Source organism: Quercus robur, chromosome 12, assembly GCF_932294415.1.
Source record: "Quercus robur chromosome 12, dhQueRobu3.1, whole genome shotgun sequence".
Classification (NCBI taxonomy): Eukaryota; Viridiplantae; Streptophyta; class Magnoliopsida; order Fagales; family Fagaceae; genus Quercus; species Quercus robur.
In genome coordinates, this window is record NC_065545.1 from 38,852,707 (window position 1) to 38,979,848 (window position 127,142).

The 127,142-nt window shown below is 36.4% G+C and overlaps 5 protein-coding genes and 1 long non-coding RNA gene across 8 annotated transcripts; 2 read left to right on the top strand and 4 right to left on the bottom strand.

Annotated features, from left to right (window-relative positions):
* Positions 1–28,728: 28,728 nt before the first annotated feature.
* LOC126708486 (uncharacterized) lies at positions 28,729–47,298 on the bottom strand. Its single transcript, XM_050408279.1, has 7 exons — positions 47,197–47,298; positions 37,698–37,799; positions 36,495–36,659; positions 36,298–36,351; positions 36,064–36,210; positions 29,983–30,074; positions 28,729–28,801 (listed from the first exon to the last, which is right to left on the bottom strand). The coding sequence occupies exons 1-7, from the start codon at positions 47,296–47,298 to the stop codon at positions 28,729–28,731; spliced, it is 735 nt and encodes a 244-aa protein (XP_050264236.1).
* A 12,956-nt stretch (positions 47,299–60,254) lies between these two features.
* LOC126710053 (probable phosphopantothenoylcysteine decarboxylase) lies at positions 60,255–64,761 on the top strand. Its single transcript, XM_050410430.1, has 3 exons — positions 60,255–60,421; positions 62,390–62,737; positions 64,228–64,761. The coding sequence occupies exons 2-3, from the start codon at positions 62,393–62,395 to the stop codon at positions 64,519–64,521; spliced, it is 639 nt and encodes a 212-aa protein (XP_050266387.1). The 5' UTR covers positions 60,255–60,421; positions 62,390–62,392; the 3' UTR covers positions 64,522–64,761.
* A 2,362-nt stretch (positions 64,762–67,123) lies between these two features.
* LOC126709573 (uncharacterized) lies at positions 67,124–68,079 on the bottom strand. The gene is made up of 3 exons (XR_007649425.1): positions 68,031–68,079; positions 67,873–67,935; positions 67,124–67,205 (listed from the first exon to the last, which is right to left on the bottom strand). It is a non-coding gene; the product is annotated as an uncharacterized LOC126709573 (long non-coding RNA).
* Positions 68,080–76,644: 8,565 nt separating this feature from the next.
* LOC126708488 (uncharacterized) lies at positions 76,645–77,685 on the bottom strand. Its single transcript, XM_050408280.1, has one exon. The coding sequence runs from the start codon at positions 77,683–77,685 to the stop codon at positions 76,645–76,647; it is 1,041 nt and encodes a 346-aa protein (XP_050264237.1).
* Positions 77,686–86,505: 8,820 nt separating this feature from the next.
* On the bottom strand, positions 86,506–95,601 carry LOC126707997 (mitochondrial carnitine/acylcarnitine carrier-like protein). 3 transcript variants are annotated; one of them, XM_050407786.1, is made up of 5 exons: positions 95,439–95,601; positions 95,236–95,319; positions 95,027–95,133; positions 87,522–87,913; positions 86,506–87,229 (listed from the first exon to the last, which is right to left on the bottom strand). In XM_050407786.1, exons 4-5 carry the CDS (start codon positions 87,911–87,913, stop codon positions 86,728–86,730), a joined length of 894 nt encoding a protein of 297 aa, XP_050263743.1. In that variant the 5' UTR covers positions 95,027–95,133; positions 95,236–95,319; positions 95,439–95,601; the 3' UTR covers positions 86,506–86,727. The 3 variants fall into 3 exon arrangements, with proteins under 3 accessions (XP_050263743.1, XP_050263744.1, XP_050263742.1); XM_050407787.1 differs by having other exon boundaries at positions 95,435–95,551; XM_050407785.1 differs by having other exon boundaries at positions 95,236–95,555.
* Positions 95,602–122,147: 26,546 nt separating this feature from the next.
* LOC126708489 (uncharacterized) lies at positions 122,148–124,962 on the top strand. The gene is made up of 4 exons (XM_050408281.1): positions 122,148–122,216; positions 122,363–122,527; positions 124,196–124,381; positions 124,801–124,962. The coding sequence occupies exons 1-4, from the start codon at positions 122,148–122,150 to the stop codon at positions 124,960–124,962; spliced, it is 582 nt and encodes a 193-aa protein (XP_050264238.1).
* The last annotated feature ends 2,180 nt before the right edge of the window (positions 124,963–127,142 follow it).

Below are 127,142 nucleotides of genomic sequence, written 5' to 3' on the forward strand. Positions count from 1 at the left end.
ATATATATGGTATGGTATATATTCTTTGAGATAAAAAGAGAATATTCTCTTTATTTAATTTCCACCTCAACGTCATTGATAATTTGCATTTATGTCAAAACAACAATTAATCATCATATATTTTAACCTTTCATCTCATTAAGTTTTTGCATTTATGTCAAATATTAATTAATTATCATGTATTAATGATATAAATACATTTATTTTAATTTAATAATTATCATGACAAAATTTAGATAAAATTCTTTACGCATATTTATAGAATAGGAAGAGAAGAAATGTGAATAAAAAGGATAAGTTGAGGAAGCAATATTAATGAGAGAGCTTCACACACATATACATAATTTTTTTTTTTTTTTGGTAGGCAAGAATTGAACACAAATTTTTTATTCAGAAACTTTACCAGTTAAGGGTTAAGCTAACTAGAACCCTCACATACATATACACTTAAATTAAACTATAATATAATTCTTGTTTTGTCAAAAAAAAAAAAAAAAAACTAAGTGCTAGCATATGAGCATTCCCATCAGGTATATACTATGAGTTTATATTTCTTAGAGCATTCTCGTTAGGGGAAAAAAATAATAAAAAATGAGTAGCAACTTGCTACAGTAGGGTGTTATTAATAACATCTTAATATAATAAGGTGCTAAAAAATTTAAAATTTAGTACCATTGATGTAGGGGCCTTTTTAGTGGTTTTGTTACTAAAAATAGCTTTTAGCATTTATCCCACTTTTGATGAGAATGCTCTTCCTAGTTTATATTTTACTTTTTAAAAACTATTAGCTTGCTTTTATCATGTCACGTATTTTGAAATTGTTGTTAAGTAGAATGTTAGGTTATGTTTGGTATCAGTTTTTGTTTTCTATTTTCAAAAACTTATTTTTGGAAATATATAAAAAAAAAAAAAAAAAAAAAAAAAAAAAAAAAACAATTTTCTTATATTTTTGAAATCAAAAACATGTTTGGTTAGTTGAAATTAAAAAGATAATTTTTTGAAGAAAAAAATAGAAAATACTAAAATATGTTATTACTAGGGTTTGAACTTTAATGTTAACTTATTAAATGAGATAAATTCATTAAAATAAATGCGTATTTTTATTGACTTTTGAAAATTAGAAACTGAAAACAACATTTTACATGTTTTCAGTTTCTTTTACAAAATGAGTTTTGAGAACGGTTTTTGTTTTTTGTCCATTTTGGGTTGCCAAACAAGTTTTTTAGTCTCAAAAATAGAAAATTGTTTTTGGAAACAGAAAATAAGGGGAAAAAACAGTTACCAAACATACCCTTATTGTTCTTGATCAGCGAAAATAGTTAAAAATATGTTGGAGTAAATATAAAAATAATAAAACATGTACATGTGTTATTTGGTTGAAGGATTTTAGAAATATATATATAAATATATATATATATATATTTATATATATTAGACTCATCACACATTTGCACATACAATGAAGATTTTTTTTATTCTCAGGAAAAAAAAAAAAAAAAAAAACTTGCAGGTCACCCCGCCATATCCTGAATTTTAAAGTACTAATTTTACTGAAAGTTTTCCTTATTGACACTGTTTCAGTATTTCTTAACCCAAAAAAAAATAAAAAATAGACATTGTAGAGATCTCATCTTTAGTAATCCGCGGCTTGATATGGCATTTAACTATATCGTAGCTTTTGTTTTCCTAACAAGGAGATATCAATGGTTGTTCACTCACTTACAATTGCATTGCAAACCAAATTTTTTTAAGGAGAGAGAAAAAGTTTGCTATTAATTACATAAATAGTTGGAAAGCAATAAATAGTCAACTATGTTTTTTTAGCCGTTAGATCTCTCAGTGATCTATGGTGTAAAAATTGTATAACTTTTACAGAGTCACACCAAGTGTAATTTGGACCCTAACATTCATGCCAATTTTCATATCAATTTGATGCTATTTACTATTCAATCCATAAATTTATCTTCCATGCATTATTTTAAACTATAAAAAATTGAATTTAAATAATTGATTGATAATATGACTATTAGTCTTTAATCACTTTGAAATTTTGCAAGTATAGAAAATATATAAAGATAATGTAATCTAATGATGGATATATCAAAATTCATATCTAATTAAAAAATTTTGGGTGGTGTAATATTGTTTAAAGTTACATTAGGGGTAACTTAAACCCAACCCATACATATATATATATAAGATGAGTTCAAGTTACGCATTTTTTAAATTATTGATTTTCATTAAATCTAATGGTTAAAAAAACATTAATGACATGCCATATCTAATATCATTAAGTCATTGGAGGAGTTTATGGAGGTCCCGTCAGATGAGTCAACTAAAATACCCCCAAAATTTTAAAACGATCAAAATACCCTTGAAATATCTAAAATGACCAAAGTAACCTTAAAACCTTCAGCATGACCAATAAGTTATATTTTTGGCAATTTCAAGAAAAGTTTTGGTCATTTAGAAGTTTCGAGGCATTTTTAGTCATTTTAGAGATTTCAGGGTATTTTGGTCATTTTAGAGGTTTCATGGGTTTTTTGTCGTTTTGAGCTTTCGAGGCTATTTTGGTCATTTTTGAGATTTCAGGGTATTTTGGTCATTTTAAAGGTTTTATGGGTATTTTTTGTCATTTTGAGGTTTCATGATTTTATTTTATTTTATTTATTTATTATTATTGTTTTTAGGTTTTGGAGCCATTTTGGTTATTTTAGAGGTTTCATGAGTATTTTTGGTCATTTTAAGGTTTCAAGGGGTACTTTGGTCATTTTAAAGATTTAGGGGTATTTTTTTTAAGAGGTTTTGGGGCTATTTTAATCAATTTAGAGTTTTTAGGGGTATTTTAGTTTTTGTTGTTGTTGTTGTTTACGGTGTACAAGGTATTTTGGAGGTTTTAGGAGTATTTGGGTCATTTTGGAGGTTTTAGGGGCATTTTGGTCATTTTGAAAGTTTTGTGGGTATTTTGGTTATTTGTAAGTTTTAGAGTATTTTGGTTATTTTTAAGTTTTGGGGGGTATTTTGGTCATTTGAGAGGGTTTTAGGGGTATTTTGGTCATTTTTCAAGTTTTAAGGGGGTATTTTGATTTTTTTTTAGAGATATTTTGGCTATTTTAGAGGTTTTAGGGGTATTTTAGTTGTATTTATTCATTGATTAATGGGTAATTGAGTGGGTTGAGTTTTACCTATAATAATTGGGTTAGGTTGGGTTTGAATTATAATTAGCTGGTTAAATAGGTTATAATGGGTAAATGAGTTTTATGTAGTCACTCCATTTATGCCCAACCCAAACCCTACCTATTTGACAATTAAGTTTTTGTGTCTATCCAAAGAATGGATAAAACACTAGAGGAAAATTAGATAAGAACAATCAAATTCTTGTTTTTGCATTAAAAAAAAAAAAAATTCTATTTGAGAATTTGCTTACATTAATTAATATTCTTTTTGCAGAGATTTTGACATGGATGATGCAATTATTTCACTTCCTTTTGAGTGTGAGCCTAGCGTACTTAGTGTTTGGCGTTATCATTATGTGCCTGCACTAGTTGTCATGACTTGTGTTTTTGCGCTCATTATGTCGATGCTCTACGTGGCATACCATTATGGACTTATTAGGATTAGAGTTTACTCCCAGATTCCTGTGATTGTGTTTCATGATGGGTCTCATGTTCCCTATAACACGGAGAAGTGTTGTATTTGTCTGCATTGCTTTGTTGATGGAGATGAGTTGTCGAGTCTTCCACCATGCAGGCATGTGTTCCATCGCAGTTGCATTGCACCCTACTTGGCTCTAGCCTCTACATGCCCCTATTGTTGAGGTGTCATTTCATTTGGAGATGATTGAGTGGGACTTCCAAATGATGGGATGAGGATGCTCCATAGTAGGGTTTTTTTTTTTTTTTTTTTGGTGGTGTGTTACATTCTCCTGTATAGGCTCACTATTATGACTATGCTCATGTGTATAGTAGAATAAGTTTTTTTTTTTTTTTTTAAGAAAATATAGTAGCGTAAGTTAACCATGATTTATTAGTTATGTTTGATACATAATTAAAAACCTTGTCATACTATTATTGGTTACAGAAACCCAATTTTAGGTTCTGTCATGTGTTGTGTATGCTTCTTCTACAAATTAACCTTTATCCATATTTAACATGATTTAGACATAAAATTAATTAATTCATGTCAATTTCTCAAAAAAAAAAAAAAAAAAAATGGTGGCCACATGTCACTAATGACTCTGCTTTTATCATTAAATGTTATCGTAAATTTATATACCCATAATTATCCATATATATTTCCTATAATTACTCTGATTTTTATATTACCTCTGCGAATTCTTTTATTTTTAGGTAAATTACAACTTAATTACCTGTGATTTGATCAAAATTTAAATTACCTACTTGTGATTTCAATTTTGATACTTTACCCATTTGAGATTAGCTCAGTTAGAGTTCTGTAACTCACTTCTATTAAAAATATGGCTAAATATGTAACTTTGCTCCATTTTTATGTCACTCTTCTCCAAAAACACAAAATACATGACAATACAAGATAAAAAAGAATCCAGCAGAACACTTGTGTCATGAGATTTCAAACTATAGATAGACAACTTAAATTTCAGTTAAAACTCAGGCGAGTAAGAGCCTATTTGGTTAGAGATTTCTAGTATCGTTGTTCAAATGTTGTGAAAATATGTGTTGGTTAAAAAGTGTCGTGGAAATACATCTTTCAGTGTTAAAAACACTAAAAACTATTGTTTAAAATCTAGTACCAGACAACCTCTTAAAATGTTAAATTTCAAATCACATATAAGCAACTTAAATTTCGATCAAAGCACAAGTGAGAAAGTTGTAATTTGCCCTTTTATTTTTTATTTTTTGACAAGAGCCTCTTCACATTTTTTTTTTTCTTTCTGTTTTTAAAAACCCATCATATTCATTATTCTAAACGATTCAATTGAACTCACATTATTTTTTTTTTTTATATAAAAAAAAAAAAAAAAAAAAAAAAAAAAAAAAAAAACACTCCTAAACTTACTCATAGCCCAACGATGTCATTTTGCAAATCAAATTACTGAAATTAGTATAAGTTTCAAAGCCCCTCTTTATACTTTTTTTGTGTGCAAAACTTAGGTACTATACTTAGGTGTTATTCTTTAAATTTGCCTTACTAAAGTACTGTAACTAAGTTTTATCTTTTTTTTTTTTAAGAAAGTTTATTTAATCTTGGTAAAACGATGCTGAGCATACTGTCTTCCATCCTTCACCCTAAATACACGACCCTTAAGTTTACCTTCCCCAATACTCAACCCTTCTCTTTGGCCTGTGCACACCAACAGTCTCATGGCAACCCACGACCGTTACACTCTCTCTCCTCTTCCCTATAATGGCTCATGGTTGCCTTTCAAATTTAAACTTCCATTTGAACAGTTAATAACTAAAGAAAATATCAGCCCTGGACTGTTTGTATCATTGTTTCATGCATTATTATTTACTTTTAAAGTCGTAAGATCCAAGTGTTTGTTTGTTTGTTTTTTTAAATATATATATATATATATATTGATTATTCTCATCTATGGTACACTCCTGTGTCATGCACATTCTGCAATCCGTGAACTTCGAACGTGGTAAGCAAGGGCTTTTCTACATCTGTACTCCTGTATTTAATTTAAGCAACCATAGGCATGGCACATTTATTTAGGGTCAATATGAGATTGTAAAGGATAATCTTCTATTGATTCCCAACCAATTAAGTGGTTAATACTTAATACTTTGAAGGGCTTTGAGAAACCGTTAATGGCATGTTTTGGCTATGGAAGGACACTGTACAATTACAATCCTAAATTCCTAATGTCACATGGGGGTGTCAATGAATTAAAATGCATAAGCTGGGATGGGGCTCACCATACAAAAGCTGCCAATGTTGCAAATTCTTATACTTCATGATTAGCCCTTAAGCTATTGTTAAATAGGTGTTATCATTATAGAGATAATATTGATCTTAATATCGTTAAATATATATAGGTGCAATCATTATAGGGATAATAGAAATAATCTTTAGAATTAAATCTTTGAAGTTAATGAAATAGCTAGATCCAACTGAAATGGTAAAATGTTTTATTTCATTTTTTATAATTATTTTTATTCCAATTAACAGTGAAAAATAAGGAGATTTAAAGCCTCTACAAAATCGAAAACCAATGAGATAAATATTGCGCTAATAACATGTCCCGCGTATTGCCTAGTTCTAATTAAAAACCAAAGTATTGCTTACAAACAACAAAAAACCAAATTTCAATCAAATTTCAAATCTTCAGAACCAACCCACAACAAAAGAACATAATATGTAATTGTTTTGAAGTACACTTAAAGGAAAGCCACATTTGAAAGCCTACGAACTTAAATTGAAATGCACAATCCCAAATTGTGCAAATCAGTCAACATAATTTAATTGTTAGGGTTATTATTGAATTTAATAATGGATAATGAAATTTCCGTGCAATGACTAGGACTAGAATACTCATTAAAATCAACAAATTATGAGAAGGCCAATAGGAAATGCAAGGTTTTGTTTGAATACTGCTTATCGTAGAAAACTGAAAACATTGTAGCAAAATAATTTTTAAATGTGTGAATAATGCCATGGGACCCAGTTTTAAAACTCAGACACGCAAAATGTGTAACCTGCCGCTATCCAAACTCACATGCAATATGACCAACCAAAAATCTTTACTTATATTTTTCCTTTTTTGAAAAGAAAAGAACATATATGAACTCTAGATCTACTAAAACATCATTTACAACAATTTCATCGGCGAAACAATAAAACAAAGAACTATAAGTTAAAAGTAAACAACACTGACATGACTTAGCCATTGATTCAGCATTTTAAATATGTAGCAAAATCTTATGGATGGTTGGACCAAAGTAGCTATCCTCCATAGAGGACCTAAAAATTTTTCTCTAGTTACTGTTGTATGCAAAGATGCAAAGTTCATATTTATGTGTAATCACCAATTAGTCTCTATTCTCTATAGGTATGCTAATTCGAAAACCACTAATGACATCTCACTTAATTTGGGAGAAGAGAAAAGAATGGAATAAAATGAAAAAGAATTCTTTTAAAATATTCCTTTTAATATCTTTTTTAGAAGTTTAAATAGAAGGAAATAAAATGGATTGGTAGGAATACTCATTTGGTCAATTTTCACTATTCCCTTAAAATTTCAAATTTTCATTCCTCTAGAAATTTGTAAGATTTGAAAGGACTAAAATTAAGTTTACTGAAATTTTCACTAAAACTCCTAAAATATTTCTATATATTTAGATTTTTATATTAAAATTAAGGTTTAATAGTAATATTGTGAAAAAATGATTGTCTTACTTTCCTTCTATGTTACTCCCAAACAAGATTGTTTATCTGCCATTTCTTTATTTTAAAACATTCAAATATGATTACTTGATTTTATTCCATTCTATTCTATTTTCACACAAAAAAAAAGAAAAAAAATATTCTGCATTTTATTTGCATCATTCAATGATTCCTACATACATTGATATTTTCCTGCCACTCTTTTTATGTTCAGGTATTGAACAATGATTACTTTTCCGTTATGCCTACTACAATGATTTTATTTAGTTTATTTATTTTTTAAATTGTTATTTCGGTTGTTTCACTTTCATGTTTCATTCCTACTCTCCCTCCGACTATCAATCTTCTCTTTCCTCTATGCTTTAGTATTAAATTGAATCACTAATCTCTTAATTTTTTTTTGATACAAAATAAAAATTTTACTCTAGTCTAATCTAAGTATATAGGCATGTAAAACTTCATTCTAGAGACTTGAATCTTGGTTTTTATTTTTTCACACCTCACAAGTATTTATATTTATGGAGTAACTATTGTGCTAAGGCCTAAGGGTACACGGTTCTTAACTTTTTAAATTGTAACAGGCCTTGCATAAATTTAAATGCATAATAACTAATAGTTATTTTTAAAAAACATAACCAAAAATGTTCCGCTGACAATAGAGTATCCAATATTTACAAAAGAGGGGAAAAACTTCCAAATTGAGAGATGCCGCATTAAACCAACAATTAATAAAAGAAAAAACTTCAAAAACTATTTAGTGGCATCACAAATCACAATTGACAACACACGTTTATAGCCATTAATTTCCTTCAATAATGCTACATTATAATTATTATAAATGCATTCCACACTATAGTTATTATAAATGCATAATGGATAATAATTTTTTTTTTTTTTTTAAAAACTATAAAAATTATTCTGAGAGTACATGATAAGATTTTTTATTTTTTATTTATTTTTTTATTTTTTATATATAAAAAGAAAACCTTCCAAACAAGGAGAATGACTACTACAACGTATTATTCAATTAGATCTTCCATTTTTTTTAATCTTCTAAACTGTTAAATATTAGCAATGACATATTGTTGAATTATGATATATTCTATGTTGAATATGCTTGAATAGATGTGGAAGAGGGAAGCATAAAATAGGAATACAATAACATGAGAGTTATGTGGTTTAGCTTTATGGCCTACGTTCACAAAGGAAATCCTTAAGGACTACATCTTTATTATATAAGAGTGTAATAAAAAACCTGTGTTACAACTTATAATGAACCATAACATGAGAATATATTAGTAGATTAAACCCTAGACTAATATAATTCTAGTACAAGTAGGAGACTTGGCTTATATACAAAGTAGAATTAGGCTTGAGCCTATGCTAAATGGGCTAATATATCTCTAACACAAACAATGTCAAAAATAAAAGGCAATGCTGTCATAAAACCTCATCAGGGAAGATCTAAGGTTAACAATCCATGGTTTGGTTCCACTTTGGTTTAAACTTTCATCTTCTTCAAACATATCCATTTAGTAGGTAGTATATATTTGAATGTCAATTTCTTAAATGGGTGTTCTCTTTTTTTCTTTTTAACTTGCTCAATCCAATAGGTACGTACGTACTCTTTTCTTCATTAGTTGTTTGTCAAATTATTTATTTGTGAGTTTGTTTTATGGGTTATGTTCTGTGCATTTTGATATTTCTTTTTGTTTATGTAGTTATACGCCAGCTCTATGATGTTTTGTTTGTTTAGTGTTTCTTTCTCTTGATTTCAAATGTTTGGTTGTTGATAAACCATAGGAAAATTTAAAAAAAAAAAAAAAAAATCACCATTTGTCTTAGTATTTGTAGATATTAAATTTTCATTAATAGATTGCAAGTGTTTTTGTTGATATCTCTTTTACTTTGAATTTTTGCAAAGTAAAGGAGCTTACATGGTTTCTAATTCTTGATTTCTCTCTATTTAATTGTTTAATAAAATGTATGAAAATAATATTGATTGTCAATGTATTTGCTAACATATCTATTTGTAAAGAGTAATTTCACAGTAAAAGGTTTCTATGATTTTGTGCATGTGGATCACTAAAGACAGTAATTTTTCTCAGAATGTTCCTTGTTGAGGGCCATTTGTGGAAGCCCAGGCAGACAGAAAAGCCCAATAATGAGGGCCACAAAGAATTGACAAGATAAATAGCAAAAAACTCATTAGGCCCAAGCGGCAGGAATAATGGATTATAGGTCCAACAAATAAATAAATGGGTCTTGAAGAGGCAAGCGGGCTCAAAGAAGTCAGGAAGGAAAGAAATAGTATCCCATGGGCAGAGTATGAGGTAGAAAAGTGAGAAAGGGCCGCCGTAGGCCCAAGACAATGCAAACTAAGAGAGTAAGGGGTTTATGGCAAGCCCATGAACCCCAAAAATAAGGATAAGGTTATTGGGTCGAGGAAGCCCAATGAAGTTAGTAAAAAGCCCATGGGAGTGTGGAATTAGAAAACGGGCCGAGGAAGCCCAAAGAAAGCAATCGAGCCATGGATGCCCAAAGGAAAAGCCCAAAGGGACATAGGAGCCCAAAAAGAGGTCCAGCAGGATTAAATTATTACGATAAGAATAACAATTCAACGTGGCAGGCAATAAAGAAAATCAAAAGTGGGCCAAAAAAATGTAAAGCCCATCATCATACAAAACCCAGCTCTTGAATGGAGCGAAAAACCAAAGGAAAGCACACATGAAAGGCCAGGAAATGCAGACGGAGAGTCTCCAGGTCGCGGCAGACGCATGAGCAGCAGACAGACTCTTGGACAAATTTGAAAGGGAAGCACGCGTAAGGCCCAAGCACCACTAGCCTGTATCCAGCCAATATAGGACATGGTGGGGTCATGGGCTAGAGATAAGAGGTAAAGGGGGTATGGTTTGGTGGTGGGGAGAGGGAAAAGATCTATTTGCGGCTCCTGCCCAAGCCTCTTTTGGGAGGCACGTCCTGCTGGGATGATAGACCATCCAAAAGAGGCAAGTTTGAGGGGGAACCGTTGGGTGCATGCTTTGAGAGTAGAAAGAGAAAGCATTAATACCGTGGCAGGAAGAAATGTTACGGTATACAGAGGAACAAAACAAACCTGCCTCTGTCTGGCAAGGGTGGATGTTGCACAGTCCTGGTGGTCGGCAAGTACGCCCAGACCAGACAAAGACAGTTAAGGGGCAAGATGGTAAAACACTAGCCACGGCAGGCGCTATAAAAAGGCTCTTGCCGTGCCCTGTAGAAAGGGGAGGAAAACAGAGTATATTTTCGAGAGTGAAAAGAAAAAAACAGAGCAAGAAGAAAAGAAAAAAGATAAGAAAGAAAAAAGAGAAGAAAAGAAAGGAAAACTAAGAAAAAAGAGAGTTAGTTCAATGGGCATGCATCAATAGATTGGTTTCCCTCTCTCCCTTTTTAAATCTTACTTTCTTCCAAAACGCAAACAAGAACTCTTTCTTTTTTGGGCAATAACCATTCAGGTCCGACTCCTTCAAAGCCATTAATCCTCACGGCAGGATCTTTTTCCTGGGAGATTATTTGCATTGAGAAGAGGCGTTCTCTCCTCTTTGGCTTTGCTGCGACAAACTAAGCTTAAAACTTAATTTATGCCCATTTGAATAGCCAATAATATTTTCTTCATTTTTCTGTGATTAATATCATTATGACTGTAATCATGCTTTATTAGCAGGGAATACGTAGCCATTTATTTAAATAAGTCAAAGTACTCTGTTTTAGTTATTATTATATCTGCCTATCATAACTCGTCTGCCACAGTTCTGCTTGCCGTAAATTTACTCCTAGCAGACAAGGCATAAGTTTGTGCACAAATCGGCCCAAGTTAAGTTACAATTGGACCGGCCCCAGCTCCCTTGCTCAGAAACACTAGGGCCCATCACCGCAGGAAGCAACCCAGCCTATTACCGCAGGAGGCAGCCCAATATACCATATACAAAAAGGGCCCATACATTCCTTAAGAAGCATAAATTACATAATCTAATAAAAAGAGAAATTCATATATTGACAACAACAACAATCAAAAAACATGCAAATACATAAAGTTTACAATTGTCTTCTATGCGTTTTCATATTTTGAAATTATTGCATGATAGTCTCATTATCAATGCTACAAGTTACATCTCTTTCAATGTACACAACCAAGCAATCATTCATCCACTGTTCTCGCATTCGATTGCGTAGTTCATTCTTTATATATTTCATTGCTGAAAAACTTCTTTCTACTGTTGCAGTAGCGACAGGAAGGGTCAACACTAACTTCACAAGCAAATAGACTAATAGATAAGTCTCGTGCTTCTCTGTCTTCACTAACTTTTCAGCAAGTTCATCAACTCCTTGAAGCTCTAAAAAGAAGTCATTGCTGTGCATATCAAAAATGTAATTTTGAAGTTGAGAGCCAAGTGCTAAGATATCTGTCCCAAGAAAATCAGATGGATAGATCTTTGCTAGACATATCAACTTTTTCTTATCAAAAACCACAAATGAATTACTTGGATTCAAGCAAGCCATACAAAGTAGCAAATTGGTATTTACCTCTGAAAAATGATTGTTAAGCTCTTGAAATTGCAAATCTATGACTAAGTAGAATAGCTCAACACGATAATGATATAAATTTGTATTTTCTTAGGTGTTGCGTTGCAGCCTCCTACTAACTATAAATATTTCATCCATGTTCAAGATAGGAATATCATGTGTGGTACAAAATGAAGACACTTCAGTCAATGAAGATATCCATTCATTATCTCTCATTACTTGAAATCGTTGCTTAGACACTTTAACAAGATCCATAGCATTTACTATATCTTGATTTTTTTTTTTTTTTTTTTTTTTGCAATGCTATTGACAACTCATTTGTGATCCCTAAAATGTTTTTCATCAAGTGTAGAGGAAAGAAAAATTCAAAAGATAGAATTAACCTCATAATAGATCGAGCTTCAACTTTTTGGTCAGAGAGGCCATCTTCAGTAATCTCAAGTACATCAATAACAATAGAGAACAACAAAATCAAGTTGAGAATAGTCCCATAATATGATCCCCAACATGTATCACTAGGACGTTTAAGATTTGTCTCTTGATTCAAACCTTGTCCACTTCTATGTACATCATTCGCTAATTCTTCTTTAATTTTGGCAAATTATGCATCTCGAAGAGCATCTCGTCTCTTACAAGAGCCTCCAACAACAGTCACTAAATTACTAACCACATTAAAAAAATTAGCAATGTTAATGTTATTTTTAGCAACAGCAACAAGAGTCAATTGAACTTGATGAGCAAAACAATGGACATAAAATGCTGACTTATTCTCTTTCAAAATTTAAGTTTTGAGACCATTGATATCACCTTTCATATTACTAGCCCCGTCATAACCTTACCCATGTAGTTTCGATAAACTCAAATTATGTTTACAAAGTAAACATCCAATAGCATATTTGAATGACAAAGCAGTGGTACTTGCTACATGTACAATACCAAGGAACCGCTTTATAATAATTCCTTTTTTGTTCACATAACTAAGAACGAGGGCCATTTGTTCTTTTACTGAGATATCATGTGACTCATCAACTAATATTGAAAAGAACCCATTGTCAAGATCCTTGATGATGGCTTTGGATGTTTCACATGCAATTGCATTCACAATGTCTTTTTGAATTTCATGGTGGGTAAACTTGCAATTTTTCAGAGCTTTTTGCAGCACTTCAATGATAGATACATTGTGATCCCCCAAAAATTGTAGAAGCTCAAGGAAATTTCCTTTATCACTTGAATCTTGAGATTCATCTTGACCATGAAAAGTTAATCCCCGACATAAAAGGAATCTTATGAAATCAACTATTGCATTTAATTGAACCTGATATTCAATTTTATCTTGATTTAATTGCTTAACCAAAACACTTTAAATGTGTTGTTTTTCATTCACTAAATCTTCACTCTTCTTGACAACTTGGTTACAAGCACTATTAACTCCTCCAACATGGGAATTTAACTTCTCTTTTTGATTTCAAAGTTTGAATCCCTTCATTACAAAAGTCTCACCTCTTTCTTGCTTACCAACATCTTGCCCAAATAGGTAGCAATATAAACAAAATACTGCATTTGTTAACATCTCATTTTGCAACCCATAATTAACCTCACATGGAGGGTAAAAGGGTAATTTCGCCTTAGAAATATGCATCTTGATTCTGGTCACTAGTCCTTAATCCCACTTCACCAAAATGATTTTGATGTTGTAACGATCAAATCGACTGGTCGTAAGCCCTAATCGGACCATCAGATTGAAAGTTATCATCAAATTAAGTTTTAATGGTCGAGATGCACTATCACAAATTCAGTCCGCTCTCACTTCCGCTGCCATTCTCTTGAAGACTCCTTTGAGCTTCTTACCCGTAAGTGCACACTTCTTCTCCGTTATTCTTCATTAATCATACTGCCTTCAAGTCGTTTTTAGGATTAGAGGGGATGGGTAGGCTTCAGAAAATGGTAGATTCTCCGGCCGGTATGGCGGGCTTCAGGGCGAAATATCGTATCCCACCGGAGGTAGGTTTAGAGTACTGTCATCTGGAGGACATTTTGTTCAAGCGGAGAACAGGGGAAGTCGCAATTCCAATGATAGCCTTTGTGGAAGGAGGAATGACTATTCCAATGGGGAGAATAACTAGGGATTACCTACGTGGTCATAGATTGGCCCCCCATCAATGCACCGCTAATCTATTCCAGATCCTGGGGTGTGTCGAAACCCTGAACGATCAGATGAACCTTGGCCTCTCATGGCACGACGTGGTTCATCTTTATGAATGCCATAGGCTCGGCGACTCATACTATCCAAAGTCCAGGACTGACGAAGTGAGGTTGATATCCTGCCTTCCGAAGTCCAGCAAAGGCTTGAAGGACGACCATTTGATCGTCTCCGGACCATGGCATGACGGCCCTCACTGTCCGACTAGGGCGGGAACGCCAAGTGGGGTGTCGTAGAACTAGATTCCGTGGGGAGGACTTTAGTTTCAAGCTCCTCCCCCTCATTTTTCTTTTATTTTAAACTTGTTGGCTTGGTTGCATGTCTCCTCGGACTAACATAAACCTTTTAACGGCCTTCGCAGACAAGGAGCGAACATCCCCTCGGCTGAGCTTGGTCAATATCCCGGCCCTAAATTACCTCCTGAGGTCCGAGATCTTCGTTAGCGAGGACGGACAACTACGGTCGGCTCCCTTGATTTTGGACTTCACTCCACTCACTCGAGCCCAGGTGGAAGCCGGACAAGCTATAAGGGCTGGCAGTCCGAGGTTGGCACGCATTGACGTTTCCATACCAGGGTTTCTCGCTGCCACAGACTTGCCTCCTATTCAGTTACCTCCCCAACGTGCCTTTCCCCTAGTAGTTATCCCAGAGGAGGAGGCTGGCTCTTCACATTCATCCTTAGAGGATCAGTTAGACCAGTTTCAATTTACTGAGGAAGGGGAGGCTTCGGTCAGAATAGTAGAGCTCTCCGACTCTGACGCTGAGTTAGACTGCGCCTCAGCGGCTCCTGGTACTGGTTTGGTCATCGCACAACCTGATATCAGCGAAGACACAGAAGAAGAAGAAGGAATGGATCTCCAGCCGAGGACTGGCCTCAGGGGTCTTCTATCTAACAGGTCCAAGGGGCAGACCTCCAAGGAAGTCTCGAAGGGACAGACCGTCCCCAAAGCTCCCGCTCCTCCTCCCCCTCCCTCATCAGATGCGGCGCTGCAGCCTATGCCTAACTTAAGGCGAAAAAGGCCTGTAGAAGAGACGGAGGAGGGAGAGGTTGCCCGTGAGAAGGCCGGGCCTAAAAAGAAGGGCAAGGAAACGAAAGAGCCCCGAGAGAAAAGGACCAGGTCCACTGAGAGCCGAGAAGAGGCAGCCATTTTGAGGGGACCACGAACGTGGTCTCCTCGGATCGAGTTAGACGGCGCTCCAATCCTCTGGGATGCGACCCTATGGGAATCCCAGCGAGAGCAGGCTTCATTCTTGGTCGAGGCGCTGCAACAGCCTCTTCTCTTGCCCCGTGACATGGAGGGTCTCAGGAAGACTCGTCACCCAGAACTTTTCATGTCACTGAAGAGGGACATGGCCATGGTAAGTGGAATCTTCTATCTTGTCTTTGTACTGAGTACCCTCTTATTGTCTTGTTTTGATATCGTCTTCATTTCCGTCCGAGCGCAGGTCACTCAACAAATTTATGTTGCTGAGGAGTGGGCCAAGAAGGCCCGTGAGGATATGCATAAAGAGGCTCAGTCCCGTTCTGCAGCTGAGAGGGCCGCTGGCGATCTCAAACGAGATTTTGATCGTTAGGGTAATGAGCTAAAGGAGGTGAAGAAGGCCAATGCGAGTGGAGAGGTTGGCCTGAAAAATGTTGAAAAACAAGCTGACGAGCTGCGCAAGCAACTCCATCACTCTGAGGAGAGACTGGCAGCGGAGCAACAGGCGGTTTCGGAGCTTAAGGCTGAGCTTGCAAGGACCAAGGAGGAAGCTCGCTTGTCCAGGGAGGTTGCCGAGAAAGCTGTGGCGGCTTCATATGAACGTGGAGTCCACGATACTGAGGAGAGACTGGCCGAGGAAGTCGCCACCGTCTGCAGGGAATACGTCACTTCGACCTAGGACGTGGCCATGGATCGACCAGCCGTCCCCGCAGATTCTGATCTCAGGAAAGCTGAGAACATCTTTTTCCCTGCGAAAATACGTGAGATTCCTGGCGAGGTCGCCTCCACTGAGCCTCTTCCAGCAGATTCCTCTGTTCCCGAGACTAGGGGCACGGAGCAAGCTACGCAGGGCCAGTCACCCGAGGACAGTCTTCGCATCTGCGAGATCCTTGCCCAAGTCCAGGAAATCGCCCCGGAGAACCCAGCAGCGGATGATCAGCCTGCCCCGACTTAGGGCCCTTAGGGACGTAGTATAGAAATTCGTTTGTTTTGCTTTTTGTGCCTCGTTTTGTTTGACCCTTGCTAATGTTTCTGAACTGAGTTACTTTGAACATTATATGACAAAAGTTATTTCATTTCATATATCGTTACTTTATTCTATTTTGTTTTCATCATGAATGGATATTGGTTTTGCCATTTTACTGCTGAAAGTCAAGCAATAATGAATGAATACGTTAGAATGGCGATACTTTATAATTGGGCAAAAACGATTACAATGCTGACTTCTCCCAAGTCCGTGGCTAAGAATCCGTGCAGGACTTGGGCTACCTTTAACGCTTATTGAGAATCGCATAATGGTTAATTTCCCCCAAATCTGTGGTCCGAAGAGCCATGCAGGATTTGGGTTCTGTTTAACACTTATTCAGAATCGTTGCGTGGTTAATTTCCCCCAAGTCTGTGGTCCGAGGAGCCATGCAGGACTTGGTTCTGTTTAACACTTACTGAGAATCGTTGCGTGGTTAATTTCCCCCAAGTCTGTGGTCCGAGGAGTCATGCAGGACTTGGGTTCTGTTTAACACTTACTGAGAATCGTTGCGTGGTTAATTTCCCCCAAATCTGTGGTCCGAGGAGCCATGCAGGACTTGGGTTCTGTTTAACACTTACTGAGAATCGTTGCGTGGTTAATTTCCCTCAAGTCTGTGGTCCGAGGAGCCATGCAGGACTTGGGTTCTGTTTAACACTTATTGATAATCGTTGCGTGGTTAATTTCCCCCAAGTCTGTGGTCCGAGGAGCCATGAAGGACTTGGGTTCTGTTTAACACTTATCCCAAATAATTGTACAGTAAAACGGTATCAAGTATAGTGTTTTTCATTAATAAAAGTACCTTTTCAGGTTATTTACATTCCACGGACGTGGCACTACACGTTCGTCCAAGTCTTCCAAAAAGTACGCTCCAATGCCAGCCACTGATGTGATACGGTATGGGCCCTCCCAGTTTGGTCCAAGCTTTCCCCATGTAGGGTTCCTCGCGTTGCCCAAGACTTTCCTCAGCACTAGGTCCCCGGGCGTCAAGGGTCTCGACTTCACCTTGGCGTCATAGCCCTGCTTGAGCTTTTGTTGATACTGAGCTAGGTGCACCATTGCGCATTCCCTTCTCTCTTCGAGGAGGTCCAGGCTTTTTTCTAGAAGCCCGTTGTTAGCAATGGGGTTGAATGTAGTAGTCCTCTGGGAGGGAAAGTTTATCTCTAATGGGATGACGGCCTCGGCCCCGTAGGTCAACGAAAAGGGGGTTTCTCCCGTGGATCGGCGGGGCGTGGTGCGGTACATCCATAAGACATGGGCGAGCTCTTCAACCCACCTCCCTTTCGCGTCGTCCAACCTCTTCTTCAGCCCATTCACTATGGTTTTGTTGATGGCCTCTGCTTGTCCGTTACCCTGCGGGTAGGCTGGTGTAGAGTATCGGTTGACAATCCCCAGTTCACTGCAATATTCCCTAAAGGCCTTGCTATCAAATTGGAGGCCATTGTCCGAGATTAGGGTGTGTGGGGTACCGAACCTGGTGACGATATTTTTCCAGATAAACTTCTTGACATCAACATCCTTAATGTTTGCCAGCGCTTCAGCCTCGACCCATTTCGTGAAGTAATCGGTGCCGATGAGAAAAAACTTCTTGTTCCCGGCAGCTTTGGGGAACGGACCTACTATGTCTAGGCCCCATTGTGCGAATGGCCAAGGGCTGGACAATGGGTTAAGTACCCCACCCGGCTGATGTATATTCGAAGCAAACCTTTGGCATTGGTCACACTTCTTCACATATTCCAGAGCCTCCTTATGCATGCTCGGCCACCAGTAACCCAGTGTCATAGCCCTGTGGGAGAGGGACCGGCCCCCCGTATGGCTTCCGCAAATCCCCTCATGCAACTCCTCCAGAATGAGTTCAGTAGCCCCTGGGTGCACACACAGCAAGTATGGCCCTGAGAATGAACGCCTGTAGAGCTTGGAGTCCTCGGATAACCAGAATCGAGGAGCTCTCCTTCTGATTTTGTCAGCCTCGACTTTGTCGTCCGGTAAGGAGTCGTACTTCAAGAACCGGACAAGAGGGTCCATCCAGCTTGGTCCCTCACCGACGTTGTGTACCCGAATACCGTTAGCCTCCTCTTCCGTGGGGCGGCAGAGGTCTTCGACCAAAATAACCCGCGGAAGGGGCTGAGCCGAGGAGGTGGCCAGTGTTGCCAGAGAATCGGCGTGGGTATTCCCACTTCTGGGTATATGCGTTAAACAGAAGTCGTCGAAGTGGGCTTGTAGGCGTTTAGCTTGGGCAAGGTACCGTTGCATTCTTTCATCTTTCGCCTCCAATTCCCCGCTTACTTGCCCCACTATGAGCCTCGAATCCGAGAATATGCTCGCGCATTTTCCACCCAACCTCCGGATCATGGACATCCCCTCCAGCAGTGCCTCATACTCGGCTTCGTTATTCGTTGCTGGGAATCCCAGTCTCAATGACTTTTCCAAGGTTATACCTTCGGGAGAGATTAGAACGAGCCCCACCCCGGAGCCCCTTTGGTTTGCTGCACCATTGATGTATGCTCTCCACTTATCGGGTTCTTGCAGAGAAATCATGCTGACCAATTTCCTATCGTCACTCGGTGATCCCGACACTTCCACCCCTTCCAAGGTAGGCTCCGCAAATTCAGCTACCAGATCGGCGAGGACTTAACCTTTTATGGCGGTGCGAGGCATGTATCTAATGTCGAAGGCGCTCAAGATGGTTCCCCATTTAGCTACTCTCCCCGTGTAGTCGGCGCTACGGAGGACTGATTTCAGTGGAAGTTGGGTTAGCACAACCACTGTATGTGCCTGAAAATAATGGGGGAGCTTCTTTGTAGCTTGCACGACAGCCAGTATTGCCTTTTCGAGGGGGAGGTACCGGGTCTCCGCCTCCTGTAGCGACTTGCTTACGTAATACACGGGCCGCTGCGTGCCGTTGTCCTCTCGGATTAGTACTAGGCTCACCGCATGAGCGGCGACTGCGATGTATGCATACAACACCTCATCGGCCTCGGGACTGGACATGATCGGTGGTCGGGCGAGGTATTCCTTGAGCTGTTGGAATGCTAAATCACACTCTTCAGTCCACTCGAAACCCTTCCACTTGTGCAATAGGAGGAAAAAAGGTCTGCATCTGTCCGCTGAGCGGGAGATGAAACGGTTTAAAGCTGCTATCATACCGGTAAGCTTCTGGACATCTTTGGGATTCCGAGGAGGCTGCATACTATGAATGGCCCGTATTTGGTCGGGGTTAACCTCGATTCCCCGGTGGGTTACCATGTAGCCAAGGAATTTCCCCGATCCCACTCCAAATGAGCACTTGGATGCGTTCAGTCGCAGCTTGTATCTTCTCAGGATTTGAAACACTTCGTCGAGGTCTCTGATGTGGTCGGTCACCAATTTACTCTTTACTACCATATCTTCTATATACACCTCGACATTTTTTCCCATCTGTTGCTCAAACATCCTAGTCATCATCCTTTGATAGGTCGACCCGGCATTCTTCAGGCCAAAAGGCATAACCTTGTAATGATAGTTGCCAACTGGGGTGACAAAAGCAATTTTCTCCTAGTCTTCGGTGGCTAAGGATATCTGATGGTAGCCCTGGAAAGCGTCCAAAAAACTCATTCGGGGATGCCCGACAGTTGCGTCTACCAGTCAGTCTATTCGCGGCATCGGGAAAGGATCCTTCGGGCAGGCCTTGTTTAAGTCCGTGAAGTCCACACAGACCCGCCATTTCCCGCTCTTCTTCTTCACCACGACTGTGTTCGCCAACTATTCGGGGTAGAATACTTCCTTGATAGCCCCAGCTCTCTTCAATTTTGCGACTTCCTCTCTCACAGCGTCCGCATGCTCCTTTGACGGGCGCCGGGGAGGCTGCTTCTTTAGTGTAATAGCCGGATTAACGTTAAGGTGATGGCGTATTAGGTCTGAGTCAACCCCGGGGGCTTCGTAAGGATCCTAGGCGAATACGTCCTCATTTCGTCGTAGAAAATTAATTAGCGCCGACTTCTCCTGTGCTGGTAATTCCGAGCCAATTTGGAAAAATCTCTCGGGGTCTGATCCGATGAGCACTTTCTCCAGCTCTTCACAGCTCACCTCCATGGCCGGTCCTTCATTACCCATAGCTAGGACCGGAGTCCTTGATTGCTATAAGCTATTCCCGGCTGAAGTGGAGGGTCCGCTGCTTGATCGTCGAGAAATTGCCGATACCATGCATTGCCTGGCCATTCCTTGGTCCCCTACTATCTCTTTGATTCGGCCCTCTGACGGATATTTCACTTTCTGGTGCAGGGTCGACGACACAGCCCCTAATGCATGAAGCCATGGCCGTGCCACAATGGCTGTGTAGGGGGAGTATGCGTCCACCACGATGAAGTCCACTTCCACTACTTCTGAGTCTGTTTGCACAGGCAACCTAATCATGCCTTTTGGGATGACGACTTTTCCCTCAAAACTAAGCAGGGGTGAATCGTATGGCGACAGGTCTTCCTGCTTCAAATTCAGCCCCTTATACAAGTCTGGGTACATCACCTCCACGGCGCTACCCTGATCAACTAACACCCTCTTGACGTCATAACCTCCTATTCTGAGCGTCACGACTAGGGTATCCTCATGGGGTTGAATAGTTCCCTCCTTGTCCTCCTCCGTGAACCCAATTAATGGCAGGGCCCTCTCTCTGGCTCTCTTGGATCCCCTTTCGCCTGGCTCTGTCGGGAACCTACCCACTGACATTACTCTGAACGGGCCGGAACCGGTTCTCCCAGGTGCTGCAAGAATGACATTTATCGTGCCTATGGGTGGCCTTAAGGCGCTTTGCCTGGTATCGACATTTGACTGCTCAGGGCGGTGCAACAGATGCCTTAGCTTCCCTTCTTGGACAAGTCGATCCAAATAGTTTTTCAGGTTCCTACATTCGTCAGTGACGTGACCAGGCTCTTGGTGATACGCACAATATAGATTCTGATTGCGTTTTGAGGGGTCGCTTGCCATCCTATTCGGCCATTGAAAGAAGGGTTCGCGCTTTACCTTCTCCAGGATCTCGTGCAATGGTTCTCGGAACACGGCGTGGACTACCTGAGCCCCTGTAGGTCCAGATTGTTCCATATAATCTCTCCTCGGCTTATTACTGCTACTGAAGCGGTCCGACCTGAAGTCCCTCCTCTCCTGAGGGACAAACTTCGCCTTTCCCTTCCCAATCTGCTGGTTCTCTTCGACCCTTTTATACTTGTCTATCATGTCCATGAGTTGTCGCACGCTAGTGACTGGTTTCCCAGTGAGAGACTTTCTCAAGCCATGCTCTGTCGGCAGGCCCCTTTTGAAGGTACTGATGGCGACGTCATCGTGGTTTCCTTCTACCTCGTTGTACGTCTCCCAATATCTGTCCGAGTAGGCCTTCAGCGTTTCTCCTTCTCGCATGGATAAGGATAAGAGGGAATCGAGGGGCCGAGGGACTCTAGTGCTGGTGATGAAGCGGGAACCAAAAGCCTGCGTCAACTGTTTAAAAGAGTCTATGGAATTCGGTGGGAGGGCATCAAACCATCTCATGGCTAGGGGTCCCAGGCTGGATGGAAACACCTTACACATTAACGCCTCGTCCCTGGAGTGGACGGCCATCCTTTGGTTGAATTGGCTCACGTGCTCCACTGGGTCAGTTCGACCATTGTATAGGGTAAACGTTGGCTGATTAAATCGCCGAGGAAGCACCGCCCTCTCTATTCTACGGGTAAATGGCGACTGGGAGATTCGATCCAGGGCCTTGCTCATGGCGTCATTGACCAGGCCTTGGTAAGGTGGGCTTTTGCGACCGCGTTTGTGAGGCCGCTCTTCCTCATAGGTGAACGTCTTGCTCGGAGGGGTTCTCGTCCTTCGTCTGTATTCATCATCCTCATCACTGCTAGTATCCGAAATGGGCGAAGGATGTTTTTGCTGGGCTCGACGCAGCTTCTTCTTCAAATCATCAATCTCTTGCTGTAGAGCCTTCCGCTCGTTGTGCTGGTGGGACGCGTGATCTTTCCCTTTCGAGCGACTTCTACTCGTGTGAGAGGTGTTCACACTGCCCTCTCTTTGATTATCTTGGTCCTTCGCTCGTTCAAGGTTTACAAAGTTGTCCTGTCGTTGAGATTCTGCACGTCCGATTTGGCGCGAACCTGATCCTTCCATCCCTTACTGTTTCACTTGTCGAGACACAAGTTCTCCCCACAGACGGCGCCAATTGTAAGGGCAGTTTTTGGGGCTCAGGCCCAACAGGTGGGTGGTTCTGGCCCAAAAGTCCCTTAACAATGAATTTGTAGAGAGTAGGTTACAGAACTAGGTCTTTGACAGCGGGAACGTAATTATGAACAAGCCATGCAACCAGTTGGACGTAGAGATAATCCTCCAAGTTTTTGGAATAACAGTCCGTGGGGCTGTATCTTCTGCTTTTTTCTCTAACTCCTTTCTCTTTTTTATATCTTTTTCTTCTTCCTCCCTGCGATCCCTTGACCATGGGGATCTCTTTCTCTTATATAGCATCCTTCCTAAGATCACGACCCTACACTTGTTAATCATTTGGGCCTCTACTTGAGTGCCTGTCCCATAGGACATCATCCCTCTTTTCTGTGAGTTGCATTGGCCAAGATGATTCTGTGCGCCTGTCCTTTCCACATTAATGCGGCTGGAAAAGTAGCTCCTTGGCATTTAATGCGGCAATCGTGGTTGCCCCCCTCCCAGAACATCATGCACTGTTCCTTCATATTGGATGACTTTTCGCCATGTATAGGGTGTGAATTGGACACACACTTGGTGAGTCCGAGGAGGTACTCCTCCTCGGACGCCCCTAAGCAGGCCCGGCCCAACATGGTTGGGTCGGGATATCCTATGCCCATGCCTTTTCTTCTTGTCGTGGTTGGGCTTAGTACATGTACTATAGCCCAACGTCGACTGACGGATTTTACCCCCACAAATTTGTTTGTCTTTTATAAACTATAATTTGTTGTATTGTTGTTTCATTAATTACAAAATTATTAATTGTTGTTTAGCCTAACATAATTTAATTTGTTTGTCTTTTATAATGTATTGGTTAATTAAATTATTAATTATTGTTTTTTAGTTGCTTCATTATTTTTCTTTACTAACTACTAGCAATCTAGAACACACCCCAGTGTGCATTAGCACACACCCCATATGCATTATCCACGGCTCAACCCACTACCTAGTGCCTAACATAATTTAATTTTTTGTCTTTTATAATGTATTGGTCAATTAGCCTTTATTGCCTCTGCATGCCTTTACTACATCTACCTGTCCACTTCCCCAATTCAAATATCCCACCCCACGGCCCCCATCCGCCCCCCACTCAACAGATAAGAGTCACAAGAACCAATCAACATTACACAAAACATTAAAGATATAAAACATTCACAACACACAAAATTCACAATACACAAAATGACAAACTAAAAAACGGATAAAGTCAAAATGTCAAATAAAATTATAAAGTAAAGGCAATTATAGTTCAAAGAGAAAGAGAGAGAATCAGATAAAGAGAGAGAGTCTCATTTCAGTTCAAAGAGAAAGAGAGAGAGAGCTTCACTCTCACTCTCAGAGCATAGCAAACCCAAAGATCTAAGAGAAAAAGAGAGAGAAGTAAAGAACTAAAATACCTTGTGTGAGAGACCGCAAAGGTTGCTCTAAAAAAAAAAACAAAAAGAGATTCAAGTGCTTTTAAGGGCACCTCTCTCTTTGGGTAAGTGGTGTGGAGTCGCCACTTATTTTTTTATACAAAAAAATAAGAAAAAACTAAATACAAAGATGCATGATCAAGAAACTTCATTGTCATTGATTGAATAAAGATAAATACAATCTTGGTAAATTAAACCTTACAATGCTTTGGGTGTTAGTTAAAATCTACCCAAAAATAAAAGAAAGACAAGGCATAGATCTACCTATCCAAAAGAACTAAATTTGAAGGCTAAGTTAGAGAATGAGAAGGTGTTAGGCACCCATTCTGCCCAGACAGAGTCTGGTCTTCTAGACACTAATGACCAATATACCCTTTATGCATGATATGAATGATATGTTGAACATACACGACAAACATTGACCCAAACTAACTCATATAAACTTATCTTATGAATGTATCCTCTCTTTTAGGAAAAAATTCATATATGTTTTTGTGAATAAAAAAGTTTGATTTGATTCATTAAAAAAAACCAGATCTGTTTTGTGTAGATAAAAAAAAAAACAAGTTTTGTGAAGAAAATCAGATTTATTTTTGTGTAAATAGAAAGAACTAGATTTTTGCTAAAAAAATATCAAATGTGTTTTTGGAGCAAATTTAAAAAAAGTTATTTTTAGTTTCTATGTAAAAAAAATCAAATTTGTTTTGTAAATAAGAAAAAGATTTTTTTTTTTTTTTTTTGGAAGAGCAACTACACTCATGAAACAAATCTATGTTACATGCATCAAACAAAAAACCATCTCAACTTTTGACTTCTTCTCTTAAATTTCAAAAATCCGCTATTTTGTTGACAAAGAAAATTCTCTTAAAAAAAATCAGATCTGTATTTAACGAAAATACAGATCAGTTTTGTGTGTAAAAAAAAAATCAGATCTATATTTAATGAACAAATCAGTTTTGATGTGTAAAAAAAATTCAAATCTGTATTTAATGAAAATACAGATAAGTTTTGGTGTGTAAAAAATCAGATCTATATTTAATGAAAATACAAATCTGTTTTGAGTTTTGAAAAGAATTAGATCTGAAAAATTCAAATTAGATTTAGTTTTTATTTTTATTTTTATTTTTATTTTTTTTATAAATCTTTGTTAATTAGCAGATTTTCGAGATCAAAAGAGAAATCATAACAACAAAAGAATCATCTAAAGACATATTTAAAGAAAAGTTTAAACAACACGTGGCAACAACATCAGAAATCAAATTAATAAAAGACATCCTAAACCTATTCATGCATCATCAAGTAGAATTAATAAAAATGAATATAAAAAAGAAAAGAAAAACTACCTCTTGCATGAGCGTGATCTTCTTATTGAAGGAATATTTTAGAGTTCAAAGAAATTTATTCAATTCTCTTTGAAACCTAAAATCTTTTGCCTACAAGAAAGAAATTCCTAAGGTCAAAGCCTCCAGAACGTCTTTAACGTAGGAAGGAAAATAAAAGAAGAGAACAGTCAGAAAGAGGGGAGTCACAGAGCATGAAAAAGTGTGCTGAATTTTGAGAGGCCCCCTCTATTTATAGAGGCTAGGATGTTCGAAAATTTAGCTAAATGGTCAAAATATGAACTGGGATGTGTCCTTATCTCTAAAAAATTGAAAAATGTAAGGTTTATCTCAATCCAAGTGCCCTCGGGCCGGGGCCCGCATTTGTGCCAATCGGCACTTGGAAAGTGCCGAATGGCCCTTTTGGGTGCCAGTCCCATGTTCTAGTTTTGGTTCATTTTAGACTACTTTTATGAGGTTTTTTAAGCCGGGGCTTGCACTTAGATGTGTTTTTAATCCATATTCTAAAAATTAAACTATTTTTCTGATAATTCAGTCCTTTTCAGGAATGATTATCTTGTAAATAAATACTCCAAAAAGTCTTGATTATCCACAATTTTGTAGTTATCTAATTATCATTTTTTATTCCCATGCAAGCAAGCCTATTTTTAACACTAATTAACAACTAATCACAAAATTATTTAATTAATTTTAATTGCTTGACCAATTAGAATTAATTTAAATTAATCATTTGTGGTTGGTTCTATCCAAACAAAATGCATGCAAACCGTGCAAACCTGATCATGCAATATATTTCAATCCAATGGTTCGATTTGGAATCAGGCACACCATCGCAACTGTTAGAATCTCAAGATCATTTTTATAATATGCAATGAATGAATTAATGCATGTAATGAAATTATGATTTTTTCAGGTATATGAATGGTCACTCTAGCCATCTTCCTTGATTAAATTATGCATGCAAAATTGAGTGTCTACACCTTAAGGCCTGAGGGGTGGTGCCGCGGTAGCACATCGAGGTGAGGACTCAAGGCCAAGTGTCGCAAGTGAAGCAATGTCTAATACAATCAGATCGATCTTCGATCTCGTTGTCACCAATGCTCGGTGTGCTCTATTGCTCGAGTTTAAGGCTCGATGACCGATGTGCTTTGTTGCTCGAGTTTGAGGCGGAGGCGCCATCACACCAATGTGCTTGGTCCGTTGGTCGTTGTCGTTGATGAGGTTTTTTTTCCTTTAGTTTAGGATTTCTGATTTCATTTTTGCTTTACCATATGAGCAATCAGCGAACGCGTATTGGGTTTTGGTTGGGTTTTTTTTTTTTTTTTTTTTTGAGAATCCGTTTGGGTTGGCCCGGTTGGGTATTTAGTTAATAAAAATTTAATTATTTTGATTTAAAAATCTTTTTGGGGTTAGTTTTGTTTAGGATTGATGTTGGGCTTTTTTTCCCTAGGGTGGGCTTACTATGTTACAATTTTTTTTTTTTTTTTTCCAGATTTTAGTTCAAAATTTTTTTGGGGCTTTTTCTTTTTGCTTGAAAGTAGAACAAATAATGGAGCAAAATTTAATTTTACTGACATAAAAAAAACTGGGGGTGTTCTCAAATATTTTTTGAAGGGTAGACAAATAAAAATTTTTGTATTATTATATATAAAAAAAATTTTCAAGTTAGGGTGGTACTAGGACCACCCTAGCCTGAACGTGGCGCCGCCCCTGACTAGAGAGAGTTTGAAGCTTCCAATGGCTACTTGTGGGGATCATCATTCTTTATCATTTATTTGAAGATACTAATTGTTGACAACACAATTTGTATTTTTATATAAGTAAGTGCAAATGCACCAGTTGATGCAAAAATTTTGTAAATTTTGCAAAAAAAATCTACTTTTTCTATTTTACACATCTATTTTTACAAAGGGCAAAACTTAGATACAATACCTTAGATACTGTACCTTAGGTACCCATTTTAAAATTCAGCCACTTGTCTGACTAAATAACTCAATTAACGGTGTTAACACAGTCCATTTATCTGTCTCTTTCTTTTCACTTTTGTTTTCAGTTTCCCAAGATGTTAGATAACCCATGAGAAAACCCAACCTCTTTAACTTTTGAATCTCTCAGACTTCTAAATTTTTAAAGAAATTGTTGTGAAATTTTAAAGTACTCGCAAGTATACAAACCGTACCGAAGTATAGTTTGACAAGAACGAGGTCGAACCCACAGGGACTTGAATGAACGTAGGAAAATTAAATCAAATCTTAACCAAATTAATCCTAATCTAGTTTAATAAAAATTGGTTGTTTTGAAATTAAATGAACTAAGCAAATAGTTAAACTAAGCAAAAGATATAAAGCAATAAAAAGATGTAAATAATCAAGGGAAAGGAATTAAGGTTTTGGAATTCACCTTGTAAGTCATATCAGCATATATTTATGATCATTAATTTTTCCCAACCACTACATGATAATCTAGAAATCAATCTTGCTATCATGGTAAATATCATCATTAAAACTTATGTTTAAAAATCTAAAGCATGCTCTCCTTTGCTTCCTAGGTATAAAATCAAATCATCAATTGTATCTGTAGCCAAACAAATCACAAGATATATCCAATTCTAAAAATCGAATCATAAATTGTATCCATTGACAGACAAATCACAAGCGATATCCAATTTTATAATCAAGAATTAATAAACCAAACATTCAATTAATTAAGACAAATCCTAAACCATGAGAAAAACATGATTGAACTCATATCTAGAATCCCATCTTAGTCAATTGATATGAAGCAAGAACAATTTAAATCATTAAAGAACAATTATTGTGGGAAAAATCAAATCACATAAATATTACTGATAATCCTTAACAAGGTTTCATCCTCAACCCTAATTATAAATTTAGCTACTCACAGTAATTTTAAGAAAACACAAAACAATAAAATACTAAGCATTAAATTAGACAAATAAATAAAACTAACTATCATGGAAGAAAACCAAAGAGGTAGCCACAGCCGCAGCTCTCCATGCATTCAGCCCTCAGCCCTAGCACTAGCCTCTCTAAATTTTGCCCGAGAGAGCCTTTAAATAGGTCAAGGAATCCTATTACAAGTTGAATTCCTATTTGGAGAAAATCTCAGATTTTTAGGCTTCACTTAACCGACGATTTTGGCCCATTTAAATTCATAATTCTGACTTTTGGTAACTAAAAAGTTGTAGCCCTTTAAGTTAAAGTTCCAGCCCAATTTGAATCATCTCAATTGGATATCTGAGCCAAAAGTTATGCCAAAAATACTAACTGATGTGCAGGCTGGAATCCTAATCCGAATTGGACTTGGATTTGGTGCAAATTTCCTTTGATTTCTTGCTCCAATTGGACTTAAATTTAATTAGGTTGGTCTTTTCTTGAATTCATGCCAGTTTGGATGTAAGTTGGCTTGATTCAATTGGCCTAGCCCCACTTTGCATGTAAAGCCCTTGTTGCCTGCAACACAAAGATATTATATAATTAGTCACAAAATAATATAAAAGTAAGGCTAAATATGTAGATATGTGAGTAATTTATTGTATATATTTCATGCAGGCTGGAATCCTAATCCGAATTGGACTTGGATTTGGTGCAAATTTTCTTTGATTTCTTACTCCAATTAGACTTAAATTTAATTGGGTTGGTCTTTTCTTGAATTCATGCCTATCTGGATGTAAGTTGGCTTGATTCAATTGGCCTAGCCCCACTTTGCATGTAATGTAAAGCCCTTGTTACCTGCAACACAAAGATATTATATAATCAGTCACAAAATAACATAAAAGTAAGGCTAAATATGTAGATATGTGAGTACTTTATTGTATATATTTCATGCACATCAGAAATCAAGATTAGAAGAACAAAAAGGTTGACTTAATTATGTGCACTGCGTTGTCAACTAAAGGTTTGTTGCTTCTTGTCTGTGGCTAGGGACATAGTTAAAGAAGCAAAGAACTTGAACGAACAATGAACAATTTCATGTAATCACAGATCTATGAATGACCATACCCAAAAATCCCATGTTTGGAATCCAACCAAAACCATCATGTCCTAACAACCAAAATAAACCCAATCCCCCAATCCACATAAAATCAAACGAGGAGAGGAGAAAAGATAAATTAAAGGAAAACTAAAGAACAAACAAAGAAAAAGAAGAGGAGGAGGAGGACGATTGGCTGCCACCGCATCATCGGTGTGCTTCCGATGGTTGCAAAGCTTATGGGTTTTAGGCTTTTAGCCTTGGGTCCTAGGCTAGACTTCAGCGAGAAGGGAAAACCCAAAAGAGACTATGAGAGTGGCTAATAGTGGCCTGTTGTGGCCGCCCTTGACAGTAGCCATGGAGATTCAGTGGTGGAGAGATCTTCAAGTTTGAGATGAGAGTGAAATGATGGAGGTATATAGTTAATAGAATTAGAGAAAGAGAGGGTGTTAACACCATTAGCTAAGTTATTTTAATAAGACAGGTGGCTCAATTTTAAAAGGGATACTTAAGGTACTGTATCTAAGTTTTGCCCTTTTACAAAACACCCACATTAGTTTGTCTATTCTACACATTTATTCAATAAAATATTCATTCTTTTACAATTTTTTATTATTTCCTTCACTCTTCACACTTATCTCTTCTCTTGAAATCCACTCACACACAACCCAAGCCACCATCAACGATCAATCCACCATCATCAAGCATAGCCACTGCAGACTGTGCACCATCATCAGGCTCTCCCTTCACCCACTGATCAAACAAAGAATAAAAATCATCAAACCCCAAAAATCATCAAAATCATCAACACCATCAAAACCTTCAAAAATCATCAACAACCAAGATCAAGAACTTGAATTTTTAAGGTTTCTCTAACCGAGATCAACAACCGCGCATGACTTTTTAGTCTTTTACCCTGTGCTCCCTCTGAAGTTGTCAAGTAGGCTATGGTGTTTTTCTGGTTTGGTAAAGTGTACAATGTACCTATACTCACTCAAATTGTCTCTCTGGCTTTGTTATTGGTCATCAAGTCGTCGCTGAATACGTGGCCCACTTCAATGAAACACGATCTGTGATTGTTTATGCTGTCTGGGTTTTGATTTGGGAATTGGGGGATGGAATTGAAAGAAAAAAAAATACCAAAGCCCAAGTCTTTAAAACCCTAGGTTGAGAAGGAAAGAGGGGGAGTCAGTGAAGTGAAAGTGTGAAAGAGAAAGACCCACCACAACTGATCTCTGCCACAGTTGATCTCGGTCAGATCTCTCCCTCTCTACGTCTCTATTGTGTGTCCGTGTATGGGTTATTTGATTTTCCTTTGAGTTTTTGGTTGGTTTATTATGTATTGCAATCTTGTAATGGTGATGGTGGTGGTAGGTTACTGGATTGGGTGGTGGTGGGTTGCTGAATTAGGTGGTCGGTGGTCGATCAGTTTTGTTCTGTTCAGAGGAAGAGGGAGAGGGAAAGAGAGAAGTCAAATGGAGAAAGAAGAGAGGTGAGAGAAAAAATATATAAAATAATGATATGCACAGCTACAATATATATGCACGGTTACTGTAGCAATTTTGCATAAATGCACAATTTTACACCCACTGATGTGGGTATTTTTTTTTGTTCAAAATGTGTAAAATGAGTAAATTTTTTCTATTTTGCGAGACTTTGCATCAATTGATGCAGTTGCACTAATAATATTGTACTTATTAGAGTGTCATTTTGGAGTACTTTTGCTAAAGTAGCCACTCATCCCCAAAAACCCATGAAATCCATACTAAAACTCTTATTTTACCATTCAAAAAACAGTCATTCACTGTCAAATCACCCTTCCATAGTCATCATAAACCCCTACCATTAGCAAATTATTACTCTTTGGCTCCATTTGGTGGGGCGTTTTCTAAATGAAAACTTGCGTTTTTTATTTAAAAAAACACTAGAAGCTATGCGTTTGGCATTACGTTTTTTGAAAAATTACGAGGGTGTTTGGTCATTGATTTCAAAACATATTGTTTAGTGTTTAAACACTAAACAATATTGTTCAAAAACAAAAAAAATATGTTTGGTCATTGATTTCAAAAAGTATTGTTTAAAAAATATTGCTCAAAACATATGTTTAAAACAATAGTTTTTGAAATAAGCTTGGGACTGATTTTGAACAACAAAAACCATTGCTGAGTGGCATTTTTGTAATTAAGTTGAACAGTACCGGTCAGCTTTTTCACCCACACAGACACAACCCGGCAGCATTTAAACAATATTTTATATTTTTTTTTGTACTTTGCCGATTTAAAAAATATTTATTTTGTACTTTGTTCAGCTTTTTTTTACCATCTAACACACACATACCAAACACATATTTTATGTTTTTGAACACTGAAACATGTTATTTAAACCATGATACCAAACACATTTTTTTGTTTTATAAACACTAAAAACATGTATTTCAATAACACTTTTTAAACTACAATTTTCACATCTTTTTAAACAATAATTTTTGAACTCTATAACCAAACGGGCCCTACGTTTTTTAAAACTCTGAAAATTCACGTTTGCAAAGCACAACGGTGGATAGCTTTTTAAAAAACCAAGTAAAAAACGCAACTATCATAGTTGGTTGAAGCTTGAAATTCCTAAAATAACCTCAAATAATAATGTCTTGCCTGCTACCTGTGGGCGCAACCTTGCTATCATCTATCTCCTCTAGGCCTTGTCACTATCTAATTTTGCTCGGCTTTGATGAAATTTCTTCTCTCTAGCTTTTTTCATTAACTGAATATTTTGGGCATGCAAAAATTGGAGCGCAAGCAAAAATTACTTTGGTATGGGATGAGGTTGTGGGTGACGCAAAGAAGATGACTCTGGAGAAACTTGGATGCAATTGAACGATTTTTTTAGAAATTACTAAGGTTAGATGCGGACCATGTGATTGGCAGTAGAGGATTTTTGTCCAGCTACCCAACAAGTGAAGGAGAAGAAGCTTGAGGTAGTAGGAGACAGACATTGGGAAAGATAAAAATTAGGTGTCCTTGTGTAATTTTTTATTATTATAATATGGTTCCATTTTATGGGACGTTTTCTTATTATTGAATTATTAAATAAAAAATATATATTACTACTCTTATTATTATCATTATAGCATAGCCTGTCGTGTCCTTTTTTGTAATTTTTTCAAAACAACAATTTTAGAGCAACATGTTTTACCAAATGCTCAAATGTAACTTTAAAAACTGAGTTTTCAAAATGCTCATTTTAAAAACGCTATTTTTTGAAAATGTACCTTTTAAAACAACTTATCCAAACAGGCCATTGAACACTCTTGTGTCATAGGCATAAGACCAAGTACATTTGTTCCTTTTATTTGTATTTTGCATACACCAACTTATTTGTATTTTGCATACACCAACTATTATTGACCACAATTCCCTCCAGGTCCCCCATATGTCATGGCAATTTTCAAATTTCCACCTTGATTTCCCCAAGGTACCAAGTCATATCCTACATTGCTAATGGTCTTATCCATAATAATGGGGTCTATATCCAATAAATTGTATGCTGGACTGACAGATTGCATTTGTACAAAATAACTTGATTCTTTCAAAACCCTGCTTGGAAAATGACCATTCCCCATCGGTGGACACGGCTTATTTATATTCCTATATGCCTCGCCCCCAAATTGAAAAAAGCGAGCCTCATTGGCTAAGAGAGTGAAAATATTTTTGGGCCAATATCCTATTTTTTGATTATCCAGTGTAAACCACCAATGACCGCTTGTTTTATCCTGCATGAAGTATAAGAAACGTCAACAAATGAGAATATTTTGATACTATAAGTCTTAGATGTTATCTTTAAAATTTAGAAGAAAAAATCATTGAAATGTGAAAAATTTAACTAAAATAAAATGAAAATGACTTTGATTAAAATGAAAAGCATTATTAGAAGCAGCAAACAAATTAGCAGTCTTTTTTGCAGCAGAGTGTAGGAAAGCAAATAATACAAATCTTTTGTACCACTTTTTGTGTTCCATTTTATGTTCTACCAATTAAAACTTGCCATGTAAGCTACTATTTAATACATCTACAATGCAACGAAACATGCATTTGATACTTATTTATTAGGTGTGTAACCAAATAATAGTATGTTATGCAAAATGGAAAAGACAATTACACAAAGCATAAAGATTTACAGGGTTCCAAACCCCAAATACACCCATAAAGCTCTCTCACTGAAAGCACTAAACACAAAGGCACTTCCACAAAATCTAAACTCCAAATACACCCAAAGAGTTCTCTCACCAAAATCACATGAAGAGAAATCTAAATTTCTCTAGAACAAAGTCACTGCTTAATCTCATATTATATGAGAGAGAGAGATTTTAGGACAAGGTCTACTAAATTGACCAAATCAAAAGCCAGTGACATAACAATGCGATTTTGTGGGTAGGGATGCAAAGTTGTACAAATAGTAATAGGACAAGGTTTTGTTGCATAAGTGTGCGATTGTGCATGTGAATTGATGTCATAAGCATCGCAAATTGGGTAGCTTCATATATGGATTTTTTTGTGGGTAGGGATGCAAAATTGTACAAATAGTAATAGGACAAGGTTTTGCTACATAAATGTGCAATTATGCATGCGAACTGGGATGTCATAAGCATCGCAGACTGGGTAGCTTCAGATATATATGTTAAGAATGAACAAAGTTTCTCTCCAAACTAGTTTGGAGAGAAACCCTTCAAACTTATCATATATTTTTATATTGAATGTGAATTTTGAAAATCTAACCGTTGGATTGCATGTTCTTATTATATCATTCATGCTTGCAAAATTTTAAGATCAAAAATCAATTGCTACGTCATCAATCAAATGTTAAAATTTCAAGTTTTTATTATCTAAAATTGTGAATAAAAAAAATAAGTTTATTGATCGAATAATAAATAACAACTAATTTGAAAGAAATTTGATATGCATGTTAAGAACATAAGGAACACATAAACTGCAGCGGTTAAATTTTCAAAATTCACACCAAAAAAAGAGATATACGATAACCTTGAAGGGTTTCTCTCCAAACTTTGTTCTTTATAGTACTGGCCAAGGTGTGGGTGTATGCATGCTACCGGGCTATAAGTATAAAGTAAGACATGTGTATGCTTGGCCTGGGCAATTACTGTTACCAATCAATGCAAGCATATACATACTAGAGCCAAGATTTGTAACATGTGGGCAACATGGAATTGAACCCAAACTTTAGGGATGAGATTTGAGAGTGTTTATATTTTACACCTTGAAATTTCAAAATTTAGATTTTACCCATAAAATTTGAGAGTGTTTGGATTTTACATTCTCAAGTTCAGAGTATAAAATCCAAATGCCCCTAAACTTTATGGAATAGAATCCAAACAGCCCTAAAATGTTGGGGGGTAAAATTCAAATTTTGAAACGTCAGGGTATAAAATCCAAATACCATCAAACTTCTGGGTGTAAAATTCAAACACTCTCAAACTTTAAGGGTGTAGTTTGCAATCTAGCCTTTATTTTATTTTTTGTACTTATTATGTGGTAAAGCAAAAAAAGGTTCCAGTGTTTTTTTTGTAACGTTTTGTTTGTTTCGATGGAAAACTTTGTGTAAAGATAATTTTCCGTGTTTTCCAGTATTTGGTCGCATAAAAAAAGATAAGTTAGAGGAAAATTATTTTTGGTCAATATAAAAAGTATGGCTTATTTTTAGAAATTTTTTTCCATTAAATTTTTTTGGAAAACAACTCTATCTCACGGTAAGCTAAATAAGGGAAGTTAGGAGGGTTATTTATTTATTTATTTTTTTTTAACTCATTTAAAGTTACCATCAAACATTGGAAAATGAGATAGTTTTATAGAAAATGCTTCTTGAAAAACGATTAATTTTCTAGAAAACATCATTACTGAAACAAACAGAGCATAAATTGATTCTATCATTTGCGCTTTCACTTTCTACCGTCAAACTCAAAGTCTATGTCTCTGTTTTGGTGAATCGGTTGTGACTATAGAGAGCACACTTAGTGTATCATAAGTAAAAATTTAAGGTAAAAAATAAATGCATCCAAGTTTTGAATCTTTCCTTTATCATACTTTCTTTTATTAAACAAATTCTCATTGAGTGCTACAAAACAAATTCTCATTGAGTGCTTCAATGTCAATCAAAAAGTACAAACATTTTCGCATTTAAGCAAAAAATCTTTGGTTTAGTATTTTTTTTTCAATAATTATAATATACATATAATTTTATGAGAAATTACTATCAATGTGATTGTTTCCACTTTTTTTTTTCTTGGTCCATAGGATTGTCTCTTAGGTATTTGGGCTATTTAATGAGACATAGTATTCTCTTTTCCCTTCAACCATTGTCTAATGATATAGGTGTGATTCGTTATGTTTTAAAAAAATATATTGGCTTTATTAGTAAAGTAAAATGACATCTATGAGTTTATGTTAGCTCAATTGGTAAAATATCTTGTTAGTAAATATAAATTCGGAGTTCAAACTCCGTCAACACCAAAAACAATTTGTTGTCTTGGCTTGATGATAAAAAACAATCATTATGAAGTAACCGTCATAAGTTGAAATTCTATCCTATATAGAAAAAAAATGACACTTACAATTTTGTTGAAGTTCTATTAGTAAATATTTTAAATGAAAAATAATATCATAAATGATTTATATAATAAAAGAATGATGTATCATAGCATGATTTCTCACTTTAATGGACAATGTATTACCTGAGCTATCAAAATATCAGTAACGAATTGTTGTCCTTGAAATACAGAAATATTGGCGAAAGGCGAACCAGGGTGAAGACGAGGATGCACTTGTACAAACCCAGGGCATTCAGAATTGAAACAACCAGTTTTCCCAAAGTTGTCTACCTGTAAACATATAAGCGAAAGTAGGGATATATTCATGAAAGTACTTATAAACACTATAGGTAAGAATGAAAATGATTTGGTTCTTACTGTCCAATATGTTGTTATTCGTGTACGACTATCACCGTATAACACTGGATCCACCTATGAATGTCAATACCATGATATAAAAATCCTTTCTAACAGTGTAATATGGAATATAAAGAAAGGTTATATTATTAATGACATCAATCTATGTATATTGAACTGATTATTCAAGAGACACAGAAATACATTTTGTCACTTACTGCCCAACCGGCTTGTATGCTTTCAAGTCCATTGAATTGTCCCTTTTGAACCCAAATTTGAGCCATACTGTATTGGCCCATTTCCACACTTGGATTTTCCAAAGAGATGATCGCCCGAGCACCATGATTAATTCTATTATTCGATTTTGTGTGATATGTAGCAAACTAGAAACCAAAAAAAGAAAAGATAAAAGAATTAGCTTATGAACTACATCTAGTTTAACATAATTGTGCCATCAATAGCCACCATTTAAATACTGTGAATTAGAAAATTATATTTTATTAATGTTAAAGTTCCCCTATAAAATTCAGTGTTTTTATCATTTTATGTCAATACATGACATACCAAAAAAATTCATTTAAAGATTTGACAATGTTAACTAGGAGGTGATACTGGTAGGTATAGATTGATATCCAGAGAGTGGAGGGTGGTTACAAAAATTTAAAGAAACAAATAAATAAGAGAACATTGCATTCGAATCGTAGAATGCATGTTAAATTTTGAAGATTATAATTATTGAGAAAAAAATATACCTACAAGAAATTTAATTATTTTTTATTTTAGACTAATGATGTTCTACATTATAAAGCATTTGTAATGCCAACTGTTAAGAGTTTTATAATTCCACTAACACCTTTTGGCCTTATAATATTAGCTAATGATATATATTACCTGTAAAATTTATTGTATGCTATAGAGTTTTAGCATACAATTTACCCAATTATTATATTCACAAACTCAAACGTTGTTGATTGTATAAGAAACAAATGATGCTTTTAGGACAGCCTCGTTTATTCATAGTCAAAATCCAAGTTTTGTCTTTAAATTGGATTTTTTCCATTATAGACAGGTGGTCACTCATATCGTATGACATGAAAATGATATAGGTTAGGTGAAAAAAGTGCCACTAAACCACAAGGTCTTTTTTTTTTTTTTTTTTTTTTTTTTTTTTTTTTTTTCTCTCATCAAAAAAACCACAAGGTCATTGAAATAGAAAAGAAAAAAATAAATAAAACATAAGAATTTGAGCACGTACGGAATATTCCATTTAAATATATTTGTGTTTTATAGTAATAAAAAGTGAATATAAATAGTTAACTTACTTGTTGGCTCGGGTTATCGTCTGTAAAATTTTTAGAATGATATTTTGAGTGAGAATACTCATTTCTTAGGTGACTGGATTTAATCTTCATAATAGGTACCATTCCTGGTGGACAACCTTCATCTTGAAGGCCAATTTTGGAAAATTTACCAATTTTGGTGTCGTAATTATTCAGCACATTTCCAGAAAAACTTGGAGCCATCTGTAAAGTTAAACTAATTGCATGTTAGTTTAGTAAACAATAAAAGTTAAATCTAAATTGGTAAATACAAAATACACACCCAAAAAAAATAAAAGTAAAGAGAGAAAATAAAAATGTTTACTTAGTACAAGTCACAGGTATCTAAGCAATATGTGCAGAACAACATTAACTGTGGAGACAAAGACCATAGAAAACTAGAAATCACAATAAGATACTGTTCTCAAGCAAATAACTTGAATCTTTTTGGCTATCTGAATATTTCCAACATTTGCTATTGGCATTTTGGGCTGTGAGAGCGAAGGCCAAACCAACACAACCCAAATTGGCAACTTTGTAAGCTGTCCATTTGAGGTTTATTCAAAGTAATAACTCTAAGTCTTTTTTTTTTTTTTTTTTTTGAGACAAAAAAAAGGAGACTTGCATGTGGCAGTCATTGTCTCACGCCCCACGGTACAGTTAGGTAAGCCCATGGGTAACTCTAAGTCTTCAATTGAATTATTTGTACATTAAAATAATAAGAAAATGGGAAAACTGGATCCAAATAATTTTATGAACTAAGTTGGAGGGAATTTTATTTTTGTGAAAGTTAATTTTAAATGAAGTTTGGTAAATTAAGATAAAAATTAATTTTATTTTCTATTAATTTAAATGAACTAAAATTCTATATAATTAGAATAAAATAAAACTACTCAGCACGAATTAAAAATTAAATAAGAATAAAGTAATTGTAATAAAAAAATTATGAACAACGGAGAAGTAATATAGTTCTTTTGAGTGAGTAGAAGATCTAAATTTGATCGAGAGGACGTTAATGATATTAAATAATTAGATTCTAACAACTATAAAAAGTAATGACATTAATTTAAAAATTAATTGCTTTCATTAACAATTAATAAGATACTATTTTGTGGGTTCTTGTTAACTCAACTGGTAAAGTCTCTGATGGTTTTATAAGATATCTGGGGTTCAATCCCCGCCTACATCAAAAACTGATTGGTGTTTTGGTTTGATGATAGATGATAAAGAATGTTGTAGGGGTGTTTGCGGTGTGGTTTTTGGCCATTTTAGCATAGCCTTTTGCGATGCAGTTTAGCTGAAACTATAATTACATTGTATCTTATTTTTGTGGTCACATGTGTGGTGCGATGTATAAGATGCGGTACGAACGGTTTGAACTCGGCATATTTTTCAAATTTTGGGCTTTTCCTACCTAGCCCAAAACTAATTTTTCCCTTTATTTTGAACCAAATTTTAAACTATTGAGCTACTTTTTCTTTATTTTTGGCTGGCTTTCTTTAGTCAACACTTGCTAGAGTTATCAAACTTTTTTTTTTTGAAAATTAAGGTTATTAAACTATTAATAATATATTTAATATTAAAAATAAATAAATATATTAATATATAGAGAGGGTGTGGTGCGGTTTGTGCGATTTTCTTATTATAAAATTGCAAACTGCACTGCATCATGCGATGCGGTGCATTGTTACTTGCAGTGTGGTGCGGTTATTTCATTTTATGAGTAGTTTTTGTGCGATTTTTGTGGTTTGTACGGTTTGGTGAACATCCCTATTTTAGAGTGTGATCGCTAATTGTTGAGACTTGACTGATAAAATGAATTTTAAATTTATTTTAATTTTATGGTAATAGAATTTTATATTTGTAGTAGAATTTGGAGATACATAATTTTAAGAACATAAGTTGTATCATAAAGTATATGATTTGAAAAATGAAACATCAAATAAATTTATTGCATCATACATACAAAAAATACATTAAAAAAATGACAAACTATGATTTTTTTTTCTATAAAATAAGGCACTCACGAATGATAAATTTGCATAGTCTACCAATAATCTATACAATTGCTACCATTAGGAAAATTATCACTCTTTGCTATCCACTATTTAGGTGTTCCAAATTATAAATTATTTAAAAACTTTAAGTAATACGGTCAAATACATAAAATTAATCATTTTCGAAATTCTAACTTAACCCTGAGGAGTCAATTTAGCAATTTCTAAGGTCTCATGATATCCAAAACTCCATGTAATAACTTAGTGTGTGTGGGATGGGGGGACTGTATATTCTCAAAGAAATATATAGATACTTGAAGAGGTTTGAATACTCTCATTTGTCAAAAAAAAAAAAAAAAAAAAATCCTAACTTTAGGGCTTTATTTACAAGAAGTTTGTTAAGCAGATATTGTGGAATCCTAATTATTTAGAACATTATTTTAATTTTTAGAAAAATAAAAAAATAAAGGAAAACAAAATATGAGAGATCAAGTGGTGCCTGAATTTTGTGATTCTTAAGTAAAGGATGATCAAAAGCCGGTTGCTTGTATATATCCACGCAATCAAATTCACGGTCATCTCTTTGCTGTACAAGTGAAAGAAAAAAAAATCAGTCTTGGATCTTTGAAATAAAAATGGTTAATATAACAATAGATTTTAATATATCTGAAGCAAGTAGATGAGAAAAATAGAAAATTGACTTTAGTAATCTAATTTATTATATTTTCCTGCTAAATTTGTAAACAAATTCTTATCAAGAAATGCATGCCTGGATTTTCCTAGTGTCAATTATAAATATGCTTATTACCATTAAAACTATATCTGTCTTATATGTCATTGATGGTTTGACATCTCAAATTTTATTTCTATTTATATATCAAGGCAATCTTACATTTGGATAATTATTCACTCTCTTATCCAAATAGCTTGTGTTAATTGTTAGATCAATAAAAATAAATACTAATGCTCCGTTTGAGTAAAATATTTTTTGTATTTGACAGTATCTGTTTATTCCTATATACTTAAAACAAAAGACAAATTTCACTGCCTTTTTCTACACACATATGATTTAGTAAAAAAATAAAATTTTAAAATTATAAATAAAAATATAAATGAATAATATTGTTTGTTATTTTTCTTGAAAAAAACCTTCATATATAAGAACTTCAATCAAAACAACATAATTATGCAACTAAATTGAATTATTTATCGAAATTTGTAATTTACTTATACATACCACTATGTACTTTTTTTTCAATTATTCTTTATATCAATGCTTTTAGATATTAAAAAAAAAACCTTCAACGAAACGAAACATATACATATTTTAAGGAGAAAATGGGCTTTTGCCCTTTCTTTTTAAAATATCTAGCAAAATGCCCCTAATTAGTTTCAAATGTATAACTCAGTTTTTGGAACATCAAGTTATAGCGAACGTGGACTTAGAAAAAAAAAATTGGAAATCGAGTTCCATGTAAAGTACTCAAGTTCATGGAACTCGAGTTTCAGAAAAAAAAAAAAAAAAAAAAAAAAAAAAAATTTACTGGATTTTTTTTTTAAAAAGGGCAAAAGCCCATTTTCTCCCATATTTTGAGCATGATTTTTTGCTTGTAAACATATAAAGGTCTCACCAGGAATAAAAACATTGTACAGTATTTGAAAACAATCTCTAAATACGATATTAGTTTTTAAAAACTTAAATGTAAGTACCTGAATTGGCTTCACATTGGTTATTCCTTCTCCAACAGCTTTGTAGCACAAACAAAGACTTAGAACTACTAAGAGATGTAAACCCATATTTACTCGTAAGCCAGCACTCAACATACAATATTACCGTCCTTTTGATTCATCTTCCCATGTTCCTAACCTATAAATACGTGTTGTAACTTACTAGACATAAACCGAGCCTTGTTTGGTAACTATTATAAGCAATATATTATTATTAGATTTAATGCTCACCCCTCCCCACCCACCCCCCCCCCCCCCTCCAAAAATAAAAAATCATTAGGAAAATATTAGTTGTTTTAGTTATTATAGATTTAATGGTCATTACAAATATAAGGTCACTTCTTTTGTTGTTACCCGTTTTAAATACATTATAATGGGTAATTATTGATTACTCCCGGATTACCATAAATGCGTACTCCCCCTCTTACATGAATTATGGGTCAGGAGTACGGGAAATTATTGTGTAGTCCTGGAGTACAATGTCAGCATGCTGACCTTGTAGTCCCAGCCAATAAGAGCATGCCAGCACATTAAAACTTGTTTATTTCAGCAGGACTACCAGCTCTTGTTAACGTTTGGAAATTTTTAATAGGGGCACTCCTTCAATAAATTCACGCATGCCCTCATGAACTCTCAGTTAAAAGGTTTGGGCCCACATCAATAAAATAAATAGGGTTCTCAGTAGAAGACAAAGGCTTAAAAGCCATAAAGAATATTGACAGCAACATAAGCTCTCAATAGAAGACAATGGCGGACAAAAAGGAACAAGTTACGATTTTTTTTTTAGTTTCAAGTAAAACCATGGTAGAAATACTGGACTTAGAAAGTGATAAAGGTATATTTTGTTTTGTCTTGTTTTGATTTAATTTATGTTTTGGAAGAATGTTTAATTATTTGTGGTGATATATTTGCTCTCAAATAAAACTCTATAAATCCTTGGAAACAAAGTTTTTAATAGGTATTTTCACAAACATCATCTGTGCATTTCAAAAACAACATTAAAATCAAATCAAATATAAATCAGCCACATTTGGGCTAGAGAGAGAGATGAGAAAGCTTTAAGATAGGAGGTCACATGGACAAGCATAGCTGGTGGTGGTGGTGTGGGACTTGGTGGCTGATGCAACCATGGAGATTCGGCCATGGGTGTCCCACAGAAAAGTATGGTAGAAACAGGGATTTTAAAGTTTGGTGAAACTGAAGAAAAAATCAAGAAAATGAACAGAGAAAGTGAGCTAAAGAGAAGAGAAAAGGGAGAAAATGGAGAGAGATATGGATTCTGAAATTTGCAGCACATTAATTAAACCTAAATCTGAGCCCACCATTCACGTTCCCAAATTTTGAATTTGCTTTCACCGTTTCATGGTTAAACAGATGTTAGGATCATCAACACGGGCTAATGTGGCAATTCAACTGAGATAAGCAAGTTTTAATGTGCTGGCATGCTCCTATTGGCTGGGACTACAAGGTCAGCATGCTGACCTTGTAGTCCGGGACTAGGCAATAATTTCCCCAGGAGTACGTATTAGTATTCTATAATTTTTCCAACCTACTATCCATTTTGGATTAACTTTTCAGCTGTTCCAAAATTCCCTTAAATACATTTTTTTTTTTTTGGCAAAAGGGAAGATATGTTAAGTAAACTACGTGGCTATGTGTGAGCACACCTTCTCGCGCCTGACTCACGCTGCGTGGTTTGTCCCCCTTTGGGAAGTATGCCTCATCTGAATGGATTGGTGGCGGAGGAATTGGGAGTCGCCACCTAGTTTAGGTCTAGGAACCAAATTGGGCCTTTTAGTATTTACATGCATAGATCTGTATATCAGATTTTTTGGTATGACTTGAGAAAGTGTTAGGCACCCAAGACTGTCCCGCTTGTAGACTGGCCTCCATTATGTGTTGCTAGGAGCCTAGGACATGTTTAAATAAAGAGTTTATTAAGAGAACTCTAATCCTTAACCTAAACATACATCATTCACTTAAAAGAATAACACACACAACATGGTAAAGATTGCATCACAACATTATAGGAAACAAATAAAAACAGAAAAGGAAACACGTTAGAACAGAATTAAAAAGATATATACTAAAAAAGAAAAAGATAACTATTAAATTACACACATAAGGAAAGACTACAAAATAAACCTAACATGGAAAAAAGACTAAAACAAACATGGAAAACAATTAAACATAAATAATCTATATATAATATAAAAGCGAAACTTTTGACTTTTTGTTGACCGCTCTTCATTGTGTCACGTAGCTACATAAATTAATGTCATATATACATTTAAAGGTTATGACCTTTCAATAGACACCTTTTGGTATATCAAATTTGAAGGTTTATGACCTTTCAATAGGCACATTTTGGTAAATATATTACAACCTATTATATATATATATATATATATATGGGTTAGGTTCAAGTTACACTTGGTGTAACTCTAAGCAATGTTGCACCTTCTAATAACTTGTTATTAAATTAATATTTTGAAAATCCATCCGTTAAATTACATGTTCTACATGTTCTTAACATGCATACCAATTTTCATATCAATTGGATGCTATTTACCATTTATTCTATAAAGTCATCTTTTATGCATTATTTTAAACTATAAAAAATTGAATCTTAACAATTGATTGATGACATGACTATTAATATTTGATCACCTTGAAATTTTGCAAGCATGAAGAATATACGAAAATAATGTAATCTAACGGTGGATTTATTAATATTCGCATCCAATTAAAAAATATTGAGTGGTGTAACATTGTTTAGAGTTACACCAAGTGTAACTTGAACCCAACCCTATATATATATATATAACACAAACTAAACTAGAGATGCAACATTTTGTCTCTTATTCCTTCATACAGAAATCCGAAAAATCACGTTTTTGCAAATTTAAACAAACAAAGGTATTAAAAAAAAAATGTATAACTCACTCCTCCCTCCCTTAAAAGTTATCATGGCTTTTGAATGGAGTTGTGGTGTTCCTTTGTGTTAGAACCCCTTTCTCTCTCCCTTGTGTGTGTGTGTGTTTGTTTCTTAAAAAAAAAAAAGTCTTAAAAAATAAGCATGTTAGAAACCCTAAGTACTAAACTAAGAACCACATAAAACTAACCTATAATCATGTTAACACAACAAACAAGAATCATAATCATTAAACAAAACAAATATTAATATTCAAGGTAACATCACTTAAATAACATGTTAATATAACATAAGAATAAAATAAAGACACAAGAACAAATAGAACCGATTATATCAACCCAAAATCATATTAATATATATATCAAAATAAATAAATAACATCAAGCATATCAAATATAGAAAAGACTATATTAATAAAGGCAAAAACACTATTTTGGTCCCTACATTCTAGGGTCACAATCAATTTGGTCCCTATATTTTTGTAGCAGTCAATTTGGTCCCTGTTATTTTTAACTTGTAGTCAATTTGGTCCATATCGTTAACTCACTAACAGAAATTCCTATGTGGCAAATGGTGTGCATATGTGGCTTCTAAAATAATATTAAAATTTTTAGTTAACATAAAAAATGCCAAATTAGCTTTAAAAAAGCAACAAAAAAAAAAAAAAAATCCAAATCTTTCTCTCTCTAACCTCTCCCTCTCTTTCCTCTAATATCTCATTCTCTCTTCCCAACCGCCATCGCAACCCCACCAACACCACCAGTCTAGCCACCGCAATAGGCAAACACGCCACTACCTTCACCACTTGTAAAACCCTTCTATCCCTTGTTCAGAAATGGGTCCATGGTGGCCGACCCACCCACATCCACCCCTTTCAAACCCAACAACTTATATGGGTTTTGATTGTTGTTGTTGTTTTGGCTAGATCTCTCTATTACTCACTCATTGACATGAGCTTAGATTTATGGTTTTAGCTGGATTTGTGTAAGAAAACTACATAGATCTATGGTGATGTTGGCTCCAAAAATAGGAGTTTCGAAAGCAATTTTTGAAAGTGATGCTTTAACTATGAATCAAGCCATAAACTCTGAAAAGAAGTGAGGTCAATTAATCATATTATTCAAGGCTTTCCGATTTGCCAATTTCCAACACCTAGCTAGAGAATAACAAGGTAGCTCATAAACTAGTATAAATGGCCTAATGAACACCAATACGCAAATTTGGAAGGGTACAAAACAAGGGAGTCAATCTCATATTGGAGGCTGTACCGGTTTGACTAGTGAAACTATATATTTCGGTACCTGTCAATACCGGTATACTATTTAGGTTTACTGCAATTTTATATATATATTATAATAAATATAAAAGTTTACCATAAAACATGACCTCAATTCAGAATAAATTATTCATGGTTTTAGACTTTAGCATCAACAAAAAAACAAAAAAACAAAGAAAAAATACAAAAGACAGAAAACTTAATTGTTCATTGCATACTAAGAAAACAAATAATACTAATAAGTTAATGCAAGTAAGTTACCATTCTGCCCTTACAAAAACTCAAAAATTACAAAACTAAAGCTTTTTTCTGTACCGAAAGACATTGGCGTTTCGATACCGGTACATGAACTGGTACGGTATCGACCACCTTGGTACAAAACCATTTGGGGGTATTGCATGTTCTACAATCTGTACCTTCTTTGTCTTTCTAATTAATGTACTTTCATCTTTGAATTGAATGAAATTTCAGTTTGGAATAAAAAAAATTTTTGATCTGATCTTTGATTTTTTGAAGAGAGAAATAATCGAAGAGAGATAGAGAGTCAGTTGTTCTTTTTGTTTTCTTTTTGTTTCAAATTTTTAGCTGACATGGCACTTTTTCATCTTTGATTTTTTAAGTCTATGATGTGTACTCTGAATATTCAAAATACACATCATAGACTTTATAGTCGATCCAGATTTAGGGAAAGAACATGTGCTACAGAAAAATTAGAAGAACAAAAAAATAAAAATGCCATAACTTTGTGACTAAGCTAAGGTTGATTTTTTTTTTTTTTAGAATCAAGCTAAGGTTGATCTTAAAGACTTAAAAGGCAACAACAACAGCCCAAAAAAATAAAAAAGAAGTATACTTCTAAAATGGAGAAAATGGGCAAATGCCCCTTTAAAAAAAAAAAAATCCAGCATTTTACCCCATTTCCCAAACTAATTAGGGAAATGCCCCTCTTTTGAAACTTGATTTTCTCAAAATCGAGTTATGAAAAAAAAAAATTTTAGGAGCCCTATAGTGGCGTTTTAAGGAGCCTATAATGACGTTTTAAGGACCTATAGTGGCGTTTTTTAACTCGATCTCCATAAAGTCAAGTTACATGCAATTTTTTTTTCTTTTTTTTACCTATAACTCGATTTCATGGAGATCAAGTTACAAAACACCACTATAGGTCCTTAAAATGTCACTATAGGCTCCTTAAAAACGCCACTATAGGGTTTAACTCGATTTTGAGAAAATCGAGTTTCAAAAGAGGGGTATTTCCCTAATTAGTTTGGGAAAGAGGGCAAAATGCTGGATTGCTTTTTTAAAAAGGGCAAAGGCCAATTTTTTCCCTCCTAAAATTGCTCAGGAGGTACGACGGACAGAAGAGAAGAACAGCTAAAATAAAGAAGCAAGGCAATAACGCAGATCAAAGCAAAGGGAAACGAAACAACAAGGTAACACACACAACTTATTTATCCTTTACATACCTAGATTTTTATATCTGCACTCACCTACTCCCTGTGTTTACATTGACTTCACTTAAGTGCACTCCTTGATAAAAAAAAAAAAAAAAATTCACTTGCACTCAATAACTAATGCTCTAAAAAGAGAAAATTGACGTATATCAGTACTATCTTTCTTTTCTTGCGATTTTATTTCAAACGATATTCCAATCCCTTCCAAGCTTACTTTAGTTTTGAGCAGTGCAATTTGATTTTCAGGTAGAACCATGATCACCAATTCACCATGATCACCATAGTCCATTTCCACTACCACCTTTCCCTTAGCCATTTATAGGCCCTCGAATCCCTTCATCACCAACCCCATTGGTTATGATGATGCCGAAAAAATCACCAGTGAGCCACACGGTCCTCACGTGCTCTTGACAAGAACCTGTACAACACAAAAACTGAAGACCTTAAGAGGAGTACCGGTGTGGTACCGGCCAAATACCCTCCAACGGTCAAGTTAGAGAAATATCTTGTTTACAACTCTAGAGTACTAGAGCTGGGGTGAATTATGCGTACCTTAGTTGATGAGGGTATTAACGCTTTTATACTAGTAGAGGGTTGACCTCTCTTCCTTAGACTAGAAGTCTTTTCCTTATAGGAGTCTTCTTTGGGCGTATTTGGCAGAATCCTTTCCTTATAGGAATCCTTTTAAGTAGCGCCAAATGTGGAGAGCAAGACATTTCCTTATATATGCAATCATGAGCAGCAAGTAAACTTGCATCAGGGTTGTTAGCTTACCTTACATCCTTCAGCCTTACTAGTGTCTGCCCTCAGGTGTGTTTTGCGAACTCCCTACACTTTGTTTGTTGACACCTACTAATGGAAGCTGACGGTTTTACATGTAACAGTCAGCTTATGCCTTATATGAGTAAGCATTATTTTTATCCATATTCACTTCATCCCTTTTCATTGGTGATTCTAATATTGTAAATTTATCCTTATCACTCATTAATACACATATCCCGTGGGATCCTTTCCTACCTTCAGCTTTCTCCCTGTCTAGGCGTAGATGCCAACAGGTCAGAAGATAAAGTCGTCAGCTTAATGGCTTCATCTTTTGTGACGTCTTTAGCTTAGAGAGTGACGGCTTCATCTTGCGTGAAGTCTTCAGCTTAGAGATTGACGGCTTCATCTTTTGTGAAGTCTTCAACTTAGAGATTGACGGCTTCATCTTGCGTGAAGTCTTCAGCTTAGAGACTGACAGCTTCATCTTGTGTGAAGTCTTCAATTTAGAGACTGACAACTTCATCTTTTGTGAAGTCTTCAGCTTAGAGACTAACGGCTTCATCTTGCATGAAGTCTTCAGCTTAGAGACTGACAACTTCATCTTTTGTGAAGTCTTCAGCTTAGAGATTGATGGCTTCATCTTGCGTGAAGTCGTCAGTATGCATAATAGAGCTGACGGGTCTTTGGAGATCAACAACAACTTTTATTTTCTCAAAAAATTCCCCTTATCAGGTTACATATAGTTTGCAAAAATGGGTCTTTGTCCCTTTAATTACAATCCATCAATCATAGCTTCTACCAAAATTAACAATGTCAAGTTTGCACCTTATACTACATAATCAACTTCCCCATTTTCTTTCTCCACCATTTCTTCAATTAAAACTATTTTCATCCACTCTCATCTCAGCTATCAACTTTAACACCTGCCACAAATCAGCTTTGACCATAGATAAATCTACTTCAACTATGCTTAGCACTATGCCATGCATTGGTTGGCTATTCATTTTCCCAATTGGGTTTTTGTGTGTGTGTGTGTGTACAAATTGTAACAAAACTTGGACCTAACTCTTCCCTAATGTCGCATAAATATTTCCAAATTACAGTAGAGAGGCACAATTTTTTGTTACCATATGGTCAAGTTGTTTTTCATTGACTTAGAAACAAAACGTGTCCAATTTGAAGTTATATGGAGTTAGCCTTCGATTCCCCAGTGTGTCCACACTTTGAATGGATGAATTGATAAATAAATTAAAAAAAAGAAGAAGAAGAAGACATTAGAGAGAAAGAGAGGAAGGGACCTGCTAGCCACCAGTGGTGGTGACACCAGTAATAAACACCATCAGTAATGGTGGTGTGGTGCACATGGTTTTGAAATGGTTTGACCGGGAAAACCTCAAACTATTAACTCTTGCGGTCTGTTTAACATCAAGAACCGTCTTATGCAAAAAAAAGTAAGGACCCGTACGAATCGTGGTCCGACCTAGCAGCTCTCACAAGTCCATTTTTTTAAGCCTTAAACGGCACCATTTTGGAGTTAAATCACTACGTCTTTTGTTTTTTTCCCTGTACGACGTCATTTTGGTTCCTCAAAGGGTTAAAATAGAAACTAAACCCTCAGTCTTTCCTTAAGCTCACTCTCTCAAATTCACCTCACTACTTCAGTTGCCTCACTCTCATCTTTGCCCTTTTTAGGGGTGTGCATAGGTCGGGCCGAGTCGAGTTGAGGGGATTTTTTGACCCAACCCACTATGGTGGGTTAAAAAAAATTCAACCCATCACATAAGTCCAACCTAACCCAACCCACATAGGTCGGGTTGGGTTGGGTTGAACCCATGGGTTGGACAACTTTTTTTTATTACTATTATTATTAAATTGAGCAAAAAAAAAAATATATCACACATGCCACCTGAGTTGATAAACAAAATATACATTAATATATGAATTAATATTCCAACTCAATTATACATTAATATATGAACTAATATACATTATTATTGGCTTTTATATAGAATAGGAGGAAGAGCTGGTTATTTAAAAAAAATTATTAATTATATAATATATTTTAAATATATATTAAATATATGGGTGGATCGAGTCCGGTTTGGAATTTTATGAGCCAAACCTAACCTGACCTGCTATCAAAACAAATGTTATAACCCAACCCAACCCACCAAGCCCTAAAAACCGACCCATCCCGGTAGGTTAGGTTGGGTCGAGTCGGTTTTGGCGGATCGGTGGGTTGGCTGCACACCCCTAGCCCTTCTCCATCGTTGACCACCGTAGTACTCAACTCAAATCGCAGCTCACCTCAATCTCATCTCTGCCTTTCTCCCTCGTCGGCCACCGCACTCCTCTGTTCTAGCTTGATTTCATTAATTAGGTAAAATAAATCTTTTACATGTGAAAGTTGTGATTTATTCTTGTTTGTTCTGGTTGAATTTTGAGAGTACATATATGTATGTGTTTGTGAATATATATAGCTATATGTGGACTTTCAAATGTGTATTTGGATATTTGGGGTCATGGTTGTCAAAATCACGATCTGAATCGTAAGATCGCACGATTTTATGATCCCACCTCACCAAAGCATTTAGGGTCGCACTAGGATTGTAAAAATGGTAGAATCGTATGTAGGATCATATAGGATCGTAGTAGGATCATATGGGATCCTACCGATCCTACCAAAAACAAAATATTTTGGTTTATTTATTTATTTATTTATTTTTATGGGATAAATCTTTTGTTTTGATGAAACTTTAAGGGTTTTTATATTTTCATGTTGTGATGGTATAACTTTATTTTTTTATTTTTTTTTTTATAAAAATATGTAAAACCTAAACAAATGTTTTCTAGATTCTAGTTCACTTGTAATTAAAATGAATGAATGCTTCATCATTTCTAAGTAAAGAATTTGATGTTGGCTTTGCTGCCTTTTAAGCTATAATGTTGTTAAATTTGTTTGATCAATATACTAATTTATGTTCTAATATTACTAAAATATATTTTTATATATAATTTTATTAGTTATGCTTGTATTTGTATATTGATTGATTGATTTTTTTGAGCATGTTCTTTAATTGTTGCTGAGTGGTATAACTTGAATAGTTGAGTATGAAATTGTATCTTGATGTCTTTTGCAACTCTAGTATACAAATATATAATGTCTACATAGATGATGAAATGGATGATGATGATTAGGAATTTAGGATGGTGGTTATAAAAATCTTAGAATGGGAATAATTAAATGTTCACTTCACCTTAATATTCATCTTGCTTTTGGATTTCATATTGTAGTTAGCTAGTTTCCATTTGCTAACTTATTTTGGATTTCAAACTTGGAACTTAGAACTTGGAAAATATTTTCCATATGTTTTGATAAATATTTTGGTATTTGGTTGCTAATTAAACATTTATTGAACTTTATAGATACATTGGGTCAAAACTTAATTATATTTGTTTCGTTAGTATAGACTTAGCAATGTATGATCTGCAAATTACGTCATATGATGCAAATCTTAGTTTTTTTATGGATGAATTTAAAATTTACGTGATTGTTCAACATACAAAGTTATTATTAATGCGTTTTTTGCTTTAAATATGAAAATATATAGGACCTTACGATTCGCAATCCGATCCTACGATCTACGATTTCACATACCTTCAATAATCTTACGTAGGATCCCAATTTTAACAACCTTGTTTGGGGTAATGGTTCTTTTGTAAAAAATTGGTGAATTTCAGAAATTGTATGAAGTTGTGATTCTTTTAAGTTTAAACAATTAAGCTTGATCAGTTTGTTCCTTGATGGGTCTGTGACTCTGTATAATAGTTTCTTTGGTGTCAATTGGTAGTTCAAGCATACGATCATATCATATAAACAAGTTTTAAAGAAATTTTAATATTCCTTTTGCAGATTTTGACATGGATGATGTCATTCCTTCACGTCCTTTTGAGTTTGAGCGCAGCGAACTCAGTGTCTGGCGTCATTATTGCAGTCCGCTTGTTGTCGCGGTCAGCTTTTTTGCCATCATTATGTTGATGGTCTACATGGTGTACAAGTTTCGAATCAAGAAGCTTCAACAACGAGGACTGCGGATGCGAATGTCGAGACCACCAACACTGATTGGAGTTTACTCTTGCATTCGAGAGAGCATCTCTCTGATTGGATGCCACCTTGATAATTAGGAGGAAGAAGATGGTGATGTTCAGCATTCTATGACTTACAATCACAATACTTGTATTTATTTTCTTTGTTATCTTCACTAGACTAGATATTTTTGTTTTGGACTCTGTCATTTCAAACATTGCATTAAATATCACTAATTTGCCAATTGCAATCAAGAAGTAAATATTATAGCAGAGCATTTGAGGCATAAGCTTAAGCTTGGATTTTGAGTTTCTAGGTCCTTTGTTCATCCAAGATTTAGTTCCTCTCTCTCTCTTGAGTTTATTTATGCCCTTAGTCTTAGATATTTATCTTTGATTTCCGCCACTTTTATGCTTCTTTTACTTTTTTTCTTATTTGTGGGGGCTTTTCTTGCCATCTTAGTAAATTAAACTATGAAAGTGTTGTATTCTCATGTAAAGAGAAATGGCAATAGTATAGTTCATAATTTGGCGAAACATGCTATATGCATACCAAATTTTCAAGTTTGGATGGAAGACGTTCCACCTCATATTGCTTCGTTTCTGTATTCAAATGTAACTCATTTACATTAATAAAAGTACTTGATTTCTTTCTCAAAAAAAAAAAACTATAAAATGCCAAGTATGATTTATTATCTTACACTAGGCATTTTATAGTCTTTCGTGTATTTTGGCTTTCCAAATATTTGTCATCACAAGATTCACAACAGTGGAACTGCCAACATTTGAGGCTGTTAAATCCCAGTAGGCTGATTTTATTGATTGTTTTCCATTTGCAGCCTTTGTCCAAATCCACTATCCTAACCACTCCCCCTTCATGCTGGCAACTTCTTGATTGCATCTACTGTTTGGTAATCAAACAAAATATGAAGTTTTGCTTACTCCCATTCTGATCCATCCGCCTTTAATAATTGGGAAACCACTAAACACTTATCTCTATAATCTGGAGATTTTGGGACAGGTTTGAAAGTAGGTAAGTTTGGGATCCATGGATCGTCTCAAGTGAGAGTACTCTCTCCATTACTGATTAATCTGTAGGCTCCCTAGGTCAGTAAAGATTTGGCTTTCTCCGCACTCCTCCATGACCATGAGGCTTTTTTAGGTGGTTCTCTTTCTAGCCAGTTCCTTCCCACTTTGTATTTAGCAATTATATTCTGGATACACGGGCATTCTTTTCTTTCAACAATCCACTACGCTAGCTTTGTAAGTTAAGCTAAGTTGAAATTATAAAATTGTCTGAGCCCCACTCTTCTCTCTCTCTTTGCTTGGCATAGTTGGTCCCAATGGTTGCCCTTCTTTTTTGGTTTCCACTAGAATTTTCTCACCATAGCATCCATCTCCTCACATAGGTTTTTTAGGACTAAGAAACTTGACATGGTATAGGTTGGAGTGGCAAGGCCTACCGATTTGATTAAAGTTGCTCTCCCCATCCATGACAAAAGTCTTGCTTTCAGCCTCCAATTCTGTTATCAAGATTTTCTTTAGATAATTGAAGTCTTATTTCTGCATCAAGTAAAAAACAGTGGAACCCCGAGGTATTTTGCATTCTGATTGAGTTTCTTTAGTCCCTATTGATTGCGCACATGTTTTAAGAATTGGACATGAACCCCTTTTGATGAAAACAACCCAGACTTATCCATACTGATGCTCTGCCCAAACCTGACACAATATTTACTCAAATTGCCCATTAAAGTTCTCACTTACTCTTGCTTGGCGCCCTGGTTTCTTTCTTCGTTAATCAATCTTGCCAAAACTTAACTTGCCAAAAATAAAGAGGTAGGGAGATAATGGATCTCACTACCTTAGCCCCCTAGCAGGTTCAAGCCCTTTCCCACCATTAATCAAGATTGTGTATTTCACTATAGACACACATTAATATATTAAGTTTATAAAGTAAATTGACTGAAACCAATCTTGATTCGTGTTGTATCTAGATTCATCTCACTTCCAAAATGTGTCTCACTTCCAAAAAGTGTGCACCACTTCTAGCCCAAGTGTGCACCACTTCTTGTGCACTCACAGGTTATCTAGATATATCAACCTGTGTCTTACTTCCAAAAAACATTTTTCTAGGCTTGTGTATTTCACAGTTTCAAGCCTAGATAACCATTTTTCCTTTTAGAAGATGAGAAAGTGTGCACCATCTTCTTGGGCTAGAAGAATATTCTCTGCTATATTCCTGTTTGGAATGAAGGCCACTCGAGTTTCACTTCATCATTCTTGATATTGAGAAACGGAAGAAAGGCCGTGGATCCCTGATAGCCTAGTTGCTTCGAGCGCGAAAACGAACATAGGATCATCATCATGGCCCTTTTCTTGTTTCTTTTGTTTGTGCCCGGTCCGTTGTGTGTGTGTGTTTTTAAGGCTTATCCGGGGGCTGCTGCTCTGGGGCATCCAATTCCTCTTCTTTCTTTTGCTGCTGATCTCACATCGAGAGCAGCTCCTTCTTGTTCAGGGTCATCAGATGAGAGATTTTCCTCTGATTTCCGAGAAGAGGGGAAACTGAAGGGCGAGCTCCGCAGTAGGCTTGGCGCAGTGACCAATCTTGTAGCACTTGTAACAACGCCTTTCCTTGCCACCCTTGCTTGGGCGACGGCTGCTATGCTTCTCGCTGCACTTTTTCTTCTCACTAGACCACTACTTCTCGTGTTGCTCTTTATACCGCTTCCGACGATACTTTGAACGTCGATAGCTCTTCGAAGGCTTCCATTCTTTCTAGTAGTGGTCTAATTCTAGCAACTACAATTCTAGATATGACCTTATAGCAGAAGTTACTAAGGCTTATTGGCCTGAACTGGCCAAACTTGCAAGCCCCCTGAACTTCAGGGATTAATGTAATAAATGTCTGGTTGTGCTCTTTGAGTAGCCACCCCTAAATTGCCTCCACCAATTGTTGTCCCACTATCTGCTAATATTTTCCAAAGAAAAGGCCAGGCATTCCATTTTTTTTTTTCGTAGTAGGAACCCAGATTAAGTCTTCATTCTCTTCCTCCAATATACAAGGCTCAATAAGGTTCTCAAGATTATCAGGAAAGGAAGGGTTAGATGAGTGTACAATCTCCCTCTTTTAACCACAATTCATGTGAATCTTGTTTCCATTTGAGCTCTTTCCTAATCTATCATTCTTCCTATTCCAAGGCCAGGCTTTCCTCTTTCTCTAGGCTCTCACAAGAGGTGATACTATTGTAATCACCCACCAATAACCCAGGTCGGTCAAAGGCTGAGATGATCTCTATCATTAAGCTCAAAAAACAGTCTCTATTGGCAACTTGAGTAATAACATCCAAACTTCAGTCGAAGGTTCCGAGTACACAAGACATACTATAACATTTTTATTGTTGAAAATCACTTCAAGTTCAAGTTCTACCCAATGTTTCCAAAATAAAGCAAGATCCCCAGAATCTTCCTATAGCTTCTACACAGAAACTACCCTATAATTTTAGTTTATTTTTTAGTTTCTCCATCTTCAGCATAATGACTTTTGTTTCAAAGATAAACTCTTTGTGCACAACTAAAAATGCACAAAGTGGCCGCATTATCTGGTTAGCCACATAACCAATAGGTATAACCAAACGAAGTGAATTTGGTCTTTCACTTCTTGCCGCCCTAAGCTGCAACTGTTGCTTCACAGTTAGTAGTTGCTGCTTTAGCAATTTTTTCTAGGGTGGTCACTAAAAAACCTAAAATGAAGAGATAACTTAAATTAAATATATCAACATCACCCAAAAAAAAAAAAAAAAAACACAAGAGAAAAAGAAAATATTGATTGATAAGATATAAAATAAGAACTGAAAATGCTGAAATGAGAGTAATAAAGTGAGAGTCTAAAATGATAATAGAGAGAGAGTGAGAGAAAGAAAAATATGATACTTGCTACAACTGCAAGCTAAGTCTCTGAAAAGAGCAAAATTGTTGCGATTACAAAGCCAAAAAAAACATGGGTTAATAACTGTTGTTGTTTAATTTTATTTTTTATTTTTTATTTTTTTTATTTAAGGGGTTAATGATTATATTTGGAGGGTCATAATTATTTTTGGGGTAATTCTACATTCACAACATTTTTACAACAAGTTTTATGGAACATGCTAAATGCCTTGTAACTGAATTGGCACCTCCTCATGCATAAAGTGTTTGGGGAACTGGGAGGAAAAGGTTCGAGCTGTGGGTTAGCAGCATATTGTAATAATCTCTCCAAAAAAAAAAAAAAATCTTATATAACAAGTTGTTATTGATAGGTTAAAAAATGATGTCAAGTATTAGGCCCGATTCAGTAACATCTTACCATATATGATTTATTATAAAATTATTGTAAGAATGTTACGAACGTTACATTAGTCTTTTTTTTCTTTCTTTTTTTTTAAACCCAAATTCTTGTAATTATCAAATTAGAATGTTAAACATTTTTTTCGAATATTCAAAATATGTTAATTTAGTGTATAATTATTGCTTTAACATATGTCCGTCTTAATGCTTAAGTGGTTAACGTATCCCGTTCATATTGTCGTCCTTTCAATTACAATTTTCTCTGCTCTCGTCTCTCTAACCTAGCTTAGAGCGGCGGGACTGTAGAACTTTTTATCCTCCATTAGGAGTGATAGTCTTTCCCTCTATCAACACTGTTGATAGTAGGGCTAGTGGTTTCTTTCTTTCTTGGGGTGGGGAAACAGCAATCTTTCTTTCCCTCGCTCTGTTTCACTGTCTGGTTTATGCCATGGAGGAAATTCTGAACGACTGGAAACGTCTTTCCCTGCTGGAAGAAGAAGACAGTAAGATTACGCTGGATGACGACAACAGCGAGGCCAAAGAGGTAATATTAGCAGGGAAGTTTATGACAAGAAGGGTGTTGAGCATCGAGGCGGTTGGAAGAACCCTCAAGCCGCTGTGGAAAACACGAAACGGCTTTGAAATCAGAGACGTGGGAAATCACGTATTGCTCTTTGTGTTTGACAATGAGGAGGAGGCTGAAAGGGTTTTAGCTGCTGAACCGTGGACTTATGATAAACATCTAATTATTCTATCTCGCTATGATGGGTCCTGCTCTGTCCAGAAAATTAGATTTCATTCAGTTAAATTCTGGGTTCAACTTCACGGTCTGCCAGTGAACAAACTTAATGAGAGGACAGCCTATGGGATAGGGAGAAGTATTGGGGAAGTTTCAAGAGCCTCACAGTCCGATGAGATAATTGGTGGGAATTTCTTAAGAATCAGGGTAGGCATTAATGTTACGAGACCCCTGAGCAGAGGACGTAAAGTTCTTATGGGTAATGGAAAAGAAATATGGGTGAAATTCAAGTATGAGAAGATGCCAAATTTTTGTTATTGGTGTGGGATGGTGTCCCCTTAAAAGCTCCCAGACCGGATGGTATGCCCCCTATCTTTTATCAAAATTATTGGGACTTAGTGGGTGAGGAGGTAACATCATCTGTGCTTTATTTCCTTAATACTGCATCTTTGCCTGCTAACCTTAACCACACTTTTATTACTCTCATTCCTAAGGTTAAAAATCCGGAATTTGTATCTGAATTCCGGCCCATTAGCCTTTGCAATGTGTTGTATAAAATTTTTTCAAAGGTTCTGGCAAATAGGCTCAAAAAAATTCTACCTAAAATTATCACTGAAAATCAGAGTGCTTTCACTAAGAGCCGGCTTATTTCTGATAACATTTTGGTGGCTTTTGAGTCTTTACACAGTATGCAGAGACACACAGGGAAAGACAATTACATGGCCATTAAGCTTGATATGAGTAAGGCTTATGATAGGGTGGAGTGGGCCTATTTAGAAGCGGTGATGAGGAGAATGGGGTTTGATGAAAGATGGGTGAGACTGATGATGACCTGCATTACTACCATATCCTACTCCATCCTAATCAATGGTGAGCCTAAAGGCATGATAGTTCCTACCCGTGGTATCAGACAGGGTGACCCACTATCCCCTTTTTTATTCCTTTTGTGCACTGAAGGATTGAATGGTTTGATCTCCCAAGCGGCTAATTGTGGAGACATCAAGGGTTATGCCTTATGCAGAAATAGCCCGAGATTAACTCATCTTCTATTTGCAGATGATAGTCTCCTTTTTTGCAGAGCCACTGAACAGGAATGTAGTAAAATTTTGGAGGTTCTAGAGGTGTATGGGAATGGTTCTGGCCAACAAATTAACCGGAATAAGACTACAATCTTCTTCAGTAAGCTTACTTCTGAAGACACAAGAGAGCACATCAAGCAAGCATTGGGGGTGTCGGAGATCAAGCAGTATGAGAAATATCTAGGTCTTCCGTCCTTTGTGGGGAGAAGGAAAAAAGCCAGCTTCAACTTTATTAAGGAGAAGGTATGGAGGAAATTACAGGGGTGGGAGGAAAAATTGCTTTCACAGGCCGGGAGAGAGATATTGATTAAAGCAGTAGTGCAAGCAATACCCACTTTCACCATGAGTTGCTTCAAACTACCCTTAGGCCTTTGCAATGAATTGGAAAGCCTAATCAGAAAATTTTGGTGGGGTCAACGAGGAGATAGACGCAAGATTCATTGGGTTAAATGGGAAACTCTTATTCAACCCAAGTCTGCAGGGGGTATGGGGTTTAAAGATTTGGCTCTTTTTAACGATGCATTATTAGCCAAACAAGCATGGAGACTTCTTCACAATAAGGATACACTTTTGCATAAAGTTTTCAAAAGTAAATTTTTTCCTGATTGTTCATTCATGGAAGCGCCAGATAATTTTAGTGGCTCTTATGCTTGGCGTAGTATCTTAAAGGGTAGGGAAGTATTATGGAGAGGGGCGCGTTGGAGAGTGGGTTCTGGAGAAACAATTAAGGTCTGGGATTATCCGTGGCTGCCTAGCTTAGAGCATCCACGAATATTATCTCCAGTCATAGAAGGCTTGCAAGATGCAACGGTGGATTGTCTCATTAGCCCCACATCTAGGAGTTGGGATAAGGATGCATTGTTTGGCTATTTTGCTCCTATGGAAGCTGATTTGATCCTTAAAATTCCACTCAGCCCAACCAGAGTCGAAGATAAACTTATTTGGCCTCATGTTCCCAATGGTGTCTACTCTGTGAAGTCTGGTTACAGGTTCCTCGTCAAAGACAAAGCTGGCCCATTGTTGCATCAGCCCTCACAAGATGTGGTCCCAAGTATTTGGAGTCGGATATGGAAGCTTGCAGTACCAAACAAAGTCAAAAATTTTCTGTGGAAGGCTTGCAAAGAAGCTCTGCCAGTCAAGAAAAATCTGGTCCGGAGAAGAGTCATTGAGGAAGACGTGTGCTGCCATTGTAACCGGGAAGCTGAGGACGGTTACCATGCTCTGTGGGACTGTTCTGAGCTTGCTGCAGTTTGGGAAACTAACATCATGTGGCTATTTTGCAGGTCCAAGAAGTTTTCAAATTTTTTTGAGCTTGCAAGGTTCGTGTTGGAGAATGAAAGAAAACCAGAACTGTTTGCGACGATCACGTGGACGATCTGGTTTCGCCGGAACCAATTGCGAACCAGTAATAAGCCTTTCCCATTAGGCCAGATCATACCAGCAGCAGAGCAGATGCTTCAGGAGTTCAGCGAAGTGCAGCCAACTGCTTCAGTACCGGTTTCAGCTCCTCCCCAGTCTCGACCAAAGTGGAGACCTCCCCCTCCGTCGCTCCTGAAGATAAACTTCGATGGTGCAGTCTTCAAAGAAACAGAGGAGGCTGGGTTAGGAGTGGTGGTTCGGGATTCACATGGACTAGTGCTTGCATCATTAGCAGAGAAGACCAAGCTTCCATCATCCTCCGACGAAGTTGAAGCTCTTGCAGCCGTCCGCGCCATTACCTTTGCTATGGACCTCAATCTACCCTCTTTTATTGTCGAGGGAGACTCTGAGGTGGTTATTTCAGCCTTAAGGAGTAACGAGGAGTCTCTATCTTCTTTTGGTCACTTAATATCTTCAGTTAAGCATTATTTAGGTTCTTGTAATTGCGTTTCTTTTTGTCACATTCGTAGGTCTGGAAACTCAGTTGCTCATTTTTTAGCTAAACACGCAAAAACTATTGATGGTGTTTCTGTGTGGATGGAGGATGTTCCACCACAAGTTGCTGATGTTCTTCTAGCCGATTTGGCTGATTTTAGTTTATAAAAGTTGAAGTCGGTTTCTCAAAAAAAAAAAAAAAAAAAAAAGTGGTTAACGTAGAAAAATGGCAAAATTTGGTTGCGGTGGCATCAATTTTGAAATTAAAAAATTAAAACTTGTTGTTGGCTCATTAGGAAAAAAAAAATGGATACAGGATCTTCAACAGTATAAATCAATAGTAATTTTGAGTTTGATTTGGGAATACTTTTTTTTTTTTTCCTAATGAATCAGTTTATCTTTGATAAAATAATAAAACTATAAAAATAATAACCTCAGGGGATTCAAATGTTGAATAGACGGTAGCTTTTGGAGAAACAGAGCAGCAGAGTGAGGAGACAAATGGAAAGCATTCCTCGTTGAGCGAAACTCAATCGCGTCTGCCTCGTTTCAGTTTCGGACCAAAAACCTTAAAATATACTCGCTTTACTATTAAGGTAAGTCATTATAATTGTCTTCTTCAACTATAATCACACTCTTGTTTTCTTTCTTTTTTTTACACTTCAAATTCAAATCCATGTCCTTCTTTAGAAAAGGTTCACTACGTTTTCCGGGATTATTGTTTGTGTTTGCCAATGAGCTCAGGCTCAAATGGGTCTTCTTTATGACCAACAATACCAAATTCATTCCTTTCTTTCTGGTAAATAGTGGGGGAACCCCAATCGTGAAGGTCTCTGTGGAAACGCAAATACTTGTCACGGTCTTATTTTCCTCAAAGCTGGTCCCAAGAAAGTGGCTTTGTATCATGTAGATGACAGTACTGTCTATGATTAGCTTCAACTTGAATCCATTATTTTGCAACTTGTGATGAGGTGTTCAGTGTTCTCATTAGTAGTTCCTCAATAATATGGAGATGGAAAAAGGAATCCATCTGTCAGTTGCAAGTAGCTGCCTTTCTTGAGTATAAGAGTTTTTTCTTTTGGTGGGGTGGGGTGTTTTTATTTTTTGGGTCCAGTGTCCAATTGCGTTCAACCCGTTGAGATAATGACACCTGTTCACTTTTGGACATGCGTCATCATCTTAATGGGTCCAGTGCATTACATGCACTAACCCTAAGCCTTACCCTTTCTTTTTTGGCTTGGGAAGGGAGGGGGGTTGTTGTTGCATGAGCTGTGATAATGCACTTAAAATTGTACTCTTGCAGGTGCAAGTATGTATAGCTTGAAAAGGTGCATATGTGATCAATTCAATTTCAAATATATAGGGCTATAATGAGCCGAGCTATTTATAAATAAGTGAGGCTCAGTTTGATGACAATATTATTTTTGTCCGTTCATTTAGTGATCAACCTAAGCTTAGGCTCACTTTTGTGCTTGATTCTTAAACAAGTCAACCTCATACATTATTATATTATTCGTGAGCTAGCCTATAAGCATGAAGTTTGTCTATGTATGAGTGTATGTACATGCTTATGTAGAATTCATACTGCATTGTCTAAATTTGTAGATAATATCATAAGATATAAAATCTTTTAATTCATTGATAATGTATATAGTTGATTTCATCGTTAAGAAAAATATTTAACTTGTAACCATTCAACGTAGGTTAGTTGAAATTTATAAGATCATAAATGAAAATTAGTCTATCTAATTAATTCAAACAATAAAATCATAACTTTAATCTAGTAACTAATAATTAAAACAGATTTCTGAAAGGATAAAAAAGAAAATATAGCCTTGATATTTTTATGAAGAAAGAATAATGTGATTAAGAATCTCATTAATAAGTTTGAGCTTGTTTTACAAAAAAAGGAAAAAAAAAAAAATCAAGATTGAACATGTGCTTGAACTTGGTCATGAGCCTGAGATTGGCACACATACGAAATACGAACATGAACTGTTTATCCTTGGCTTGGCTTGACTCACTTACAGCTCTACTTAGACATTTAAAATCTTAAGCTATCCCAAACTATTTATATGGGCAAATAGCTTTTTGAGCTTATACATCCATATAACTTTGCACCTATGGCTCCTCCTAGAGCAACTATGTTTCAGTTTCATATATTTTGGTTAGAGATGCTTTCAGCATACTGACTCTACAACATTTGGTTTCCCCTTACTTTTTATTGTTGTTGTGAAGAGTGTTTATTCTCCATGGAGCAATGAAATGGAACAATCAATAATTGCTTTCATGCATTATTAATGAACCTTTAATTCACACATGTACCCCTGAGCACACACACACACATGCACAAGTGTTGTTGCTCTTTATTTTCAATTGATTTGTGCATGTATCTCTTGATAAAGTGTAAACCTTTTCAGATTTTGGCTCTACTTTCTTAAGAATCTTTGTAAAGCATTTCTTGTTAATTACTTTTGCAAAGGTATTATGAATTCTAGTCAAAGGTTTGTTACAAGTTGATTTGCTTGTGGGCTCTATGTTGCTTGTTGGCACCCCTTGAATAGGTTATGTCATCCTCAGAACCTGTAAGTGAAGAAATGGAGCCAATGCATGTCAATGCTGCTCCCAGGAAGCCACAGATTCTACTTGCTGCTAGTGGAAGTGTTGCTGGGATAAAGTTTGGAAATCTCTGCCATTGTTTTTCAGAATGGGCAGAGGTAAGAGCAGTTGCCACAACAGCGTCTTTACATTTCATAGATAGGGCATCTCTTCCTAAAGATGTAGTTCTTTATACGGATGATGATGAATGGTCTAGTTGGAAGAAAATTGGTGATAATGTGCTTCACATTGAGCTACGCCGATGGGCTGATATTATGGTCATTGCTCCATTGTCAGCCAACACACTTGGCAAGGTAATACGCTTGAGAAATTTCAGAAAAATTGTCCCTCTTGCTGTTAACTTTTAGAAACTGGAAATGGTATGATATAGGTGAGTGCATGTTACTGGCAACAGCACACACTCATTAAAACTGTTGATTACTGCAACAACTTGGAAATTTAGTGCCTCTAGTCCCCAAATTGGTTCTTGAAAATGATGAGTTAAAAGGAAAAGAGAATGCATAAAAGTGGTTTCTTAGTTTAAGGACGAATTATTTGTGGGAGCCAATTGTACTAGCAATATGTCTGGTTCATTATGCAACTAGGTCAAGTTATTTGTCTGGTTCATCATTGAAAATTAGTTATTTCATTGATTTGATACACACATGCATTATTTTGATAGATCTCTCACAATACTAAGTAGGGAAAAAAAAAATTGTAAAGGTATGCATTGAAGATCTGAAATTCATTCTGAATAAGCTTATTAAAATATATTTCATGCTATATACAAAAGAATACTACTTCATTTCCTTGTTCTTGCTCCCATTCTTTAGGGAATACATTTGTTTGTGACCTTTCCTTGCTGTTTTGGCTGTAAAGGATCCATTTTTTGCATTGTGAACTACCAAGCCACCTTGCTCCTGTTGTGCCTTTTCTTGTAGACATGCGAAGGTACTATTGTTAAATAATGCTCATTTCACTGTCTTTGCTTATTTTTTGTGGTCTAAGAACCCTGTGAATGACACAGACAGACTCATGGTTATTGGGAGTAAGTTATTTTCCATGTTCATCTAAGCAATGATTGGGACCATGTATTTATGTTGTGAATTTGTTTCGGCTCCTGTTTTTAAGGTTATAAATAGGGGGAACCATACTTGTACGATGTTGGAGCCATAATTTGTTTTTAGGGGGACCAAACTAAAATATGTCATAAATATGGTACAATTTTTCTAAAATCTGGGGGTTGGGGGGCGGGGGGGGGCATTGGTAAAATTATATGTATATATATGTGTGTGTACATATAGAGAGAGCGAGCAACACACACACACACACAAATTATAAGAGGGAGGAGGGACTTTTTAGAATCCAGGGGGCCATAGCCCCTCCCTCTGCCAGTGCTTGTATTCGGTTGGTGTATGTTTCATATAAAGGATTAGAAATCTTTAAAAAAAAAAAAAAAAAAAAAAGTGAAAGCATGGATTTATTGGTTGCATTTAAACAAATGTCAAGGTGGGGATTGTCCTTTTGTTTATAGTTTGGGGGAGTGTCATTTCGTGAAATCTCAAGGTTGGTGTAATTTACCTTTTTATTTTGTGCATCAAACAAACTTATGTATATGTGTGCATGTTAATTGAAGTTGTGGAGACTGAGTCTAAGGTACATCCACTGTCTAGAATGACATCATCTGGCTCCTATGGGCTTTTTCTCTACACCTCTTTCTGAATTTTGTTTTTCAAGAGTTTTGCAATAATCACATGTTTAATCCCTGCTTATTTCTTAAATATTTGCTGTGATGTAATTGTAGATCGCGGGGGGATTGTGTGACAATTTACTGACATGCATTGTGCGAGCATGGGATTACAGCAAGCCACTTTTTGTTGCACCTGCCATGAACACATTCATGTGGAACAATCCTTTCACAGAACGACATCTCATGCTAATTGATGAGCTTGGTATTTGTCTCATCCCTCCTGTCACGAAGAGGCTGGCTTGTGGGGATTATGGCAATGGTGCAATGGCTGAACCTTCTGTAATATACTCAACAGTAAGGCTTTTCTTAGAGTCAAAGATTCAACAAGGTGGCAGTAATATTCAGTAACTAGTATTGCAAAGCTGGCATTTACTGATTAAAGAAAAAAGAGAAAGGAAGAAAGAAAAGAAAAGAGTTTCTATTTTTAGGAGTAATGGAAGAGCTGGTTTGCATTTTATGCATAACATGCTAGATTTGTTGTTGTCCTTTAAATCTTGTATAACAATGGAATAGAATAGAATTGATAGAAAAGAAATGAATGGAAAGGAATGATAATGAATTAAATAAGCATGGTTTTTCTATCTGGCATGTTTCATGTTTTCAGTTATGCTTGGTTTGTTGTTCTCACAAAAACCAAATGCCACACCACCACCTAGCCAAAGTCCAAACAGCAAATCAACTACCACCCCAAAGGAACCAACCCGTAACTCAAAATCACCCCTACTAAGCTGGAGTTAATTGCCTTTGATTTATAAACAAAAAAAACTTTTGAATGGCAATTCTGCAGTGATCGTGGTTCCCCATCAATATTTGTAAAACTAAAGCTAGTAGATCAGTAGGGGATTTATGGATGTGGTTTGTGAGCTTGAAATAAATCTGTCAGCCAAATCAGTGCAACAAAATCTAATAGATTGAACGGTTCTTTCACAGCTACCAAAATGGTTACAAGACTAAAAATTGAAGTTAACCAGCTCTTCTGTTATTATGCTAATATTCACAACTGAGGGAGCCTCGCAAAGAGGTGACTCAAAAGGGTGCATGGTGAGTGACCAAACTGGTTGGTCGACCAATCCCATCCCCCAACTGTGAGGCCAACCTAAGCTATGGGTTGCCTAAGAATTCTCTCCACGGTGAATGATGAAGGATAGCTTGCTAGTAGTAGTTGAAGGAGAGGTGAGTATCAGCTTGAGTCAGGGTTACTAAAGTTGTGCTTATGAAGATAGTAATTTTTAAATGGAATATTGGAGAATTGAACAACCCTCGCAAAAGATCAATGGAAAAGAACATGTTTAGGTAATGGAAATGTGATTTTTTTTTTTTGTTTATGAAAGTCAAAGATTGATCTTATGGAGTATAAGATCAATCTTGTACTATTACAAACTTGGTGTTGTTAGAAGTTGTGCAAATAGCATGAGGCATATTGCTATTGGGATATGGTGTTAGAAAAATGGAGGCTTTAAGTGGACTAGTTCTTTGTCCTGCGTCTTGAATAATGTAGAGGATAAGAGGACAATTTCCAATGGGCATATAGTGAGCGAATGGGCCTAATGAGGATAATCTTAGAGATGGTTTATGGACAAATCCAAAGAAGAGATGTCAAGGTGGGAGGAGCCATGGTGTTTGGCAAGGAATTTTAATGTCATTCGGTATCCAAGTGAAGGTTGTGACTCATGATAAGTTTAATTCATCTATGCATGAGTTTTTAAATGTGATTATAGAGTTTAATTTGGTTGATTTACAATCAGAGAGAGAAGTAGGTACACTGGTCAAATAGTTTAGATACACCATCTATGTCTCGAATACATCGAGGATTGGTCTCGATAGATTGGGAAGAACACTTTACGTATGCCATACAAAAAAATGCTTCCATAACCTATATCAAACCATCGTCCAATCTTGGTAGAATTGAGAGATTTGTTACAGGGTAGAGGTGCCTTTAAACATTTGTCTCAAAACAGAGGGTTTTGTGGAGAAGGTACAATCGTGATGGAGTGAGTACAATTTTGTTGGTCTTCCTAACTTTGTCTTATCTAAAAAGTTGAAAGCTTTTGAAGAAGTGGAATAAGTAGGAATTTGGAGATATGGGAATGAAGAAGGAAGGATAATTGTTTGAGCTACAAATGTTGGATGAAAAGGTAACCATTGCTTATCATAAGAAAAAAGAAATAGGAGTTCAGAATTGCAGTGGAAGAAATTTCTTGGAGACAGATTTAGAGCTGTATGACATAGAAACAATAACACCAAGGTTTATTTTATTGGGTTGTGTTATTGGGCACCGCAAGGTGGCCGTTAACAACTTTTTTGAAATTTTTTTAACATTTTTTTGTCTCATTTACAGCTTTATCTTATTTTTTTCAATTTTATAAGTACCGTCTGGTGTCTTTTTTGACTTTTTCCGATTTTTTTTTTTTTTTTTTTGTCTTTTTTGTACCTTAACAAGCACGGTCGGTGCTTGTTAACATTTCTCTTATATTTTATTTCTTATATACAAATGTGTTAATTTAAATTTAAAATATATATTATAACTAAGTCCAGCGCAATGCATAGTTTATTTTGAACTACCGTTGTATCAATGACAAGCAAGTGAATTTGTCATTTGTTAGAACCAAGTCCAACGCGATGCGTAGTTATTTTGTACTACAGTAGTACCAATGGGAGTATGCTAGCCACTCCTTCATCCACAACCGTAAGATTGACCACTCAAGAAACTCCTTGACCTTCTCGATGGCCAAGAGGTCATCTGGTATCAACCTGAGCTTCTTTGGACACATTTCTTCACATAAATAATTGTCACCATACCAGCTAACTATCACCAAATTGGCTCTTCCTAAATATTGTGTAGAGGGAGATGGAATATGAGGAGAGGAAATGGAAACAATTTAAAACAATTTAGTTTTAAGGAATAAAATGAATATTTCATTATTACTACTAATGACAGCAAGGAACGTGACTAGGGCACATACCAGAGATGCCATTCCTCGAGCATCAGTTACTAGATCAGTGCCCCTTAGAAATATATCAGCCAACGCTCCCTACAAAGTTGAAGAAAAAGGAAACATATATTAGTAATGATGAAACAAAGCATAATAGAAATAAAACGATAATAGTTTAAATATTTCTGGCATAAAAGTGATTGATTAACAGTACAACTCTCATGGTTTCTGAGATACAAGCAATATAAGAGGGCAAGTACTTCAACAAAATTATGAAAAAAAAAAAAAAAAACGTAGTTGAAAATTTTTCTTAGTATGAATGTGATTAAATAATAAGAATATATTGAACTCTGCTAAATATAGCAAAGCAGTATCCAAAATCTTGGAATTTTAGAAAGCAAGTGGATGGACTAGCATCTAAAGCTTCTACATTGCTCAAAAAGTAACAAGGTCGGCTGAAACCACACAAATTAATATTTAATTTGGGGCCTTCATAAAGTTCAAAACAGATTGACTCAGTATGCTTTTATCATAGACATGATGACCGCGCTTCATTTGTTCCTAAGTTACAATGTTATTCCTGGACTTTAATAAACTTATATCTGAAGGATTACAACTCCTCAGAGTGAAATAGACTGACAGGAAACTCAGATCGGCTAGTTTTGAAGGCTAAGATTTAGGAATAAGTTGACAACAATTCCCAAGACTAATTCATAGTATCTTTTACTCTATAAAGGGTAGAATAAACATCTTTATAAGAACAGACCTGAAGGGCAGCTCGGTAAAATAGCTCCTCTCCCACTGAGCTTGCAGCAACAATTAGTATAAACTACGAAGAGGAATGATAATTAAGCCATTTCCTTTACACTGTATCCATTGAAGTTCAAAACATATGTCAAAACCACACAGCTTTTAGATATCTACCTGCCAAGGAGACATTCCATAAAAAAAGCTCCATAACTCCTCATCCTCCACGTCTCTGAATAGTAGCAAAAATAAATTAAATAGTAAAATAAGTTGGTAAAAATAATTTTTGCCAAACTCACACTATATAACTCACATTTCTTACTTTTCTCTTTTGTATCTATTATTCAAAACCAACATCAAAAGTTTAAATTCTCTTCTTCTTCTTTTTAGATGTATTGAATTGTCCACACCTCCTGACCTGTGCTTGAGAGTAGAGATGAAACTCCTATAAGAATGAATAAATAAGAGAATTAGCTCAACTAATAAAATCTCTAATTATTGAATAAAAAATTTGAGATTCAATTTCCACCTATACTACCATAAGTTAAAACTCTCTTGAAAAAAAAGAAAAAAGTGAAGAGAATTAAACTATTGAATTGTCCACATCTCTCTATTTCTTTTATTTTTATAATTCAAATCCTAGTTAATTAATATACATGCATAACATATATAATACTTTTTGTACGAATGTAATAAATTAAAAATTGTGCATACTTACACGTTTAATACCAATTATAGGGTCACGATTCGGGGTCCAGGCCCAATAGTTATGGGGTTCTGGCCCAAGGAGCCCTAAACAATGAATTTGTAGAGAGTGGGTTACAGAACTAGGTCCTAACGAAGTGCGTACTGGTTAACGTTGGGCCATACAACAATTGAAACTAAGAAAATCTCCTTCATGTCCATTAGATGTATGGTCCGAGGAGATGTATGGAGTGTATCTCTGTCTTTGATTAAAGGCTATGGTTCTTCCTCTCTTCTTCTGCTCTAAGTTCCTCCTTTTTTTTGGTTCCCTCTTCATGAGGACTCCCTCCTCTTATATAGCTCCCTTGAAGTCATCAGGGCCTTACACTTGTTGTTCATCTGGATCTTCACTTGAGTGCCCGTCCCATCGGACATCTCCCCCATCTTTCTGTGAGTTGTGGTAGCCAAGGTAGCACTGTTCACAGGTCCTCTCCACATTAATGCGGCCGGAAAAGTAGCTGTCATGCATTTAATGTGGCAGCTGTAACTTCTCCCTTGACATCCTACCCTGTCCTCCCTCTTACAGGCTTGTGGGACTCATCCCTATTAATAATACTCGTTGAAGTGAATCCTTATAGCTGGAAGAGTGCATGTTCGAGCCATATTTGGTACGTTCGAGGAGACATTTTTCCTCGGACTGCCTTTTAAACAATTTTGGGCCCATAAGAGTTGGGCCAGGAGTCTTTTTGGCACCCACACCTTCTCCTCGGACGTGGTCGAATTTTATATGGGGCCTAGGGCCCATTGCATGACCTGGGAACTTTACCCCTACAATAGCCCTTCAAAATTCCAGTTCTTTCCCTCCTATCCGAGGAGAAAAGGCGGGATTTTGACACTTATGAGATTTCTTATTGTAAATCCTTGTTTTACATATGTGGAGACACAGCCCCACGTGCCTCATTACTGCTACTGGCGTTTCGTAACCCACGAGGCGCAAATTATTACGCTAGGCAGCTTTATATCCTTCGAATCCAACGGTGGGGCGCTTGATCAACGGCTGATATTTTCCCAATCATCTGGGCGGGACTAAGTTCGTTCAGTTTCTGCCTACTATATAAGATTTCCAAAGGGAATTGCTTCCATTTTTTGAAAAAGCACTCAAGCGTCCCAGAGTACTCTAGCACTTCCTTTTGCAAAGCATCCCAAACTCCGCAGACACTCCCTTGAAGATTCCCGGCGAGTTCTCCACAGGCTCGAGAGGTTTAGGATCTTCGCTCTCGTAAGTGCTCATTTCCTGTATTACTTAGCCTTTCCCTTACATTGCCTTTCCCGGCTTTCTTCCTTAAGTAGACCTTCTTCGCGTCGCATAAGGTTAGTGGGATGGGTAAGCTCGAGAAACTGGTAGACTCTTCGGCCAGTATGGAAGGCTTCAAGGCCAAATACCGTATCTTGCCGGGAGTAGGTTTAGAATATTGCTCCTTGGACGAGATCTTAACCAAGAGAAAGACAGGGCAGGTCGCCATTCCAATGATAGCTTTCATAGAAGGAGGAATGATGACCCCAATGGGGAGAATAACTAGAGATTATTTGCGTGGTCATAGGCTGACCCCCCACCAGTGCACCGCGAACATGTTCCGAATCCTGGGATGCATAGACGCTCTGAACGAGTAGATGAACCTCGGCCTCTCATGGCACGATGTAGTTCACCTATATGAATGTCATAGCCTCAGTGAGTCGTATTACCTGAAATCTAGGTCCGACGAGGTGAGGCTGATATTCTGCCTTCCCAAGTCCAACAAAGGCTTGAAGGACGACCTTTTGATCGTCTCCGGAGCATGGCACGACGGTCTTCACTGCCCAGTTAGGGCGGGAACACCAGGTGGGGCACTGTAGGGTCAGGATCGCTTATAGGGGACTTTAGTCTTGAGTTTTTCTCTTCGTTATTTTGGTTTTGGTTTTGATTATTTACCTCGTCGGACTAACGTAACCCTTCCTTTGGGTTTTGCAGATAAAGAACAAACAACTCCATGGCTAAGTTTGGCCAACGTCCAGGCCCTTAACTACCTCCTAAGATCCGAAATCTTTGTGAGTGAGGACGGGCAACTGCGTTCCGCTCCTCTCATCTTAGACTACGAGCCCCTGTCACGCGCTTTTGTGGACGCCGGTCAAGCCATCAGGGCTGGAAGTGCCCGATTAGCTCGCATCGACGTTTCCATACCAGGCTTTCTTGCTCGGGCAGACCTACCTCCCGTCCAATTGCCTGTTCAACGCGCTTTTCCAGAGGTAGTTGTCCCAGGGGAAGGAGCTGATTCCTCGCACTCATCTCTTGAAGCTCAAATTGACCAATTCCGTTTCGCCGAGGAGGGAGAGGTATCGACCAAGCCTGTAGAGCTCTCGGACTCCAGCTCAAATATAGACCGTTCCTCGGCGACTCCAACACTTGGCTTGGTAATTGCTTAAGTTGACACCAGCCAAGAGATTGAGGAAGAGGACATGGATTTGAAGCCCTGGTCTAGCCTCAGGGGCCTCTTGTCCAATAGAAATAAGGGGCAGTCTTCTAGGGACGCTCCCAAGGAGCAGGCCACCTCCAACCTTCCTCCTCCTCTCCCCCCCCCCCCCCTCAATTGACCTAGCACTACAACCTCTTCCCAATTTGAGGCGAAAGAGACCAGTGGAAGAGCTGGAAGAGGGCGAGGTCGGCCCTGAAAAGGCTAAGCAGCAGAAAAAGGGCAAAGAGCCCAAGGAAAAAAGGATAAGATTTATTGATAGCCGAGATGAGGCGGCTATAAGGAGGGAGCAGCGGACCTGGTCCCCACGCCTTGAGTTGGACGGTGCCCCTATCTCATAGGACACGACTCTGTGGGAGTCCCAACGAGGGCCGGCATCTTACTTGGCTGAGGCCTTGCAGCAGCCCCTTCTCCTGCCTCGTGACATGGAGGGGCTCCGGGCTACTCGGCAGCCGGATCTCTTCATGTCGCTGAAGAGAGATATGGCCATGGTAAACAAAGACTCTTCCTTATTCAATTTCTTCACTCCGCACCTGCCTAGTTGTTATTTCTTTTAATCAATCTTCCTATTACTCCCACGCAGGTCACTCAACAAATTTTTGTAGCTGAGGAGTGGGCCAAGAGAGCTCGTGAAGATCTGAGAAACTGAAGTTCAGTCCCGCCTCGCTGCGGAGAAGACTACCGGCGTCCTCAGGCTAGAAAAGGATCGCTTGAATAAAGAAATAAAGGAGGTGCTGAAGGCCCGTGATAGTGCTAAGGCCGAACTTAAGACCACCACCAAGTAGGCTGAGGACATGCGCCAACAGCTTCATCAGTCCAAAATAAACCTCGCGACCGAGAAGCAGATGGTCTTAGACCTCAAGGCTGAGCTATCGAAGGCTAAAGAGGCGGCTCGCGTGGCCAAGGAGGCGGCTAAGGCTGCAGTGGTAGCCTCCTACGAACATGGGGTGGCGGATACTGAGGCCAGGCTGACTAAGGAGGTGGCTTTGGTATGTAGGGACTATATTACTATGTCCTGAGGGGTGGCCTTGGACAGGGCGGCAGTTCCTACGGACTCCGACCTTAGGAAGATTGAGAATATCTTCTTTCCTGAAGATATTCGCGAGATTCCGGGCTCGGTTCCTTCTAAGGAGCCCCTCTCTGCTAAGGTCATTGCTTCGAATTCCCTCATACCCGAAGTTGAGGAGGTACAGCCACTTGCAAAGGACAAGTCGCCTGAGGATGCCCTCACAATAAGGGACGTCGTTGTGCAAGCCAAGGTGGCCATACCTAAGCCCAAGGCAGGAGGTGATCAGTCTGAGGTGGAGGTCCCTGTAAAGAATGCTGCCCAAGATAAAGCCTGGGACATTAGTGTAGGACTTTATTTGTAATTGTCTTCTTTTATCTTTTATCTTTTATTTTGCTAAAGTTTGTAAGAGAATGCATTTTGGAGCCCAATGAATGATGTTATTTTTCCTTTGAATTTTGTTGCACTGCTTCCTTTTCTGCCTTCATTATGAATGAACTTCTGTTATGCTACTAACTGTTGAGAGCCAAACGTTATTCGAAATTTAAGCAATGTGGTTAAGCATGAATGAATGTATGAGAGAAATGATAGTCAATACTTAGATAAGACTGCGTCGAGGTTAATTTCCCCCAAGCCTGTGGTCCGAGGAGCCAGGCAGGACTTGGGTTCTGTTTAACACTTAGTTGGAATTTTACAGTTGTTAATTTCCCCCAAGCCTGTGGTCCGAGGAGCCAGACAGGACTTGGATTCTGTTTAACTCTTAGTTGGAATTGCACAGTTGTTAATTTCCCCCAAGCCTGTGGTCCAAGGAGTCAAGCAGGACTTGGGTTCTGTTTAACACTTAGTTGAAATTGCACAGTTGTTAATTTCCCCCAAGCCTGTGGTCCAAGGAGCCAAGCAGGACTTGGGTTCTGTTTAACACTTAGTTGAAATTGCACAGTAGTGTAGCGCCAAGAATTACAAACTTTCATTAATAATAGTACCTTTTCAGGTTATTTACATTCCAGGGGCGTGGCACTACATGTTCGTCCAAGTCTTCTAAAAAGTAGGCCTCTATGCCGGCCACTGAGGTGATACGATATGGGCCTTCCCAATTTGGTCCGAGTTTCCCCCATGCGGGATTTTTTGCAGTGCCCAGGACTTTCCTCAATACCAGATCTCCGAGTGCCAGGGGCCTTAGCTTCACCTTGGCATCATAACCTTGCTTGAGCTTCTGCTGGTAGTACGCAAGTTGGATCATTGCACTCTCCCTTCTTTCCTTGATGAGGTCTAAGCTTTTTTCCAGCAGTCCATTGTTAACATCGGGGTAAAATGTGCTGGTCTTCAGTGTTGGGAAATTTATCTCTAGGGGAATAACAGCCTCCTCTCCATAGGTCATCGAAAAGGGGGTTCCCCCTGTGGATCTACGTGGCGTGGTGCGGTACGTCCACAAGACGTGGGGCAGTTCCTCTACCTATCTTCCTTTTGCATCGTCTAACCTCTTTTTCAACCCATTTACTATGGTTTTATTGACGGTTTCAGCCTGCCCGTTCCCCTGTGGGTAAGCCGATATGGAGTACCTATTGGCAATTCCCAACTCGCCACAATATCTTTTGAAAGCTTTACTATCAAATTGGAGACTGTTGTCCGAGATTAAGGTGTGACAGACTCCGAACCTGGTGACGATATTTTTTCAAACAAATTTCTTGGCATCAACATCTCTAATGTTTGCCAGCGGCTCAGCTTCGACCCATTTTGTGAAATAATCCGTGCCGACAAGAAGAAACCTTTTGTTCCCTACTGCTTTAGGAAATGGTCCTAGGATGTCCAGGCCCCATTGCGCGAATGGCCAAGGGCTGGACAGCGGATTAAGGGTTCCGCCTGGTTGATGTATATTCGAGGCGAACCTTTGGCATTGGTCGCACTTCTTTACATATTCCTACGCCTCTTTCTGCATGCTCGGCCACCAATAACCTTGCGTTATGGCCCTATGGGACAACGACCTACCCCCCGTATGACTCCCACAAATTCCTTCGTGCAATTCCTCCAAGATAAGTTCAGTGACATCTGGGTGTACGCATAGCAAGTACGGTCTTGAGTATGAGCGCTTATACAGTTTGGAGTCCTCGGACAACCAGAATCGAGGAGCCTTTCTTCTAATCTTGTCGACCTCGTTCTTATCTTCTAGCAAGGTGTCGTTCTTTAAGAATAGTAATATAGGGTCCATCCAGTTAGGCCCTGCCCTGACACTGTAGACTGGTACCAAGTCGGTTCTTGCCATCGTTGGGCTGCATAGATCTTCTACGAGTATGACCCGAGGAAGTGATTAAGCCGAGGAAGTGGCGAGTGTGGCAAGGGAGTCAGCGTGGGTGTTCCCGCTCCTAGACACGTGCACTAGGTTGAAATGATCGAAACGCGCCCGCAAGCGCTTGACTTGGACTAGGTACCCCTGCATTCTTTCTTCCCTCGCCTCCAATTCTCCATTTACTTGTCCCATGACAAGTCTTGAGTCCGAGAACATGTTTATGGATTTCCCACCTAGTTTCTGGATCATTGACATTCCTTCTAATCATGCTTCATATTCTGCTTCGTTATTCGTGGCAGAGAAACCCAGCCTTAACGACTTTTCGATGGTAATCCCCTCGGGGGAAACCAGGACGAGCCCCACCCCTGAGCCCCTTTGGTTGGCCGCGCCGTCGATGTGGGCTTTCCAACAAGTGGGCTCTTGCTGAGAAACTGTGCCGATCAGTTTTTTGTCTAGGTTTAGTGGCCCTCCTCCTCCTTCTTGCGTGGGTTCGGCAAACTCAGCTACCAGATCCGCAAGGACCTGACCCTTTACAGCTGTGCGAGGCATGTACCTAATGTCGAAGGCACCCAGAATCGTCCCCCATTTTGCTATTCTGCCCGTGTAGTCGGCACTCCGGAGTATTGATCTCAGTGGGAGTTGGGTCAGTACAACAATGGTATGTGTCTGGAAGTAGTGAGGGAGCTTTCGTGTGGCTTGTACGATTGCCAGGATAGCCTTTTCGAGGGGGAGGTAATGGATCTCTGCCTCGTGCAACGATTTGCTTACGTAGTAGACGGGCCGTTATGTGCCGTTGTCTTCCCGGATTAGCACTAGACTCACTGCGTGAGGGGCTACCGTGATATAGGCGAATAGCACCTCGTCGGCTTCAGGACTGGACATGATTGGTGGCCGAGACAGATATTCCTTAAGCTGTTGGAAGGCTAAGGCGTACTCTTCAGTCCACTCGAAGCCTTTCCACTTGTTTAATAAGAGGAAGAAAGGCCTGCACCTGTCCGCCGAGTGGGAGATGAAACAGTTTAAGGCGGCAATCATGTTAGTGAGTTTTTGGACCTCTTTGGGGTTCCGAGGAGGCTGTAGGCTATGAATAGCTCTAATTTGATCGGGGCTGACTTCAATGCCCCTATGGGTCACCATGTAACCTAAGAATTTCCCTGACCCCACCCCGAAGGAACACTTGGACGCGTTCAGACGCAGCTTGTACTTTCTTAGAATTCCAAAGACGTTGCCGAGGTCTCTGACGTGGTTGGACACTAACTTGCTCTTCACCACCATGTCGTCTATGTAGACTTCAATGCTGTTATCCATCTGTAGTTCAAACATCCTAGTCATCATCCTCTGGTAGGTTGACCCAGCATTCTTCAAGCCAAAGGGCATTACCTTGTAATGGTAGTTTCCAACGGGGGTGAAAAAAGCCGTTTTTTCTTGGTCCTCGGCAGCCAGGGGTATCTGATGGTAGCCCTAGAAGGCGTCCAAAAAACTCATTTGAGGGTGTCCCACGGTCGAATCCACCAATCAGTCTATCCGAGGCATGGGGAAAGGATCCTTCGGGCAGGCCTTATTCAGGTCTGTGAAGTCCACGCAAACCCGCCATTTCCCACTCTTCTTCTTTACCACGACTGTGTTGGCCAGCCACTCGGGGTAAAATACCTCCTTGATAGCCCCTGCTTTCTTCAATTTTATAACCTCCTCTCTCACCGCATCTACATGCTCTTTCGACGGTCGCCGAGGAGGTTGCTTCTTAGGTGTTACGATAGGGCTAACATTCCGTCTGAGAAAGTCAATTAGTGTTTTCTTCTCTTGGGGCGGTAGTTCTGAGCCGACCTGAAAAAATCTTTCCGGGTTGGAGCCCACAAGAACATTTTCCAAATCCTCACAACTCACCTCCTCAACAGGTCCCTCACTACTCGAGGCCGAGGATGGGGTCGTTAATTACTATAAGTCGTTTTCGGCTGAGGCGGAGGGCTCAGTACTTGGTCGTCGCGAGATGGCGGACACCATGCATTGCCGGGCCATGGCTTGGTTCCCTATTACTTCTTTCACTCGACCGTCCGACGGGTACTTCACCTTTTGGTGTAAGGTTGATGATACAACCCCTAGGGCGTGAAGTCACGGTCTGGCTATGATGGCGGTGTAGGGGAAGTATGCATCTACCACTATAAAGTCCACATCCACTACGTCCAAGCCTGTTTGTATAGGCAGCCTAATCATGCCTTTCAGAATGACAGTTTTTCCTTCGAAACTCACTAAAGGGGAGTCGTACGCCGTTAGGTCTTCTGGTTTCAGCTTCAGTCCCTTGTATAAGTCGGGCTACATTACTTCCACGGCGCTGCCCTGATTGACTAGCACCCTCTTCACATCATATCCCCCAATCCTGAGCGTGACGATTAGAGCATCGTCGTGGGGCTGGAGGGTTCCCAGTTTGTCCTCATCCGAGAATCTGATTAGGGGCGTGGCCACCCTTCTAGCCCTCTTGGACTCCCAGTCGTTAGTTTCAGCGGGGAGTCGGCCCACCGACATTACTCTAAAAGGATGGCAGCCAGTCCTTCTTGGTGCTGCAAGAATGACATTTATCGTGCCAATGGGTGACCTCAATGTACTTTGCCTTGTTTCGATGTTCGACTGCTCCTGCCATCCAACAAGGTGATGCAATAGATGTCTCAACTTTCCCTCTCGGACCAGACGATCCAAGTGATTTTTCAAGTTCCTGCAATCATCGGTGGTGTGGCCCGGCTTTTGGTGATACTCGCAATACAAATTCTGGTTACGTCTTGCGGGGTCGCCTGCCATCTTACTGGGCCATTGGAAGAATGGTTTGTTCTTCACTTTCCCTAGGATCTTATGTAATGGTTCTCGGAACACAGCATGGACTGCTTGTGCCCATGTGGATCCAGACTGCTTCGAGTAATCCCTTCTCGGTCGGTTACTGTTATTAAAACGGTCTGACCTGAAGTCCCTCCTCTCTTGAGGGACAACCTTCGTTTTTCCCTTTCCCGTTTGCTGGTCCTCTTCGACTCTCTTGTACTTGTCGATTCTGTCCATGAGTTGGCGCACACTAGTGACCGGTTTCCCAGTCAGGGACTTTCTTAAACCATGCTTTGTCGGCAAGCCCTTCTTGAATGTGCTAATGGCGACGTCATCGTAATTTCCCTCTATCTCATTATACACTTCCCAATATCTGTCTGAGTAGGCCTTTAGGGTCTTTCCTTCTCGCATGGACAAGGATAGGAGGGAATCTAAGGGCCGAGGGACCTTGCTGCTAGTTATGAAGAGAGAACCGAAAGCCTGCGTCAGTTGCTTAAAAGAGTTTATGGAGTTTGGCTTGAGGCCATCGAACCATCTCATCGCCATGGGTCCCAAACTGGACGGAAACACTTTGCACATCAACGCCTCGTCCTTGGAATGGACAGCCATCCTCTGGTTAAACTGGCTTACGTGCTCTACTGGGTCCGTCCGACCATTATATATAATAAAGGCGGGTTGGTGGAACCGCCGAGGGAGCTCAGCCCCCTTATCCTACGTGTGAAGGGTGACTGGGAGATGCGGTCCAAGGCCTTGCTCATGGCGTCGTTCGCTAGGCCCTGGTAAGATGGGCTTTTGTGGCCGCGTTTGCGAGGTTGCTCTCCCTCATAGGAAAAGGTTTAACTTGGCGGGGTTCTCGACCTCCGCCTATACTCATTGTCCTCCTTATCGCTAGTGTCCGGGCTGGGGGAAGGACGTATTCGCTGTGCTCAGCATAACTTCTTCTTCAAGTCGTTGATCTCTTGCTGTAGAGCCCTATGATCGTTTTGCTTATGGGATGCGTGACCTTTCCCCTTTGAGCGACTTTTGCTCGTGTGAGAGGTATTTACACTACCCTCTTATCGCTTGTCTTGATCTCTCTTCCGTTCCAGGTTCAAGAAGTTGTCTTGCCGCTGGGAGTCTGCGTGTCCCGTTTGGCGCGGACTTGATCCTCCCATTCCTAATGGTTTCACTTGTTGAGGCACAAGTTCTCCCCACAGACGGCGCCAATTGTAGGGTCGCGATTCGGGTTCCAGGCCCAACAGTTATGGGGTTCTGGCCCAAGGAGCTCTAAATAATGAATTTGTAGAGAGTGGGTTACAGAACTAGGTCCTAACGAAGTGCGTACTAGTTAACGTTGGGCCATACAACAATTGAAACTAAGAAAATCTCCTTCATGTCCATTAGATGTATGGTCTGAGGAGACGTATGGAGTGTATCCCTATCTTTGATCAAAGGCTATGGTTCTTCCCCTCTTCTTCTGCTCTAAGTTCCTCATTTTTTCTGGTCCCCTCTTCATGGGACTCCCTCCTCTTATATAGCTCCCTTGAAGTCATCAGGGCCTTACACTTGTTGTTCATCTGGATCTTCACTTGAGTGCCCGTCCCATCGGACATCTCCCCCATCTTTCTGTGAGTTGTGGTAGCCAAGGTAGCACTGTTCACAGGTCCTCTCCACATTAATGCGGCCGGAAAAGTAGCTGCCATGCATTTAATGTGGCAGCTGTAACCTCTCCCTTGACATCCTACCCTGTCCTCCCTCTTACGGGCTTATGGGACTCATCCTTGTTAATAATACTCGTTGAAGTGAATCCTTATAGCTGGAAGAGTGCATGTTCGAGCCATATTTGGTACATCCGAGGAGACATTTCTCCTCGGACCACCTTTTAAACAATTTTGGGCCCATAAGAGTTGGGCCAAGAGTCTTTTCGGCACCCACACCTTCTCCTCGGACGTGGTCGAATTTTATATGGGGCCCAGGGCCCATTGCATGACTTGGGAACTTTACCCCTACACCAATTATACAAAATCAAAGGCATTTATTTCAGCTATGTTTGTTTCAGTGTAAAATATTTTCCGAATGTAAAATATTTTCAGGTGAAAATATTATCGGGAAATGAAAATATTTTCAAATGTTTGGTTGCATTTCAAAAAATGTTTTAAAAAATATTTTCTGGTGTTTGGTTGTATTCTTGAAAATGCTATAGAAAACACATTTTCTCAGCTTCCAAAAAAATATATAATATCATTTCTCAATAGATAAACACAAAAGAAACAAAACCCAACAAAAAAAATTCATCAAATCCGGTCAAATTGAGAGAAGGAAGAAAGAGAAAGGCGACTGGGTTCGATCCAGAGGCGGCGAAGGCAAGATCGCACGGTGGAGGCGACTGGGTCACAGTGGGTCGCTCGTCTTACGGTGGTTTGCTCGACATGGGTAGAGAGAAAAAGGGTAGATCGGTGACATGGGTGGCAGAGGGAGGAAGAGAGAAACAGGGCAGATCGGCGGTGAGAGGCACGGCCTAGATGACAGTGGAGTTGATCTCAAGTTCAGGTGACCAGCCTCTCTCTCTCTCTCTCTCTCTCTCTCTCTCTCTCTCTCTCTCTCTCTCTCTCTCTCTCTCTCTCTCTCTCTCTCTCTCTTGGTTCGGTTCTTTTTTTTTTTTTTTTTGAAATGGTTTGAAGGTAAGCTTGGAGATGGGTTTTGGACCGTGGTGCAGCACGATCTGGGCTGGCCGAAGCTTGGCTAGGCTAGTTGGAGCTTGGCTGAGGTGAGCTTGGAGATGGGTTTTGGACCGTGTAAGGAGTGTGCTCGAGCTCTCTCTCTTCAAGTGTGGTTTTTGGAAATTGTGTGAAGGTAAAATCAAAGCGTAAATGATTTTACGCTCAAAGTGGCTTATTTTCCAGTCAAAGCGTAAATGATTTTCCGTTAACCGTATTTTTTGTAGCTGCCAAACACACACAAAGTGTAAAATAATTTCCTAAAAGTGTTTTCAGGCGAAACAAACGCAACCTTCAATTTATAAATTCAATTTCTGATATAAACTGTACTTGAAACAATCTCTTACAAAAAATGGCCGGGATAGAGAGGATGGTAAAAATCTAAAGCAAAGCCAATTTGAAGCTAACCTATTTGCCAGTCATAATTTTAGTTTTAAGCAATTCTTAAATCTATTTTTTCTATTTTAAAACACTATTTTATAACTCAACCTACATTTCATTTCTTATTTTTCACATCATACCAAACACTATTAATTAATTTATTCATTTCATTGTTATTGTTGAATTTTTAAATATTATTGAATTAATTTTCTTTTTTAAGTAATTAGATTATTTCAAATCAGAATGTTGAGAAGCTTCTATTAAACATAATACAAAGAGATTATTGTATTTATCTAATAAAAAAAGTCTATGAAAAATGTTTCAATATTTTTTATGGCAAATTTTTCAATAATAAACGTACTGTTATTAAATACATATATGTATTGTTATTTCTCTATTTCTGTATTTTTATGCTGAATTTTTTATATGTACTTTTGTTGAAAGATGTCAAATTTATACACGTCCATATATTTATTGCATTTTACAAGTGTCATATATCACTAACTATGTTTCAAATTAAAATTTACAAATTTAAAGGTATACAAACTTTCATAGGCGAGTACGCCAATAAGAAAGAATGAATGAGTACAAGTTGGGGAAATGAAACAACTTAGACGAAAATTCAAAATTACATTGGTAGAATTAAGAAAAAAAATAAACTTATCAATTAGATAAGTAATAGAAAATATAGTTGCAAATAAAATAAAATGGAAGAAAATAATATATACGACCGACCCTAATTTTTTATGACGAAGAACTTCACCAAGGCAGGGCCCTTTGAACCCTCCCTTAAGGAGCAAACACAAATACACAACCTCACCCACCAAAACCATATTGGGAGTTCAAGGGATTCTTTATTGGGATTGAACTCACAATATTTGGGTCTACAACTCATCCAAAACTTCCAACCATTAGGTTGCACCCTTACAGGTGATTGACTTCAACTAATTTGTTGAGAATCCATAATCGACCCCAAAGAGTTGGGAATTAAATTCTTCTTGTTATTTTTGTTGAAAGGTGCATAGATTGACACATCAATTAAACAACATGATAATCTATAAAGTATTAGATAAAATAAATAAATTAATATGAATCTTGAAATAAACAATATTGACAATATTTAAAATAGAGAGATCATGTTCCCATGTTTTCACTTTTCTTTCTTTGTTTATTACTTTATTTAAATAAATTTTTGTTAATTAGTATCTGAATGAGATTTTTCTTTTGATAGGTAATATAATTGGTTAAGTAAAATGGAATATATCTGAATGAGAACATAGTTGTCAAAACGTGAATCGTATCATGAATCGATTTTTAATTTTTCTGTATCATGTATCGTATCGTATCGTGTATCGTAAGATACACAAACACTTAATAAAATTTATAAAAAAATTATAAATATACATATATAAAGGGTATATTCATTATAAATTTTGAATATATTCAACTAATGACTAATTTATTCAACACTTATGTAATAATATTTAATCAGCTAACTAAATAAATCAAACTAGTATGTGTTTATAACATACGCATTCAAATTTCCTAAATTCAAAAGTGATAATATATTACAAATGACTCAAAAATAATAATTTTTTTGCATCATATTGTCTAATCAACCCCATCTAAGTCAATGCTATCATCACGTTTATAATTTTACAAACTTATTTCTTTATTAAAATTTTCTTCATCGTGTCAATTAATATTTTATTCATAGTATATAAAATAAATTTGTAAATATTAAAGTGAAGGATAAGTGTGTACTATGTAGTCTAATCGTAGGAGAGAGAACAAAAAAAACTTATGAATATGTTATTTTAGTAGGATAAACTAAGTAAACTAATAATTTTTTGTTAAAAACAAGTCTAACAACTTGTTAGATTCAAATAAATGTACAAATTTTAATAAAAAATTTCATTTTAAAGCATTTGTCCATATATCGTACGATACGATACGATTCATACGATGCGCACATTGTATCGTACGATTCATGAGCACTTACGATACGCCAATACGATACAGAACGTTTTACACATGATACGATACGTATCGTACGATACGTATCACGTATTGTACGATACTGACAACTATGACATAGTTGTCAAAACATGAATCGTATCGTGAATCGATTTGTGATTTTTCAGTATCGTGTATCGTAAGATACACAAACACTTGATAAAAATTATAGATTTACATATATAAAAGGTATATTCACTATAAATTTAAAATATGTTCAACTAATGACTAATTTATTCATCACTTATGTAGTAATATTTAAGAAGCTAACTAAATAAATCAAACTAAATTGTGTTTCTAACATTCACGTTCAAATTGCTTAAATTCAAAAGTGCTAATATATTACAAATGACAAAAAAATAATAATTTATTTTCATCATATTACCTAATCAACCCCATTTAAGTCAATGTTATTATCATGTTTATCATTTTCCAAACTTCTTTTTTTATTAAAATTTTCTTCATCATCATTAACATTTACTATCTTTTCTTGTTCTTTTTATTTTGATAATTTTTTTTTTTTTTAAAGTCTTCTTGGCATTCTAGTTTCTTGGATATATAACAATAATGACAAAAATAAAAAATAATTATATTGTCAATTAATATCTTTTCATAGTATAGAAAATAAATGTGTAAGTATCAAAGTGAAATGTAAGTGCAAACTACGTAGTTCAAATTTTATAGGAGAAAGAGAGAAAAAAAATTATAAATATGTTATTTTATTAGGCTAAATTAAGTAATCTAATGATTTTGTGTTAAAAACAAGTTTAACAACTTGTTAGATTCAAATAAAAATACAAATTTTAACAAAAAAGTCATTTTAAAACATTTGTTTATGTATCGTACGATATGTACATTTTTACGATACGATACGATTCATACGATACACACAATGTATCGTACAATTCAAGAACACTTACGATACGCCGATACGATACGAAATTTTTTACACACGATACGATACGTATCGCGTATCATACGATACTGACAACTATGTTGTCTACTATCCTGGTGACAGTATTATGGACCATACGGTGGAGGAGAAAAAATTAATTTTTGATAGTGAAAAGATGGATCCCGTAGGTACTTTGATTTATAGAAAAACAAATGTAAAAATAAGCTAATTAAAAAAAGAAACTAACCCATGTAGTTGACTAGCTGCGCATCTCAATTGGTCTTTAAAATAAACAAGCTAGAAAATAAGATTGAAGCAGCACTTTCTGCTCTTTTTCTTGGAAGATTTGTAAACTAGTGAGCCTCTTTTTCTTTTTAATCTTTGTTTTTTTTAGCAAACTAGTGAGCCCCTTTATCTAGCTGAGTTGAGGTATTTTTTTGGTTTCATACTAATGGTTGGGGATTTGGGTCCAGTCCCCAATGTAGAAAAATATCCAACGTGGTCACTCGTAAGTAGGGGTGGCAAAATAAGCCCAAACTCATTTGCCGCCCAAACCCACCCACTCTAATTAAATTCAAACCCACCCAATTATTATTTGGATTAAATGGAAATCAACCTAATTAGACCCAATAATTATTGGGTTTTAACTAAAAATCCATTGAGCCCCATTTAACCCAAATTCAACCCAGCCCTTCCCATCCAAAATAAAAATAAAAAAACCTAGCCTACCCCTCTTTCAACCTCTCTAATCGTTTCACTAGGTTTTCAAATTTTAAAGTTTTCTTTCATTTTCTCAGCCTCCAATCATGTGTTCAGATTCCTAAACCCACCTAAGCAATCACTGGGATCAAGTTCAGAGCCACGGTCAAGCAAGAGTGAAACAATGTCGGTGAGTCCATTGCAGGCTGCGACATGGAGAGCTGTGCGGCCGTCACTATCCGTGAAGTTGACGTTGATGCCGGAATCCAATATCAAGCACCCATTTTTTAAATTCTAAGATTTTATTTCTTGATGCAGTGGTAGTCAAATCTTCATTTACTCTCATGTTTTTTGGAAGAAGAAAAACTTGACAATTATCCCATAAATGTGATCTATTGATGGATCCCAATACAATATCTTGTCTTTTTCCCTTTGGAACAACAGGCAATATTTGCCTGAAATCTCCTCCAAGAAGTATAGTCTTTCCACCAAATGGAGTATTAGTTAAGCTCAAATCGTTGATCGATAAAATATCTTTTAGTGATCTATCTACCACTTCAAATGCGTATCTATGATCCATAGGTGCTTCATCCCATATTATTAAGCTTGTCAAAGATATTAGCTCTGCAAGTTGTGTACCATGTTTGATGTCACATGTTGCATTCTCTAGAGGGTTTATGGGTATTCAAAATCTTGAGTGAGCTGTACGTCCTCCGGGTAGTAAGAGTGCGGATATTCTTGAAGATGCAACAACCAAAACTATATGTTTCTTTGAACGTAGACTGGCAATAATTGTTTTGTAAAGATAGGTCTTTCCAGTTCCTCCATGTCCATAAATAAAAAATAGTCCCCCCCTTTTTTTTAATCCTGAATCCATCACAGCATTGTAAATAGCCTGTTGATCTGAGTTAAGTCCTGCAAATAATTTTTCATGCTCTTTGTAACTCTTCTTCGTTATATCCAGTTTCTTCTCTAATCAAGCTATTGGTTAACTGATTTAACAGTTCCATGTTTGGCAATGGTAGAGTGTCGAAATCTCTCAAAGATTTTCCATTTTATATTAGGAGCTTTTCAATTTCAAGTAATGCATAATTTTGAACCTGTTCTTGTGTTAGTTGTAGATCTGGATGTTGAAATAAACGCCTTTGTCGATGAAGGATATCATCTGACAAAGCTTTCCAGTTGTTTGTCCAAAGCTGTAATGGATTTGAGACTTCACAAAATAGCAGAAGAGTGACGAATAATTGTCTAAGTTGAGCTGTTGTTGCCCATTGTTCTGCCTCTTTTATTGCATCGTTCCACTCTTTATCTCCATCTAATAGACCAAGAGCATAGCATGCCGATTTGAATGTAGGGTGCATTACGTTATCAATTGTCCGTATCTGTTCGAAATTTTGTGGTCCTCTAACAATGTTCAGCAGCATTCTCAAGTAATATCTTTCTCCAGAAGTTGGAGGTGCATAAGTAATTCGTCCTATAGTTTTACCTGCTTTTCTAGGCCTCCATTGTTTTTACTGCTTGCTCAATACAAATTTTGTTGGGAATTCAGCATAAGTCAGTGATCGTGCTTCTTCATTTACTGAATTCATTTGCATCCACTCAGTAAACACTGTTCTGTCTATGCCTTCCCTGTGTAAAAGAAAGATATTATTAAATGGAATCATAAATTTGTATGATCTCAAAAATGGAATGAATATGGATTTAACTAAAGTTTTTTGTTTTATAAATATCTCAAAAATTTATAGCTTTGTTTTATATTAAATTATATATAATATAAAATTTGAGCAATAATAGCTCTTCCAATGCCATACCTGTTTATAACGTTTCTAGCTCGTTGATTGTCTGTAAAAGTGACGGTATGTTCATCTTGGAGATGAAATGATAATCATTCAACTGCTGAAGTTGGTATGTTCATCTTGGAGATGAAATGATAATCATTCAACTGCTGAAGTTCGATAATGTATGTCAAATTGGTAAATTCTCCAACATGCTTCACACGCAGAAATATATCGACAATCCAAGTAACATTTCCTTTATATTTTATTTCTTATATATAAATATGTTAATTTAAATTTGAAATATGTATTATAACTAAGTCTAGCGCGATGCATAGTTTATTTTGAACTACTGTAGTATCAATGACAAGCAAGTAAATTTGTCATTTGTTAGAACTAAGTCCAGCGCGATGCGTAGTTATTTTGAACTACCGTAGTACCAATGAGAGTATGCTAGCCACTCCTTCATCCACAACCGTAAGATTGACCGCTCAAGAAACTCCTTGACCTTCTCGATGGCCAAGAGGTCATCTGGTATCAACCTGAGCTTCTTTGGACACATTTCTTCACATAAATAATTGTCGCCATACCAGCTAACTATCACCAAATTGGCTCTACCTAAGTATTGTATAGAGGGAGATGGAATATGAGGAGAGTAGAGGAGATGAGATGGAAAGGTGGTAAAGAAAGTCGTATATTTTTACTACCTTCCCTTCTACTCTTCTCTTCTTCTTCTATCTCCCTCCTTTTCAAACATACTCTAAAGAGAAACCTTCATCATTTTCCCACTTCTTTGGCAAAAAATTGATTTGGACTGCATCCAACGTGCCCATTGATATGCAGTAAAATCGAGGTTCAATTCAAGTATATATTTATCACATAAATGGTCACTCGAGAGAGAATCTGAAAATAAATGTTCAGCACCTGGTGCCTTTATATATGAACTGGTGAAACAATGTTTCTTCCAGCAACCAAATCAAAAATTACAGAACAGTAAGAGCTTGCCACTATTGCAGAAAAATATTTTAAACAGCTCCATTCAATGGTTTGATGATTGCTTTGAGATAGGCAAGATCAAACAATAAACTTTCAAGCAAATCATCAACCAGTGGCACCAAAGAACCAATTAACCCAAACTTGATCTTGTCACCTCATATGCCAAGAAGCATGCAGCATTTGCAGGCACACTTCGGGCCATGGCAGGTCCAAAGCCCTTATACAGGCCTTTTACTCCCTCTGAGGCCAGGATCTTTCTAAAAGCATTAATGGAACCCGAGTACTTGGGATTTTTGTAATCATCTACCTGAATTACACTCTTGACAACATCAGTAGGATAGACTGAGATCCAGAAGGCACCTCCAGCTAAGCCTCCAGCCAACATCAAAGAGCCTCTTCCCAATTTTGATGTGTCTTGGCCACCTGCAAGGTACTGCTTCAAGGCTTCGTAGACACCAAACATTGCGGCATTTCCTGGAACCTCACGTGCCATGGTGGGAACCAATCCCTTGAAGAGACCCTTTACACCCCCTTCTGATCTAAGAACATGCCTGGCCACATCCATTGGTCCTCCATACTTCACTGCAACGCCAGCCGAACCAGAACCTGCCAATGCACTCTGGGCTTGCAACCTGTTTTTCAGTAGTAAATCCAAAGCAGTTAGCAGGTAAACTTGAAGATTTGAAGAGTTTCCCATAGAATTTAAAGAGTATCATAAACAAGATCAGAAAAATTATGTACAATTTATGAAAAAAAGTTCATGATTTGCTCAACAGTCGAGATTTTGCAATACTTAAACTGTTGAATCATATTTCAATAAATCAGATAAAGTGGCTTGATTTGAAAAGATATCTAAGCTCTCAGGACTTCAAAATTAGATCATATATTACAAGGACAGGAAAAGTAAATGACTAAAATACTGACCTGCACTTGATCAATTCAGTGGGGCATGCTAAGATGGAAACGGCAACTCCAGCCCCTGCCCCACAGACTATTTGCTGGTTAACTGTAAGGGGGGCACCAGGTTCAGACCGCAACAATGCCTCCATTTGTCCCCTCACTGAGAAGAGGACGGCATTGAAGGCAGCCACAGTGGCCAATGGAGCCCCCATACCTTTGTACAAACCTCTAGGGCCTTCAGCAGCTAATGTTTGCCTGACAGCATCCATTGCACCCGCATACTTGAGAGGTTGGCCTGGGAGCGGAGCAGGCTGGCTCTGGAGCTTGACCTTAATGGTGTCAAAGGGGTGACCACAAATCAATTGGGCTGCTCCTCCAACAGTGCCAGCAGCTAAGTCCTTTGCTACATCCCCCATCTGCGAATTTCAATGTTATAAGAAACATCTTTGAATGGACACAAGATAATATCATCAATAAAAAAAATTATTTATCTTTATCCCATGAGAGAGAGAGAGAGAGAGAGGGTTATTATTGAAATAAACAATGCTAAGAATAGATCTAATTAGAGCTTTAGGCTTGTAGCAGAAAACATAACAGCAATTTTACACAAGCATCCATTTGAAAAATAAAACATAAATATGACCACACATCAAAAATATATATTACCAGATGAACACTTTAAGCAATAGTACTAAAAATGAAGCAGTCAAGAAAACAAAACTGGGTACTTAGAGAACAGAAAAGGAATCCAAAATTGTATAGTATTAGTCAGGCAAGGAAGTATTCCATGTCGGAGGTTATGCGTTTCTCCAATGGGAGGATTCATTGGGACATCCAGTTCCATTGTCCAGTGCAGGATTGGGAGTTAGAAGCGTTGGCCCTATTTTTGGATATGCTTTATTCCAAGGATGTGTGAGGTGTTGGGGCTGACAAAGTTTGTTGGAAGCCAGCAGAGAGAGGTTTTGAGGTTCGAGGTTTTTATCACTCTTTATCCCCTTCTTCTGTCCTTTCTTTTCCCTGGAAAATGATGAGGCAATCGAAGGTTCCTTCTAGAGTAGCGCTCTTTTGTTGGACTGCAACTTTAGGTAATATTTTAACTACATATAATCTTTGGAAGAGGCATATTGTAGTGCTAGATTGATGCTATATGTGCAAAAGGTGTGGGGAATCAGTGGATCACATTTTTCTTCATTGTCCTATAGCATATTAGCTATGGTCAATGGTATTTTGTTTGTTTGGTATCCATCGGGTTATGCCATATAAAGTTATTGAGCTGTTAGCTTCCTGGAAGGGCAAGTTCGGTAGATATCAAAATATAGATTTTTGGAGATTTGTGCCGCAATGTTTGTTTTGGTGCTTATGGTGGGAGTGGAATTCTAGATGCTTTGAGAATTTTGAACGGTCTATCTTGAATATAAAGTCTTTCTTCTTCCGTACTCTCCATGAATGGAATCTAGTTTTGCCATCATGGTCTTATTTGTCCCTCTCTGTTCCAGTGATCATTGTAATTTGGTTTTTTGATTGCTGCCACTATAGTACGTTTCTAGCGTACTTGGCTTTTTTGTTTTTAATAAAATATCTTACATTATTTATAAAAAGAAAAAGAATCCAATTGGCAATACAAGCTTCACAAAATGGATCGTTATTTAATATTATCAGCAGAAACTACATAAAAGTTACTAGCTTGTGCCTCCCAACATCAAGAAGAATCAACAGCAAAAGCTGAACTGAAGTTTCTTACAATCCACAACACTTTCGGGGGTTCTAGGACAACTAAAAAAAATATTAAAATTGGATTACTTGTGAGTGTAGTAATCTATGTCGATAATAGTAGATTTTAGTTGGCTTTACCCATGAATGTAGGCATAGGGTTACTTGAACCACATTACGTTGCATCTTGTGGTCTTGGTATTCTATTTATGAGTATCTCAAAATAAATTGTTATCAATGTTGTTGGTTAAGGATCCTAGATGACAAACACAAAGTTATAGGTGCAACTATTTGATGGGAATAATAATTTGAGTTTTAGTCACACCATCAAAGATGGCTACTTTGTTGTACCAGACGTACACATCTAGTGTACCTGGCTACTTTTGTTTCGTTATCAATAAATTTTTACCTATTTATAAAAATTTAAAAAAAAAAAAAAAAAAAAAAAAAAAAAAAAAAAAAACTATCAAAGATGTTTGGGTGCAACAAAGTTTGTTCAGGGAACTATACAAGAAATGAAGAAGCAGGCCACAATGCCCAATAATGAATAAGGAGTTTGAGATGAATGCATTGAAGACTATCTCTTTTGACTCTTGCTCTAAAGGTAGAGTACAATGCCTTAAATGAGCATCCTCCCAAATAATGGTGGAAAATGCTAGAGAAGATATATATGTCAAAGTCGCTTAGAGATTAATTGTATTTAAAGAAACAGTTGGGTTGGCTCTGCATTGAAGAGGGGCTCATACATGATATACTAGAATTTGGAAGGATATTATTTTCTTTTGACTGATTAGATTCATTGGATAGATATTATAAAAGAGGTGAAATTTGGAAGGAATTTGACTTCTTTTGATTGACTAGATTCCATAGATTATGGATATTTTACAAGAGGTGAAGTTATGAAAGCTAGTAAATGTGCTTTGGTGGTAATCAAAGTAGAGTAAACTTAAAAATTTGTATGAGTTAATTGGTGAGATACTTAAAATTCAATTGAATGGAGTAAAACACTAAGAGAATCATTTGGTTAAAGCATCATAAAGGAAAGAAGATAATGAATGGAAAAGAGTAAGATTTATGAATTTTTTTCTTATAAGTGAGTAGGATTTATGAAAAATGTAACTAATATGGTGCAGAGCAAAGTTTGATCGAGAATTTCAAGTATTTCTTGATATCAATTGATCACAACTCTTGTTGAGAACATGGTGGAGCATCTCTAACCCTGTAGTTAAAGGTGGAAGGCGACTTTAATGCAACAAATCTTCTATCGCCTGAAGTATGAGACACCAAAAAGGGGCTCACCCAAGTGAAGCTAGGTACCGCTTTAAATATAGTTATCATACATATAATGAACCCAAATAATAAGCAATTAATGCTTATTAGGCATGATTTGAATTTTTCAATTGGAATGAGGCTCTATTAACTAATCTAAGAATAAACTATTCAACAATCTTTTATAAAAATTTTCAAAAGTAAAAAAGAGAGCAAAGTCAAAAGATTATATGACAGAACCTTTTTTTTTTAAATCTAAATTCATGTGAAAAGAAAGAGAGGTTAGAGAAAGAGAGAAGAAAGCAAAAGAAAGAGACACCTACTAATTAGAATTAAAGCATAGATCTACCCTTCTTTGCCAATTATGAAACTGCCTTCTTTTTTTGCTGAATCCATTAAAGTTTTCCCCTCAATTTCGTTAGAACCTGTTAATGCACTTGCTAAATTCATTAAGGTTCTCCCCTCAAAAGCATCACAATCTGTTTAAGGCACTCAAGCACTTGCCTAGGTTCTAAAGACGAGAACCCCACTAAAGGTGCCTCGCCCCAAGGCTTCAAAGGGCTGTGGTGGCACCTCACCTTGCTTGAGTGCTTGGCTTGCCCTTGACTTCCCTGATCTCTACAAATAAGAAGGGTGCAAAGGAGGTAACCCAAAGTACAGAAGTGAAGACACCTCCTCGTGACTAGAGGTGGAAATTTGGTTAAGTCCAACCATGAGGGGATTAGAAATAAGTCTCAAGATCTCTTTGTTGGTTTTGGAATTTGAAATTAAAAAGAAGAATTTTAATCTTAAAATCCTACATTAATTAGAAGAATAATAAAGAGGTAGAATAATTACCATTGAGAGAACTAATCCAATATTGAGAAGAAAAAGAAATAAGTGGTAGTGTAGCTTTTTCCATGTGTGAGAGATTTGAAAAACAGTTTTATCTAGTAGTCTAGTACATTAATGTGAGGGTATCTTTGGCTGCATTGAGGTTTAACATTGGTGAGTCTTTAGTATGTGTTTAAGAGGATTGAGCATTATTTCCAAATATTGGGGTTTGGTTGACAGTACTTGTGTATGTAGGCATAGAGTTAGCTGAACCACATTAAATTTTTTTTCTTATGGTGTTTGGTATCATATTACAGGATTTTCACAGCTACATGTACATAAACCTAAAAAATTTATGTCACTGCTCCTAGAACTATTTCTAACAATGACATTGAATTGAAAATTTGAGTTGTTTGATGGAATCATACAGAAAAATGACATGAAAATCCATGTCATATCATAAAATTGAACTACTTACCTATCAAGGAAAAAGAAAAATGACATGAAAATCCAAAGAACCTCATAATTTAACCACAATCTCTCACTGGTAGGGCTAAAACATAATCACAACACAATCAATAGATCATTGGCCAGAGAGCTAGCTACATTCAACACAACCAAATCATTTTCAACTACGTGAGTCAGCTAAATATTACTCAAAAGACTTTTTTTTTTTTTTTTAAAGTTCCAAATCAATCTAAAGCAAAATGAAGAATGAGTATAGTAGATGATTTTGTTGCCTGAGAGGTTTATATAACATGAGTCCAACTATCTAGCAAGCACAATTGAGCTCATTAACTACTCTATGCAACTAAAAGATTCAACCTAGATTGCTTACAAGCTTGGTTAAGGTTAAGGTTCATGTTGTGTCATAGTAGTTACAAAAAGCCTCTGAAAACTTTGCTTACATACAATGTTAACATTAACACCTGAAGCAAGTGAGTCTTTATGCCTTTATGGAAAGAAACTTAGGAGTTTCAAAAGTTAAAGTGCTATAGTTGCTAATAAGGGCTTTTATCAAGAATATATAATAAACCAATCAAAAGTAGGGTAGACATGAACAAGTTTATTTAGGGACACTTTTTTTCCTTTTCTTTTATTTTTGTTGGGGGGGGGGGGGGGGGGGGGGGGGCGGGGGGGGGGGGATTGACAGATTGTATTTCTTCAATGTCTGTTAAGGGAAAAAAAAATGGAGGGATTGCAAAGGACGAGGAGGGTTCTTTCAAAATAGGCCCCACATTTCTTCATCTGCCCAAAGAGGGTTGAAAATGGGAGAGAATGGAGAAGTAATAACAGGCGAGACGCTTATAATAGTTTTCCCCTAATCCCATAAGATGTCTAATGTTACCTTTCTAGTATAAAAATAACAATGATAATCTAACAAAATAATGCTTCTCTTGTCTCCTGCTTCTGAACAGCCAGAGAATCAATGGGTGAAATCCTTTTTCTAACTTGCACATGGAAAATCAGTACATAAGTTCAATATCTTGGTCTTATGCTAGCTACAAGTGTAAGTCCATGTGATGCATGGGCAGGAAGATAAGGATCTTCCCCATTAATATTAAGGTGGTGGGAGTAGAAAGATAGTAAAAGGGTCTCAATCATTTTTACTTCTGATATATACATGAGTAAAGAAACATTTTAGCCAGGAAGAGATATGAGAGGGTACTTGGAATACGAATTACAAAGTTGAGTGTTTCAATTTTAGCATAAAAAATTTTAGTAATGCTCTGCCCCAAGTCTCTCATTATCTAACATGGTGCTGAGGTTCTACACATGAGACACGACCATTGGTGCTTACCAACTAGAAGGATGCTGAAGGAATTGCTATTTCTTCATTAACCTACCAACTCTTTTCTTTACTGCAATACGTAGCACCGTTCCTTCCCTCCATTTCTTGACAGAGACAAGCTACTCCTTATAACTATTCATTCATCTATGTAAGAAAAAACGTAATTTGATTGGCTTAAGGAATAAATGAAAAGGTGTGCTCATCTACCCAGCTTCTATCCTTCCAACCTGAAGTTAATAATGACACAATCTTTAGTTCTAATTTACTCAAGCAGTTTATAATTATCATGCTCTCTCTCTCTCTCTCTCTCTCTCTCTCTCTCTCTCTCTCTCTCTCTCTCTCTCTCTCTCTTTGTGTGTGTGTATTTCTATTTCCAAAGCACCAACTTTTTTTTTGATATCTTCATTAAAAAAAGTACGTCATGTTCATGATGACGAACAGAATGTACTAGAAACAAATACAAACAAATCAAACAGAGATAGAATGCATGAAATCAAAAATGGAAATACATTGTGTAAAACGCCAAGTACGAGACCACCCAAACAATGTCCCAACTAGCAAAGACTTCAAAAAATCCATAGATTTCTCAATGTCCTCAAAAGTGCAGGTATTTCGTTCCCTCCAAATTAGCCACATTAAACAGGCTGGAACCATATTCCAGACCAAAGAAGAGTGTAACCCCAAATAATTCTCCCATGCAAAAAGAAGAGAAACAACCATCCTTGGCATCACCCACTGCAAACCAAACATCAAAAACACTTCACTCCATAAGGCGCGTGCGAACTTGCAATGAAGTAAAAGATGATCCACTGTTTCTTCATCGCAACGGCACAAACAACACCATTTCAACTTTCCAGTTTCCCCCCTCAAAACAAAATGAAAACATTTTATTACCACATAATTGCACTTACATATGCATGTTTGACATACATCTCCACCCTTAAAGGTTTAGTTGATGGAAAAGTTAATATGGACATCTCTTCTAAGAAATTGAGCTACAATCCATCATCTCTCACCATCAAGGACAAATGTTGTGAAACCAACAGTTTTTGAATTTAGCTGAGTTGTTGGACACAAGAACCTCTACAAGATAATTTTCATTCACTGCAGATAGTAAATAATTTTTTTTTTTTGTAATCCTTTTTTTGTTATTTTCCCAAACTATCATAATAGATTAAAGCATGCAAAAAACTTCTTTGAACTTCAAAGTTTTGAGGATGCCTGTGCAACTAAGCCTCAGGAAATCAGGGAATTTACTTCTGATCTCAGATTAAATCAAATCCTATATGCACAGAAAGTCAGGGATAGTTTTCTAAGCTTAGAGAAAATATCGGTTAGAAGTCTCTACAAGGAAGAGTTCAAAACAGGACATTTAATAATAAAATGAGATTTACATAAGTGGAAATGTAGATGCTTGAGATACTCTAGTATTTTTAAATTGCTCTAGAAAGATCAAAAGAGAATCTTCATTTCCTTTCACACACATATACAGTGACATTAGTAACAAAATCGATTTCTTTCCATGGATGCTTAATTATAATTGTTTTCCAAGTGTCAAATCAAATATGTACGGTGAAAATTCTGTTCTATTAACTACACCCCAATAATTTTCACACACATTGAACTGAATTCCACAGCTCCTTTTGAAAACCATTTCTAAATTTACACTAAACATACTGAAATTTCAGCTTCAACATATAAAACGTGCCATTGTCATAGAATCGGAACTGGGTACACTAAATGTTTCCAAATCAATCCACAATGAAACACAAAACATGCAACTATTGAACTATTGTATTGGGTTTTTTTTTCTGACATTAATTCTAAATGTTTATCTTAACAACTAAAAGAAATTCACAAATGCATTTTTATATGACTCTTAAAAGAACAGAACCCAAAACAAAATAAAGGATGCAAAGCAATTGAACAAATGTAGGAAACATACTGGAGCGGAGTTCAGAGTCACCGAAAGAATCCAAAGAAATAAGAGCGAAAATTATTGGACGCCCAATAAGAGCAAGAATGTTGGCCTCCAATCTCAGACAGCAGAATCTGATTAAAACAAAAAAAGAAAAAGAAAAAGTGTTAGATACCCGTATAGAAATATAATACTATATATAATATACAAAGAAAGAGTGAGCCATAAATACATACCCATGAAATGAAAAGAATGAATTGGGTCCCCAAAAGGAGGCTTTGGATGGAACTCTGAAATGGGTTGCCCAAGAATAAGAGAATCTGTGAAAAGGCAAACAACAAATGAGAGGGAATTAAGGAATCTTTTTGGTACTTCGTATGAGAAGTGAGAGCCACAAGAGAAGAGGTTAGATACGACAAAAAAATGAAAGCCAACCAACCAACTCTAAGCGTAGATTTAACACAAAGGAAGAAATGAGAGAGTGAGAGAGAGATGTGGTTGCTGGTTGGTCTTGGACGTGTGTGTCTCCCCCTCTCTCTCTCTCTCTCTCTATTGGAAATGGAACTAGTGTTTTATAGCCTGTTTGGTTCTGATTTTAAAAAGTAGTTTTCAGTGAAGGGTTTGCGTTTTTTTTTTTTTTTTTATAAATTGGCTAGTAGGGGTTTGCGTATTATAAAACCATCTATGAAATATTTTTAAATAAATTATATAACTTATATAAAAGGTTCCGTCATCCGTGACTAAAAATACATATGGATGGTTATTTTAACTATAAAATTATAATGTAGTAGGTTGAAAGAATATTATCATGCAGTAGATTGAAGGAATATTCTTGGAAGCCAGGAGTATACAGTATGAAGTGAGTAAGAGTGAGTTTGAGTGAGTGTGGACCAAGAGATTTCCCACTCGAGCTGTCAATGAGGTTGGTAATCTGAGTCTGATCCCACTCATCATCTCATCTGGCAAACCAAAAGGCACGTACTATTTTGATGTGGTAGAAGTAGAATAGAGTCCAAATTTAGGATAGATTCTTTATGGAAGGTTGTGAAAAATGGTTGTATTGTTCCGGAAAAAAAGTTCAATTTGAATTAGAATGCCAAGTAGTGGAGGTTACTTTGATAAAAAGTCCAATTTCGACACTTCACAGTCCACACCACGCCAATAAAATAAATAATTTAACACAAAAACAGAATATAAGATAAAAATGATTACATGATTTATCCAAAAAAAAAAAAAAGATTAGATGAAAAGGTTAAAGCTTTGTATTTTTTTTATTAAAATTTTTTTTTTTTTTTTTTTTGTTTTGTTTTTTGTTTTTTTTTTTTTTTTTTTTTTTTTTTTTTTCTGAATAAGAAATTGCATTAAAAGAGAAAGGAAAACAACGCAACCAACACCAAATAAACAAAACCAAAAGAAAGGATGGGACTCAACCAACTCCTCCCTCTACAAACTCATAAACTACAAAAGGGGGAGTCCCAAATCTGTCACAAAAAAAAAGACCATTAGGCTAGGGAATGAGCTACAAAGGGTCCGTTTGGATACAGCTGAAAACTGAAAATTGAAACTGAAAACTAAAAAATACTGTAGCAAAATAATTTTTAAATGTGTAAATAGTACCGTGAGACCCATTTTTAATAAAAAAAGTTGTTGAAAAGTGAAATTTGTGAGTCTGTAAACAGTACACGATGTGTACTGATTGATTGAAAAAAGTTTGAAAAGTCCAACTTTGTGGCTACTGTTCATTGAACAATGCATGAACAGTAGCCGCAATCTCAAAAACGCGTGGAAAAAAAAAAAAAAAAAAAAGGAAAAACGCAGACGCACGTTTCAGTTTCAGCCGAATCCAAACGTAGCTAAAGTTAGAGTCTCTAAAAACAAAACAAGCATTTCAGCATACAAAAGAATTTAAAATAACATGATTTAGAATAGCACTGATGGACCAATGAGGAGTTGCAGATAGGTTTAAGATAGCTTTTATCACAGCTTAAGCATCTCCTTCTAACACAACTCTATCAAAGCCTTCTCATCTAGCTGCTAGTAGAGTAGCTTTCGATTTTGCCCAAATAGGCTCACCTGGGCATTCTTCTTGAGTCTGAGCTACTACTATGGAACCAATGCTATCTCTACAAACCACTTTCAACACCACCTTATCAGGCTTCACTATTGCATCAAAGTTACATTTGATCTATCCTAGAGGAGAGGAGGCTTCCATGAGGAGGAATTCTCTTTTTTTCTCAAGGGTCAATAGCCAAGCTTGTTTGTGTTGTATAAACACCTTATTTATTTGGTTAAAGAACTTGACTGAATCTATCGATTGGTTACTCCACACTGCTTTATTTCTGTTCATCCAGATTTGGTCACAAAGAACAGCAGCAAAAATACTAACCTCCATTGCTTCCCCACCTTGTATCCTCAAAATTTCACTGGGATCAATTAATACTTTTATCCATTGATCAATATTCATATCGTTGAAAGATATTAAATAAAGTTGTAGTTTAAGGTTACAACAAATTTTGTAACTAAATTTTGTTATATATATTTAAACTTCATAAATAAAAGTTCATACAGGGACTAATAATATTTTGGTCCAAATTGACCCCTTTATCAAAAGCTGGTTGAATTAAACAATAGTAGTTAATAACTATAAATTTTGTTGGGTGCATCAAGCACCATGGTCCTGCCCACATAAAGTTAAAGCCTACATATGGGATTGTATTGTTATTCCCATGCCCAATAGGTAGCAAGTACTCCTAATTCAAGTTGAATTAGGATTTGTGTGCTACTAGGAGTATGAGGCGGCGGCTAGGTTATATAAACAAGGTTTATATGTGATTTTTGAGTGTGCCATATAGAAGAGAAACGAAAGCCGCACAAGAGAAAAAAATAGAAGAAAAGAAAGCAGCAACGAGGTCTGCCACAAAGAAAATAGAAAGTAGAAAGAAAAGTGTTGCTGCTTTTGAGAAAAATAATTAACGTGTGGAGAGCAAAAAAAACAATAGAATTTTCTTTAGCCGTGAGACATACACTAGTAGATTTATTATTGTATTTGGTGAATCTCAAGTTAGGCATAAACTTGAGAATTATTGTAATTGATTTGAAAATAGTGAATTGATTCGGAGTTTGTCCTGTGGTTTTTCTCTCTAAGGAGAAAGAGTTTTTCCATGCAAATATTTGTATTCTTGTGTGTGATTGCTATTTTGGATTGATAAATTAGTGATAATATTAATTAGAACCCAAAAAATTTTGTGAGAGAGAGAGAGACCTTTAGTTGCAAAATGATCATTCAACCCAAATTTTCATATACAAATAAAGCGATCTATAAAAACGCAAAGTATTGAAACAAATCAAAGATCAAGATTATAGAGAAATAGAAATATGAGAGAGAGAGAGAGAGAGAGAGAGAGAGAACCTATGATAGTAGAGATCAAAAACAATAATACACTGAAAAATAAAATTTTAGATTATCATTCAATTTAAATTTTCATATACAAAGAAAGCAATCTATAAAATGCAAAGCATTAAAATAAATCAAAGATCAAGATGAGAGAGAGAGAGACAAAGAGAGAGATAAAATATATGTAGTGATAAGTAAAAAATTACCATCACAAATTCTAAAATTTATTGGTTATAATAAAGATAAAAAGAGAATATATATATAAACATGTAAATATGTTGAGGAAGTAAAAAATAAGTATTTATGATAAAGAAGTGTTAAGGGAGGGGAAACGTTTTTTTTTTTTCTTGGAGAGAGAGAGAGTTTCAACCTATGGCGTTTGCTTTTGATAATAACTCTTTATCATCAGACAAAAACACCAATCAGTTTTTGATGTAGGTGAGAATTGAACCCTAAATCTCTTATACAACTATTACAGACTTTACCAGTTGAGCTAATTGGAATTCACAGAGAGGGAAAAGGTTAGGAAAGAAGATCGAGGAGGTCTTGTATGTTTTGGTAATAATGTATTAGGAAAGAAGATCGAGGAGGTCTTGTATGTTTTGGTAATAATGTATTTGTAAATGGTAAGTTATATAGTTAATGTGATAAAGTTTGAATAGAGGGCATTTGCCGTATAGGTTTATTGAAGATTTGACACTTTCCATATTTATTTTTAGTGTTTTTTTTTTTTTCACTAGAGAAAGTTAATAATTTATTCTTGTAATTTTTTTCCAATTAAACCATTGAATTTATTAATTTTATTCATTTATATTGTAAGTTTAAAATCAACCGATTGCTATTCTCAAAGTAAATAAATAAGGCCCATTTAAGTTGTATTTTTTTTTCCACTTGAATTTTATAAGAGCAACCGATTGTCATGTAAATTTATTGTTTTCAATTTTTTTCCCATTTGATCATGATAATAATAATTTTTTTCCCACTTCAATTGTACTGTACTTTTTTTTGTTTCCACTTAAAAACTTCCATGATTAATATAAATAAATATATATATATATATATATATATATATATATATAAAAACTTAAAGCTGAGAGAAAATCCAATTGATTCTAAATTAGATTCCAGTTGTTGTTTAATTTTCGAAATTAGAATTCAATTTTGTGCCATGTGTCTAAATTTATGTGGGAACCACACAATAATTATCCATTTAAGTTTGTGTCATGTGTCCACTTAAGTTTTTTAATTTTTATGTCAAGTGAATTCATAAGTGCAAGATACTAAGAATTTAATATTAATGAACTACAAAATTATAAAAAAATAAAAAAATCAATCACATATACTCAATAAAACTTACCACATAACAAAAATCACCACACGTTCTATCTTATTAAAAATTAAAAAATATATATTATAAGTAGTATTAAATTTAGGTAAGAATTTTAATATATGACTAATTAAGTTTACTTTTTTAAGAAATAATTTGACTAATTATTTATATTTTTATGATAAAAATTTGGCAAAAATCTAAAATTGACCCTCTAACTTTCAGTTTTGTCATTTCAGTCCTCTAACTTTCAATTGTTATCAATTCGATATTCTGTTAACTATCTGTTAAGTGTCTCCGTTAAATGAGCAAAACAACACCATTTTTGCTCTCTTTTTTTATTTAATTTTCTTAATTAAAAGAAATTAAAAAAACTGTTATTAAAAAAAATGAATAAATAAAGTTGAAGAAAGGAAAACTCAAACCTTACCTTTTCATGTAATAATAATCAAAACCCATATTATATATTAAAGAAAGAAAGAAAGAGATTGAGTTGCGTACAAATGAATAGTGCGCCATCGATTCTTAGTAGGAGCACGGAAGTGGATGGGACCATGAGAAGGCTTACGGGGGAATCTCACGCATGTATTTCATTTTCTGGCGAACAAGTCCTCCTAGATCTCTTCACATCTAACCACCACCACCACTTTCTGACCGTTCAGAAGCTCTTTCACTATGATCGATGATAGTCTACCAAGCATGTGGTGCCTTGCGTCTACCACCACCCTCTTTGCCTGCAGATCCCTGAACCTGACAGTCTCTTAGACAAAGTTTTCCTTTCTTCAATTTTTTTTTTAATAACAGTTTTAAAAAAAAAATAAATAAAAAAAACCCAAAACAGAATCATTTTGCTCATTTAACGAAGACACTTAATAGATGGTTAACAGAATACCGAATTGACAACAATTGAAAGTTAGATGATTGAAATGACAAAACTGAAAGTTAGAGGACTGAAATGAAAAAGGCTGAAAGTTAAAGGGTCAGTTTTGGATTTTTGCCTAAAAAATTTGTATAATTTTAAATGTATCTATATGTATGCATGTGTTACATGCTTTTTTAAAAAATAATTTGACTAATTATTTATATTTTTATAATAAAAATTGTGTTTAATTTTAAATGTATCCATGCGTTTGCATGGGTTACATGCTAGTAGATAAATAAAAGTAAAACTTATGAATATATTTATGGCTTAAAAAGATTTAACTCCGCTAGATATAATTTAAACCAATATATGTTTGTAATTGTGATTGTTTGTAATTGTATACTAGTTTATATATATATATAATCAAAGTTGAGAGAAAATCTAATTAAATTCTAAATTGGATTTCAATTGTTGTCTAATTTTGTGTCACATGTTCTATCTTTTTTTTTTTTAAGTTTTATTCTATGTGAGTTAATGTTGTGCAAAAGATGAAGAGTCTAATATAAATAAACCATAAAAAATCCAATATATATATATATATATATATATATATAAAGTAAACTCATGTGTCTATCTAAAAATACTAAAATAAAAAGAGTGATACATACATACATATATATATATTATATTATAGATGGACTCTTTCGTGTAATATTAAAGGAAACATCCTCATCTCCTCCATCTAGTTTAGAAATTTTTTTAGGGTGATCACTAAGAAAATTAAATTATACAAAATCTAATAATTTACTAATAAATAGATAACTAAAATATATCAACGCCACAAAAAATAAAACACACAAATACATTAAGTATCACAATTTCTTTTTACTAACAAAGAGAAAAAGAAAAAAGGGACTGATAACAAATACAATGGGAACTAAGAATGCTCAGATGAAAGTAATAAAGTGAGAAAGAATCTGGAATGATGACAGAGAAAAAAATGAAGAGAGAGAGATGGAGAATATTTGCTACAACTGTAAGTTGAGTTGCTAAGGAGAGTGTCGGGGGCAAACAAGTTTCCTTTCCGACAAATGAGATTTATGTTGGGTTGGGGGTTCTAAACCGAAACTCAACGATGGGCTTGATGCATGGCCGACTGCCCAAAGGCTATTGGTGAAGATCCAAGAAATCCACTGTATTTTATACCTTGGACTTAGATTGAGACTGACAACATTGGCCCATGAACAATCCTTACAAGTGGACACGTTAGCATGGTTAAAAAACATACTGTCAGAGACAACTCAGCAGTAAAGTGTTTCTGTAGAAAATAGCCCAGCGGTAAAATGAGATAAAACAAGATAAACATTCAGCTGTTAGCTATTTCACAGATTAAGAAAAACATCTACATTCTTGGATGCATCATCCGTTAGCTCTGGAGAAAAGTCTTCTAATACAACAATATGAGGGAAAAATTCTATAGTAATAGTTACATCATAACCATCAATACTAAATGAATAAGTGAATGTCATGGGTTCCATTATAACAAATAATAAGGAAAACTTAGTATGAGATGAAGGGAGAAAGAGAGATCCTAACTAGCGCAGCAAGATCATTATGATGCCAAGACATGCTTGTGAGTATAGTATAGGTAGTGAGTAGAGAGAGTCATTTGTGAGTAGTATAAGTAATGAGTGAGAGTCTATAATAAAGCTGCTGAAGCTTTTTGCTGGGGGTAGATAAGTGTTATGAGTAGAGCTATGAGAAGTGTTTTTGAGCTAGGAGTTGGGGAACTTGGTTTCTAAGTTTGAAACTAAGAACTCAGTAACTTTTTCAGAGTTTAAAGGAGGCTTAAACAAAGAGGTTAAAGAAGGGTGCTTTCTTGGTGTGTATCTTAGTGTCCTGGTGAAGTATTAATGGAGAGTTCCATTTATATTTGGGTTTTTAGGGGGTAATTAGCAAATAATTTCTGCTAAATATTTCTCAATCTTCAAAAAATCCTTAAAGAATCATTGCTAGGATTTTAGATAAGAGTGGTAAGCTCAACTTTTAGAAGGTTCTTGTTGTTTTGAGTAATAACAGCTGGGATTCTAACTTAGCATTAAATGCTGATTGGCCTTGGCTGATAGGATTAGAACATGCTTTAAGCTAATGATCTTGGTTATATTGCTGTTAGAATTAGAGCTCCCTAGGGCAGATTGTATCACCCCAAGCCAGGGGTCAACCTTGGAGCCCTTGTTGGGAATTTTGCTGGGATCCCCTTAGTATCCTCCAAACCACACTTCCCTAAGTTTCCCTATTTGGAGTTCATGTGTTTGGTTCATGAACCAGAGAATACACTTTTTTAGTATGAAAATGAATTGATTTCAAGTTGTTTCAAGAGCTTTAATGGTTTGGGCATGGCTGCTCTTGGTTCTTGACCGAATAGGTGGAGAAGAAAGAAGTGACAGCTAGCTGAAGTTTCCCAGCTTTCTGTCACATCACTTTCAGCTTTATGTCATATGAGAATGATGGAATTTCAGCTTGTAAAGGAAGGGTTTAACCCCTGATGGACACGTGTCCTCTTCTGATCTGATTGGACAAGTTGGGACTTGATGGAAATGGGCTCCAGCTGTTTAGTTGTGTTGAGATTTGGCTGGTCAGCTCACGTGACCTCTAGTTGTTGGAATTTGTGTGTGAACTGGGCTGGTCCAATTGGGCTTTATAGTTAAGCTTCCTTGGACTTGGTTGTCCTTACAAAATGAATAGTTTTGCCATGGGTGATATACATGGACTTTTATAAATCTTGTAAGAGAGGTATTTCTTGAGGGATGAATAATTATATTTCTCATGAGTGAGGGATTTAGTATATGTAAAACAAGTGTCAAAATAATATTTGAATTTTATAAATATGTGCCAAAATAGCATTTGGGTTTTATGAAATAGTTACCAAAATAATATTTGAGCCCTGTAAAATAGTGCCAAATTAGCATTTGGGCTTTGTAAGATTTTGTAAAAATATTGTTGTCTAGCAACGGACTTAGTAGAAGTGTCATATCGTAACGGGTTTTAGAAGTGCGGCATCATAGCGGGCTTTAGAGATGCCATAATGGGCTTTAGAGATGTCGTATCGTAACGGGTTTTAGAGGTGCTACATCATAGCGGGCTTTAGAGGTGCCGCATTGTAGTGGGTTTTAGAAATGTTGTATCGTAATGGGCTTTAAAGTTGGTTTTGTTGGATTTCCCCACAAGGTAAATGCTTTTGGGCTTTTTATAGAGATAGTGTAATTTTGTGGCTTAATATGGTAGCAACATGGTGAGTATTTGGTGAAAACCTAAGTTGGAAAATATGCGGGCTTTAATGGGTAATATTTGTGAGAGAGTCCAAGGCAATTTATGGGCTTGTGTATGAAATATTTGTGAAAGCTCAATAACATAGAGAATATTTGGGTAATATACATGGAGAATATTTATGTGGGCTCAAAATAATTTATAGGCTTATATGGGTATTTTTTGTGAATGGGCTAATGAAATTAAGGCCCGAAAATTTATACCTCAACAGAGAGCAAAATTGTTGCAATTTTATAGCCAAAGAAAGCATAACTATTGTAAGCCCGTTACCATTAAGGGGAACTCAAGACCACCCTATTTCTCTTATACTTTTTAAGGGGTTAAGGATTATGTTTGGGGGCTATAATTTTTTTTGAAGTAATGTTATGTCTACAATATTTTTATAATATATCTTATACGAATAACTGTCATTGGTGGGTAAAAAAGTGATATCAATGTCCAAATTAGAATCGATAATAGCTTACTACATAAAATTTGTTATAAAATTATTATGAAAATATTGTGGATGTAACATTACTCTTATTTTTGCTAAACCTTTTTTTTAGGGGGAAAACAGGATTTTTGTTAAACCTTAATTTTTATGATTCTCAAGTCAAGGTGTTCAACATTTTTATTAGAGTGATCACAATAGTTTAATTGTAAAAAAATTTCTTTTCAAATGTATAAATACTTTTCTTTTTCTTTTTTTGCAAGTCAGGACCACCCTCACTTAAACATAGAGTCACCACTGATGGCAAGAAGAGATGGGTAAGGTCCTCTATTCTCTCTCTCTCTCTCTCTCTAAAACTTAATTACTTAATTAATTTTATTACTATTATTATCAAGGACGTAGCTAGCTTTGGACTAGAGGGGCCAATGGCCCCCCCTAAATTTTTAAAAAAATATTATTATTATATATATGTGTGTGTACTAATTTTAGCAATTTTGTTCTATAAAATTACATTTTTTTTTTCCTTAAACAATATCTTTGATTCTTTTAAGAGTAATGCTATACTCACAAACTTTTTTACAACATTTTTACAAACTGTTTTAGTAGCAAATTCTTATTGGTTCGCACATGGACCCACCACTCACATCATTTTTTTACTTATTAGTAACCACTTATTACATTAATAATTTATAAAAAAAAGTTTGTAGTGCTAGTATTTTCCTCATTTTAGTGACTATAAAAAAATTATAGATCTAAAATCTAAAACAAAATATGCAAGCCCAAAAAAATAGTTCAACAACAAAAATTACCAATAGTAAAACTTAAAAAAAAAAAATTAAGCTCAATTAACCAATTTTATTTAAAATAAACAACTCTATCATTTAAAAAAAATTCTAAACAAAAATAATATTGTTCTTACCGACCCCAAAAAAAAAAAAAAAAAAAAAAAAAATCTCAATAACTAAGTAGTAGTAGAATTAAAGGTTGTATACAACCAACAGTAAAGCCGTCCTTCTTAACTCAAAACTTTGGCTCTGTTCCTGATTATTATAAAAACAAGTACTAAAAAATTGTGGTATAAGCAGTGTGGCCTAACATTGAGGCCTGTGTGGGGGTTGAAGGATTATTGGGGCTTCAATATGTTTTATTGGACTTAATTGAGTAGCTTAGTTTGGGCGAACTTGGTGATATTTAAGTATACCACACATAGGCCCAATCCTGAGGCCTGTGTGTGGGTTGAAGGATGACATGTTGCTCGAGCTTCAACATGTCTTTGGACTTAGTTGAGTGGCTTCGCTAAGCTTGACTGAACATGGTGGTATTTAAGTAATACCATAGACCACCTTCTTTTCTTTTCTTTTTTTCTTTTTTCACAAGTTTCACACCAGGTTTTTTAAACTCCAAATATTGGCATAAAAATAATAAGATGTATGATCACTGATACTAAATAGAGCTTAAAAGATGACATAAAATCTTACATTTTTCTTCCAGCTAATTGAAATATAGTAATGCCATTAAAATAAGATGGAAACAATTGATCACTTCTCCTTTATTTCAAATAAAGAATGTTTAAAATGAAAATTATTTATTTATTTATTTATTCATTAAAAAATAAATGTCTTTATGTTTGAAGAGAGAGGAAAAACTAGACAAATACCACACATCCCGCTTGGTCCACCTAGAGCTACTCAGCTAAGGCGTGTCCCAAATTTTCACCTTGGTATCACCTGACTCCATAATTCCTAGTCATAGCATGATCTGTTGCTAATGAAAGTACTCATAAAATAGAAGTCTACATCAACTTCATTATTGCCTACATTGAGTATTTACATATTTCATTTGGGCAAAAAAACATGATTCGTCCAACTAGCTGTTAGGAAATAACTATTCCCCTCCAGGGAGATAGTATCTTTATGCCGGTTTCATGAGATCAATGTCTCAAGGACATGCGGGTCCAACATGTGTGAAAATTGGCCGCATTGGCTAAGTGAGCAAAAATCTTCTTGGGCCAATTTTTTATTTTCTTGATATTATCCATTCTTAACCACCAATGACAAGAAAGAAATACCAACAACCGTGAGTTGTTCCATATTAAGTATTAACCTGATAGCTGATGGGCTATCCTTAAAAATTAAGAAGGAAAATTCACTGCAATTTGATTTGGATCATAATTTTTTTCCACTTATCATGGTGTTAATGAATCATGTTTCCTAGATAGTGATTCATTGGAGAACAGCATTTCAATGAAATTAGAAAAACACGTTAGGAATAATTTTTTTATTATTCACAATTTACTAAGTTGGTAAATTAAGATTAGTGCAATATTGGTTTTACATGGCATTTGACACACACACACCAGTGACACCAATAACACTTTTTTTTTAAAAAAAAATCATTAACATTAGTTTTATTTTGCACCAATTATAATATGTTATCCAAATAGTTATTTAAAAAGTAATGAAAGTTTTTATCTCCCATAATATAGACATATTTTACCTATATATTATGTCCCTTTAGCTGTTGTTTTAATTAATTAATTTATTTCTCTTTTTAGAAAAGGCAACAATGTTCTATAGAATCTATACAATAGGATCGATATACATTCTTGCTGGATTAATCTCTTCGATATGGCTACAATCAATTATTGGATAACTGGATAATGTCTCGCATGATGCATGAATAGTGATGGAACCCAAACATAAATTTCGGTCTGCCTTTTTCTTTTCCTTATCTATCAAATTTAGTAGACCTTTTTATTTTCCTTATCTATCAAATTTAGTTTACGAAACCTTTTTTCTTTTCCTTATCTATCAAATTATATATTAAACTAACCTATTTTGACCACCCAAAAAAATATTGAGCAGGAGAATTACAAAAATTTATGTTCAAAAAAATATAAGATTAATGCTATGTGTACAAAATTTTTACAATAATTTCATAACAAAGCTTAGGTGGTAAGCTATTGATGATTCTAATTTGGGCCCAATAATGACATTAATTTTTTACCAACTAATAACAGATTATCATATAAAATTTGTTATGAAAATGTTATAGACACTACAAAAAAATCGTCCTGTCCCAGCATTTTTTTCCCGGCGGTTGCGTTTTTACAAACCGCCGTAATAGATAAGCCTATACCAGCGCTTTTTGTCGGCGCTTTACAAAGCGCTGCCATAGGAGGCCTATAGCTGCGTTTTTCAAAAACGCTGGTATAGGAAGCCCAAAAACGCTGGGATAGAGTTACTGATTTCCATTATGGAGAATGAGAAAGACCTGTCCCAGTGCTTTTAAAAGCGCTGGGATAGCTCATTTTCCATACAGAAATGGAGTGACCTGTCCCAGCGCTTATAAAAGCGCTAAGACAGGTCTTTCTCATTCCCTTATCAGAATGACCTGTCCCAACGCTTTTAAAAGCGCTGGGACAGGTCTCTCCGTTCCCTTATGAAAAGAGGCCTATCCCAGCGCTTCTAAAAGCGCTGGGACAGGCCTCTCCAAAACGCTGGGATAGGTCCCTCGTACCACTTAAAAATTTTCAGACTTCCCACTTATTTTTTTCACCTTCCCACAACTTTGGCCTCTCGTTTTTGGTCTCCCTCTTCTTTGCTTCAGATGTTTTCCTCTCACCCACATTTTCTCTCCCTCTCCCTCTTCCTTAACCCATTTCCCCTCCTCCTCTCTTCTTTACTCAAAACCCACCATTTTTTTTCCAAAATTTCAAACACAAAAATATTACCCAAAACCACAAACCCTACCCAAAGCAAGGTAAGTCTCTCTAGCTCTCATTTCTATTTTGTAGCAATATTTGTATATACATTTTTTGTTAAATTTCTGGTTTTTTATTTTTGATTTTGGTTGAAGTTTGGTTTGGGTTATGTGTATATTTTTGTGTAACTGTTGGTTAATTGTATGGGTTTCAATTTTGGTTTTGGTTAAAGTTTAGTTCATTTTGTGGCTTTTTATTTTTGATTTTGGTTAAAGTTTGCTTTATTTTGGAGGAAATGTAGGTGGCAGTAGTGCTAACAAAAATTTTCTCTAAGGTTTACATCAGAAATCGTTAATCTGCCTCTGTACAAAGCAAGGTAAGTCTCTCTAGCTCTCATTTCTATTTTGTAGCAATATTTGTATATATATTTGTTGTTAAATTTCTGGTTTTTTATTTTTGATTTTGGTTGAAGTTTGGTTTGGGTTATGTGTATATTTTTGTGTAACTGTTGGTTTATTGTATGGGTTTTAGTTTTGGTTTTGGTTAAAGTTTAGTTCATTTTGTGGCTTTTTATTTTTGATTTTGGTTAAAGTTTGCTTTATTTTGGAGGAACTGTAGGTGGCAGTAGTGCTAACAAAAATTTTCTCTAAGGTTTACATTAGAAATTGTTAATCTGCCTCTGTACAAAGCAAGGTAAGTCTCTCTAGATCTCATTTCTATTTCGTAGCAATATTTGTATATATATTTGTTGTTAAATTTCTGGTTTTTTATTTTTGATTTTGGTTGAAGTTTGGTTTGGATTATGTGTATATTTTTGTGTAACTATTGGTTGATTGTGTGGGCTTTAGTTTTGGTTTTGGTTAAAGTTTAGTTCATTTTGTGGCTTTTTATTTTTTATTTTGGTTAAAGTTTGCTCTATTTTGGAGGAACTGTAGGTGGCAGTAGTGCTAACAAAAATTTTCTCTAAGGTTTACATCAAAAATCATTAATCTGCCTCTGTACATTTTTTTTTTTTTTTAATTTCGATTCTCTGATATAAGGAAATTGGTATAACTTAAAATATTTCATCTATCTGATTATTACACTTAAAATCATTACCCTGTTGCTTGAAATCGTGTAGTTGGTAGTCATTTTCCCTTGCAAACATTGTCTTGATGGTGGCTTTGGTTGCTTGGCTCTACCTTGCAAATCTATTTGAGCCTTGTTTAGGGGCATTATGAGGCAATATGACAGCTGCAACTGCACTGGTGGAAACATATTATCTCTACTTAACTTATTATCCTCATTGTTTGTTAACCATCCTTTATGTGATTATTGTTATTAATCCTCGAAAAACATATTTAATCTGGACTGGTTGATACTATGTTATAAGACTACTATGTTAATCATTAGGAGATAGATTGTTGCATAATTTTCTGCAAATAATTTTAATTTTGAGATTGCTTTATACTGAAACACAGGGCAGGCTTTTATTTCTTACTTGGCAACTGCAGTTTATATTTGCTATGTTGTATTGTAGGCTATTTTTGTGGCCGAAAGAGTTGCTGATGAGTGTTGTGAACCTTCACCAGGTTCGGATGGTTCTTTAGTTGGTTATCAAGTCCGTCTTGATAGTGCAAGGTGTTTATATGCCTGCTCCACTAATTGTTTTTTAATGGTGCTTATAATATCAAAGGCATCATCTTATATTGCTTTGACTGCATTTTGTTGTTATTTTCTCAGTATTCTATAGTTTGACACAATCCATTTCACTTATCTTAAATCTTTTTCAAAGACATACAGTTTTGGAGTTCAGTTGTGATTTCAGATCCTACCTTATGTGTCTTTCTTTTTGGGTTTTTCTTTTGTTAGTAATCTGATGTTGACGTGTTTGGCTGAGATGTTCTTTATAGTATATAGAATCAAGTGTTTGATGTTTTGTTTGGTGTGGGTATATAAACTAGTAGAGAGAGTTACCGATCACCATCAGTATACTTAGGACTAAACTGAAGTAGTAATCATGTTAGCAGTGCCAATTAAAATGTACCTTTCACATTATATATATATATATATATATATATATATATGTCAACTGTATCACTTATATTTGCTTTAATTTTGTGATCTCAGGAGTGAAAAAAAAAAAGCTTCTTTTTTGTACCACGGGCATTCTTCTTAGAAAATTTGCCGTATGCCCTTCTGTCTAATTGGGTGATATTACTGAATCTATTGTAATCTCTTTGGTACTCATGCTGATTTTTGATTTCATATCAGATCTAAATTCTGATTGTCATGTTGTTACCTATCCAAAAAAAAATAAAATTATTGTTATGTTGTAGTGGTGGTTGTTTTGGTTCTAGTACTATAATTTTTCATGTCTATAAATTGTGTAGATGCTTGAAATGCTTTACTTCACGAACTCTTACCGATCTATTAATGGCAACCTAGCTATTTTAAATTATCATTCTTTTGTCTGACGTATTTCTCTCTCTCTCTCTCTCTCTCTCTCTTCCCCCCCCCCCCCCCCCCAATTTTAGTGGATAAATCACAAGTCACTAATCTTTCTCTTTGTCATTCGCTTTTCTTGCTGCAGCCTTAAAAATCTAGTATGCTTAAGGGGCATTAAATATCATTCAAAGTGGAGTGAACATAACATTTATTTAAGATACTTCTTTGATTAAGATAAAAAGAAAAGCATATACTTGAAATGCCACTCCACTTTTTTTTTTTTTAATGATTAAATGTCATTTAGAATATACTCTTTTCTTTCATTTTAATTAAAGGATTATCCTAAATTAATTAATTGGTATAAGACTTAGTTTAGTTAAGTTGGTTGTGTTTCATACATTACCTTTAATGATACATAATAATTATTTCACCAAATTGTTTCAGATTAATGAATTTCTTGTGATTATAGCCATTATTAGTATAGTTTAAAGCAGTCTTTAGAAGTGACTGCAGTCACTTCTAAAGACTATAGAAAAGTGGTCTATCATATTGAGAAAGAAATAGGCAACAAGTATCAATAAATCTTAGAGCAAATTACATTTTAAACTCTATACTTTAGAGGTGGTTCAAATTAAGGGGTGAAATTTTTTAGCATGTGTGTTTGTGTGTTGTGGCCTTATCTTGTCTTTTGGATTCATAATGAGCTGTTGAGGGTTCAGGCTAAAGCTTCCCTTTCCCACAATGATTTAAATTTTGTTTTTATGTTTTTTAATTTGTTAAAATTGATATGCTATTCTCTTAAGATATAGATAGAGATTTAGAAAGAGAACTTGTAACCTACTGATTGTTGAATAGAATAAATCATGACAGTATGAGTATCAGATTACTAGCTAGTTCTTATTGACAATTTATTTTTACCTCTAATACATACATATATTTGATTAACTCTGCAAATTGACATTACAGCCACAGATAAAACAGTAACGGTTGTGTTGGATATTGAGAGTCTTGCACAATCCTCAGATAGAGGTTCAGGGAGACCAAAAGTGACTGTGAGTAGCAAATCCCCTACATTGAAATCTTCACTACTCAACTTGCATGAACTATAATTCAACAACTACTCTCTCACCTCTATTGTTTTAATCACATACCTTGTGCTTTAAGATTGGTTAAATTATTTAACCAAAAAGAAGAAGATTGGTTTAATTACAAACCTTTTTTTTTTAATCCATATGCTATTAACAATAATTAATAGAGGTGTGTCACATAAATGCCATGTGACTTATAAAAGTTATAAACCAATAATGGCTAGCATAATACGTCTTGAATAAAGTTTAGCACTCTTGTACTATCATCGTTGTGTTATTTTAGTTTAATTTTTTTTTATAATGACAATACTTGATCCATTATATTTTCCAATTAGGAATTGTTGAAGCTTATAGTTTAAATTATTTAGAATTTATGAATGAATGCTTATACTATATGTGTTCAAAATTTCAAATTACTATATGTGTTCAAAATTTTAAATTAACTATCTCTTGAAGAATATTATTGGACTTCTTCTATTTCTATGATATTATTGGAATTATATTCACTTAAGTATTTAAAATCATTTGAACTAAACAAAACATTAAACTGTTTACTACTAAACCTAGGTGGTGCGGACATGAGGTACAAGCCCCCAATTACACACACGTGTAGGAGGAAGAGCAAAAAGAAGACGGCCCAACCTGTGGCCTTATGGATGGAGCATACTAGTTATTGGGCTTGAAATTAAGCAAGCCCGAACATTTAATGATTAGGGTTTCTTTAGGGTTTTTTTATTGTTGGCTATTTAAACAATTTTTCAGATTATTGTAAGACAGTTTTTGAGAATTATTAAAAATAAACGTGTGTTTTCTTTCACTGGTGCCGACTCCAGTTTGCTTGGTGCTGACTCCAAGCAGCCCTTAGGTGCTGACTCCTAGGGTTTATCTTTTGTTCTATTGTTAGTGTGGTTGTCCTACGTCAGTTTTGGTATCAGAGCAAACTTCCGGTCCATACAACACAACCGTAGACAACCAATAGAAAGCAAAACCATCAAAAGAGCAAGCCAGCCAAATATGTCAGTACCTTTCAAGTATTTGCCCCATGAAATCTTGAACAAGCCCAAACCAGTCCCAGTGATCCGTGTATACCCCGCAGCCCCACATGAGTTTTTCATCCCCAAGCCATCAGAGAAGCCAGTGACGCCTCCCAAGCCGGTGACCACCATCCGTGCCCGCCTCTGACCACAGAACCCACACCCCACAAACCCAAAAAAAAAAAAAAAAAAAAAAACAGAAGAGAAGAAGGTGACCCACGTAAGCCCATCAACCACCAGCCGCCGGTACCCAGAAATTAACCCTCATCGCCGCAAGACCCAGCCGCCAAAACCCATTGTCGACCCACCGCTGTTGAGATCGAAGAGCAACTGCCGCTGCTGAGATTGACGAGCCACTGCTGCTGCCGAGACCTGAGAAAAGCAGCCACTCGCCGCTGTCTGCGTTTCCTTCACGCCGCCATCAGTCTCCTACACCGGCAGAAGACTCTCATCGCAGAGAAATTTTTTTTTCCCTTTTCTTTTAGTCCTGAGTTCGTTGTTTGTTTCTTTAGTTTCTATAGCCTCTTTCAGTCTGTAGCCTCTTAAGTTTTAAGTCCGTGAACTATATTTTATTATATTTCATTTAAAAAAAAAAAAAAAAGGTAAGTATTGTTGCTGTGAGCCCATTGCATGTATTGGGCCTTAAATTGTTCTCCACAGGTTCACTTATCCAAGTCAGATCCATTTGTGCAAAGAGATTGGCCATTGACTAGGTACAACTCTTACTCTCTTTTGGTGGGTTCAATTTTGTCTCATTGAAATATTATCTTTATATTTTTTATGTGCATATCCCACCATATATTATTGGCCTACCCGTTTTGTGCCCAAATTAGCTATTTTATTATTTGTGCTTTGTACCCATTCTAAAAAAAAAAAAAAAAAAAAAAAAAAAACTTTGAAATATTTGATCCTCATTATTAATTGTGGAGCTTATTGAAAATTGACTTTTATTTGGACTATCTCTCAATATTGTGAACTCTGTCACTACTTGACTGCAATTTCTTCACATGCACTCTTGCCTGACCCTAATTTTAAATTAAGAATTGGTTACTTGTACTTCTGTGAATCTCAATTGCATTCATAAATATAGTGTGCATGCATCTACGTAGTGGTCGCATCATGTCAAACTCTGAACATCAATCCACTTCTGAGTCTAGGTCCTCCTTAAAGCAAACCATAGATGACCTAGCAAAAAGTGTCAGGAATTTAATTGATAGGGTTGATCAAATTAAAGCATCTCAAAGAGAGACCGTTAACCATGAAGGAGATAACCTGCTTAGGCAAAATCACCACGGTTACTTTCATAGGGTTCCAAACTTGGAACATGATCACTATAATCACAATGACCCTAGGGATTATGATGATAGAATGTTCAAGGAAAAGATAGAAGCACCCACCTTTGACGGCTGCCTGAACCCATGGGTTTTCACTGATTGGTTACGTCAGATGGATAAATTCTTTGACTACTACCATTGGGCTGAGAATAAGAAAGTGAGGTATGTTACGATGAAGTTAGTTGGAAGAGCCGACCTTTTCTGGGAGGACCTTGAGGATAGCATTAGGCGACGACATGAGCCCCCCATTACTGATTGGCTTGAGATGAAGGGTGCCCTCTCAAGGAATTATCTTCCTTCAACTTATAGGAGCTCCCTCCTTGAGGAATGGGATCGCCTAAGGCAAGGCACTACTCCTGTGGCTGAGTATATAGAGAAGTTCAAGGAGTTCAAGAGGCGAATTCGAATAGTCGAGGAAGAGGTTGTCACACTCAATAGGTTTAAGAAAGGTTTAAATGCTAACCTACTAGGCGAGATTATCACCCGAGGAGTCACTACCTTAAGAGAAGCATATGACCTCGCTAGGAATTGTGAATTAGCATCCAAATCTATCTTTTGGCGACGTTCTAAGCCCCGAAGTGTTCCGGCCAACCCTCAACCTTTTGGAAGCAAACCTAGACTTGCCTTACCCCCTAAGGTCAACCCTAATAGCACCCCAATAGAAAAAGAGGACAAGGGAAAAGGTGTGGTCAATGAGCCTTCAAGATTAGGATCTCGCCTCCAATGCTTCAAATGCAATGGGGTTGGACACATCGCTGCTAGATGTCCCTCTAGGACCCTTGTCATTCAAGAGGGTGATGAAAAGGTAGAAGATGTTGAGGAGCTAGTGTATGATCCAAATGTTGAAGAAACCCAAGATGTTGAAGCAGAATGGGAAGATGATCCTAGCTATCTCGCATGCATTAGAGCCATTTCTCCCCAAGTTGATGACTCCAAGAACTTTGGTATCCCTAGAGTGAATGTGGTAAGGTGTGCCTTGGCAGAGCACAGAGACGCTGATGATTGGCTAAGAAGTGCCATCTTTCAAACTTACACTAAGTGTGGAGACAAAACTTGCAAGGTTATCATAGATAGTGGAAGTTGCATTAACGCAGTGTCTTCTAACGTTGTTTCCCGCCTAGGCTTGAAATTGACCCCACACCCTAACCCATATAAAGTTTCTTGGGTGGATACTTCCTCCATAGCCATAAAAGAAAGATGTGTTGTCCCACTTCAATTCCTCACCTACAAGGCTGAAATATGGTGTGACGTAATTCCCATGGATGTAGGGCATATCATCTTAGGTAGACCTTGGCTGTATGATCTGGATGTCACCCTTCATGGGCGATCCAATTCTTGCTCATTTATGTTTAAAGGTAAGAAGATTGTGCTCACTCCTTTGAAACCCAAGCCAATTGGCATGAGCAAGAAGACAGAAGCACCAAAGGCGAAAGGCCTGAACATCATAAGTCCAAGGGCATTTGAAAGGGTAACAATTCAAGAGTCCATGGTGTTTGTCTTAGTTGCCAGGGAATTACGTGGAGAGACCAGTGAGGAGCAACCTGAAGAAGTGAGGTTAGTGCTCCAGGAATTTAAGGACGTTTTCCCTGAGGAACTCCCCGATCATTTGCCACCCATGTGTGACATACAACACGCCATAGATTTTGTGCCCGGAGCGGCCCTACCTAACTTGCCTCATTATAGGATGAGCCCTGCAGAGCATGCCGAGTTGCAAAGGCAAGTAGAAGAACTACTTAGGAAGGGTTTTGTACGTGAAAGCATGAGTCCTTGTGCGGTCCCTGCACTCTTAACTCCAAAAAAAGATGGAACTTGGCGGATGTGTGTTGATAGTCGTGCCATCAACAAGATCACTGTGAAATATCGATTTCCTATCCCCCGGTTGGATGACATGTTAGATATGATGGCTGGAGCAATGATCTTCTCTAAGATAGACTTAAAGAGCGGCTATCATCAAATTAGGGTTCGTCCGGGTGATGAGTGGAAAACTGCCTTCAAGACGAAGGATGGTTTATATGAGTGGATGGTGATGCCTTTTGGATTGTCCAATGCTCCTAGTACCTTTATGAGAGTGATGACTCAAGTGCTCAAGCCTTTTATGGGGAAATTCTTGGTTGTGTACTTTGATGACATCCTCATCTATAATAAGTCTAGGGAGCAACACTTAGACCACCTAACTCAAGTTTGTACTACCCTTAGGAAGGAGAGTCTATATGGCAACCTCAAGAAGTGTTCTTTCCTCACTAATAGAGTCATCTTCCTAGGTTTCATAGTGTCCTCTGAGGGAGTTTCTGCCGACCCCCAAAAGATTCAAGCGATTGTGGAGTGGCCCGAGCCCAAAAATATCCATGAAATTCGAAGCTTTCATGCGCTCGCTTCCTTTTATCGTCGATTCATCAAGGGGTTTAGTACCCTTATGTCCCCCATCACTGACTGCATGAAACAAAGGGAGTTTGTTTGGACTAAAGCTGCTGCTAAAGCTTTCAATGAGGTAAAGCAAAAGATGACTGAGGCACCTGTCATGCGTCTCCCTGATTTTACCAAGCCTTTTGAGGTGGAATGTGATGCCTCAGGTATTGGTATAGGGGGAGTACTTAGTCAAGAGCGTCACCCAATTGCTTATTTCAGTGAAAAGTTGAATGACGCTAAACAAAAGTACTCCACATATGACAAAGAGTTTTATGCCATTATTCGAGCTCTTTGGCATTGGCGCCATTACCTGTTGTCTTGAGAATTTGTTATCTACTCTGATCATGAAGCTTTGCGCTATCTCCATTCCCAAAAGAAGCTGAATTTTAGGCACGGTAGTTGGGTTGAATTTTTGCAGTGCTACCACTTTGTAGTGAAGCATAGGGCGAGAATTGAGAATAAGGCTGCTGATGCACTAAGTCGAAGGGTGTCTTTGCTATCCATCATGAGTGTTAAGGTTACTGGGTTTGAACGGCTCAAGGATGATTATGAGTCATGCCCAGATTTTGGGGACCTCTACACTAGCCTAAGTAATGCCCCGCGACCAATCCTGGATGATTATACCCTTCAAGATGGGTACTTGTTCAAGGCCAACAAGTTATGTATCCCTCGATCTTCAGTGAGAGATTTCCTAGTTTGGGAGATACATGCGGGAGGCCTGGCAGGTCATTTTGGCCGAGACAAGGCAATTGAGGAAGTGGAACGTCAATTCTATTGGCCTAGTCTTAAGAGGGGCGTTGCCAAGATAGTTGGTCAGTGTCGTACATGTCAACTAGCCAAACATCGCAAGCAAAACACTGGCCTGTACACACCTCTACCTGTGCCAGATCGCCCATGGCAGGATGTGAGTATGGACTTTGTGTTAGGTTTACCTCGCACCTTTAGGAAGCATGATTCCATTCTAGTAGTTGTTGATCGCTTCTCCAAGATGGCTCATTTCCTACCATGTTCTAAGACCTCTGATGCTTCTAAGATTGCAAAACTCTACTTTGATGAAATTGTCAAACTTTATGGTCTTCCCAAAACCATAGTGTCTGATAGGGATGTTCGCTTCATGAGTTATTTTTGGAAGACCTTGTGGCATTTAGTGGGCACCAAATTGAAATTTTCCACGGCATTTCATCCTCAAACTGATGGTCAAACTGAGGTGGTTAATCGTAGTCTAGGCAACCTCCTTCGGTGTCTAGTGGGTGATGCCAATCGAAATTGGGATTCTATTCTTCCGGTAGCCCAACTTGCATATAATAGCTCTGTCAATAGGTCTATAGGTGCTAGTCCTTTTGAGGTTGTGCATGGATATACACCTAGGAAGCCTTTAGATCTTTTGCCCATGTCCCCACATGTTAGGATTTCTGAGTCTGCTGAGGCATTTGCACGACATATTCATGATTTGCATAATGAGATTCGCAAAAAAATTCAGGCAAGTAATTCTCAATATAAAATTCATGCTGACACTCATCGACGTCATGCAGAGTTTCAGGTAGGGGATTATGTCATGATTCGGATTCGACCTGAACGGTTTCCCTCTGGGACCGTTAATAAATTGCAAGCTCGTAGTGCCGGACCATTCAAGGTATTGAAACGAATGGGCCCAAATGCATATGTCATTGACCTCCCTCATGATTATGGTATTAGCTCCTCCTTTAATATTGAGGATCTAGTTGCTTATAAAAGCCCCACAACTATTCCTGATACCCCTTTTGATGAGTCTTTGCCTAATCCTATTGATGCCCCTATTCCCACTCCTTTACCCTTAAATTTGCCCTATGCACATAAAGAATCTATTGATGCTATTTTAGATGAGCAGATTGTTTCTACCAGGGATGGAGGAGTTCACCGTTTCTTAGTTCGGTGGCGAGGGCGACCAGATTCTGATTGCACATGGATTACTCGAGATGAGCTATTGCGACTAGATCCTGATTTGCTGGAGTACTATCAGAGTTCTTTAGATTTTCACTCGACGGGGTCGAGTTCTTCTCACCCGGGGGGAGTTGGTGCGGACACGAGGTACAAGCCCCCAATTACACACACGTATAGGAGGAAGAGCAAAAAGAAGACGGCCCAACCTGTGGCCTTATGGATGGAGCATACTAGTTATTGGGCTTGAAATTAAGCAAGCCCGACCATTTAATGATTAGGGTTTCTTTAGGGTTTTTTTTGTTGTTGGCTATTTAAACAATTTTTCAGATTATTGTAAGACAGTTTTTGAGAATTATTAAAAATAAACGTGTGTTTTCTTTCACTGGTGCCGACTCCAGTTTGCTTGGTGCTGACTCCAAGCAGCCCTTAGGTGCTGACTCCTAGGGTTTATCTTTTGTTCTATTGTTAGTGTGGTTGTCCTACGTCACTAGGACTCTTTAGTCTTTGCTTATAAGTTAGACACAGAAGTCTCATATAATGGTTTTTGTGTTATGAAATTGTATGATAAATTTCCCTTCTTCCATCACAAAATTTTGGAAAGCTTGAACTACAATTTAATTAAGGTGAAAATACATAAGTGAGTTTATGTTTGTCCACATTTGTTTTTAGGATTCCCTATGAGTTTGGATTATTGGAATGACATGTGTTCATCTTAGCATCAATTATTTGATAATTATGAATTTGTGTGTTTGAAGTTCTATTAATTGTGTGTGACATATAGAAACTTTACCTTAGGTTGGGTAGGTTTTTTAATAAATTACAATTTATTTCTCTCTGTTTCTTAAAATTAGTGATTTTCTTTTATTTCTCTATTGAAATAATAGAGATTATTGGTGTTTGCTTTGTTTTGCACGTTTTGTTTCATGCCCAAAACCATGTTGTGCCTTATGGAATGTTGGAAAGGGTTGGGTTGGAAAAGGAAAGGGTAGCTTTGTTGCACAATTGTCCCACTGTGTTTGATGTGGTGCATTTGGAATGAGGGAAGTACACATGAAGTGATTTGAAGAGATGTTTAAAAATTTTAGGGGATATTGGATACTATATGTTTAAATATGCTACCATTATTTAGGTTTGAATGCATGTAGTGGAAGCATGAGAACTAAGTTTATATTGAAAGTAAGCTCATTAATACATAAAATGATCTTGCGCATTGCGCAGGTTAAAAGCTAGTTGGATTAATTTACGTCATTTAAGTTATCATAGTAGTGAGCAATAGTCATTTCTCTTTTCTAGGAGTGGCAGCTGGTTTGAAGTTTACATTCTTCTTTCCGTGGGCAAACACTGGGATTGCTAAAGGGTGAGTAAGATCTACTTCTTAATTCCCTTAAATTGTAAAATAATGTGGTGGGTTGTTGTTTAGGAGCAAGTAGGTGGCTTGCATGGAGAGAAAAGGTGGAATATATTGGGAGTGTTGTTTGTTTTGTGAATGTTAACATATTGTTGTTCAATTTGTTGTCAATTTCTTGTATTTTGTCTAAGTAAATACATATAGTATGCTGTGGTGGGTGGTTGTTGGAGAGAAAAGGTGGAGTATTTTCTATTAGGAGTATTGTTTGTTTTGTGATTTATATTTTTGAAACTCAATGTGCAATGGTGAAATTATAGTGTAGGTGCGCCTCATAACATCCTAGACACTTGGGATGTTTTATTTTGTGTATATATAACATTCTAGACATTTGGGATGTAATTATAGATATGGTGTAATTAAATATATTTAGTTTCTTGGTTTAATGTGTTATTGTATTTGCTATTGGAAAATATGAATTGTGGTTCATTACCGTTGCTATAAAATAGGTATTGGAAAATATGTATTGTAGGTACATTACAGGTGCTCAAAAAATATAAATTTTTTTTAAAAAAAAAAAATGACCTATCCCAGCACTTTGAAAACCGCTGGAATAGGGTTTGGAATTTTTTTTTTTTTAAAAATGACCTATCCCAACGCTTTTGAGAGCGCTAGCACAAGTAGTAAAAACGCTAATATAGGTTATATTCACATTTTCGTAAAGGTTGTCCCAACACAAGTAAAAACGCAGGAACAGGGTCTGAAAGCGCCGGGACCTATCCCAGTGCTTTTGAAAAGCGCTGGTACAGGTCTGCGCAACCCTATCCCCACACTCAAAAGCCAGCGGTTTGAAGCGCCGGGAAAAAAAATGCCGGGATAGGAATTTTAACCCTATCCCAGTGCTTTTTAGGGCCATCCCAGCGGTTTTGAAAACGCTGGGATAGCCCCATTTTTTTGTAGTGAGATGTAGAATTACTCCAAAAATAATCATGGCCCTTGAACATAATCCTCAACCCCTTAAACAAAAAAATAAGCTCAAATAATAACAATAAAAATTAGATAACAACAAAAATAACTCAAACAAATCATTAATTTTTTTTCTAAACCCATTTTTTTATATATTACTTCACTTACATATGACATTTTATTATTGTTTTCCTTTAACAACATAATTTTCTTCTTTACTTTAATCACATGTCGCATGTTTCTTTTTTCATATATACACACACACATATATATTACTCATATATGACATGTTATATACTTATATTATGTAATGATGATATTAAGAATATACATTATTTGATTTTGAATTAATAATTTGATATGGTATAATATCATGTAATGTTGAATTAGGTATATAACTTTAATAATAACCTTGAAACAATACGTTGAAATAAGCTGGCACCGAAATATTTCATTTCAATAGACAAATTGAACTAGTTCAAACTGGTATTCAAAACATGAGTATGTATATTCCAAACTGGCCATGAGAGAGAGAGAGAGAGAGAGAGAGAGAGAGAGAGAGAGAGAGAGAGAGAGAGAGAGAGAGAGAGAGAGAGAGAGAGAGAGAGAGAGAGAGAGAGAGAGAGAGAGAGAGAGAGAGAGCGAGAGACTATTCAACCAAACACCCCAATTTAGACCGCACTGAACTAATTCAGCCACTGAGACCCTTCAAAGTGTGTTGTGGTGAAAAATTGAGCAAAATCACACCTTGTAATTTGATGAACAAATAGGCCAAAAACCGCTCCGCATGTGTACAGTGTACACCCCTGCTTGGGAAATTGCTCTTTACAATGGAAGACAACAAGACCTTACAGACTTATAGTTTTATCTTGGATGGTTAAGTACTTAAATGTCAAGAAATCTATTCGCATTGGTTAAGGGATAGATCCTAGATGTTCACAAAATAGTAAAAAGCAAAAAGGGGCTCTAGAGATATTGCTCGTCATTATGTTGTTTGTGTATTACTGTTGATATTGTTAATTTTTCATATTAAAAGTTCCTTTTTTTAGACAAATTTTGTCCTAATTACAAAATCAAGCTATCTTCTGGCAAGGAATGATTGTGGAGGGTTGTTCGCTAAATCCTTCGAACTAGGGGAAGTGCCCTTACAATGGAAGTTGGAAGACAAGGACAAAATATATATTTCCAAACAAATTGATTTTCAATTTATTTGGGCATTTTGATTATAGAAAAGAAACGGAACCCTAAGATATAAGACCAACAGACAATATAACAAAAATCAAACTCTTAAAGAATACAAGAACTTTATGTTGAGGATTACATGCATAGTCGTATAAAAAATAGATGCATGCTTAGCTTTGACTGATACAGTTGGGTTTTTATTTTTATTAGATTTGGGATAAACGTTGATGTTGTGCGCCTAATATTACTCTTTATTTTGTTAGGACTACAATGTTGGGTTGTTTGCCACGCAATGTAACAAACCACTAATGACTTGTGAGGTGTACACAATTCACAGAATCATAGTAGTCCACATGAAACTGTTTAAGAGTGAAAAGCTCTAAATATCTGACTTTCTCAGCAAATGGAAGGTGGAAGACAATCTTACTTCTCCATGCCTCTTGCTTCTAGGTTGGATCGTTTGGATTTCCTTGTGAGTTTCTCTTCTCTCTTTTTTCCCCTTAATTTTTCTTAATTTTATAGAATAATATCATATAATATACCTCTTTATATGAGAATTCTAGTCCTTTTTTCTTTGTCATTCTTTAACATATAACTTTTGGGGTATATATGTGACAGATGAAATATTTAGAAAGAAAACAAAACTTACAAACATGGGATAGAAATAGTTTGGCCCTTGGACTCGAGAGACAATGCGTACCAGTGGATTTGGCAGTGAAGGAGGCTGACTCTAAAGGGTCACTGTTGGATAGGGTGGCAGCTCTTGAACATAGGCTTTTTCAGGTAAATTTGCTTTCATCTATTTCACTCGAGAGTAGATATTCACAATGTATACTTACACATTTTGCGTTGAGATTTGGTTTTGAAGAATGAGAATATACGGCATAACATTTTAGTTATGAATAAATCTACGGCACAACTTTGATCGTCTTGTGACGAGTTAATAGACTATTAACATTGGCGGAGCTATGTTGCTCCTTTGGGGGCCACGCATCCCCACCCCACACACCCCCCCCCCCCCCCCCCACCCCACCCAAAATTTTAAATTCTCTTAACAGCATATATAGCAAAAATATATAGGCCCCCTCAAAAATTATAACCCCCCCCCCCCCCCCCCCTCATTTATTCAGAAAACTTAAACTTTGTCTAATAGATAAAACTCCTCCTCAAATAAAATAATAATTGAGCTCCCCAATTATCTAAAGACGTAATTAATCTAGTGGACAATGAACTACTCTCTACAAATAGAATAAATGTTAGCCCATTTCAAAACAAAGTTTTTACATTTTCCTTTTCATTCTCATTTTCAAGCTACATGCCTTTTGCCTTTTTCTCCTCAGTATTGCTGCCAGCCTCATTGTTTAGTTAATATTAACAAAACAAAACTCATCTCAACACAGTCACACAAAACTAAAAACCCTCACAGCTAGTAAAAACAAATCTATCCCTTTATTTTTTCCATCTCATTGCTGCTATAGTAGAGTAGTGAACTTGGAAGTGTGTGAGGATGTGGGTTTGTGTTGGGGGATAATTCATTAAAATATTTTAAAAATAAATAATATGAATGATAAAGTGGATGTTGCTTAAAATAATAGTGGAATTTGTTTTACTTTAATGTGAGTAACATCTATGTAATTGAGAAAAAAAATTAAGGTTCTTTTTAGGTTAATTCTTGAGTCATATTAAAGATATCAGTAATTTAAAATTTAGGACACTTGTAGCAACAAATGTTTTTTTTTTTTAAATGCAAAATGTTCTTCTTTAATGATTTGATGATGGTGGCTGAATTTAAGATGCCTGTAGCATCATTGAGAATTCATAATTTGATGATAATAGATTAATTTTATTCTATGAAAGATTATCGTAATGCAATATATATATATATATATATATATATATTCTGGATATTATGTATGTCTATAATAATTTATGGATATATTAGAGTTGATAACTTTGTATTCAATATGTTTATGAATTATGATTATTGTATAAATACTATAACTCGGACCCCAAGTTAAAAATCCTGGTTACGCCCCTCCTTAGTTTATCCTAAAAATGTGCTCATAATTAACCTTACAAGCCTTATAGTATATCAAAATTAATTTTCGCACTCACCAAAAAAGACAAATTGTTACGACGATAAGAAATTTTAAAGGATATGCCAAACATTAATAGTCAACTCATGTTTGTAAACTATGGTATACATCCATAGTTATATAAACTTTAGTTAGGTAAAAATTCGAGGTTTGAATTAATGCAGATACAAAACACTAGAAAAGATGTCATTACCTCTAGCCATTCTAGGTTATCACTTAAATCCCATATAACAACGATTTGTAATAGCATATATATATATATATATATATATATTTTTTTTTTTTGGGCTGCATTCAGTTTTCATTAAGCAATTAGAGTGGTGGTTATATTGATAACTAATCTGTTCCACTTCAGCTATGCTTAGAGAAACAATCTAGCAATATATCAAGCTCTTCATCACTCGCATCAACACTAACACCTGGCTACACTTCTAGCCAAGGGTGCAAGGGGGAACCATCTAACTCACTCCCAACTTTCAACAATCACATTCATGGAGACAGACTCATATCCAAAGTCGGTTTCTATCGGCATGAAATTCAGGTAAAAATATTGATTTTTCTTCACGTATCATATACATTAACTGCTGATTGTGATCAATTTATATGAACTGCGAAGAGACAAATTTAGAAACTCATAGTCTCTTGAGACATAAACTGCTTGTGTTTGTATACATGTACGTGTTACTTTCACAGCTTTTTGCCGCATTTTAGTTCATACCGAAATTATTTAGGTTTAGAGTCTTATAACTTAATAATCTTTTTTTTATTTATTAATTTTTACGAGAGAAGAATTTAATTCAAATTCCTCATTTACTGTTAAAAAAATAAGAAAGAAGAATAAAGAAAGAGAAAAAGAAGCCTTATCTACTCCTTAGTTTTGCAAGTTCTATAACCTACACAATTGAAGTTAATGAATGGCATTTTAATCGCAACTCGAACAATTACTTGTTATTGGTGCAGGGAAAACCTCATAGAGTGCCAAAAAATTTGAAGCATGCAAGTCTTCCTAAGCAGCATATTGGGAACAGTAGGCCCACTAACACTAAGGATGAGAAAGCATGCAAAAGCCAGAAGAAGGGAATATCTCCAAATTGGCCACGCTTAAAAATGTTGGGATGCTAATTCTAGGAGTATCTATTTCTTTTACTTATCTATGTTTATCTAATGAAATATTTGGTGACTGAAACCTCAATAATCGTCCCTTTTTTTTTCTTTTTTTTTGCCTTATGGCTGGCTGGAATGAGTTATTGTAAAACTCTTATTTTAAACATCCACTGCTTAAAGCAGCTAGCAAACAAATAAGAATGCAAATTCATAGTTGGCCATTGTCATGCTTAGCAGGGGTCAAATTCCAAAAGCCAGAATTGTCTTTTTAGTCCCGTCTTTTTATTTTTAGGGTAGGGGAATTATAAAATATTTCAAGAGCATCATAAATGAATTCTTCCTCCTTTCATATAAATAGTAGATTATATCATGAATTTAATTAGTATGATCCATTATATTGTGAGAGGGGGAGTATAGTATTCTATAAGAAAAATTGACTTCAAACCAATTCGAAGTTATTGTTTTCAACTCATTACTTGACAATTGAAGAGACCATGCCCTGGCCCACTTATTCTAGGTGGGTCAAGCCCACATGAATGAGGGGAGTAACGTTTGTGCTCCTCAAAATGGCAATTCGAATTTTTATATTTTTCTCCTAGATTGAGAGTTTTATAATAGAATCGCTACTTATTTTATTAATTATGAAAAATAAGAAAACTATAATTGAAATATACATATTGAATAATTAAAAAAAAAAATACATCCTTACTAAAGTAAATAAAAAAAATATACATGGATTTGATCTTAAATACAATCTATAAAAGAAAAAGTACATAACTTTGTGTCTTAGTTACATTCTACAAAGATAAAACTAAATTGAAAAGAACTAATCTACAACCTTTAATTTAAGTTCAAAAGATAAATTACAAGGTCAAAATGGGTTTGGTGTCCACCTTGCACGGTGAAACTTGTCTCATAGGCTATGTTGGCCAAAGATCATGTCACACCAGCCATAAGACCAAACATGTCATCAATCAATTACATGTTATTGCTTGAAAGTAAACACGCCATGTTATCTTGCTTGAAATTAAATGTGTGTGATTATAATAGGTGTCATTCCTGAGTTTTAGCGTATCATTGAACTTGAACAAATAACATGGTGATTGTGTGTGATTTGTGTTACCCTCGATCTAACATGTTATTTCATAGGTTAACACAAACATAAGATCACAACCTAGTGTATTCATGAATATGTGAAATATAACCAAAAACATTCAAAGAACAACCAAGAATATTCGAAGAATAAACTAATGACCTAGCATACTTTGATCCTAATTTTTATCACAATCACACAAACAAACATATTCTTTAAAGAAGACTAGCCAACATATCAATCTAACTGTAAAAAAATAAAAAAATAAAAAATAAAAAATAAAAATAAAAATAAAAATTTCTAAGAGATGGGTAGAAAAGAACTCACTCAATACCTAAGAAGACCAAGGCATGACAAACTTTTTCTACTTCCCTTAAAATTTTAGAAAGAGGAGAGTGCTTTGGAATGGTTTTGCCCAGCCTTTTCATAGTGGAGGGGGAAGATTCTAAAAGGGAGGAATGCATTAAAGTTGGGATCGGTAAGGATGTATTTGTTTGGAGGTGAAACAGAGTGGATGGAAAACTTTGGAGAGAAAATGGGAAGGAAAACTTTTTTTGAGTGTGTTTAGTTGGGTAGGTAGGAAGAAAAATAAATGATGAGACTCAGGTGTTTTCTCTCCGGATCCACCAAAATGTTTTCTCCCAAAATGGAGAAAAAACTTAGTGCAGATGAATTTTTTCTTGATTGACAAAAATGCCCCATTTCTTCAAGTTGCCTTTATTTTTTTTTTCTCCTCCCTAGGCAGTAACGTTGCCTTGTTGCTTTTTTTTTTTTTTTTTTGTAGGCTGGGCGTGCCTTTTTTTTTTTCCCCTCTTCTGGGCAATATCATTGCCCTTCTTTTTTCTTTTTTTTCTCTTTTTTTTTTCTTTTGATTTTCTAGGGTTTGGGCGTGATAATTGTTTTTTTTTTTTTAACTCGACGTGATTTTTTTTTGGGACATGATTTTTATATTTTTAATAAATTTGGGTGATTGCTCTTTTTTTGTGGTTATTTGTCACTTTTTTGTTTTAATTGAACATCATTCTTTAACAAGGGTATGTGAGTAAATTTATTCAAACTCATTTTTTCCATCTCTCCACTTTTCCACTCCCAACCAAACAAAAAT

Coding starts and splice junctions, on each gene's coding strand:
- LOC126708486 (XM_050408279.1), bottom strand. CDS start 47,298: ATGGCTAAGGGAAAGGTGGTAGTGGAAATGGACTATGGTGATCATGGT. Junction 36,352..36,494: donor GCATACAAGCCGGTTGGGCA/GTAAGTGACAAA, acceptor TGACATTCATAG/GTGGATCCAGTGTTATACGG. Junction 36,211..36,297: donor GAATAACAACATATTGGACA/GTAAGAACCAAA, acceptor ATATGTTTACAG/GTAGACAACTTTGGGAAAAC.
- LOC126710053 (XM_050410430.1), top strand. CDS start 62,393: ATGTCATCCTCAGAACCTGTAAGTGAAGAAATGGAGCCAATGCATGTC. Junction 62,738..64,227: donor CAGCCAACACACTTGGCAAG/GTAATACGCTTG, acceptor ATGTAATTGTAG/ATCGCGGGGGGATTGTGTGA.
- LOC126708488 (XM_050408280.1), bottom strand. CDS start 77,685: ATGGCGATGAGATGGTTCGATGGCCTCAAGCCAAACTCCATAAACTCT.
- LOC126707997 (XM_050407786.1), bottom strand. CDS start 87,913: ATGGGGGATGTAGCAAAGGACTTAGCTGCTGGCACTGTTGGAGGAGCA. Junction 87,230..87,521: donor ACTGAATTGATCAAGTGCAG/GTCAGTATTTTA, acceptor ACTGAAAAACAG/GTTGCAAGCCCAGAGTGCAT.
- LOC126708489 (XM_050408281.1), top strand. CDS start 122,148: ATGGAAGGTGGAAGACAATCTTACTTCTCCATGCCTCTTGCTTCTAGG. Junction 122,217..122,362: donor TGGATCGTTTGGATTTCCTT/GTGAGTTTCTCT, acceptor TATATGTGACAG/ATGAAATATTTAGAAAGAAA. Junction 122,528..124,195: donor TTGAACATAGGCTTTTTCAG/GTAAATTTGCTT, acceptor GTTCCACTTCAG/CTATGCTTAGAGAAACAATC.